This window comes from Phyllobates terribilis, unplaced genomic scaffold, assembly GCF_046119375.1.
Source record: "Phyllobates terribilis strain yellow unplaced genomic scaffold, ASM4611937v1 Scaffold_3__8_contigs__length_932513732, whole genome shotgun sequence".
NCBI classification, from domain to species: domain Eukaryota; kingdom Metazoa; phylum Chordata; class Amphibia; order Anura; family Dendrobatidae; genus Phyllobates; species Phyllobates terribilis.
Window position 1 is genome coordinate 921,473,259 of NW_027362763.1, and position 144,179 is coordinate 921,617,437.

The window sequence follows — 144,179 nt, forward strand, 5'->3', positions numbered from 1 at the left end:
TCACCACTTTTTTAGCCCATCCTTTGCAAGGCCACAGGAGACAAGAAGTCTGACACATAGTCAACGCCTAGAGACGATGGTACAGGAGTATCTCCAAGTAAACATTGAAGCCATGACTGGACCCTTGCTCTTTTTGGGCTTCCAATCTGGATAAATGGCCGGAGCTAGCCACTTACGCCTTGGAGATCTTGTCATGCCCCGCAGCCAGCGTTCTGTCTGAACGTGTGTTCAGCGCTGCTGGTGGTCTGCTGACAGATAAGCGAACGTGGCTCTCCACTGATAATGTAGACCGACTCACGTTCATAAAGATGAACAAATCATGGATCCGAAACGACTTTTCTACCCCTGTGTCATCCTGGGGAGAGTAAAAGCTTGATGATTGGTTAAAATCACCTCACCAACCATTTTAAGCTTTCAAATTACTAATCATGTTTATCTGTATCTTGGCTGGAAAATAATTTGGGCTTTGTAGCAGTGTGCAGCACTGATTCTATTAGGCCATCTATAATAAGCTCCACCAGATTTAAAATTACTAATCATGTTTATCTGTATCTTGGCTGGAAAATAATTTGGGCTTTGTAGCAGTGTGGAGTACTGATTCTATTAGGCCATCTATACTAAGCTCCACCAGATTTAAAATTAATAATAATTTTTAGCTGCATCTAGCCCGGAAAATAATTTTGGGGCTCCGAGATGCGCAAGACACATAAGTGCCTTCTTGCTGCACTACCTGCAACATGACCCTCATATTGTCAGAATTCGAAGTAATCCTGACTACTGGGTTGCCACACTCTTAGATTCCCCAAACTTTTCGATCAACCCTTTCATTTTAATAAAGACCAAAAAAATGGTCATTTTTGAAATTATAAGCATTAGCAGGTTATTAGAAACTGAAATCAAACAGTTTTCAACTCAAAACTTTATTCTAGGTGATGTTACATTTTCACATAGGACCCCTTGTTCGAAAGGAGCTTCTGAACTCTCTCGTCCATTGAATTTGTCAGGGTTTGGATGGTTTCTTCTTCAATTGTTTTGCATGAGGACAGAATACCCTCCCAGAGCTGTTGCTTAGATGTGAACTGCCTCCCGCCATCATAGACACTCCTTTTGATGATGCTCCAGAGGTTCTGAATGGGGTAGAGGTCAGGGGAGCATGGGGGTCACACCATAAATTTGTCCCCTTTTATGCCCATATCAGCCAGAGATGCAGATGTTTTATGCGCAGCATGAGATGGTGCATTATCATGCATAAAAATGATCTTGCTGTGGAATACAAGGTTCTTCTTCTTGAACCATGGCATGAAGTGCTGTTTGAGAAACTCCACATACATTATGGAGTTCATCTTTACCCCTTCAGGGATCCGAAATGGGCCGACAATCTCTCTCCCCATGATTCCAGCCCAAAACATTACTCCACCTCCTCCTTGTTGGCGCTGTAGCCGTGTTTGCGTGGGGTGTCCATCAACCAGCCATCCTCCACTCCATCCATCTGGACCATCGAGCGCTGCACGGCACTCATCCGTGAACAAAACAGTTTTGAAATCAGTCTTCATGTAATGTTTGGCCCACTGGAGCCGTTTCTGCTTGTGTGAAGTGGATAGAGGAGGTCGACAGGATGGCGTATGCACAGCTGCAAACCTCTGAAGGACCCTGCATCTTGTTGTTCGGGGGACGTTGGAGGCACCAGCAGCTTCAAAAACTTGTCTGCTGCTATGACAAGGCTTTTTTGCCGCTGCTCTTTAACCTGACGTAATTGCCTGTAGGAAAGAGTCCTCAATTTGCCCTTATCAGCACGCACACGTGTGTACTGTGAATCAGCTACATACTTCTTGATTGCCAAGACACTTCATCCTGATCATCGCACAATGTTGATTGTAGTCATGCCTTGACCTAAACACTCCACAATTTGTTGCTTCTCAGCAGCCGACACATCCTTTTTCTTTCCCATTTTGGCAGAAAATGTAGGCTGCTTAATAATGTGGGACAGCCTTCTTAAGTAGTCTTGCCTTTCATTGGACACACTTGCCAAACTAATTAGCACAGGTGTCTGCAATTGCTTACAGTGATATAAAGAGCCCTGACACACATCACCATCAATGAGTTTAACTGACAAACAAACAAATTCTTCCCTTATCACTCCTAAACACTTTTTGCATAATAATTTGGAACACAGTGTACATGTGCTTTTCCACAAAACACCAGTGGTTCACGTAGTGAATCTTACAGTTCTAACTTGCCAACCGTGGTCTGTATGGAGTTGTTCAATAAAGGGCCCAAAATTAAGATAACATAGATGGGAGAGGTCTCTATGAATAGGAATTCCTAAGTATTTGATACCCTGTGAGGGCCAGGCAAAGGGAAAGTTGGACTGGATGGAATCCTGTATGGATTTGGGGAGGGAGACATCGAGGGCCTCAGACTTCGCTGCATTGATTTTAAAATTTGACCATGTAACAAAGTGATCTATTTCAGCCATAACAGCATGGATGGATATATGTGATTGAGTGATATATACTAGGACATCATCAGCAAATAGAGAGCACTTGTACTCGGTGCCTCCCACCTCAATCCACCTAATATTGGGGTTATGGCGAATTGATGAGAGCAGGTGCTCCGTCACTGGGATGTATAAGAGACGGGACAGAGGACATCCCTGCCTTGTCCCATTGGCGATTGTGAAAGGTGATGAAAATGTTCTGATGCACCACCTGGGCCTTGGGACACCCGGAGCCGGACCCTTTTTGGTGGATGCTGGTGGTTGTAGTCTCCGTGGCGGCGACCCGGTTCCGTGGCTCAGGGCGGTCAAACCAGTGGCGGAACTATTTATGTGGTTTTGATGTTTAAATGTCCAACTACGCCACCCGTGGATTGCGGTCAGAGTGAACCGCCGCTGCAGGGCAGGCCGCTGAGGCTGGTGTTGTGGGTGCAGCAGAGCGTAGTATAGCCTCAGGGCAGTGTATGCGGAGGATGGGGGTGATGGTGCAGGGCAGCAGCAGTAACGACATGGAGTCAGTGATGCAGTCCAGGGCCTTTACTCACAGTTCTTATTATCCAGACCACGTCTGCAGGTAACGGCTGCCCACGTCGTACTGTGCTCACCAGGTGAGGGGCTCAGACAACTCCCAGATAACTTTGGAGCGCTTCACAGGACCCCCTTTGTGTGTCCTTTGTCTGGCCTTTCTTACCAACCCTTCTGTCCGGCTGCCTCGGGCCTCCTCTTGGTAAACTTGGCGCCCGTTTCCCTGATCCTATGTGGTGCCTTCCTAGCGGGTGTAGCGAGGGGCTGCGCCACATAAAATGTCACAGCCTCCGGTTTCTAGCTGAGGGTCGTTTCCTGCCTCCACTAGTTTCGGGGACCGGTCTCCCCCTTTGGCCTGACCCCTCCACGCAGGTGGATTCTGGCGTGCGGTGGCGACTCGCTCGTCCGCACCCCTGGGATCCCTTCGTTCCTCGTTCCTGGAGCCTTCTCCGCTCCTCTTCCTTCCTTCTCCCTCTTCCAGGCCTGGGCCTCTGTTACTAGGCCAGCCTCCGGAGCAGAGCTCATGCAGAGCCCCTGCTCCCTGCCACTTCTGCTCAGACTTCTCTGCACTGAACTAAGATGGTGCCCACCTTTTATACTCCCTTCTCAATGCACCCAGGAACTGCTTCCTCCCTGCTCCTGCACTACAGGGTTCCCCTTCCTCAGTGTTCCCTCCCCCCACTCCAGCCAGGGACAGGGACTGTCGTGCCCATCTCAGGGGCATATTGGTCACCCTGCCCCACGGCAATGTGGTGTAATGCATGCAGGTGTCAGGTCCTGATCCACACTCCATCCTTGCCTGAGAGTGAGATATCACACCTCTGGGTGAGGTGCAATACCTCTGTAGCAACCGAGCCCTCAGGGTGCTACAGTTCAATTTATCTTCAGCCTAGGTGATGTATTGCGATACAGGGCCGTGATTTTGGCTATAAAAGGGTCCCCTAGACCCCTACCCAAAGCTTTTTAAGAGAATCATATATGGCGTGCCAGGAGACTCTATGGAATGCTTTCTCAGCATCCAAAGAGAGTATCTTATTACAAATTTTTAACTGCATCTAGCCCAGGAAATACTTTGTGCCTAGTAGCAGTGTCTGCTAGTCAGCGGATTATCCCGGCTGTTAAGCAAGCTACACCACCTGTAGTTTGGACACTTAATTTTTTCAAAGGAAATGCTTCGGGACCACGGGATACTCAGTGAAGAGCATCAAGAGGCACCCCAAGGCATAGGGGCTGGGACTGGCAGTAGGATGCCTTGCGGTGGACAGCCGAGCTCGATCCTTATAAAAGCTTTTTAACTGCAGCAGCTTTAGTGGACGCTACTGGAGCTGGAATTACGCGGCTGTTGGCATGAGACTTGCCCTCCAATAGATCCTTGTAAATGGATTTAAAGTGTATTCATTCAAATTAGAGAGACAATTTAAATTAAAAAGCTTAGAGCTGCCTCCACCACAGGGGGGCTCACTCGACCCACCAGCGGACAGGCACCAGTATTGGGAGAGGGGGGTTAGCCGTTAGGGTTCACCGCGGCTCTGGCACAATCCCGGCGACACGGAGGTGGCACGGGCAGTAGCGGACTGGCCGTGTCGGCTTCTCACTTTTTGGATTTTAGAAGGGCATGACATGCCTATATCTGTGTCTCCCCCTCCTTTTACTCCTCCACCTCTTTTCTTTTCGCATGACTATATGTACTTGTCACTTTTCCATGTGTTAGTTGTGTCTTCTGAGCAGTTTGTCAGCTTTTGGACACCTTTGAAGGTGTTTTCTATGAGTTTCTATGTGTTTTTGTTTGCTTGCCATTGGTTTTAACGGTGTTCAAAGGTGTTCGATGAACAGTTCGACGAACAGTTCGGCGAACACACGGGTGTTCGACGAACCGAACCGAACTCGAACACTACGGGGGTGGCTCAACACTACTCATAAGCTTAGGTGAGAAACCTCACACTGCTTGTGAGTTGTGGACAGCTGTGAAAGAGCAGGCAGATCTGTGGCTGAGACCGCTGAACCTACATCCAGGCATGGTCGTGTGTGACAATGGCCGTAACCTGGTGGCGGCTCTGAGGCGAGACGAGATCACACACGTACCATGCCTGGCTCATGTGCTTAATCTCGTGGTTCGGCAGTTTCTTAAATCGTACCCCGAGTTGCCAGATCTGCTCATCAAAGTACGCCGCCTGTCAGCTCATTTTCGCAAGTCGACTACAGCTTCCTCCGCCCTTGCTGTGTTGCAGCAGCGTTTGCAGCTTCCATCACACCGACTGTTGTGTAATGTCCCCACACATTAGAACTCTACCCTCCACATGTTGCAAAGGATTTGTGAGCAGAAGAGAGCAGTTGTGGAGTACCAGCTGCAACAAGGCTGTCAATATTCAGGTCAGACTCCACACATAAGACCTCAGGAGTGGACCTGGATGTCTGACATATGTACCATTTTGACAAACTTTGAGGAGTCCACCAAGATGGTGAGTGGCGATGACGCCATCATTAGCATCAGCATTCCACTTGTCTGTCTTTTGCAACACTCTCTGCAGAGAATTAAAGAGGAGGCATTGTAGCCAGAGTATGATGAGATGGATCAAGAAGCCATAGCGGTCGATTACACACAGCCCAGCCTCATCTCATCCCTACCTGCATTGGGGGACAATGAGGGAGAGGAGGAGGAGGAGGAGGAAGAACAGGAGCTTGTATCATGCGCTGTAGACGGTAGTACCTGTACAACTGTCATACCGTCGGTTCAGCGTGGGTGGCCTGAGGACAGGGGGGAGGAGGAGGAGGAGGAGGAGGAGAGCATGGTCAGTCGTCATCTTGGTGAGGACACGGAAGTCTTGCCCATTACCAGTCTGGCACGCATGGCTGACTTTATGTTATGCTGCCTTAACCGTGACCCTCACGTTGTCAAAATGTTGGGTGACAGTCATTACTGGTTGGTAACACTTTTAGACCCCCGCTACAAGGAGAACTTTCACTCTCTTGTTCCTGAGGTGGAGAGGTCTACAAAAATGGGGCAGTACCAGAAGTTCCTTGCTGCAGAACTGTTAAAAAAATTCCCATCTGAACACGCTAGCAGCAGAGGTCACAGTTCGTTGCCCAACCAAGGCGTACATGCGATAGAGATGCAACTCCAATCCAGCAGAGGCAGGGGAACACTGTCAACGTTCTGGGACAGTTTACTCAGACCCTCCCTTTGGACAGACCCTGAGGCGCGGGGTACTCTCACAAGGAGTGGAAAGTTTCAAAAGATGGTGAGGGAGTACCGTGCCGACCGTACCAGCGTCCTCCGTGATTCCTCTGTGCCTTTTAATTATTGGGTATCCAAGCAGGACACTTGGAATGAACTCGCTCTGTACGCCTTGGAGGTCCTGGCCTGCCCTGCCGCTAGCGTGTTATCGGAGCGTGTTTTTAGTGCCGCTGGGGGAATTATAACTGATAAGCGCACTCGCCTGTCAATTGACAATGCTGACAAGCTGACCCTTTTCAAAATGAACAAGGGCTGGATTGGGCCTGACTACTCATCACCACCAAATGACAGCAGAGTAACATAAAGTCAAATCCACTGTGTTATTTCGGGAGGTGTATTCACATGCACCGCTTCACACCCACACATGGGTATACGCTTCCACATTTCGGCTGTTTTATGTTCTTCTCCTTATCCTCAGCCTCCACCACCACTATACCACCAGGGTGACCGTGGTCCGTGTTGCCATTATTGCAAGTTCCTCCGTCCTAATTTTTGGCAGCTTTTGCTTGGAAAGCATAGGCAAAGACTATGGGAGACCCACTCCCCAATAATGGGAATAATGTTTGTAATATGCTGTACTGCATGGCTCTTGTAAGGGGCATTGCAAGTTCCTCCGTCCTAATTTTTGGCAGCTTTTGCTTGGAAGGCATAGGCAAAGACTATGGGAGACCCACTCCCCAATAATGGGAATAATGTTTGTAATATGCTGTACTGCATGGCTCTGGTAAGGGGCATTGCAAGTTCCTCCAACCTAATTTTTGGCAGCTTTTGATTGGAAGGCATAGGCAAAGACTATGGGAGACCCACTCCCCAATAATGAGAATGATGTTTGTAATATGCTGTACTGTATGGCTCTTGTAAGGGGCATTAAAACCATCTTGTTAAGCTACTGGCACCTCCACGTCTCTTCCGAGAGGCATTAAAACCGTCTTGTTAAGCTTCTGTGACCTCCACCACTTTTCCAAGCGGCATTAAAACCGTCTTGTTAAGCTACTGTGACCTCCACCACTTTTCCAATGGGCATTAAAACCATCTTGTTAAGCTACTGGGACCTCCACGTCTCTTACGATGGGCATTAAAACCATCTTGTTAAGCTACTGTGACCTCCACCGCTTTTCCAAGGGGCATTAAAACCGTCTTGTTAAGCTACTTGGACCTCCACGTCTCTTCCGAGGGGCATTAAAACCGTCTTGTTAAGCTACTGTGACCTCCACGCCTCTTCCGAGGGGCATTAAAACCGTCTTGTTAAGCTACTGTGACCTCCACTACTTTTCCAAGGGGCATTAAAACCATCTTGTTAAGCTACTGAGACCTCCACTTCTCTTTCGAGGGGCATTAAAACCGTCTTGTTAAGCTACTGTGAGCTCCACCACTTCTCCAAGGGGCATTAAAACCGTCTTGTTAAGCTACTGGGAACTCCACGTCTCTTCCGAGGGGCATTAAAACCGTCTTGTTAAGCTACTGTGACCTCCACCACTTTTCCAAGGGGCATTAAAACCGTCCCTTCGAAGAGACGTGGAGGTCCCAGTAGCTTAACAAGACGGTTTTGATGCCACTTGAAAAAGTGGTGGAGGACACAGTAGCTTACTACTGTGACCTCCTCCACTTTTCCAAGTGGCATTAAAACTGTCTTGTTAAGCTACTGGGACCTCCAGTCTCTTCCAAGGGGCATTAAAACCGTCTTGTTAAACCATTCTGAACTCCACAAGTCTTCCAAGGGGCATTGAAATGTTGTTTTTAATTAACTCTAACCTCCATGACTCTTCCAACGGGCATTGCATTTCCTCCTAATTTTAGGCAGCTTTTGCTTTTCAATGCATAGGCGAAAACTAAGGGAGACCCACTCCCCAATAATGGGTAGAAGGTTTTTAGTATGCTGTAATCCACATATGTTTCAAGGGCCATTGCAGTTCCTCATAATTTTTGGAAAGCCTTCCATTCACTGCTTAGGCCAACAGTGCCCAGGAGACCCAGTTGCTATAAATGGAAAAAACGGTTTAGTTAAGGCCCTCTGACCTCCATGTCATTTCCAAGGGGCATTGGAGTGCCTTGAAACTTTTGGTAGGCATTGCACTCACTGTATGCCCTATAACTGTGTAGCCGAACCGCTCCTTTTGGTACAGAAACATATCCTACAAGACATGTGTCGTTGACTGGCCTGATATTGATGTGAATGGTCCCTGCTCTTTCTCCTTTGCCACCACTTCATCCATCATTCATAACCTGAAGCTTTGTTTTAACGGGAGTCATAGAACTGGGATAATAGCAGGAAAACATCCAGCAATCCTCGGAGGAGGTAGGATATGCGCCACCTCAGGCCTAGCCGCTACTACATACATGAGCTTGCATTCCAAGGAACAGAAAGCTAAGGAGATGGATGGCCTCATGATCATGAATAATTTACTCGTTGTGTAGGAGGCTGATTACTGCTGCTGTCTACCTTCTGAACTTTGTGTTGAAGCCTGATTGACCCAGGATCCGCAATCCTCTATGTCTGGAGGACGTGTTGCATTCCAGTGTCCAACTGTGTCCCAGCTTCCACAATATTAACCCAGTGTGAAGGCGTGAGATGGACCGAGCGTGGACACCCGACCGCCGGGCGTCTGGCGTCTGAGTATGGATACCAGGCCGCCAACGCAGCCATAACATGGTGGCCAGATTCCACCTCGACTTGCCTTAAAGGCCCAATTTGAAGTGCAAGCAAGCTAGCAGTATGGTATTGCAGCCTGGGGGTGGGTGGGAGGCAGGCTGCACACTTACGCTTGCATTATAAGAAAACAAAGCAGATGCTAACTTCTATCATCATCATGCTCCTCCCCTTGGCACTCTCAACTCCCCTGATGGAGAAGCCAGGGCCCACCGGAGGAGTCTGGTTCTCTAGTGGGCTCGTCCAATGCTGCCCTAAAGCAGGCCGGGCTAAGAAAAGTGTGTGGGGGGAAGTTGACAGGAGAAATACGGGCATCTGGGGACCGTTTATGGACACCCAGCTGCCCCCAGGCGGCTGGGGACCGTGTGTGGACACCCGGCCGTGGGGCGGCTGGGGACCGAGTGTGGACACCCGGCCGCTGGGTGGCTGGGGACCGAGCGTGGACAACCGGCCGCTGGGCGGCTGGGGACTGAGTATGGATACCAGGCCGCCAAAGCAGGTATGACATAGTGGCCAGATTCCACCTCCACATGCCTAAAAGGCCCAGTTTCAAGTGCAAGCAAGCTAGAAGTATGGTATTGCAGCCTGGGGGTGGGTGGCAGGCTGCACTTATGCTTGCATTCCAAGAAAACAAAGCAGATGCTAACTTCTATCATCATCATGCCCCTCCCCTTGGCACTCTCAACTCCCCTGATGGAGAAGCCAGGGCCCACCGGAGGAGTCTGTTTCTCTGGTGGGCTCATCCAATGCTGCCCTAAAGCAGGCCAGGCTAAGAAAAGTGTGGGGGAAGTTCAGCGGAGAAATAGGGGCGGCTGGGGACTGTGTGTGGACACCCGGCCGCCGCGCGGCTGGGGACTGAGTATGGATACCAGGCCGCCGACGCAGCCATGACATGGTGGCCGGCATCTGCCTCCACATGCCTAAGCAAGCTAGCAGTATGCTATTGCAGCCTGGGGGTGGGTGGGTGGCAGGTTGCATTCTTGCGCTTGCATTGCAAGGAATGGGGAAGGTACAATTGAACACTGCTCTGGTAGAAGGACTTGCACGGGGATAGTTGCAAGTCTGCATCTTCTGATGCGGCAAGGATCACTTCTGATGGGCACACTTTTAGGCAGTGACCTGGGTGTCAGAGATGCTTCCAGGGGTCTTCCCCATGCTGTTCCCATGTCTTTTCAGCACTGTATGCATGTGTCACACAGCACATGGCCAGATAAGGTTGTAAAATGTTAAAATGACAATTTCCCGGTGAATGCATTTGTCACGGTTGAAAGCAATACAGAAGTGCAAAAACGCATAAAAAATACTACTTGTGAACATAGCCCAAGGTGTGGAGGAGTATTGTTGTTTTTAGTCATTTATTTTACCTTACACACAAGTCTTTACCCTGGAAAGGAAGTTCCTTAACATATTCCACAGGAAAGCACTTTCAGTTTTGTTTTTGAACTTTTTCTTGTGACTCCGTAAAAGTGGCTTAATACCTCTGACCATGTTGTTGACAGCAGTGACCTGGCGGTCAGAAATGCTTCCTGGGGCGATGCCCATGCTGTCCCCATGTCTTTTGAGCACTGTAACTATCGTTTTGGGCACTTTTTAGGCTTTCTACAGACTGCCGGGGGTGCCTCCGCAAAAATGCTCGGGTCTCCCATAGACTAACATTGGGCTCGATGCTCGGGTCGAGCACCCGAGTATCACGGCAAGCTTGGCCCGAGCTTCGAGCACCCGAGCATTTTAGTGCTCGCTCAACACTACAGTCATGGCCAAAAGTATTGAGAATGAGACAAATAGTAATTTTTCCAAAGTTTACTGCTTCATTTTTTGTAATGGCAATTTGCATATACTCCTGAATGTCAAAGAGTGATCAGCTTAACAGCAATTACTGTACTTGCAAAGTCAATATTTGCCCAGAAAATGAACTTTAACCCCCAAAACACATTTCAATATCATTGCAGTCCTGCCTTAAAAGGAGCAGCTAACATCGTTTTAGTGATTGATCCATTAACACAGGTGTGGGTGTTGATGAGGACAGGGCTGGCGATCAATCAGTCATGATTAAGTAAGAATGACATCACTGGACACTTTAAAAGGAGGCTAGTTCTTGGTATCATGGTTTCTCTTCAGTTAACCATGGTTATTTCTAAAGAAACATGTGCAGCAATCATTGCACTGCACAAAAATTGCCTAACAGGGAAGAGTATCGCAATTCCAAAGATTGCACCTTAGTCAACAATCTATCGCATCATCAAGAACTTCAAGGAGAGAGCTTCCATTGTTGTCAAAAAGGCTCCAGGGCGCCCAAGAAAGACCAGCAAGCGCCAGGACCATATCTTAAAACTGTTTCAGCTGCGGGATCGGACTACCAGCAGTGCCGAGCTTGCTCAGGAATGGCAGCAGGCTGGTGTGAGTGCTTCTGCACGCACTGTGAGGCGGAGACTCTTTGCACTGTGAGGCGGAGACTCTTTGAGCAAGGGCTGGTTTCAAGGAGGGCAGCAAAGAAGCCACTTCTCTCCAGAAAAAACATCAGGGACCGACTGATATTCTGCAAAAGGTACAGGGAGTGGACTGCTGAGGACTGGGGCAAAGTCATTTTCTCTGATGAATCCCCTTTTCGATTGTTTGGGACATCTGGAAAACAGCTTATTCGGAGAAGAAGAGGTGAGCGCTACCACCAGTCTTGTCTCATGCCAACTGTAAAGCATCCTGAAACCATTCATGTGTGGGGTTGCTTCTCAGCCAAGGGAATCGGCTCACTCACAGTCTTGCCTAAAAACACAGCCATGAATAAAGAATGGTACCAGAATGTCCTCCAAGAGCAACGTCTCCCAACCGTCCAAGAGCAGTTTGGCGCCCAAAAATGCCTTTTCCAGCATGATGGAGCACCTTGCCATAAAGCAAAGGTGATAACAAAATGGCTCATGGAACAAAACATAGAGATTTTGGGTCCATGGCCTGGAAACTCCCCAGATCTTAATCCCATTGAGAACTTGTGGTCAATCATCAAGAGACGGGTGGACAAACAAAATCCAACAAATTCTGGCAAAATGCAAGCATTGATTATGCAAGAATGGACTGCTATCAGTCAGGATTTGGTACAAAAGTTGATTGAGAGCATGCCAGGGAGAATTACAGAGGTCTTGAAGAAGAAGGGGCAACACTGCAAATATTGACTTGCTGCATTAACTCATTCTAACTGTCAATATAACCTATTGGTACTCATAATATGATTGCAATTATATTTCTGTATGTGATATAAACATCAGACAAACACTAATAAAAACCAGAGGCCAGCAGATCATGTGAAAATATAATTTTGGTGTCATTCTCAAAACTTTTGGCCATGACTGTAGTCAGCAGAGCAATCCAGCCACTTTCTATTGAATATATACAACCCCTGGCAAAAATTATGGAATCACCGAGCTCAGAGGATGTTCATTCAGTTGTTTAATGTTGTTGAAAAAAAGCAGATCACAGACATGGCACAAAACTAAAGCCATTTCAAATGGCAACTTTAGGGCTTTAAGAAACCCTAAAAGAAATCAAGATTAAAAATGTGGTACTCAGTAAGGGTAATTTTTTTCAGACCAAGCAGAGGGAAAAAATTATGGAATCACTCAATTTTGAGGAAAAAAATATGGAATCATGAAAAACAAACACACAAAAGAACACTCCAATACATCACTATTTTTTTGCTGCACCACCTGTGGCTTTAATAACAGCTTGTAGTCTCTGAGGCATGGACTTAATGAGTGACAAACAGTACTCTTCATCAATCTGGCTCCTACTTTCTCTGATTGCTGTTGACAGATCAGCTTTGGAGATTGGAGCCTTGTCATGGACCATTTTCTTCAGAATATATATAGAGTATATAATACGTCAGCAGAGCAATCCAGCCACTTTCTACTGAATATATATATATATATATATATATATATATAATACGTCAGCGGAGCAATCCAGCAACTTTTTACTGAATATATATATAAAATACGTCAGCAGAGAAATCCAGCAACTTTCTGCTGAATATATATATATATATAATACATCAGCACAGCAGTCCAGCCACTTTCTGCTGAATATATATATACACAAAACATCAGCGGAGCAATCCAGACACTTTTTTTGACAATATCAAACGTCAGCAGAGCTAAATATTTTAATTAAAGTTTACAGCCTTATTCGTTCCATAATTTCATAATAATGGCCCCCAAATGCCAGCAAGTTCTTTCTGAGGAGGAAACTCAGGCAAAAAAAATCAAAAAGGGCTGAAGCTCAAAAGGTTCGTAGAAGTATGGGTAAAAAACAGCATCTTAAATTGCGGCATGAAGACAATACTGTCAGAAGAAGGGCTGACCGTCATAATCTCACCCAAAAAAAGCGTCAACAGATGCGCAAAGCTGATGCTGAAAGGCATAGGTCTGCCCAAGAGAGTATGACAGAAGGTGAGCTTCAGCAGGATCGCAAAGCCAATGCTGAGAGACACAGAGTAGCCTGTACTAAACAACTTGCTTCTATCTGTTATTGAATACATGGGCAAATTTACCATGCAACATCTGCGTTGCACCCTAACCAAGGTGAATCAACAACATACGCCCAGTTATATATTCGGGATTCGGCTCAAGCCTTGAATGAAAGAATGCACAATCCAGCCAACAGTGGATGCATTCGTAATGTTATGGAAAATCTACAAAAAATTCTCGAAGATATCAATCCTTTCTCCAGAGAATACAAAAATATGTTGCAATTTGAACAAGAAGAAATGCTAAAAGCAAATCTAGAAAACCGAACGCCAATTGAATATAGCATGACTTGCTCCAACTGCCAGAGGGGAAATTGCTGCCATTTTCCACAGCACAGATGGTGCACCCCCAGAAAACCGTGACATTACCATTCATCCAAAAAGTGGAATTTTACAAAATATATCTATTCAAAGTAGACTCTATGACCCAATGTGCTACCCTTTGCTTTTCCCTTATGGGGACTCTGGGTGGACTACAGAACTAAAAAAAACAGTTGGTTGAGGAAATGTGACTCAGCTTTAATGGTATTCATACCACTTTGCCATTCGTGATGGCACTTTTAACCAGTTTCTTAATGCTGGAAAGCTGACACACCAATTTATGGTTGATGCCTATTGCAAAACTGAGGCAAACCGTTTGAATTGGGTGCGCAAAAATCAAAGTACTGTAAGAGCTGAAGAATATGACGTTCTTCACCGATCTGTAGACAACCACCATTTCATGGACATAAATATCCTACCTGGAAAAAAAGTCATATTGCCATCAACTTTCCAAGGAAGTCCAAGAAATATGGCACAAAACTACCAAGATGCCATGGCAATGGTCAGGAAATATGGCAAACCAGACCTATTTGTAACGGTAACGTGCAATCCAAAATGGAGGGAAATCAGGGAAAACTTACTTCCCAGTCAGCAACCATGCGACAGGCCCGATTTAGTAGCACGAGTATTTAACATGAAACTAAAATTGCTACTTGGAGATGTAGCACCCCGAGGGCTCGGTTGCTACAGAGGTATTGCATCTCAACCAGATGTGCGATATCTCACTTCCAGGTAAGGATGGAGTGTGGATCAGGACCCCGACACCTGCATGCATTACACCACATTTCCGGGGGACAGGGCGACCGATATGCTCCAAGCAGAGCGTGACAGTCCCAGTCCCTGGCTGGAGTGGGGGGAGGGAACACCGAGGAAGGGGGAACCCTGTAGTGCAGGAGTAGGCAGAGAGCAGTTCCTGGGTGCACCTAGAGGGAGGTATAAAAGGTGGGCACCATCTTAGATCAGAAGGAGAGTTCAGTTCAGCTCAGAGTAAGAGGAGAAGACAGGGAGCAAAGCCTCTGTATGGGCTCTGCTCCGCAGGCAGGCCTAAGAGAGAGGCCGGAGCCTGGAGGAAGCAGAAGGAAGGAGAAGGAAGGAGAAGGAAGGAAGAGGAGCGGAGGAGGCTCCAGGAACAAGGAAAGAAGGGACCCCAGGGGTGTGGACCGGCGAGTCGCCACCGCACGCCCAAATCTACCTGCGTAGAAGGGTCAGGCCAAGGGGGAGACCGATCCCCGAAACTAGTGGAGGCGGGGAACTACCCTCACCAGAAACCGGAGGCTGTGACATTTCACGTGGCGCAGCCCCTCGCTATACCCGCTAGGAAGGCACCATATAGGGTAAGGGAAACTGGCGCCAAGTTTACCAAGAGAAGGCCCGAGGCAGCCGGACAGAAGCGAGGTCACTAGCGGGGTATGACAGGCCAGAGAAAGGACACACAAAGGGGGTCCTGTGAAACACTCCGGCGATACCTTGGAGTCGGCCGAGCCCCTCACCTGGTGAGCACAGTTCAACGTGGGCAGCCGTTACCTGCAGAAGTGGTCTGGATAATAAGAACTGTGAGTAAAGACCCAGGACTGCATCACTGACTCTGTGTCGTCACTGCTACTCCTGCACCATCACCCCCATCCTCCGCATACACTGCCCTGAAGCTACACTCCTCCCGTGGGGAGTTGTACTACACTCTGCTGCACCCACAACACCAGCCTCAGCGGTCTGCCCTGCAGCGGCGGTTCATCCTGACCACAATCCACGGGTGGCGTAGTCGGACATTTTAATATCACAAAACCACACAAATAGACTGCCATTTGAGTTGACCACCCTGAGCCACGGACCTGGGTCCCCGCCACATGAGGACTACAACCCCCAGCATCCGCAACGGGTCCGGTTCCGGGTATCCCCACACACGCGCGGCCCTGGGGGCGCATCAGAGACTTAACCACATACCATAGATTTGGACGTGTTAAGAGTATGGTGTATGTAATTGAGTTCCAAAAAAGAGGGCTTCCTCATGGACACATATTAGTATTAATGGCCCCGGAATACAAAGCCTGGGATAAAGAAAGAATTGACAAAATTCTATGTGCAGAGCTCCCGCACAAAGACACTCATCCGAAGCTTTATGAAACTGTAAAATCTTGCATGATACACGGTCCATGTGGGCCACTAAATCCAAATGCACCATGTATGGACAATGGGAACTGTACCGAAACTAATAGCAATGTAAATGGATACCCTAAATATCAACGCCGGGATGATAACAACTTTGTTGAACTTGGTGGAAACAGGGTTGATAATAGATGGGTTGTACCTTACAATCCTTATCTTTCCTTAAAATACAATGCCCACATAAACGTTGAGATTTGCAGTTCTAGACAAAGTGTAAAATGTTTGTTCAAATATGTTTACAAAGGGCATAATTGTGCAAATATCCAGTTTACTACTGCTGCCACAGAACAAGAAGCCACGGTTGAATGGGATGAAGTGAAAAATTACTTAGAAACTCAATATGCAAGTGCACCTGAAGCATGCTGGAGACTAAGGGAATATAAAATGTACCATCAAACTGATCATGTGGAAAGATTAAATGTCCACCTTGAGGACAAGCAGGATGGAAGCAGCACATGACAGGATGGGGGAGCAGGATGGGAGCAGCACATACCAGGATGGGGGAGCAGGATAGCAGCAGCACATAACAGGATGGGGCAGCAGGATGGGAGCAGCACATACCATGATGGGGGCGCAGGATGGGGGCAGCACATGACAGGATGGGGCAGCAGGATGGGAGCAGCACATACCAGGATGGGGGCGCAGGATGGGAGCAGCACATACCAGGGTGGGGGCGCAGGATGGGAGCAGCACATTCCAGGATGGGGGAGCAAGATGGGAGCAGCACATACCAGTGTGGGGGCGCAGGATGAGAGCAGCACATAACAGGATGGGGGCGCAGGATGGGAGCAGCACATTCCAGGATTGGGGAGCAAGATGGGAGCAGCACATACCAGGATGGGGGCGCAGGATGGGGGCAGCACACACCAGGATGGGGGCGCAGGATGGGGCAGCACATTCCAGGATGGGGGCGCAGGATGGGAGCAGCACATGACAGGATGGGGGCGCAGGATGGGAGCAGCACATGACAGGATGGGGGCGCAAGATGGCAGGAGCACATGACAGGATGGGGGCGCAAGATGGCTGGAGCACATGACAGGATGGGGGCGCAGGATGGGAGCAGCACATACCAGGATGAGGGCGCAGGATGGCAGCAGCACATGACAGGATGGGGTAACAGGATGGCAGCAGCACATGACAGGATGGGGGCGCAGGATCGGAGCAGCACATGACAGAATGGGGGTGGAGGATGGGAGCAGCATATACCAGAATGGGGGCGCAGGATGGGAGCAGCACATTACAGAAAGGGGGCACAGGATGGCAGCAGCACATACCAGTATGGGGGCGCAGGATGGGGGCAGCACATACCAGGATGGGGGCGCAGGATGGGAGCAGCACATGACAGGATGGTGGCACAGGATAGAGGCAGCACATGACAGGATGGGGCAGCAGAATGGGAGCAGCACATACCAGGATGGGAGCAGCACATACCAGGATGGGAGCGCAAGATGGGAGCAGCACATTACAGAATGGGGGTGCAGGATGGGAGCAGCACAAGACAGGATTGGAGCGCAGGATGGCAGCAGCACATGACAGGATGGGGTAACAGGATGGCAGCAGCACATGACAGGATGGGGGCGCAGGATGGCAGCAGCACATGACAGGATGGGGGCGCAGGATGGGAGCAGCACATGACAGGATGGGGGCGCAGGATGGGAGCAGCACATGACAGGATGGGGGCGCAGGATGGGAGCAGCACATGACAGGATTGGGGCGCAGGATGGGAGCAGCACACGACAGGATGGGGGCACAGGATGGGAGCAGCACATGACAGGATGGGGGCGCAGGATGGCAGCAGCACATGACAGGATGGGGGCGCAGGATGGGAGCAGCACATACCAGGATGGGGGCGCAAGATGGGAGCAGGACATGACAGGATGGGGGCGCAGGATGGGAGCAGCACATGACAGGATGGGAGAGCAGGATGGGAGAAGCACATGACAGGATGGGAGAGCAGGATGGGAGCAGCACATACAAGGATGGGGGAGCAGGATGGCAGCAGCACATACCAGGATGGGGGAGCAGGATGGCAGCAGCACATACCAGGATGGGGGAGCAGGATGGCAGCAGCACATACCATGATGGAGGCACAGGATGGGGGCAGCACATACCATGATGGGGGCGCAGGATGGGGGCAGCACATGACAGGATGGGGCAGTAGGATGGGAGCAGCACATAACAGGATGGGGGCGCAGGATGGGAGCAGCAAATTCCAGGATGGGGGAGCAGGATGGCAGCAGCACATACCATGATGGGGTCGCAGGATGGGGGCAGCACATACCATGATGGGGGCGCAGGATGGGGGCAGCACATGACAGGATGGGGCAGTAGGATGGGAGCAGCACATGACAGGATGTGGGCGCAGGATGGCAGCAGCACGTGACAGGATGGGGGCGCAGGATGGGAGCAGCACATGACAGAATGGGGGCGCAGGATGGGAGCAGCACATGATAGGATGTGGGCGCAGGATGGCAGCAGCACGTGACAGGATGGGGGCGCAGGATGGGAGCAGCACATGACAGAATGGGGGCGCAGGATGGGAGCAGCACATACCAGGATGGGAGCAGCACATGACAGGATGGGGGTGGAGGATGGGAGCAGCACATACCAGGATGGGGGCGCAGGATGGGAGCAGCACAAACCAGGATGGGGGCGCAGGATGGGGGCACAGGATGGCAGCAGCACATGATAGGATGGGGGCGCAAGATGGGAGCAGGATATGACAGGATGGGGGCGCAGGATGGGAGCAGCACATGACAGGATGGGAGAGCAGGATGGGAGCAGCACATGACAGGATGGGAGAGCAGGATGGGAGCAGCACATACAAGGATGGGGGAGCAGGATGGCAGCAGCACATACCAGGATGGGGGTGCAGGATGGGAGCAGCACATACCAGGATGGGGGAGCAGGATGGGAGCAGCAAATTCCAGGATGGGGGAGCAAGATGGGAGCAGCACATACCAAGATGGGGGCACAGGATGGGAGCAGCACATTACAGAATGGGGACGCAGGATGGGAGCAGCACATACCAGGATAGGGGCGCAGGATGGGGGCAGCAAATTCCAGGATGGGGACACAGGATGGGAGCAGCACATGACAGGATGGGGGCGCAGGATGGGAGCAGCACATGACAGGATGAGGGCACAAGATGGCAGGAGCACATGACAGGATGGGGTTGCAGGATGGGAGCAACACATGACAGGATGGGGGAGCAGGATGGGAGCAGCACGTGACAGGATGGGGGAGCAGGAAGGGAGCAGCAAATACCAGGATGGGGGTGCAGGATGGGAGCAGCACATACCAGGATGGGGGAGCAATATGGGAGCAGCACATGACAGGATGGGGGAGCAGGATGGGAGCAGCATATGACAGGATGAGGGAGCAGGATGGCACCAGCACATAACAGGATGGGGCAACAGGATGGGAGCAGCACATACCATGATGGGGGCGCAGGATGGGGGCAGCACATGCCAGGATGGGGGAGCAAGATGGGAGCAGCACATACCAGGATGGGGGTGCAGGATTGGAGCAGCACATACCAGGATGGAGGCAGCACATAACAGGATGGGGTAGCAGGATGGGAGCAGCACATAAAAGAATGGGGGCGCAAGATGGCAGCAGCACATACCAGAATGGGGGCGCAGGATGGCAGCAGCACATACCAGAATGGGGGAGCAGAAAGGGAGCAGCACATACCAGGATGGGGGTGCAGGATGGGAGCAGCACATACCAGGATGGGGGCGCAAGATGGGAGCAGCACATACCAGGATGGGGGCGCAAGATGGGAGCAGCACATACCAGGATGGGGGCGCAAGATGGGAGCAGCACATTACAGAATGGGGGTGCAGGATGGGAGCAGCACATGACAGGATGGAGGCGCAGGATGGGAGTGCACATACCAGAATGGGGGCGCAGGTTGGGAGCAGCACATGACAGGATGGGGTAACAGGATGGCAGCAGCACATGACAGGATGGGGTAACAGGATGGCAGCAGCACATGACAGGATGGGGTAACAGGATGGCAGCAGCACATACCATGATGGGGGCGCAGGAAGGGAGCAGCTCATGACAGGATGGGGGCGCAGGATGGGAGCAGCACATACCATGATGGGGGTGCAGGATGGCAGCAGCACATGACAGCATGGGGGCGCAGGATGTCAGCAGCACATGACAGGATGGGGGTGCAGGATGGGAGCAGCACATGACAGAATGGGGCGCAGGATGGGAGCAGCACATGACAGGATGGGGGTGCAGGATGGGAGCAGCACATGACAGGATGGGATTGGAGGATGGGAGCAGCACATACCAGGATGGGGGCAGCACATGACAGGATGGGGTAACAGGATGGCAGCATAACATGACAGGATGGGGGAGCAGGATCGGAGCAGCATATAACAGGATGGGGGCGCAGAATGGGAGCAGCTCATGACAGGATGGGGGCGCAGGATGGCAGTAGCACATACCAGGATGGGGGCGCAGGATGGGAGCAGCACATGACAGGATGGGGGCTCAGGATGAGAGCAGCACATACCAGGATGCGGGCGTAGGATGGGAGCAGCACATAACAGGATGGGAGTGGAGGATGGGAGCTGCACATGACAGGATGGGGGCGCAGGATGGGGGTAGCTCATGACAGGATGGGGTAGCAGGATGGGAGCAGTACATAAAAGAATGGGGGCGCAGGATGGCAGCAGCACATACCAGAATGGGGCAGCAGAAAGGGAGCAGCACATACCAGGATGGGGGTGCAGGATGGGAGCAGCACATACCAGGAAGGGGGCGCAAGATGGGAGCAGCACATACCAGGATGGGGGCGCAAGATGGGAGCAGCACATACCAGGATGGGGGCGCAAGATGGGAGCAGCACATTACAGAATGGGGGTGCAGGATGGGAGCAGCACATGACAGGATGGAGGCGCAAGATGGGAACAGCACATACCAGAATGGGGGCGCAGGATGCGAGCAGCACATGACAGGATGGGGTAACAGGATGGCAGCAGCACATGACAGGATGGGGTAACAGGATGGCAGCAGCACATGACAGGATGGGGTAACAGGATGGCAGCAGCACATACCATGATGGGGGCGCAGGAAGGGAGCAGCTCATGACAGGATGGGGGCGCAGGATGGGAGCAGCACATACCATGATGGGGGTGCAGGATGGCAGCAGCACATGACAGGATGGGGGAGACGCAGGATGTCAGCAGCACATGACAGGATGGGGGTGCAGGATGGGAGCAGCACATGACAGGATGGGGGCGCAGGATGGGAGCAGCAAATGACAGGATGGGGGTGCAGGATGGGAGCAGCACATGACAGGATGCGGGTGGAGGATGGGAGCAGCACATACCAGGATGGGGGCAGCACATGACAGGATGGGGCAGCAGGATGGGAGCAGCACATACCAGGATGGGGGCGCAGGATAGGAGCCGCACATTCCAGGATGGGGGGAGCAAAATGGGAGCAGCACATACAAGGATGGGGCGCAGGGTGGGAGCAGCACATACCAGGATGGGGGCGCAGGATGGGGGCAGCACATTCCAGGATGTGGGCGCAGGATGGGAGCAGCACATAACAGGATGGGGGTGCAGGATGGGAGCAGCACATGACAGGATGGGGGCGCGGGATGGGAGCAGCACATGACAGGATGGGGGTGCAGGATGGGAGCAGCACATGACAGGATGGGGGTGGAGGATGGCAGCAGCACATACCAGGATGGGGGCAGCACATGACAGGATGGGGCAGCAGGATGGGAGAAGCACATACCAGGATGGGGGCGCAGGATAGGAGCCGCACATTCCAGGATGGGGAGAGCAAAATGGGAGCAGCACATACAAGGATGGGGCGCAGCGTGGGAGCAGCACATACCAGGATGGGGGCGCAGGATGGGGGCAGCACATTCCAGGATGTGGGCGCAGGATGGGAGCAGCACATGACAGGATGGGGGAGCAGGATGGGAGCAGCACATGCCAGGATGGGGGCGCAAGATGGGAGGAGCACATTACAGAATGGGGGTGCAGGATGGGAGCAGCACATGACAGGATGGGGTAACAGGATGGCAGCAGCACATGACAGGATGGGGGAGCAGGATCGGAGCAGCATATAACAGGATGGGGGCGCAGAATGGGAGCAGCTCATGACAGGATGGGGGCGCAGGATGGCAGCAGCACATACCAGGATGGGGGCGCAGGATGGGAGCAGCACATGACAGGATGGGGGCGGAGGATGAGAGCAGCACATACCAGGATGGGAGTGGAGGATGGGAGCAGCACATGACAGGATGGGAGTGGAGGATGAGAGCAGCACATGACAGGATGGGGGCACAGGATGGAGGTAGCACATGACAGGATGGGGCAGCAGGATGGGAGCAGCACATACCATGTTGGGGGATCAGGGTGGCAGCAGCACATGACAGGATGGGGGCGCAGGATGGCAGCAGAACATGACAGGATGGGGGCACAGGATGGGAGCAGCACAAGACAGGATGGGGGTGCAGGATGGAGCAGCACATGACAGGATGGGGGCGCAGGATGGGAGCAGCACATACCAGGATGGCGGTGGAGGATGGGAGCAGCACATTACAGAATGGGGGTGGAGGATGGGAGCAGCAAATACCAGGATGGAGGAGCAGGATGGGAGCAGCACATTACAGAATGGGGGTGCAGGATGGGAGCAGCACATTCCAGGATAGGGGCGCAGGATGGGAGCAGCACATTACAGAATCGGGGTGCAGGATGGGAGCAGCACATTACCGAATGGAGGTGCAGGATGGGAGCAGCACATTACAGAATGGTGGTGCAGGATGTGAGCAGCACATTACAGAATGGGGGTGCAGGAGGAGAGTAGCACATGACAGGAGGGGGGTGCAGGATGGGCACAGCACATGCCATGATGGGGTCGCAGGATGGGAGCAGCACATGACAGTCTGGGGGCGCAGGATGGCAGCAACACATGACAGGATGGGGGTGGAGGATGGGAGCAGAAAACACCAGGATGGAGGTGCAGGATGGGAGCAGCACATGACAGGATGGGGACCCAGGATGGGAGCAGCACATACCAGGATGGGGGCGCAAGATGGGAGCTGCACATTATAGAATCGGGGTGCAGGATGGGAGCAGCACATTCCAGGATGGGGGCACAGGATGGAAGAAGCACATACCATGATGGGGTAACAGGATGGCAGCATAACATGACAGGAAGGGGGAGCAGGATCGGAGCAGCATATAACAGGATGGGGGCGCAGAATGGGAGCAGCTCATGACAGGATGGGGGCGCAGGATGGCAGTAGCACATACCAGGATGGGGGCGCAGGATGGGAGCAGCACATGACAGGATGGGGGCTCAGGATGAGAGCAGCACATACCAGGATGCGGGCGTAGGATGGGAGCAGCACATAACAGGATGGGAGTGGAGGATGGGAGCTGCACATGACAGGATGGGGGCGCAGGATGGGGGTAGCTCATGACAGGATGGGTAGCAGGATGGGAGCAGTACATAAAAGAATGGGGGCGCAGGATGGCAGCAGCACATACCAGAATGGGGGCGCAGGATGGCAGCAGCACATACCAGAATGGGGCAGCAGAAAGGGAGCAGCACATACCAGGATGGGGGTGCAGGATGGGAGCAGCACATACCAGGATGGGGGCGCAAGATGAGAGCAGCACATACCAGGATGGGGGCGCAAGATGGGAGCAGCACATACCAGGATGGGGGCGCAAGATGGGAGCAGCACATACCAGAATGGGGGCGCAGGATGCGAGCAGCACATGACAGGATGGGGTAACAGGATGGCAGCAGCACATGACAGGATGGGGTAATAGGATGGCAGCAGCACATGACAGGATGGGGTAACAGGATGGCAGCAGCACATACCATGATGGGGGCGCAGGAAGGGAGCAGCTCATGACAGGATGGGGGCGCAGGATGGGAGCAGCACATACCATGATGGGGGTGCAGGATGGCAGCAGCACATGACAGGATGGGGGCGCAGGATGTCAGCAGCACATGACAGGATGGGGGTGCAGGATGGGAGCAGCACATGACAGGATGGGGGCGCAGGATGGGAGCAGCAAATGACAGGATGGGGGTGCAGGATGGGAGCAGCACATGACAGGATGCGGGTGGAGGATGGGAGCAGCACATACCAGGATGGGGGCAGCACATGACAGGATGGGGCAGCAGGATGGGAGCAGCACATACCAGGATGGGGGCGCAGGATAGGAGCCGCACATTCCAGGATGGAGGGAGCAAAATGGGAGCAGCACATACAAGGATGGGGCGCAGGGTGGGAGCAGCACATACCAGGATGGGGGCGTAGGATGGGGGCAGCACATTCCAGGATGTGGGCGCAGGATGGGAGCAGCACATAACAGGATGGGGGTGCAGGATGGGAGCAGCACATGACAGGATGGGGGCGCAGGATGGGAGCAGCACATGACAGGATGGGAGTGCAGGATGGGAGCAGCACATGAAAGGATGGGGGTGGAGGATGGCAGCAGCACATACCAGGATGGGGGCAGCACATGACAGGATGGGGCAACAGGATGGGAGCAGCACATACCAGGATGTGGGCGCAGGATAGGAGCCGCACATTCCAGGATGGGGAGAGCAAAATGGGAGCAGCACATACAAGGATGGGGCGCAGGGTGGGAGCAGCACATACCAGGATGGGGGCGCAGGATGGGGGCAGCACATTCCAGGATGTGGGCGCAGGATGGGAGCAGCACATGACAGGATGGGGGAGCAGGATGGGAGCAGCACATGCCAGGATGGGGGCGCAAGATGGGAGGAGCACATTACAGAATGGGGGTGCAGGATGGGAGCAGCACATGACAGGATGGGGTAACAGGATGGCAGCAGCACATGACAGGATGGGGGAGCAGGATCGGAGCAGCATATAACAGGATGGGGGCGCAGAATGGGAGCAGCTCATGACAGGATGGGGGCGCAGGATGGCAGCAGCACATACCAGGATGGGGGCGCAGGATGGGAGCAGCACATGACAGGATGGGGGCGGAGGATGAGAGCAGCACATACCAGGATGGGAGTGGAGGATGGGAGCAGCACATGACAGGATGGGAGTGGAGGATGAGAGCAGCACATGACAGGATGGGGGCGCAGGATGGAGGTAGCACATGACAGGATGGGGCAGCAGGATGGGAGCAGCACATACCATGTTGGGGGATCAGGGTGGCAGCAGCACATGACAGGATGGGGGCGCAGGATGGCAGCAGAACATGACAGGATGGGGGCACAGGATGGGAGCAGCACAAGACAGGATGGGGGTGCAGGATGGAGCAGCACATGACAGGATGGGGGCGCAGGATGGGAGCAGCACATACCAGGATGGCGGTGGAGGATGGGAGCAGCACATTACAGAATGGGGGTGGAGGATGGGAGCAGCAAATACCAGGATGGAGGAGCAGGATGGGAGCAGCACATTACAGAATAGGGGTGCAGGATGGGAGCAGCACATTCCAGGATAGGGGCGCAGGATGGGAGCAGCACATTACAGAATCGGGGTGCAGGATGGGAGCAGCACATTACCGAATGGAGGTGCAGGATGGGAGCAGCACATTACAGAATGGTGGTGCAGGACGTGAGCAGCACATTACAGAATGGGGGTGCAGGAGGAGAGTAGCACATGACAGGAGGGGGGTGCAGGATGGGCGCAGCACATACCATGATGGGGTCGCAGGATGGGAGCAGCACATGACAGTCTGGGGGCGCAGGATGGCAGCAACACATGACAGGATGGGGGTGGAGGATGGGAGCAGAAAACACCAGGATGGAGGTGCAGGATGGGAGCAGCACATGACAGGATGGGGACCCAGGATGGGAGCAGCACATACCAGGATGGGGGCGCAAGATGGGAGCTACACATTATAGAATCGGGGTGCAGGATGGGAGCAGCACATTCCAGGATGGGGGCACAGGATGGAAGCAGCACATACCAGGATGGGGGGCGCAGGATGGGAGCAGCACATACCAGGATGGGGGAGCAGGATGGGAGCAGCACATGACAGGATGGGGGCGCAGGATGGGAGCAGCACATACCAGGATGGGGGTGCAGGATGGGAGCAGCACATGACAAGATGGAGGCCATATACCAATATAAATGCTCGCCACCCGGGCGTAGAAAGTGTTCAATATCTAGTCACCAATAACAGTGTTTCAACATCAGCTATTTCTGCCTTCCATTTCTTTTTAGTGTGTTGATCAAGCTATTCACACTAGGTCTCTGTGTAGAATAATGTTAGTAAATTACAGGTCTGCTATTTAAAACCATGGTTCTCGTTTAGACATGTCACCTATAACAGTGTTCCAAAATTAGCCATTTCTTCCATTTTCATTTTGTTGCAGAGAGTTGGTCAAGCTATTCACACTAGGTCTCAGTGTAGAATAATATTAGTAAATTACATGCCACCTATTTAAAACCGTGGTTCTCGTTCAGACATATCACCTATAACAGTGTTCCAAAATCAGACATTTCTTTCATTTTCATTTCGTTGCTGTGTGTCGGTCAAGCTATTCACACTATGTCTTTGTGTTCAATAATATTAGTAAATTATAGGCTTGCTATTTAAAACATGGTTCTCTGTCAGACGCATCACATTAACTGCATTCCACAATCAGCCATTTCTCGTGAACGTGGAAAATATTGTCCTCCATTTAAAATGGGCAAGGCACGTGGCAAGGGACGGGGAAGTGGACGTGATGGTGCATGCAGAGGCCGAGGACGTGGCTGTGGGCAAGCTGAAATTGTGCCACAACAAACACCCACATCTTGTCGCTCAACCTTCCTGTCCCAATTACTAAGGGATCGCAGTACACCACTATTGAACCCAGAGCAGTGTCAAAAGGTTGTTGGTTGGATAGCAGATAATGCTTCCAGTCACTTGCAAAAAAAAGAAGAAGCATGGACCGCACCTGCAAAAAATCATACATTTGATCTAATGCCTCTCGGCAAAAATATATATAAATGAACATGAGGTTCTTAGTTGAACATTTTGATCAGACTGTATGAAGCCCACTGCCACGTCACGGCAAACCTCGTAGTGGGTCCTAACATTTCCTACCTGAACGGGAGCGGAGCCGTGAGCCAACCACCACCACAGCGACAATGCACCAGCAGGGCGGGCGGCCTGGTGCCTCATAGCACCCATCCTGCAAGACCGAGTCCCCATGACTCCAGGCCACGCCGCCCCACAAGCACAAGCACAAAACCACAGCAACAATGGCCGACACACTGCACCAACACCACATGAAAGAAGCATTGTAGCTCACCTTCCTCAAGCTCTCAAGTGAGAGCAAAAACAGGCTAGACCCTCTTTGCAGTCTCCTGCTAATGAAGCCCACTGCAAACCTCGTAGTGGGTCCTAACATATCCTAGTCGTCGGCCATTGTTGCTGTGGTTTTGTGCTTGTGGGGCGGCGCAGCCTGGAGTCATGGGGACTCGGTCTTGCAGCATGGGTGCTGTGAGGCACCAGGCCGCCCGCCCTGCTGGTGCATTGTCGCTGTGGCGGTGGTTGGCGCACGGCTCCGCTCCTGTTCAGGTAGGAAATGTTAGGACCCACTACGAGGTTTGCCGTGACGTGGCAGTGGGCTTCATACAGTCTGATCAGAATGTTAAACTAAGAACCTCATGTTCAGTTATATATATTTTAGCCGAGAGGCATTAGATCAAATGTATGATTTTTGGAGGTGCGGTCCATGCTTCTTCTTTTTTTGCCTTCCAGTCACTTTGCCTCCACCACCAACCTGTCTTCCACACAGTCAAGTCTCAGTAGCCATGAGTCTGGACCACATATTCCTCACCCTGAGCCTCCTTCCTCCCACCATGCCGAGTGGCCAGAGACAACTGATCCCACACTTGGACACTCTGAAGAGCTGTTCACTTTTCTATGTGTAGATTCGGGCCTCTCGACCGGCCAGCTTCAAGTGAGTCAAGAGGAGAACGCGTGTAGCGATGCCCAAATATTTGAGCAGCCACGGTCACACAAAGGCGACGGTGGGAAAGTGTCACAAGAGGTGGACGATGATGAGACACAATTGCCAGAAAGCCAGGAGGAGGACCAGGGTGCAGAAGTGGAAGATGAGGTGGTGGATGATATAGTAACTGACCCAACCTGGAAGGGGTACATACAGAGCAAGGACAGCAGTACACAGGGGGAGGGAGGCGTAGTACCACAACAGGCAGGAAGAAGCAGTGTTGTGGCCGCAGACACAAGGCGGGAAAGCGGTCCTCATAACACCAAGATGACTGAAGTTGCCACTACAACTTCCCGAGTCTAGTTGCTATTAAAAGACTCTGCCGATAACCCCAAAAAGGCCATTTGCCCCACCTGCCAGGCCAGCATCAGCAGGGGTAGCAAAACTACCAGCCTGACCACCACCAGCATGATCAGACACATTGCAGCAAAGCACCCAACTAAGTGGACCAAACCCCAAGGTCCAGAAACAGTGTCTGTGGGTGATACCACTGCTTCTTCCGCTGTTGTGCATGCATGCCGCCTTTCCCCTGTCCATGGTGCATGCCAAGATACCTCCCGCCCTGCACCTGTCATTGCACACTCTCAACTAGCATCATCAGCAAGCACATCCACGTCCTTGTCTCAGCGCAGAATTCAGTTGTCCCTACCCCAGTCCTTGGAATGCAAATAGACAGCCAACGCCCCACAGGCCACACTACAAAATTCACACATTTCACGAATGCTTGGGCTTGAAATGTTGCCTTTTAGGCTTGTGGAGACCAAAGATTTTCACAACCTGATGACACTGGCCGTCCCTCGGTACTTGGTCCCCAGCCGCCACTATTTCTCCCAGTGTGCCGTTCCCGCATTACACTAGCATGTGTCCCTCAACATTAGTCGCGCCCTCAACAATGCTGTTACTGGGAAAGTCTACCTAACCACGGACACGTGGACAAGTGCTTGTGGGCAGGGACGGTACATCTCGCTGACAGCTCACTGGGTTAATATAGTGGAAGCCGGGACCCAGTCGGACCTTGGGAAGGAACACGTCCTCCCGACACTGAGGATTGCGGGCCCTGGGTCAATCAGTGTTGCCCCCACATTCTACAGCTCCTGCAATTCCTAATCCTCCTCCTCTTCAGCCTCCAACTCCAAAATGACCACATTAATTACAAGCTGGAAGCACTCCAGCACTGCCTCAGGCAAGCAGCAACAGGCTGTGGTGAAGCTAATATGCTTAGGTAACAAACCGCACAAGAGTTGTGGACAGCTCTGAAAGAGCAGGCAGATGTGTGGCTTACACTGCTGACCCTACAGCCAGGTATGGTCATGTGTGACAATGGCCGGAACCTGGTGGCGGCTCTGAGGCAAGGCGAGCTCACACACGTATTATGCCTGGTCCATGTGCTTAACCTCGTGGTTCAGTAGTTTCTCAATACCTACTCGGATCTGACGAATCTGCTTGTCAATGTACACCGCCTGTGTGCCCATTTTAGAAAGTCAGCTACAGCTTTCGCCGCCCTTGCCGTGCTTCAGCAGCGTTTGCAGCTTCCAGCTCGCCGACTGTTCTGCGCTGTCCCAACGCATTGGAACTCTACATTGCAGATGTTGAGAAGGATTTGTGAGCAGAAGAGGGCAGTTGTTGACTGCCAGCATCAACAAGGCCGTCGGTATTCAGTTCATACTCCACACATAAGACCTCAGGAGTGGATATGGATGTCAGACATATGTACCATCCTCCAAAACTTTGAGGACTCCACCAAGATGCCGTTAATAGCATCACCATCCCGCTTCTCTGTCTTCTGAAATGCTCTCTGCTCACAATTAAAGAGGATGCATTGCAGGCGGAGCATGATGAGGTGGAGCAAGGAACCATACAGGGTGATTCCACACAGCCCAGCCTCATCTCATCCCAACAAGGATTGGGTGACAATGAGGAAGAGGAGGAGGAGAAAGAACAGGAGCTACTTTCCTGTGCTATAGACCGCACTACCTGCACAACTGTCATACCGTCTGTTCAGCGTGGAGGGCCTGAGTACAGGGAAGAGGAGAAGGATGAGGAGGAGAGTATGGTCAGTCATCCTCTTGGTGAGGAAACGGAAGTCTTGCCTCTTTGCAGTCTGGCACACATGGCTGAGTTTGTTTTTCTGCCTTTCCCGTGACCCTCGCGTTGACAGTCATTACTGGTTGGTGACACTTGTTACGGAATTATTTAAAAAATTCCCTTCTGAAAACGTGGGCGGCAGAGGTCACAGTTTGCTGGACAACCAAGGAGTACAGGCGAGAGAGACACAAATGTAATCCAGCAGAGGCAGGGGAACACTGTCAAAGTTCTGGGACAGTTCTCTCAGACCCTCCCATTGCATAAACCCTGAGTCGCGGGGAACTCTCAAAAGGAGGGAAAAGTTTCGGAAGATGGTGAGGGAGTACCTTGCCCACCGTACCAATGTCATTCGTAATTCCTCTGTGCCTTATAATTATTGGGTATCCAAGCTGGACACGTGGCATGAACTGGCTCTCTACGCCTTGGAGGTCCTGGCCTGCCCTGCTGCTAGCGTTTTGTCAGAGCGTGTTTTTAGTGCCGCCGCTGGAATTATAAAAGGTAGGCGCATCTGCCTGTCAACTGAAAATGCTGACAGGCTGGCTCTTATGAAAATGAACAAACGCTGGAGTTGGCCAGACTTCTCAACACCACCAAATGATAGCAGCGTAACATAAATTCAAATACAGTGTTTTTTTTGGGAGGTCTAACTCTTTTTCCACACCCAGACATGGATATACGCTTCCTGACTTTGTCTATTTGCTCTTGTTCTCCTCCTTCTCCTCATCCTCCACATCCTCCTCCTTATCACCACCATATCTACCATATCACCATATCTACTTCTCTTGCAAGGGACATTGGAGTTGCTCCAATTTTTGGCAGCTGTTGCATTCACTACATAGGCAAACAGTATGGGAGACCCTTTTCCTAATTATGGGAACATTGTTTTAAGGAGGCCCTCTGACCTCTACGTCACTTGCTAGGGGCATTGGAGTGCCTCCAAATTTTTGGCAGCCGTTGCATTCATTGCATAGGAAAACAGTATGGGAGACCCATTTCCTAATAATGGGAACATTGCTTTAAGGAGGCCCTCCGACCTCTACGTCTTTTGCAAGGGGCATTGGAGTTCCTCCAATTTTTGGCAGCCGTTGCATTCACTGCATAGGCAAACAGTATGGGAGACACACTTCCACATAATGGGAACATTGTTTTCAGGCAGCCCTCCAACCTCTACGTCTCTTGTAACTAACTGTTACTTTATCAGTGGACGTAACCATGGATACCTATGGTCCTGCGATGCCTGCACATGAGGAAAGAGAGATAGCGAATCAAAAATACTATACTACATTTCTAACTGGAGGTATTTGCTAATATAACTATTATTACACCTACTACTTTTTGGGATAGGATCTTGGAGATGGGAATACCCCTTTGAGGGCTGAGGCCCAGTTCCTGTATCCCTTTCTTAAGCACTGCTATAAAATGAAATCGGGACAAGAATGCACCATCCGCATGGCATAAAATTGGGCCGACTCTCCCCGACCATACTCGCCAATATGCCTACAAACATTTCCTTGGGCACATGAGAGCCCAGACCACTTTCCCTAACATTATGCACCTGCCTCTGCCCAACTGATCCGTCTTTGCACGCCTGATCCAAAAATCAATGCCCCCAACACAACATCCCACATCTTCAGCCAGCAAACCCCCTGCCCTGTTCCTACTTGGAGATACCAATTCTCCAACTTACATTGCCCAAAAAAAGGCTAAGAACACTAATCTAAACAATGCCAACTCAAAACTGGAACAGCAGATCCTTTCCAAAACTTTGCCCAACATTTCCAACATGCTGAACGAAACCGGTCTATGTTTATCCATAATCTTCCATAATCTTTCCCCTTCCTAAAACCCCTTAGTGCCTGCCTAGCCAAAAAAGATTTTGTAACATCCCCTACTCCCTGTAATTTAAAACTGAACGCCAGCCCCGCAATGAATTTACTAACTCTTGACCCGGACCACCCTACCTCTGCCGCCTTACCAGCTAAAAACAAAACCGCCAGTCTTCTATCCTCATCACTTTCAATTGCACCCCATTGCGCCACCCAACTTTGCCATACTCGCCACGATGCCTCTCATGCGGACCACGTTTGACTAGCAATAGACTCCCAAATTAACCATCCTGCTCCTCCATAATCAACCGCCACAAATGTGAAGGGCATTCCTCTTCCACGTCCTCTGCCTCCTGTGCCAGTGCCTGAAACGGGTCCCACTGGAAACGAGACAATGCATCTGCTATAGAATTTTGCACACCAGGAAGATGCACTGCTGAAATCCAAGCATTCATCTCAAGACATTGGAGTAGTAGTTCCCCGAGCAGCTTAATAACCGGAGGGGACGAGGCGACAAACTATTAATCACCGCCACCACACCCATATTGTCACAATGAAACCGGACTCTCTTATTCACAAAAAATTCCCCCCAGATTGAAAACTGCAACCATGATTGGAAATAACTCCTAAGGGGCCATTTTTTTGTGAAACCCAACTCTTTGTAGTTTTTTAAAAAACGCTTCCACAGCACCAAGTCTTCCCTGTGCTCTCTGTTCAACTGAATGGAGCCCGCACACCTGCCGTCGCCCCAGACAACCTACGACAAAAAATTTTGCCCATCGGCATAATTCTACATGCAAATTCAATCTACCTAACAGGGACTGCAACTCCTTCAATGTCACCTTACGCAACCTCCCAACCTTGTCTACCTCTTGCCTGAGCAATAACAATTTATCTTCTGATAAGCGACACTCCATCCTTTCTGAATCAATCAAAAAACCTAAAAAACTTAGAACAGTACAAGGTCCTTCAGTTTTTGCCCTTGCCAATGGAACACCAAAACGCTCAGCCACCCACACCATAGATGCTGACAAGTTTGCACACACCAACGAATATGGAGGACTTATAAACAAAAAGTCATCCAAATAATGAATGACCGACTGCACGCCTACAACATCCTGTACCACCCACTCCAAAAAGTGCTAAAAGTTTCAAACAACGAACATGAAATTGCACAACCCATAGGCAAACATCTATCCAGGTAGTATCCCTCATTTCAAAAACAACCCAACAACGGAATGCTGTCCGGATGCGTCGCACCCATTGCACTGCCGTATCAAATGATTTATACTCCACGGAACATAATTCCTGAGCGATATCATGATTCACCGAAAGCCCCTTTGGGTACAACAAATGTTGGATTAACCCAAATTTATTCGGTTCCTTCCTTGGCACCACCCCTAATGGAGAAATTATCACACCCTCACCTGGCAAACTCTGAAAAGGACCCGCCATACGACCTAACTCCACCTCTTTTGACAATTTCTCACTAACCACGTCTGAATGCAAAGAAGCCGACCTCAAATTTTTAATTGAAAACGAAACACTATGAGTGGGTGTTGGAATCCTGAAACCTTCCGAAAAACCATTCCAAATAACAGTAGCCTTAGCCTGATCTGGATATCTACTTAGAAAGGGGGCCATCCCTAGAGGTTTCACCGGAGTCACCCCCTTGATCAGTACCCACTGAAGGCTTCCCTTTTCCTTTCTTGAAGCATTTTGAGGCCCCATGGGAGCTCCCGTTACAGTGGGAACACACATGTTTAAACTTACAGCTGTTCCCATATATACATTGGCTGTCATTAAATTGCCAACTCGTTCCAGATTTTTCTTTTCCACCTTGTGCCCCCTGTTTTCCTTCTCCATGTCCTGATGGTTTATTCCCGCTACCTCCATTCCCGTGAAAGGACTGCCCGTATCCAGCCGGTGCCATAACTTTTAGCCAAAGCCCTATGCCCTTCTGATCCCACTTAATCTCCGGCCACACCACCTTCCTCTGCCTGAATTGCTCATCGTACCTTAACCATGTGTGACACTCATATACACTGTGTTCCAAATTATTATGTAAATAATATTTTCTCATATTTTCCCAAATTACCTATATGAATTGCAGTCATTGTAATTTTCCAGTCAAATAACTATTAGAGTACAATTGAAAGGTTTTTGTACAAACTGCCTATGATAACAGTATATTTTAAAAAAAATAAAAAACTCAAACTGCACTCAAAATGCATGTTCCAAATTATTATGCACAGCAGAGTTTTCAACCTTTTCATTTTAATAAAGAACAAAAAAATGGTCATTTTTGAAATTATAAGCATTAGCAGGTTATTACAAACTGAAATCAAACAGTTTTCAACTCAAAACTTTATTCTAGGTGATGTTACATTTGCACATAGGACCGCTTGTTCGAAAGGAGCTTCTGAACTCTCTCGTCCATTGAATTTGTCAGGTTTTGGATGGTTTCTGCTTCAATTGTTTTGCATGAGGACAGAATACCCTCCCAGAGCTGTTGCTTAGATGTGAACTGCCTCCCGCCATCATAGACACTCCTTTTGATGATGCTCCAGAGGTTCTCAATGGGGTTGAGGTCAGGGGAGCATGGGTGCCGCACCATAAGTTTGTCCCCTTTTATGCCCATAGCAGCCAGAGATGCAGATGTGTTATGTGCAGCATGAGACGGGGCATTATCATGCATGAAATGATCTCGATGGTCCAGATGGATGGAGTGGAGGATGGCTGGTTGATGGACACCCCATGCAAACATGGCTACGGCGCTAACAAGGAGGAGGTGGAGTAATGTTTTGGGCTGGAATCATGGGGAGAGAGATTGTCGGCCCTTTTAGGATCCCTGAAGGGGTAAAGATGAACTCCATAATGTATGTTGAGTTTTTCAAACAGCACTTCCTTCCATGGTTCAAGAAGAAGAACCGTGCATTCCGCAGCAAGATCATTTTCATGCATGATAATGCCCCGTCTCATGCTGCACATAACACATCTGCATCTCTGGCTGCTATGGGCATAAAAGGGGACAAACTTATGTTGAAAACTGTTAATGCTTATAATTTCAAAAATGACCATTTTTTTGTTCTTTATTAAAATGAAAAGGTTGAAAACTCTGCTGTGCATAATAATTTGGAACATGCATTTTGAGTGCAGTTTGAGTTTTTTATTTTTTTTAAAATATACTGTTATCATAGGCAGTTTGTACAAAAACCTTTCAATTGTACTCTAATAGTTATTTGACTGGAAAATTACAATGACTGCAATTCATATAGGTCATTTGGGAAAATCTGAGAAAATATTATTTGCATAATAATTTGGAACACAGTGTATACGATGCACCTGCCCTATGGAATCTAAATAACAAAATAAACCTGAGCAATTCTCAGGAAACTTTTCCCCAATAACGCTAGCCAATATCGCAAATGCTTGTAACCAATTCACAAATGTCTGGGATCTTTTTTACTATCATCTGTCTTCCCTTTTTCCAAATTGAACTTCTCCAAGAGAAGGAGGGAGATAATTTCCACATATTCATAGCGCCAAATTTTTTCCTTTACTTCCTTCTTCAAATGTGTCCCCAATGGTCCTTCAAAGCACACATATACCTCACCCTTTGCCCTGTCATCAAGCTTCACAGCATCCCCTTTATCTTTTTCCATCTGTACTGATGCCGAAACCCCCGTAGACACCCCCTCCATACCCACCACTGACCTAACTGATTCGGTCCCGGCCTGCTGTGATGCAGCCTGCCCAGGCAACCAAGCTCCCACGGGTGACACCCTTGACTCACTTGCTGCCACCCCCCCCCGTCCAACCTGAGCAGAAATTGAGACATAATGTGTAAAATATTCCTGAGCCCCGGTACCTCTGCCCCACTAGGCCCATCTAAATTCCTCCCACCAAGCCCTAACAATTCACTACTTCCTACCCCTTGTGACACAGCCCCAGCGGGCAAAAAAACAGACATAGAGCCATTCTCACAGAGCTGCGCAGGTGCTGTGTCCCCGACAGTTGAAAATCCTGAGTCCTGCCAATCCCGTGCGCCGTCCCTTTCTCCTCCGAGCTCCGATCCCTCTGATTCGCCAAGCTGCTCAAGGCCAGCGCCCCAAGCCACAACATCACCAGGGGGGACCCGAGCACTTGCCCATTATATAGCTGCTCTCCCACCAGAGGATCGTCTCCCGCTTTTCCTCGCTTTGCTCCTCCCTGTGGTTCTTGACCCACCTCCGCATCAAGACCCGGACAGGCCCGCCAGGTCCGTGCTGCCTGGAAGAGGACTGCCAGGCAGCTCTCTTTCGCCGCCTGCCACCAAATTCACCCCCCGCTGGCCGGATGGGCCAAGCAGCTGGTCTTCACACCACTACTGCCTGCTGGAAGATCGCCACCGTGCTGTGTGCTTCCCACTCTGTCTGGCAGGCACCCCAACTGGAACATCGTCGGGAGTACCAGAAGCTCCATCTTCTTGCACTGTGGGCTCCCCCGTTGCCTGCCGCAGATCATGGTCCCCCTGCGGTCATACGCTGGCTGGGGCCTAGTTGATGTGGGGACGCACCACTCCGGCATGGCCTGAACTTCCGGTCCAGGCTGTGCAAGGCTGCACTTCCTGTGCGGTCCTAGATTTGCGCTGTCCTCAACCCGCAGGCCGGCTGGGCGAATTCCTCCCGGGGCGCACGCCATGGCGAGGGACCGAACCATCGTGCTCACCTACCGCAGGGTCCCCAGAGGGCCTGAGCCTGCTGCCTGTGTATACTTCCGGTGAAAGTTTCTCTGGTGGCCGTGATATCCTGGCTCTCCTACTCGGTCCTTGTGCTTCATCTTGTGTCCGGGCGGCCCCGAATAAGGCAGACAGCTGCGACTCCAGCCATCCTCCATCTCTCGCATGGGCCATGTCCTGCTGCTGGGCCATTAAGGAATCCACAGTCTCCATGGGGTATTTTGGGTGGGTCTCTTCACCTTGCTCTCTATCCGTAGAATGGGAGTTTTCCCGCACTTTTCCCGGTATTCACCCCTCACTTCCCCCTAATGGCTGACCCTTGAGCATCCTTACCTAATCCTACTCCCCGTATCCTTTTAAAATTGAAGCCTCCCGGCCAATCCCAGTCATGAAGGGTTTCCTACTAGCTACGCCCGTCTCCTGCCCCCTCCTTTAAAGTCTACAGAGTTATTCATATGTGTCAATATGTCCACAAAAAATCACAAAGACATGTCCATTTTGTTAACTAAGTCATGGTTTTAATTTAAAATCATGGACAGCACACATATGGAATCCATGGACAATCTGTTTACTTTATTAACATTGTAATCACATGCTTTGCAAATGATTATTTTTATTTTTTCATACGAGAAAATAATTCATGAAACATTAATGGTAAAAACTGTCACTAATCAAACACTGATGAAAATTTGTTCCAAAACAATGAAGAAACTCGTATAGTTTTTTTGCGTACATGAAGAATTACGGACATCTTAATGAGTGGAGACCAGCATACTCTTGACCCCTGCCAGATGAGTCTGTGACATCAGAAAGAGGATGCGGAGCATAAACTCCATTGAGCAGGATATGAGCATCTGTGTCCTTCTTAGGCACTTAGCATCCCTGCTCAAGACCACGAGTCATTTCATAGTGCAGAACATGGATGATTTCATACTCCATGACTGAATGGGAAGTAGAAGCAGGAAATGTTTTGACTGTAAACAAGGATTTTTTGAGGGCCAGAGTACAACCTGCAGATGGACAGTTGGGAAACAAAGAGGCAGAAACAAGGACGCACTTAGGCTAAGTCACATCTTCCCTGAAGTTCTATTTGACCCCATGCCCTGAGAAAACATCTGTGAAGTTCTGATACGAGGCAGAAATATTAGAGGCAGTGGATGCAGAGTTTCTGAGGTGTTTGAGGCTGAATTTTCACCACTGGGTGATCAGGTGAGAGGACTAGTCAATGACCAGAGTGAGTAGCCATAGCCTCTGAAGTCTCAAAGCCCGGGAGCATCAAAAAGGTGTAAAAATAAAAAAGAAATGTCCTCAACGTGTAGTGCACCAACGTAAAAAGAGTTACCTTCACTTTCCAGAATTGGATACGACAACCACTTGGAATTGTTGATCCATTGATAGAGGTTAGCTTCATGGGCGTTTGCAAAGAAACTAAATTTGAAAGCAGCACTAGCAAACAGTTATGGCAATCGGGTGCCAAACCTTCCTCAAAATAATTAAAAAGAAAGAGGGCCGCACACATTTTTGGCAAAAATAGAAATGAGTGATTTATTAACCCATTAGGACTCAGCGACGATTTGGTTCAACTGAGAACAATTTTCAAGCAGTGTACATGTGAACAGACAGGCTTCTTATAAGTACATCCATTACAAATCAATTATAACAATAAAGTGGATAGGTGCTGTAGATAATCCCTGTAGGCAGGGTAGACCTAGCAAAAGGGGGTGAGAGAGTCCAGAAAGCACATGGAAGGAGATCCTCTCTGAGTGCAGCATTCCCACCTGCAGGGTTACTGGCTCTGTGACGAGCAAGATGGTCACTGGAAGGAGTCTTCCATCCACGGAAGCGACTGCCAATGGTTCAGCCAGAGGTTTGGTAGGAATATGATACTTCTCTACAAGGGACTGGGAAATGAGATTCCCAGCGGTTCCGGAATCCAGATGTGCGGTTTCAAAGAAGTGGTTCTCTCCACAGGAGATAAAGATAGACAGAGTCAAGAATGGAGAGGATTTGCTCCTGCCTAGGACGACCTCTCCGAGTGGTCCTAGATAGTGTTGAGCCACCCCCGTAGTGTTCGGGTTCGGTTCGGTTCGTCGAACACCGGGATGTTCGAGGAACTGTTCGTCGAACTGTTCGTCGAACACCTTAGAACACCGTCGAACACCGTTAAAACCAATGGCAGGCAAACAAAAACACATAGAAACACATAGAAAACACCTTCAAAGGTGTCCAAAAGCTGACAAACTGCTCAGAAGACGCTTTCTTTAAAAAAGCCGGCCGGCAATTCAGCAGCGGTATACACCGGTACCCGACAATTTAGACAAGAAGGAATAGAACACCACACATAGATTAGATAGATAGAAACATGTCAGTCACATATATATGAAGTACAGTGACAGTGTTGCTTACTGTACTTGTCATTTAGTGTAAAGGATTTATTAAAAAATATAATAGTGTTTTCATGTACTGTCTCTTTAAAAAAGCCGGCCGGCAATTCAGCATCTGTACCCGACAATTTATAACAGACAGAATAGAGCTTCACACATAGATTAGATAGATAGAAACATGTCAGTCACATATATATGAAGTACAGTGATAGTGTTGGTTACTGTACTTGTCATTTAGTATTAAAATAAAGGATTTATTATTAAAAAAAATTGGCGTGGGGTTCCCCTTAATTTTAGTCTCTAGCGGAGATTAAGCAGACAGCTGGGGCAGATGTTTGAAGCCTGGGAAGGGGGTAATACCCACGGAGCTTCCCAGGCTACTAATATCAGCCCCCAGCTGAATACATAGCCTTTACTAGCTATTAAAATGGGGGACCCCCCCAAAAAAATGACGTGGGGTCCCCCCTAATTTAATAGCTAGCAAAGGCTAGGCAGACAGCTGGGGGCTGATATTAATAGCCCAGGAAGGGAGCCATGAATATTGGCCCCCTCCCAGGCTAGAAACACCAGCCGTCAGCCGCCCCAGAAATGGCGCATTCATAGGATGCGCCAATTCTGGCACTTAGCCTCGCTCTTCCACGCTGCCCTGTAGCGGTGGCAGGGGGTAATAGGGCTGGGGTTGATGTCAGCTTATAATGCCAGCTGACATCAAGCCCAGGTTACTAATGGAGAGGCGTCTATAAGACACCCCCATTACTAACCCCATAGTCAAAGTTAAAAGAAAACACAAACACCCAGAATAAAGTCCTTTAATTGAAATAAAGACACAATCCTTTATTGTTCTAAATTAAACCATACTTACCATCACGCCCATTCCAGCTGAAGCCAACGATCTCCTGCAATAAAAGAAAAATAATAAAGCAACATCATCCTTACCTTTCCATGGTTCCCACGACAGCTTCAGCTCTGCTACATCGAGATGACAGGCTGGACCGCAGCAGAACGCTGCCATCCAGCCTGTCATCCCGCAGACACTGAGAAGCGCAGGCATGCTTGCGCTCTGCAGTGTCTGGCTGTGACGGCATAAAGATGAGACGAGTTCATGTCCAATGAACTCGGCGCACCTCATGCACGTCACTGACAGCGTGGGAAAATTCTCACGCTGAAGCGCTGAGTGCAGGAGAATTCTCCCACGCTGTCAGTGACGTGCATAAGGTGAGCTCATGTCCAATGAACTCAGCTCACCTCCTGCACGTCACTGACAGCGTGGGAGAATTCTCCTGCACTCAGCGCTTCAGCGTGAGAATTCTCCCACGCTGAAGCGCTGAGTGCAGGAGAATTTTCCCACGCTGTCAGTGACATGCATAAGGTGAGCTCATGTCCAATGAACTCAGCTCACCTCCTGCACGTCACTGACAGCGTGGGAGAATTCTCCTGCACTCAGCGCTTCAGTGTGAGAATTCTCCCACGCTGAAGCGCTGAGTGCAGGAGAATTTTCCCACGCTGTCAGTGACGTGCATGAGGTGAGCCGAGTTCATTGGACATTAACTCGGCTCATCTGGATGCCCTCATAGAGAGACACTGTGGAGCGCAAGCAAGCCTGCGCTTCTCAGTGTCTGCGGGATGACAGGCTGGATGGCAGCGTTCTGCTGCGGTCCAGCCTGTCATCTCGATGTAGCAGAGCTGAAGCTGTCATGGGAACCATGGAAAGGTAAGGATGATGTTGCTTTATTATTTTTCTTTTATTTCAGGAGATCGTTGGCTTCAGCTGGAATGGGCGTGACGGTAAGTATGGTTTAATTTAGAACAATAAAGAATTGTGTGTTTATTTCAATTAAAGGACTTTTTTCTGGGTGTTGTGTTTTTTTTAAATACTTTACTAGAAATTCATGGTGGTCATGTCTAATATTGGCGTGACCCCATGAATTTTGGGCTTAGGGCCAGCTGATAATGCCAAGCTGGCCCTATCCCCTTTATTACCCAGTGAGCCACCGCATCAGGGCCCTGGATGAGTTGGGTACAGCGCCAGAAGATGGCGCTTCTATGAACGCGCCATTTACCGGGGTGGCTGCGGACTGCAATTTGCAGCGGGGGTGGCCCAGAAAGCTTGGGCCTCCCTGCGCTGCGGATTCCAGCCCCCAGCTGCATAGTTGTACCTGGCTGGACACAAAAACAGGGCGAAGCCCCACGTCAATTTTCTTTAAATTATTTCATGAAATAATTAAGAAAAAAAGGGCTTCCCTATATTGTTGTGTCCGGCCAGGTACAAATAGGCAGCTGGTGGTTGGGGGCAGCCCGTTCCTGCCTGCTGCACCTGACTGGACACAAATATAGTGCGAAGCCACACGTCAATTTTTTTTTAATTATTTCATGAATTTCCTGAAATAATTAAAAAAAATTGAAGTGGGGCTTCGCACTATATTTGTGTCCAGCCAGGTACAGCAGGCAGGAACGGGCTGCCCCCAACCACCAGCTGACTATTTGTACCTGGCCGGACACAACAATATAGGGAAGGCCTTTTTTTCTTAATTATTTCATGAATTTCATGAAATAATTTAAAAAAAAATACGTGGGGCTTCGCCCTATTTTTGTGTCCAGCCAGGTACAACTAGGCAGCTGGGGGCTGGAATCTGCAGCGCAGGGAGGCCCAAGCTTTCTGGGCCCCCCCCCGCTGCAAATTGCAGTCCGCAGCCACCCCGGAAAATGGCGCGTTCATAGAAGCGCCATCTTCTGGCGCTGTACCCAACTCATCCAGGGCCCTGGTGCGGTGGCTCACTGGGTAATAAAGGGATTAGGGCCAGCTTGGTATTATCAGCTGGCCCCAAGCCCAAAATTCATGGGGTCACGCCAGTATTAGACATGACCGCCATGAATTTCTAGTAAAGTATTTAAAAAAAACACAACACCCAGAATAAAGTCCTTTAATTGAAATAAACACACAATTCTTTATTGTTCTAAATTAAACTATACTTACCATCACGCCCATTCCAGCTGAAGCCAACGATCTCCTGCAATAAAAGAAAAATAATAATCCAACCTCATCCTTACCTTTCCATGGTTCCCACGACAGCTTCAGCTCTGCTACATCGAGATGACAGGCTGGACCGCAGCAGAACGCTGCCATCCAGCCTGTCATGCCGCAGACACTGAGAAGAGCAGGCATGCTTGCGCTCCTCAGTGTCTCGCTGTGACGGCATCCAGATGAGCCGAGGTCATGTCCAATGAACTCGGCTCACCTCATGCACGTCACTGACAGCGTGGGAAAATTCTCACGCTGAAGTGCTGAGTGCAGGAGAATTCTCCCACGCTGTCAGTGACGTGCATGAGGTGAGCTCATGTCCAATGAACTCAGCTCACCTCATGCACCTCACTGACAGCGTGGGAAAATTCTCCTGCACTCAGCGCTTCAGCGTGAAAATTCTCCCACGCTGTAAGTGACGTGCATGAGGTGAGCCGAGTTCATTGGACATGACCTCGGCTCATCTTTATGCCGTCACAGAGAGACAATGTGGAGCGCAAGCAAGCCTGCTCTTCTCAGTGTCTGCGGGATGACAGGCTGGATGGCGGCGTTCTGCTGCGGTCCAGCCTGTCATCTCGATGTAGCAGAGCTGAAGCTGTCGTGGGAACCATGGAAAGGTAAGGATGAGGTTGCTTTATTATTTTATTTTTATTACAGGAGATCGTTGGCTTCAGCTGGAATGGGCGTGACGGTAAGTATGGTTTAATTTAGAACAATAAAGAATTGTGTCTTTATTTCAATTAAAGGACTTTATTCTGGGTGTTTGTGTTTTTTTTAACTTTGACTATGGGGTTAGTAATGGGGGTGTCTTATAGACGCCTCTCCATTACTAACCTGGGCTTGATGTCAGCTGGCATTATAAGCTGACATCAACCCCAGCCCTATTACCCCCTGCCACCGCACCAGGGCAGCGTGGAAGAGCGAGGCTAAGTGCCAGAATTGGCGCATCCTATGAATGCGCCATTTCTGGGGCGGCTGACGGCTGGTGTTTCTAGCCTGGGAGGGGGCCAATATTCATGGCTCCCTTCCTGGGCTATTAATATCAGCCCCAAGCTGTCTGCCTAGCCTTTGCTAGCTATTAAATTAGGGGGGACCCCACGTCATTTTTTTGGGGGGGGTCCCCCATTTTAATAGCTAGTAAAGGCTATGTATTCAGCTGGGGGCTGATATTAGTAGCCTGGGAAGCTCCGTGGGTATTACCCCCTTCCCAGGCTTCAAACATCTGCCCCAGCCGTCTGCTTAACCTCCGCTAGAGCCTAAAATTAAGGGGAACCCCACGCCAATTTTTTTAATAATAAATCCTTTATTTTAATACTAAATGACAAGTACAGTAACCAACACTATCACTGTACTTCATATATATGTGACTGACATGTTTCTATCTATCTAATCTATGTGTGAAGCTCTATTCTGTCTGTTATAAATTGTCGGGTACAGATGCTGAATTGCCGGCCGGCTTTCTTAAAGAGACGGTGCATGAAAACACTATTATTTTTTTTAATAAATCCTTTACACTAAATGACAAGTACAGTAAGCAACTCTGTCACTGTACTTCATATATATGTGACTGACATGTTTCTATCTATCTAATCTATGTGTGTTTCTCTATTCCTTCTATTCTAAATTGTCGGGTACCGCTGCTGAATTGCCGGCCGGCTTTTTTAAAGAGACGGTGCATGAAAACACTATTATTTTTTTTGATAAATCCTTTACGCTAAATGACAAGTACAGTAAGCAGCACTTTCACTGTACTTCGTATATATGTGGCTGACATGTTTATATCTATCTAATCTATGTGTGAAGCTCTATTCTTTCGGTTCTAAATTGTCGGGTACCGGTGTATGCCGCTGCTGAATTGCCGGCTTTTCGTGTTTCACTGTGAGCACAGTTCCCATCGATTTGGGCAATCACTGTAATGCCACAACCACCATGGCTGTGGCATTACAGTGAGTGGCAGACAATCCCTGCATGATTGGTGCTCTAAATAGCGCCAGACATGCAGGACACGCTTTTGGTGCACGAACAGTTATCGAACATAACCTCGAACAGCCGAATTTTTTGCAAATCGTTCGGGTTCGTCGAACAACTCGAACACCGCCCAAAACAGCTCGAATTTGAGATTGGCGAACAGTTCTAGTCGAACACCGCTCATCTCTAGTCCTAGACACTGGAGTTTCCCGGCTTCACCGGACAGGAACGGATCAGGTGCTCCTTACTACCACAGTAGAAACAGCTCCCCTCGGCTCGGTGTGTTTCTTGGCGAGACTTGACCATCTTGGTCTGGTCGATCTGCATAGGTTCGGGCGAGCGTGCCCGGGGAGTTGCTGGCTGGGAAGCTGGTTTCTGGAAAACAGGAGCAAGACGGGGAAATCTTCTCTCCTGGGTAGTCTCCTTAGCACGTTCTAGGAAACGGATGTCAATCCAGGTAGCTAGTGACACCAGGTCATCCAGGGTGGTAGGAATGTCCCGGCCGGCTAACTCGTCCTTAATCCGACCGGAAAGACCCTCCCAGAAGGTGGACACCAGGGTCTCATTGTCCCAGGCAAGCTCAGAAGCGATGGTACGGAACCATATGGCATACTGGCCCATGGTGAGACTCCCTTGGCGGAGACGGAGCAATGAGGAGGCAGTAGAAATCCTTTGTCTGGGTTCATCGAAGACCCTCCGGAAGGCAGTGAGGAAAGCTGGAAGATCGGACACCAGGGAATGCCCTCTCTCCCATAGAGGGTTTAGCCATGCCAATGCTTCCCCGGTGAGGTGGGACATGATGAACGCCACCTTGGCCCGGTCGGAGGGAAACTGATGTGGCAGAAGTTCAAAGTGCAGCGTGCACTGGTTTAGAAAGCCCCGACATAAGACGGGGTCACCTCCAAAACGAGGAGGCGCAGAAAACCGGGGTCCTAAGCTGGATGCCGTGGTATTGGTAGGCAGCGGCGCTGCCGGAGCGGGTGTCGCTCGACTCGAGGCGGGCACATGTGGGACAGACAGCGTGTCCAGGCGAGAGTTGACAGGCCGCAGGTAGGTCAGGATTGTCTCCTGTTGGGATCTCTGACGAGAAACCTCCTGGTACAGGTCAGCAAGCGAAGGGGCCTGGGGGCCACCGGGTTCCATGGCCCGTGCAAACTGTTATGGATCTGGGTGGTGGAACCTCTGTGCTGCGGTGCAAGGAGGGACCAGAGGGGCGTAACTAGGTATGAACTCGGACCGACCAAGGTCGTACGGCGGCTCAATCGATTCCACGACCAGGGAAGGACCGAGCAGAGGGACCAGGTGCTACTCTGGGACCGACCTTGTATGAGAGCAGGTGACTTCCATGGGTCAGAAGGCAGGGACTGACCGGTACAGCAGATGAGCATTGGAGGCAGGCTGAGGGGTGATCCGGGTAGATGGACTGGCAGAAACGTCAGGTAACAAGCAGGAGCCTCCAGGTAGGCTGGCTGGTAGGCACGGAGGGTAACAGGCAGGTGCTTCCAGGTAAGTGGGCTGGCAGGCCCAGCAGGTAACAGGCAGGTGCTTCCAGGTAAGCAGGCGGGCAAGGCCCATAGACAGACTGGTGAACTGGACTGTAGACAGACTGTTGGGCTGGAGCGTAGACAAGCTGGTGGACAGGACTTGTAATCAGGCAGGCGGACCGGACTTGTAGTCAGGCTGGCGGGCTGGACTGGTAGTCAGGCTGGCAGCGGGACCTGAAGGCTGAAGCAGAGTTTAACACACAAAGCTACAACCTTGCAGGGGCACCTCCATTTTGGAGGAGGTGCCTTTTATATGGGAGGTCCTCCGGCCATTGGCCAGGGACTCCTTAGGACGGCGCGCGGCCCCTTTAAGAGGAGGGAGCACGTGCGCGCCCTAACCACTGTGCCCGGGAAGCTGCGCGCGCTGGCAGCAGCAGATGCAGGAGCGCCAGAGGACGCCAGGCGGGGAGCGTGGCTGTAAGAGGGACGGCGCCTCTGCCTGTCAGGGGGCAGAGACGCCGATACTACAGATACCTTGCACCTGTCCCTATTGTAAATGCAGCAAACAGCGGTATCAATAGGAAATAGAATAGATTTTTTATTTATTTTTCTGCAGCAGTAGTACACAGTATAAGGCAATAATACCTGGCTGGATTGATGTAATACGCTATGCATACTGCGATAGCTCACCCATAAATGAATTTCAGATAGGAGAGGTAATATTGTAGAATATAGAATCGATTTGAATTGGCCTTCACATTATTAAGGAGCAGGTCTCCTATACTGTTATTGCGCATATGTTATAATACCCCCAGTGGCACTAAAAACCATCTCTGACAAAACGCTAGCGGCCAGGACCTCCAAGGCTTAGAGAGACAGTTCATGCCACGTGTCCAGCTTGAATATCCAATAGCTGTAAGGAACCACGGAGGATGATGGTATGGTCACCAAGGTATTCCTTCAGCATCTTCCAAAACTTTTCCCTCCTTGACACAGTAACTCACGCATAAGGGCCTGGGGTCTGGGAGGGGCTGAGAAAACTGTCCTAGACCTTTGACAGCATTCCCCTGCCTCTTCTGCATCTGCTTTGTTTCTCCCTCGCCTGTACTCCTTGTTTGTCCAAGACACTGTGACCTTTACTGCCAGCATTGTCAGATCGGATTTTTTTTAATAATTCTTTAATAAGGGCCATCTGGTACTGCAACATACAACATAGGAGTGGGTCTCCTATACTGTTATTGCTTATGCAGCAAGTTCAAGGGCTGCTCAAAATTAGGATGCACTCCAATGCCACGTTCAATAGATAGAAAAAAACAAAGACAAAAGCTAAATACACTAATACCTAAAAGTAAATGGATAAATCGCGCAGTGCATAGAAATAATGATAAATAATAAAGGGTATTTAGTTAACATAAATTTTGATCAAAATAATTTAAAAGCCATCCCGCCACGTCACGGCAATCCTTATGGGACAGTCCTAACTCTAATATTAAAACCTTACCATTTGTCAAGTTACATACATATGGATAAGGGTATGGCCACCCTTTGTCTGAGCTGAAAGGTTCATTCTGCCTCTCAGGTCCATGCTTCTACTAAGGGTTCAGTCTCTCTGCCCTTATCCATATGTATGTCACTTGACAAATGGTAAGGTTTTAATATTTTAAAATTGTTAAGGAGTGGGTCTCATATACTGGTAATGCCCATGCACTAATTGCATGGGCTGAAAAACATTTACCCTTGGGGGTAAACATGAACATACTGTATACATGAACATACTGTACAACATACAGAATGTTAGAGGTAGGCCTCTAAAAATATTTCCAACGGGCATCATAAACAACCTTAAAAAAATTATGTGGGTGTTGCATGATGGTCACCCTGTTCACATGGTGGTGAAGGATGAGGAGAAGAAGAAGGAGGAAGATGACATAAAATAGACAAAATCATGAAGCATATACCCGTGTCTGGGTGTGAAGAGGTGCATGGGAATAGACCCCCCAAAAATAACCACTGAATTTGACTTTATGTTCACCCGCTATCATCCAGTAGAGTCGAGAAGTCTGGCCCCATCCAGCCCTTGTTCATTTTGATAAGAGTCAGCCTGTCAGCATTTTCAGTTGACAGGCGGATGTACCTATCAGTTATAATACACCTGGCATCACTAAAATCCTGCTCTGACAAAACGTTAGAGGCAGGGCAGGCCAGGACCTCCAAGGCGTAGAGAGACAGTTCATGCCACGTGTCCAGCTTGGATACCCAATAGTTATAAGGCACAGAGGAATCACGGAGGACCCTGGTACGATCGGCAAGGTAATCCTTCAGCGTCTTCCAAAACTTTTCTCTCCTTGTCAGAGTACACTGTGCATCATGGCCTGGGCGCGGGGAGGGACTTAGAAAACTGTCTCAGACCTTTGACAGTGTTCCCCTGCCTCTACTGAATCTGGTTTGGGTCTCCCTTGCCTGTACTCCTTGATTGTCCAATGAACGGTGACCTCTGCCACCAGCATTGTCAGGTGTGAATTTTTTAATAATTCTTCAACAAGAGCTTTCTGGTACTGCGACATTTTATTAGATCTCTCCGCCACGGGAAGGAGAGATAGAACGTTCTCCTTGTAGCGTGGTTCTAGAAGTGTGACCAACCAGTAATTACTGTCACCCAAAATTGCGCACAATGCGAGGGTCACGGGAAAGGCAGCAGAACATAAAGTCACCCATGTGTACCAGACTGCCAGCAGCCAAGACGTCCCTGTCCCCACCAAGAGGACAATTGTCCATGTTCTCCTCCTCATTCTCCCTGTCCTCAGGCCATCCACGCTGAACAGACGGTATAAATGTGTGGGTAGAACCATCTGTAGCGCAGGAAACCAGCTCCTGTTCCTCCTCCTCCTTCTCATTATCAACCATTCTCAGTTGAGATGAGATGAAGCTGGGCTGTGTAGCATCACCCTGTATGGTTCCTTGCTCTATCTCATTGTGCTCCGCCTGCAATGCCTCCTCTTTAATTGTGAGCAGCGAGCATTTCAGTAGATAGAGAAGCCGGTGTCACGGGTGTGTCGGAGGTGACGGACAGTCACCCTGCAGTGGGTTGCAGGAGATCTGTACTTCTGACATTGTAGACAGCTTCTAGATAAGAGGCTGTCTTTAGGACCGAGCGGCTACCTCTCTCTTGCTAATTAGCTCTCTGGCCTGGGTGTATATATACCTGGTGTGTCTGAGATGGAGTCACCGGTTTTACTGATTTCTACTTGTGAAGCTTAGCAGGAGCAGTACTTCATCCTCTCTGGAGCTTGAGGCCGTGTGCTGATTTGGAGTTCATCTAAAGCTAAGCCATTTTTTCCCTGTTTCGTCTACCCTTGTTGTATATAGAGTTTAGTGGAGGTTGACTAGTACTCATCTCCTCCCATCCCTAGCCGTACGCCAGGGAGAGTAGGGCGAGGCATGCGTGCAGCGATTGCTGAAGAGGCAATATAGGGATGATAGTTGAGACAGGGTGACGCTAGACAAGACTGGGAAGTCTCCACTTCCCCCTTTCCCTAGTGTTTGGGCTCCCTTTCCCTTTCCCTCTGTGTTGCACTAGTCTTTCCCACACCTGGCGAGACATTATAACCGGCCAAGCACGTTTTGAAAAGAAAAAAAAAAAAGGGAACTGACTTTTTTTTTTTTTCATTGTGTGTTTTGGGCTGTGCACCTTTTTTTTTCCTTTCTCCCTTGGTATGGGTTCAGTTGCAGAGCTCACAGAGCAGTTCCGCTTTCTGTCTCTGGAGGTGAATGACCTCCGCTGTGAGGTTCAACAGCAGCATCAATGGCTGCAGGTTGCCAATATGGGGGTCTCTGCTGGTAGGCCTGTCCAGCCTGAACCCAAGGTTTCCCTCCCGGACAGGTTTTCAGGAGGAAGGATTTAAGGGTGCATGCAAATTGTATTTTAAACTTCGTTCCTCCGGTAATGAGGAGCAACAGGTTGGTATTGTTATCTCTCTATTGCAGGGCGATCCTCAGTCATGGGCATTTTCGTTACCACAGGACTCGGTTTGTCTCCAATCCATGGAGGTTTTTTTTGAGCTCTGGCCCTCATCTATGATGACCCTGACCGAGTCACCTTGGCTGAGTCTAGGCTACGTCTCTTCAGCTGGGGATTCGGTCAGTGGAAACATACAGTTCGGAATTCCGTAGATGGGCAACGGATTCCAAATGGAATGACTCAGCCCTTAGAAGTCAATTTTGTGAGGGACTTACTGAAAGGTTGAAAGATGCCTTGGCTGTATATGAAACCTCTCAGTCCTTGGAGGCTGCCATGTCTTTGGCCATACGTCTTGATAGACGCCTTCGGGATAGATGGGTGCAACCACCTTCTCGGGGGCCTTCTTGTCGGGGTTGTATACCTCTGCCAGGGGAGCGGTCTGGGGGTGAACCAATACTGGGGGAGGTGGAGGAACCCATGCAGTTAAGGGGTATCTCTACATCATACATCTCCATGGAGATTCGCAAGAAAAAAGGCGTATGTTTTTACATACAGCAGAGGTGATGCTAGAGAGCAAAACTGAAAAAATTTCTGTGTTTGTCGACAGTGGAACCGGAGTCAACATGGTTGATGCTGAGTTTGTGAAAACTCATGGTCTTGCTTGCTGTGCTTTAGCTGATCCTATTTCCATCTTTGCCATTGACTTGGCACCACTTGCACAGAAAGCATTTACTCCGATTGTACATAAAGTATAACTGAGGATGGGGTCAGTTCATTGTGAAATAATTCCTTGCTATGTTCTGAACAATCTTCCCGCTCCGATTGTCTTGGGTATACCTTGGCTTTTTAAACATAATCCGTTGGTGGATTGGCAAACCGAGGAGATTATTGAATGGGTAGATTCCTGCCACGAGAACTGTCTAGATATTTCCATTGCTACTGTCTCTACCTGCTTTTCTGTCTGGTTTTGAGGACGTTTTTTCTGAGAAGGGGTGTCAGGATTTGCCTCCTCATCGTGCTTATGACTGTCCTTTTAACCTGACCCCCAGAGCTAAACTACCAAAGTCCAGAATGTATAATCTTTCTGGCCCTGAGAGACAAGCCATGAAGAGTTTCATTGCGTAAAGTCTGGAGAAGGGACATATCAGACCCTCATCTTCGCCCGTGGTGGCAGGGTTCTTCTTTGTGAAGAAAAAAGATGGCGGTCTTCATCCCTGTTTAGATTTCCGGGAAATAAATCAAATTACTATACGTGATCCATACCCTCTTCCTCTGATTCCTGATTTGTTCAGCCAGGTTGTGGGAGTTAAGATATTCTCCAAGTTGGATTTAAGGGGAGCCTACAACCTGGTTAGAATCAGATAAGGGAACGAGTGGAAGACAGTGTTCAATTCCCACGGAAGAACATTTCGTTTGATTATGCCTTTTGGTTTGACCAATGCTCCTGCGGTATTCCAGCATTTCATAAATAATATTTTCAATCATTTGGTGGGGAGGTTTGTGGTGGTCTATCTGGACGATATTTTGGTTTATTCACCTGATTTTGAGACTCATGGGGGGCATGTTAAGCAGGTGCTCCAGATATTAAGGGATAACAAACTTTATGCCAAACTAGAAAAATGTGTTTTCGCTGTTCAGGAGGTGCAGTTTTTGGGGTACTTGTTGTCATCTTCAGGTTTTCGGATGGATCCAGAGAAGATCGATGCAGTTCTTGACTGGGAACGTCCCGAGAACCTGAAGGCACTACAACGTTTTCTGGGCTTTACTAATTTTTACAGGAAATTCATCCAAATTACTCTGTTATAGTGAAACCCCTTACTGACATGACTAAGAAGGGGTCTGATTTTTCCAAATGGTCAAATGCTTCCCTCCAGGATATTTCTTCCTTAAAGAATCATTTTGCCATTGCACCTTTACTCAGTCAACCCGATGTTTCTCAACCCTTTATTGTGGAGGTCGACGCTTTGGATGTCGGGGTTGGGGCTGTGTTGTCTCAGGGTTCGTCCCCTAGTAAATGGCATCCATGCACCTTCTTTTCTAAAAAATTGTCTTCGGCTGAGAGAAATTATGACGTGGGTAATAAGGAACTTTTGGCGACCAAATTGGCATTTGATGAATGGCGACATTAGTTGGAGGAGACTGTCCATCCTATTACTGTTATTACTGACCATAAGAACCTGTCATAACTCCAGTCAGCTAAACGTCTCAACCCTTGGCAACCAGATGTTCCCTGTTTTTTACTAGGTTTAATTTTGTTGTCACTTTATGTCCAGAGGTCAAAAATGTCAAGGTTGATGCTTTGTCCCGAAGCTTCCCTCGTGGTGGTGACCATGAGAACCCGCCCCGATATTACAGAAAGGGGTAGTCATTTTGGCTCTTTATCCTGAACTGAAGGGTGAGGTGTTGGAGGCTCAGTGGGAAAGTTATTTGTTCAATCTGATCTGCGCTGCAAAGTAATCAAGGAACATCATAACTCTGTGCTTGCTGAGCATACAGGTGGTAAGGCAACCGTAGACCTCCTCTCTCGTCGTTTTTGGTGGCTGGGGTTGCATTGGGATGTGATTGAACATGTAGCTGCTTGTAGTATTTGCGCACGTTCTAAGGTTTCGCATACCTGTCCGTCTGGTACTCTTCTTCTGCTACCGATCCCTAGTAGGCCATGGACACACTTGTCCATGGATTTTATTACTGACCTACCGGTTTCTGCAGGCAAACCAGTGGTTTTGGTCGTAGTAGATAGGTTCAGTAAAATGGTTCACTTTGTTGCATTACCTGCACTTCCCAATGTGAAGACACTTGCTCAGGTGTTCATAAATGAGATTGTGAAGCTTCACAGGGTTCCCTCCGATGTGGTGTCTTATCGGGAGACCCAGTTTGTTTCCAAGTTCTGGAAGGCATTCTGTTCTCGACTGGGGGTGCAGCTGTCCTTTTTCTCTGCCTTCCACCCTCAGTCGAATAGTCAGACCGAGCGTGTCAATCAGAACTTGGAGACATACCTCAGGTGTTTCATGTCCGAAAATCAGGAGGATTGGGCATTCGACTTACCGCTGGCAGAATATGCCATCAATAATCATCATCAAGAATCCACTGGCAGGTCACAGTTCTACGGTGCATACGGTTATCATCCACAGTTTGGTACCTTCAGTGGGGGAGGAGCTTCAGAAGATCCTGAGGAGGAACGGTTTGCTTCTTTGCTCTCCTCGTTATAGCAGGGTGTTCTGTGTAATTTAAAGACCATGGGAGACAGGTATAAACGTATGGCTGACAGCAAACGCTTGCCAGGTCCCGACCTGAATGTGAATGACTTTATGTGGTTGTCTACCAAAAATATAAGATTGAAAGTTCCTTCTTGGAAGCTGGGACCTAGGTTTATTGGTCCCTATAAAATAACCACCATCATTAACGAAGCAGCGTTTTGTCTTGAACTTCCTCAGGCCCTTAAGGTCCACAATGTGTTCCACAGGTCCTTACTCAAAATTTCGAGGATTGTAGATTCTCATCTCCAACGTTGTTCTATACAATACTTGGTGCACTAGAAAGGCTATGGTTCAGAGGAAAAGATGTGGGTTTCAGCATCAGAGGTGAACGCTCCCAGATTGGTTCACTCATTCCACACCTCTTTTCCTGAGAAACCTGATCCTGAGTGTCCGGAGGCCACTTCTAGTGAGGGATGTACTGTCACGGGTGTGTCGGAGGTAATGGACAGTCGCCCTGCAGTGGGTTGCAGGAGATCTCTACTTTGGCATTCCAGACAACTTCTAGATAAGAGTCTGTCTTTAGGACCGAGCGGCTGCCTCTCTCTTGCTAATTAGATCTCTGGCCTGGGTGTATATATACCTGGTGTGTTTGAGAGGGAGTCGCCGGTTATACTCATTTCTACTTGTGAAGCTTAGAAGGAGCAGTACTTCATTCTCTCTGGAGCTTGAGGCCTTGTGCTTATTTGGAGTTCATCTAAAGCTAAGCTGTTTTCCCCCTGTGTCGTCTACCCTTGTTGTATATAGAGTTTAGCTGAGGTTGACTAGTCCTCATCTCCTCCCATCCCTAGCCATTGCAATACGCCAGGAAGAGTAGGGCGAGGCACGCGTGCAGCGATTGCTGAAAAGGCAATATAGGGACGATAATTGAGACAGGGTGACGCTAGACCAGATTAGGATGTCTCCACTTCCCCCTTTCCCTAATGTCTGGGCTCCCTTTCCCTTTTCCCTCTGTCCTGCACTAGTCTTTCCCACACCTGGCGTGACAGCGAGATGGTGATGCTAATTATGGCGCCATTCACCATCTTGGTGGAGTCCTCAAAGTTTTGGTGGACGGCACAGATGTCAGACATCCATGCCCACTCATAAAGCTCTTTAATGCGGAGGCTGACCTGAATACCGACGGGCGTGTTGAAACTGGTACTCAACAACTGCCCTCTGCTGTACACAAATCCTTCCCAACATATACAACGTTGTGTTCCAATGCATGGTGACATCGCACACCAGTCGATGAGCTGGAATGTGCAAATGCTGCTGAAGCATGGTGAAGGCAGCGATAGCTGTAGCTGACTTTTTGAAATGGGCACACACGCGGCATACTTTCACAAGCAGCTCAGGCAGATCCGGGTAGGTTTTGAGAAACTGCTGAACCACGAGGTTAAGCACATAGGCCAGGCATGGTACGTGTGCGAAGTTACAGCTGTCAACAACTCTGCAGCGGAGTGCGGCTTGTCACCTAAGCATATTGGCTTCAGCACAGCCTGTTGCCGCTTGGCCGAGACAATGCTGTAGTGCTTCCAGCTTGCTTGAGTATCGAGGGAAGGCCACCGCCATGAAGTTGCGGAAAGCTTATGTCTCTGCGAGCCTAAAAGGCATCATTTCAAGTGCAAGCAGTTGAGAAATTGGCAGTTTAGTGATGTGGCTTGTGGGTGGTTGGCTACGTATTTGCGTTTGCGTTCAAAGGACTGGGGTAGGGAAAACTGAACACTGCGCTGGGACAAGGATATGGATGTGGTTTAGATAGTGATGATTTCAAGTGTGCAAGGACAGGTGAAGGGTGGGAGGCATCTTTGCCTGCATCATGGACAGAGGCTTGGCATGCATGTACAGCAGGGGAAGAGTCAGTGTTGTTACCCACAGACACAGTTTCTGGACCCTGCATGATAATGCACAGTCTCATGCTGCACATAACACATCTGCATCTCTGGCTGCTGTGGGCATAAAAGGGGACAAACTTATGGTGTGGCCCCCATGCTCCCCTGACCTCAACCCCATTGAAAACCTCTGGAGCATCATCAAAAGGAGTGTCTATGATGGTGGGAGGCAGTTCACATCTAAGCAACAGCTCTGGGAGGGTATTCTGTCCTCATGCAAAACAATTGAAGCAGAGACCATCCAAAACCTGACAAATTCAATGAATGAGAGAGTTCAGAAGCTCCTTTCGAACAAGGGGTCCTATGTGCAAATGTTACATCACCTAGAATAAAGTTTTGAGTTGAAAACTGATTGATTTCAGTTTGTAATAACCTGCTAATGCTTATAATTTCAAAAATGACCATTTTTTTGTTCTTTATTAAAATTAAAAGGTTGAAAACTCTGCTGTGCATAATAATTTGGAACATGCATTTTGAGTGCAGTTTGAGTGTTTTATTTTTTTAAAAATATACTGTTATCATAGGCAGTTTGTACAAAAACCTTTCAATTGTACTCTAATAGTTATTTGACTGGAAAATTACAATGACTGCAATTCATATACAGTCATGACCAAAAGTTTTGAGAATGACACCAAAATTATATTTTCACATGATCTGCTGGCCTCTGGTTTTTATTAGTGTTTGTCTGATGTTTATATCACATACAGAAATATAACTGCAATCATATTATGAGTACCAATAGGTTATATTGACAGTTAGAATGAGTTAATGCAGCAAGTCAATATTTGCAGTGTTGCCCCTTCTTCTTCAAGACCTCTGTAATTCTCCCTGGCATGCTCTCAATCAACTTTTGGACCAAATCCTGACTGATAGCAGTCCATTCTTGCATAATCAATGCTTGCATTTTGCCAGAATTTGTTGGTTTTTGTTTGTCCACCCGTCTCTTGATGATTGACCACAAGTTCTCAATGGGATTAAGATCTGGGGAGTTTCCAGGCCATGGACCCAAAATCTCTATGTTTTGTTCCATGAGTCATTTAGTTATCACCTTTGCTTTATGGCAAGGTGCTCCATCATGCTGGAAAAGGCATTGTTGGGCGCCAAACTGCTCTTGGACGGTTAGGAGAAGTTGCTCTTGGAGGACATTCTGGTACCATTCTTTATTCATGGCTGTGTTTTTAGGCAAGACTGTGAGTGAGCCGATTCCCTTGGCTGAGAAGCAACCCCACACATGAATGGTTTCAGGATGCTTTACAGTTGGCATGAGACAAGACTGGTGGTAGCGCTCACCTCTCCTTCTCCGAATAAGCTGTTTTCCAGATGTCCCAAACAATCGAAAAGGGGATTCATCAGAGAAAATGACTTTGCCCCAGTCCTCAGCAGTCCACTCCCTGTACCTTTTGCAGAATATCAGTTGGTCCCTGATGTTTTTTCTGGAGAGAAGTGGCTTCTTTGTTGCCCTCCTTGAAACCAGCCCTTGCTCAAAGAGTCTCCGCCTCACAGTGCGTGCAGAAGCATTCACACCAGCCTGCTGCCATTCCTGAGCAAGCTTGGCACTGCTGGTAGTCCGATCCCGCAGCTGAAACAGTTTTAAGATACGGTCCTGGCGCTTGCTGGTCTTTCTTGGGCGCCCTGGAGCCTTTTTGACAACAATGGAAGCTCTCTCCTTGAAGTTCTTGATGATGCGATAGATTGTTGACTGAGGTGCAATCTTTGTAGCTGTGATACTCTTCCCTGTTAGGCCATTTTTGTGCAGTGCAATGATGGCTGCACGTGTTTCTTTAGAGATAACCATGGTCTACTGAAGAGAAACAATGATACCAAGAACCAGCCTCCTTTTAAAGAGTCCAGTGATGTCATTCTTATTTAATCATGACTGATTGATCGCCAGCCCTGTCCTCATCAACACCCACACCTGTGTTAATGGATCAATCACTAAAACGATGTTAGCTGCTCCTTTTAAGGCAGGACTGCAATGATGTTGAAATGTGTTTTGGGGGTTAAAGTTCATTTTCTGGGCAAATATTGACTTTGCAAGTACAGTAATTGCTGTTAAGCTGATCACTCTTTGACATTCAGGAGTATATGCAAATTGCCATTACAAAAAATGAAGCAGTAAACTTTGGAAAAATTACTATTTGTCTCATTCTCAATACTTTTGGCCATGACTGTAGGTAATTTGGGAAAATCTGAGAAAATATTATTTGCATAATAATTTGGAACACCATACTATCAAGCTCAATATTTTGTAATTTACATAAAAAATCTGTTGTATTCTGTGCATAGGAGGAAGCCTCTCTAGCAAGTGGGCCCAGGATTTTATCAAGGAAAACCCCTATATGACTAAATATAGAGTCACTTCTCGATATGATGGGACGTCCAGGTGGATTGGTTAAAGATTTATGAACACATTAGATTGTGGAATGATGAATTCTGATTTGGCGCACAACTCATCCAGATGCTACTATTATGGAAATCATTACATTTTTATCAATGTACATGTTATTTTTATTATTTTTTTCCAAAAATACATATAATTGTATTTGTTGGCTAAGATAAGAGGTTTTTTCGACTTAATCGATGGGCATTATTATCGAAGTAGGGATGTGGGTTGAGTATTGTATCCTTGACAGGTTACATAACTCCCCTTGTTATGCATATTTCCTTGATTGTAAGATTTCTATGCAGGCAACTATACTTCATTTAAAGTGAGGATTCGGCAGCATGTCGTTAGTATGTAACTACATTAGTAAGCCGGATAACTTTTGAGTTTGCTTATTTTGTTTACACATATGGACAATAAATCTATCAGACAGCTGTGAGAAAACCAACATAGACAAATAAAATCAGAGACAAGTACAAAACGTTTTCATTTTGCATGTTTTTATACCATGAAAGTTAGCAGACTATTAAACAGAGTTTTAAAAAGAGGTTAATATATTATTACAACATTAGCCAAATCTGTGAACTGTAAAAAGAATTTGGTTAATAAGTGTGGAGTCTGGAAGCCAAATGTGTGAAAACATTAGAGTGCATCTAAGTTTGATATCCATGGTGTTCTTCTGGGAAAATACCAGTATACATTTAATATGTCTTCCTTCCATCATTTGATACTATTTTGATGTCAAGATTAGAGATGAGCGTTGTTCTACTCGAACTGTTCGCCAATCTCAAATTCGAGCTGTTTTGGGCGGTGTTCGAGCCGGTCGGCGAACACGAACAATTTGAGAAAAATTCGGCTGTTCGAGGTTATGTTCGATAACTGTTCGTGCACCAAAATCATAACTGGATTTTTTCTCAGTAATGATGAAAATTAATGTTAATACGCAGTTTGAGTGTACAGCGGGGCGGGGGGAGGGGCAGGGGATGGATCTCTGCAGGAACAATGAAGATCTCCATTTTTTTTTCTCTTTCCCGCATTTGCAGTGGGGAGGTGCAATCTGTCAGCCTATCAGCAGCGCACACACGGAGCGAAGTGCTTTTTTTCACACAAGCAAGGGCATGTGTGATTGGCAGTGTATGTCACATGTCCTTGCCCTATAAGACCAAGCCATTTTCCCCGTCGCCACCATTTTCTCACTGCTGCAGCTGCGTGTTAGACGGCACCGCTGTTGCTGTGTGCGATATACCTTGTTAATTTCAAGCCAATTTTCGCACAAATATACAGATAGCTTGGGAGTAGGGAATAGTTGTGATTGCAGTCCTTTTAAGGACTAGGTTACAGCATTTCCTACGACTTTTATCAGGCAGGTCTGTGCTCTTAAATAGATAGATTGTGGGAGTAAAGACTAATTGTAATTGGAGTCCTTTTCAGGACTAGGTTACATCAGTTTCTATCAGTTTTTGCCAGGCAGGTCTGTGCCAGTGCTGTGCAAGTTTTTTTCACAGCATTTGGCTGAATCTAGCAAAGCTAATCCTTTTTGGCCTATTGCAGAGTGTGTTAGTCAGTGGAGTAGCCTATCTGTGTTGCAAGATATACCACCTGTGTATAGAATACCAATTTTTTTACTGCACCTAGTGAAGTAAAATCTTTTGGGCATTGCATCATTCTATTAGTCCATCTATACTGACCTCCATCAGGTTGCAAACTGAATATAATTTTTTTCTGCATCTAGCTCTGAAAAAATATTTGGGCTTCTAGCGGTGTGTGGGACTTGGTCTATTAGTCCATCTATACTGACCTCCATCAGGTTGCAAATTAAAAATAATTTTTTTCTGCATCTAGCTCTGAAAAAATATTTGGGCTTCTAGCAGTGTGTGGGACTTGGTCTATTAGTCCATCTATACTGACCTCCATCAGGTTGCAAATTAAAAATAATTTTTTTCTTCATTTATCTCTGAAAAAATATTTGGGCTTCTAGCAGCGTGTGGGACTTGTTCTATTAGTCCATCTATACTGACCTCCATCAGGTTGCAAATTAAAAATAATTTTTTTCTGCATCTAGCTCTGAAAAAATATTTGGGCTTCTAGCAGTGTGTGGGACTTGGTCTATTAGTCCATCTATACTGACCTCCATCAGGTTGCAAATTAAAAATAATTTTTTTCTGCATCTAGCTCTGAAAAAATATTTGGGCTTCTAGCAGTGTGTGGGACTTGGTCTATTAGTCCATCTATACTGACCTCCATCAGGTTGCAAATTAAAAATAATTTTTTTCTGCATCTAACCCAGCCAATAGTTTTGGCCTAATACCACAGTTTGGCCACTCAGCTCTGCTCGGTTACCATCCATTGTTTTTTTGTGCAAACAACTCCAGAGTTGTGAATTAGTTAACCACCAAAATGAGTGGAAAAAGGCCTGCTGCTGGTGGAAAGGGGAATAGGCGTGTTGGGAAGGGGAAAAAAGGTTGTGTCCGTGGGGTAGGTGCAGAAGAAAGACCATCTTCCAGCCAAACTAAAATGTCTACTTCTTTTAGCGGACAATGTGATAAGATCCCTTTCTTACGGCCACGCCAATCGCTACAAATTCCAGATGAGGCACAAAAACAGCAGGTGCTTCAACGGATATCAAGTGCTCCTTTAAGTGGGCTCTCCTCCACATCAACTTCAACATCACAAATACTCCAGTCCTCAAAGGTGTCACCCAAATCGCACTTGCTTCCTCACAGCTCCCAAATCTCCAGCTGCCCGTCTGAGTATGAGGTAGAACAGATGGTTGAGTCTGCAGAGCTGTTTACTCATACTATAGCCTGGGAATCAGAGGTCGACTCCAGCGCTTCTGTGAATCCAGACGAGGAAATGATCTGCACTGATGCCCAGAATCTTTATGAGTCGGATCCAGGACCAGACGCAGAAGGTTCTGACCATAATGTAGACCCTCATTCCCAAACTGTAACTCCTGTTGGTGGAGACAATGAGGAAGACGATGATAAGACTCAAATACCTGATTGGAGCGACAACTTTAGTTTTTTGTCAGGGCAGGAACAGGTTGGCTCTGAGGACGACGGGTGTGATAACGCACAGGGTGATGATGATGAGGTCGGAGATCCCACTTACTGTCAACCCACAGTCAGCCAAGAGATGAGGTCAGCAGAGGAGGTGGAGGAAGATGCTAGTGACGACGAGGTCAGGTTGCGCCTTCCTGGACAGAGACGTAGTACTGGAAGCACGTCAACAACTGCATCCTCAAACACAACTCTGCCTCTCACCACAAGTCGTGGTGGCTCTTCAGGTCGCATGGGTGCTAAGCCTTGCATAGCCTGGGCATTTTTTCAGATCGATAAAGATGACCCAACTCGTGTTATCTGTAACATTTGTCAGCAAAAGCTAAGTAGAGGCCAAAAAATACATAGTTTGAGTACTTCATGCATGAACCGGCACATGGACATGAAGCATAAGTTGCAGTGGGAAGCTCAGTGTGCTACAATGCGGTCTAGCCGGCCGGGCCAACCACCGTCTGCCATATCTTGTGCATCCGCGGCCTCTTCATCCTCTGTGACTGGGGGGACAGCAGTCACACCTGTTTTGGGGCGCAGACCTGCCACCTCTTTACCCGCAACAGCCAGCGTGATTGGCAGGTCATCATTTTCTTTGGAGGTGGTAACACCAGCTGGTCTTGAGCGCTGTCCGACATCGATAGCACCACCTTTGGATCAAGGCAACCTAACATGTCCGCCTGCATCTTCCTCACAGACCGGCAGTTTGCCGGGGACACCCTTATCAACCCCGTCTAAGCACAATAGCCAGCCCTCGGTCCCTCAGATGTGGACAAGTAAAAGACCATTTCCTCCTAGCCATGAGAAAGCTAAGAGGTTGAATTTCACCATCTGCAAGCTCTTGGCTACAGAAATGCTGCCTTTCCGCCTGGTGGACACAGAGGATTTTCGAGACCTTATGTCCGTCGCAGTGCCCCAGTACCAGATGCCCAGTCGGCACTACTTCTCAAAGAAAGGTGTGCCTGCGCTCCACCAGCATGTCGCACACAACATCACCGCTTCTTTGAAAAACTCTGTGTGTGACAGGGTGCATTTCACCACAGACACTTGGACGAGTAGGCATGGACAGGGGCGTTACATGTCGCTGACTGGGCACTGGGTAACTATGGTGACAGCAGGACAAGGGGCTGCTGTCCAAGTCTTGCCGTCCCCACGAGTTGTGCGTCAATCCTCTTTATGTCATTTTTCCTCCACTGCTTCTGCCTCCTCAACCTCCTCTCGGTCTTCCACCTGCACCCAAAGCCTGTCTGGTCATGCCACAAGCTTTCTAACTGCGCAGAAGGGATCCTGCACACCTCCTTACTATGCTGGCAGTAGGGCTCAACGTCATCAGGCGGTTTTTACATTGAAATGTCTGGGAAATGTGAGTCACACAGCTGAGGAGTTGTGGTCAGCTCTGGAGAACCAATTTCATGAATGGTTGTCTCCACTGGACCTGAAACCAGGGAAGGCCGTGTGCGACAATGCTGCAAACCTGGGTGCGGCCCTTCGCCGGGGCAATGTCACACACGTGCCTTGTATGGCTCACGTGTTGAACCTGGTTGTCCAGCAATTTTTAGCCCACTATCCCAGACTAGATGGCCTTCTGCAGAGGGCACGGTCGCTGTGTGCTCTCTTCCGCCGTTCGCATCCCGCAGCTCAGCGACTTACATCTCTACAGAAGTCGTTGGGCCTGCCACTTCACCGGCTAAAATGCGATGTGCCTACCCGGTGGAATTCAACTCTGCACATGTTGCAGCGACTGTGGCAGCACCGACAAGCCCTGGTGCAATACGTTCTGACGTATAGCCTGGGAAACGAGATTCAGAGGTGGGGCAAATCACGCTGGAGGAGTGGTCTCAGATCAGGGACCTATGCACCCTTCTGCACAGTTCTGAAATGGCGACGAAGATGTTTAGTGCTGACGATGCCATTATCAGCATGACTATTCCGGTGATTTACATGCTGGAGCACATGATAAACAGAATTCGGAGTCAGGTGGTGGCACAAGAGGAGGTGGAGGAAGTAGAGGAGGAGGAGTTGTATGCGGAAGGGCTAACATCTGCAAGGTCCAGACGGTCGGCAGCACCAAGGCGGCAGGCATGTGAGGGTGGGGGAGATGATTTTACCAGGGCGCATGGTAGCAGCCAAACTAGTGAGGAAGGTGCAGGAGCCCAGGAAGAAGTGGAGGACGAACTGATGGAAGACTCATCAGATGAGGGAGACCTTGATCACATTTCTGTTGTGCGAGGTTGGGGGGAGAGGACAGAGGAAGGAAGCATGATTGTTACCTCGCCACCAACACAACAGGGACTTGGTGCTCCTGGATGCGCAACACACATGAGTGCCTTCTTGCTGCACTACCTGCAACATGACCCTGGAATTGTGAGAATTAGAAATAATCCTGACTACTGGGTTGCCACACTGTTAGATCCCCGGTACAAAAGTAAATTTGCAGAAATTATTCCTGCCATAGAAAGGGATGCACGCATGCAGGAGTATCAGCAGAGACTGTTGCAGAATCTTACATGTGCTTTTCCACAAAATACCAGTGGTGCACGTAGTGAATCTCACAGTTCCAACTTGCCAACCGTGGGACCGTCAAGTGTTCAGCACTCAAACCGTAACAGAACCACAGTATCTGCTGGTAACATCAATTTTGCGGAATCATTTCACCACTTTTTTAGCCCATCCTTTGCAAGGCCACAGGAGACAAGAAGTCTGACACATAGTCAACGCCTAGAGACGATGGTACAGGAGTATCTCCAAGTAAACATTGAAGCCACGACTGTGTCACTGGACCCTTGCTCTTTTTGGGCTTCCAATCTGGATAAATGGCCGGAGCTAGCCACTTACGCCTTGGAGATCTTGTCATGCCCCGCAGCCAGCGTTCTGTCTGAACGCGTGTTCAGCGCTGCTGGTGGTGTGCTGACAGATAAGCGCACGCGGCTCTCCACTGATAATGTAGACAGACTCACGTTCATAAAGATGAACAAATCATGGATCCGAAACGACTTTTCTACCCCTGTGTCATCCTGGGGAGAGTAAAAGCTTGATGATTGGTTAAAATCACCCTACCAACCGTTTTAAGCTTTCAAATTACTAATCATGTTTATCTGTATCTTGACTGGAAAATAATTTGGGCTTTGTAGCAGTGTGCAGCACTGATCCTATTAGGCCATCTATAATAAGCTTCACCAGATTTAAAATTAAAAATAATTTTTAGCTGCATCTAGCCCGGAAAATAATTTTGGGGCTCCGAGATGCGCAAGACACATAAGTGCCTTCTTGCTGCACTACCTGCAGCATGACCCTCATATTGTCAGAATTCGAAGTAATCATGACTACTGGGTTGCCACACTCTTAGATCCCCCAAACTTTTCGATCAACCTTTTCATTTTAATAAAGACCAAAAAAATGGTCATTTTTGAAATTATAAGCATTAGCAGGTTGTTAGAAACTGAAATCAAACAGTTTTCAACTCAAAACTTTATTCTAGGTGATGTTACATTTTCACATAGGACCCCTTGTTCGAAAGGAGCTTCTGAACTCTCTCGTCCATTGAATTTGTCAGGTTTTGGATGGTTTCTGCTTCAATTGTTTTGCATGAGGACAGAATACCCTCCCAGAGCTGTTGCTTAGATGTGAACTGCCTCCCGCCATCATAGACACTCCTTTTAATGATGCTCCAAAGGTTCTGAATGGGGTAGAGGTCAGGGGAGCATGGGGGTCACACCATAAGTTTGTCCCCTTTTATGCCCATATCAGCCAGAGATGCAGATGTTTTATGTGCAGCATGAGATGGTGCATTATCATGCAGAAAAATGATCTTGCTGTGAAATACACGGTTCTTCTTCTTGAACCATGGCAGGAAGTGCTGTTTGAGAAAATCCACATACATTATGGAGTTCATCTTTAGCGCCTTCAGGGATCCTAAAGGGGCCGACAATCTCTCTCCCCATGATTCCAGCCCAAAACATTACTCCACCTCCTCCTTGTTGGCGCTGTAGCCGTGTTTGCGTGGGGTGTCCATCAACCAGCCATCCTCCACTCCATTCATCTGGACCATCGAGCGCTGCACGGCACTCATCCGTGAACAAAACAGTTTTGAAATCAGTCTTCATGTAATGTTTGGCCCACTGGAGCCGTTTCTGCTTGTGTGAAGTGGATAGAGGAGGTCGACAGGATGGCGTATGCACAGCTGCAAACCTCTGAAGGACCCTGCATCTTGTTGTTCGGGGGACGTTGGAGGCACAAGCAGCTTCAAAAACTTGTCTGCTGCTATGACAAGGATTTTTTGCCGCTGCTCTTTCAACCTGACGTAATTGCCTGTAGGAAAGAGTCCTCAATTTGCCCTTATCAGCACGCACACGTGTGTACTGTGAATCAGCTACATACTTCTTGATTGCCAAGACACTTCATCCTGATCATCGCACAATGTTGATTGTAGTCATGCCTTGACCTAAACACTCCACAATTTGTTGCTTCTCAGCAGCCGACACATCCTTTTTCTTTCCCATTTTGGCAGAAAATATAGGCTGCTTAATAATGTGAGAGAGCCTTCTTAAGTAGTCTTGCCTTTCATTGGACACACCTGCCAAACTAATTAGCACAGGTGTCTGCAATTGCTTACAGTGATATAAAGAGCCCTGACACACATCACCATCAATGAGTTTAACTGACAAACAAACAAATTCTTCCCTTATCACTCCTAAACACTTTTTGCATAATAATTTGGAACGCGGTGTACATGTGCTTTTCCACAAAACACCAGTGGTTCACGTAGTGAATCTTACAGTTCTAACTTGCCAACCGTGGTCTGTATGGAATTGTTCAATAAAGGGCCCAAAATTAAGATAACATAGATGGGAGAGGTCTCTATGAATAGGAATTCCTAAGTATTTGATACCCTGTGAGGGCCAGGCAAAGGGAAAGTTGGACTGGATGGAATCCTATATGGATTTAGGGAGGGAGACATCGAGGGCCTCAGACTTCGCTGCATTGATTTTAAAATTTTACCATGTAACAAAGTGATCTATTTCAGCCATAACAGCAGGGATGGATATATGTGATTGAGTGATATATACTAGGACATCATCAGCAAATAGAGAGCACTTGTACTCGATGCCTCCCACCTCAATCCACCTAATATTGGGGTTATGGCGAATTGATGAGAGCAGGTGCTCCGTCACTAGGATGTATAAGAGAGGGAACAGAGGACATCCCTGCCTTGTCCCATTGGTGATTGTGAAAGGTGATGAAAATGTTCTGACGCACCCCCTGGGCCTTGGGACACCCGGAGCCGGACCCTTTTTGGTGGATGCTGGTGGTTGTAGTCTTCGTGGCGGCGATCCGGTTCCGTGGCTCAGGGCAGTCAAACCAGTGGCGGAACTATTTATGTGGTTTTGATGTTTAAATGTCCGACTACGCCACCCGTGGATTGCGGTCAGAGTGAACCGCCGCTACAGGGCAGACCGCTAAGGCTGGTGTTGTGGGTGCAGCAGAGCGTAGCATAACTCCCCACGGGAGGAGTATAGCCTCAGGGCAGTGTATGCGGAGGATGGGGGTGATGGTGCAGGGCAGCAGCAGTAACGACACGGAGTCAGTGATGCAGTTCAGGGCCTTTACTCACAGTTCTTATTATCCAGACCACGTCTGCAGGTAACGGCTGCCCACGTCGTACTGTGCTCACCAGGTGAGGGGCTCAGACAACTCCCAGATAACTTTGGAGCGCTTCACAGGACCCCCTTTGTGTGTCCTTTGTCTGGCCTTTCTTACCAACACTTCTGTCCGGCTGCCTCGGGCCTCCTCTTGGTAAACTTGGCGCCAGTTTCCCTGACCCTATGTGGTGCCTTCCTAGCGGGTGGAGCAAGGGGCTGCGCCACATAAAATGTCAGAGCCTCCGGTTTCTAGCTGAGGGTCGTTTCCTGCCTCCACTAGTTCGGGGACCGGTCTCCCCCTTTGGCCTGACCCCTCCACGCAGGTGGATTCGGGCGTGCGGTGGCGACTCGCCCGTCCGCACCCCTGGGATCCCTTCATTCCTCGTTCCTGGAGCCTTCTCCGCTCCTCTTCCTTCCTTCTCCCTCTTGCAGGCCTGGGCCTCTGTTACTAGGCCCGCCTCCGGAGCAGAGCTCATGCAGAGCCCCTGCTCCCTGCCACTTCTGCTCAGACTTCTCTGCACTGAACTAAGATGGTGCCCACCTTTTATACTCCCTTCTCAATGCACCCAGGAACTGCTTCCTCCCTGCTCCTGCACTGCAGGGTTCCACTTCCTCAGTGTTCCCTCCCCCCACTCCAGCCAGGGACAGGGACTGTCGTGCCCATCTCAGGGGCATATTGGTCGCCCTGCCCCACGGCAATGTGGTGTAATGCATGCAGGTGTCGGGTCCTGATCCACACTCCATCCTTATCTGAGAGTGAGATATCACACCTCTGGGTGAGGTGCAATACGTCTGTAGCAACCGAGCCCTCGGTGCTACAGTTCCATTTATCTTCAGCCTAGGTGACGTATTGTGATACAGGGCCGTGATTTTGGCTATAAAAGGGTCCCCTAGACCCCTACCCCAAGCTTTTTAAGAGAATCATATATGGCGTGCCAGGAGACTCTATGGAATGCTTTCTCAGCATCCAACGAGAGTATCTACTTACAAATTTTTAACTGCATCTAGCCCAGGAAATACTTTGTGCCTAGTAGCAGTGTCTGCTAGTCAGCGGATTATCCCGGCTGTTAAGCAAGCTACACCACCTGTAGTTTGGACACTTAATTTTTTCAAAGGAAATGCTTCGGGACCACGGGATACTCAGTGAAGAGCATCAGGAGGCACCCCAAGGCATAGGGGCTGGGACTGGCACTAGGATGCCTTGCGGTGGACAGCCGAGCTCGATCCTTATAAAAGCTTTTTAACTGCAGCAGCTTTAGTGGACGCTACTGGAGCTGGAATTACGCGGCTGCTGGCATGAGACTTACCCTCCAATAGATCCTTGTAAATGGATTTAAAGTGTATTCATTCAAATTAGAGGGACAATTTAAATTAAAAAGCTTAGAGCTGCCTCCACCACAGGGGGGCTCTCTCGACCCACCAGCGGACAGGCACCAGTATTGGGAGAGGGGGGCTGGCCGTCAGGGTTCACCGCGGCTCTGGCACAAACCCGGCGACACGGAGGTGGCACGGGCAGGAGCGGACTGGCCGTCTCGGCTTCTCACTTTTTGGATTTTAGAAGGGCATGACATGCCTATATCTGTGTCTCCCCCTCCTTTTACTCCTCCACCTCTTTTCTTTTCGCATGACTATATGTACTTGTCACTTTTCCATGTGTTAGTTGTGTCTTCTGAGCAGTTTGTCAGCTTTTGGACACCTTTGAAGGTGTTTTCTATGTGTTTCTATGTGTTTTTGTTTGCCTGCCATTGGTTTTAACGGTGTTCGAAGGTGTTCGACGAACAGTTCGACGAACAGTTCGGCGAACACACGGGTGTTCGACGAACCGAACCGAACTCGAACACTACGGGGGTGGCTCAACACTAGTCAGAAGCTCCAGGGAGAGAGACAGGAAGATACAGAAAGGAGGCCTTATACCCACTCACTGGGGAGCAAGACCAGAAGTGCACACCACCTACAAGTACCCCGGACCGTACCTGACTACCATCTGCAGTAAAGGTACTGAAACTAGCCCCGGTGTGTGTGTCTGTTCTTCCTCTGACCCGGCTGGGTCCCATCTCCCCTGCACCACCATCCATTACCCCCCCTACACTGCCCTGGAGCTAGCTCTACCTGTGGAGAGCCACACCATCCCAGCTGCCGTAACACCAGCTCCAGAGGACTGCTCCGCAGCGGCGGCACCCTTTAGCCACAATCCACAGGTGGCGTCATGAACACTTTAAATCCCTTATAAATATTCCCCTTTTTACTGACTGCCCTGGGTCACGGACCGGGCTGGCTACCGTGATATCTCCCAGCAACCAGAGGCCCGGCTGCCGAGTACCCCACGGCCCATGGGGCGCTTCATTCCCTGCCCCACCATTGCTCTCCCCAGACAGATCAGCGCTCTCCCCAGCCCCATCAGCCCCACCATTGCTCTCCCCAGCCCCATCAGCTCCACCATTGCTCTCCCCAGCCCCATCAGCCCCACCATTGCTCTCCCCAGCCCCATCAGCCCTACCATTGCTCTCTTCAGCCCCATCAGCCCCACTATTGCTCTCTCCAGCCCAATCAGCCCCATTATTGCTCTCCCCAGCGTTTCAGTAAAAATAAAAAAAAAAACACTTACCTCTCTGCCCGTTCCCCCGCAAGCTGCAGCATCACTGCTCTTCCCAGCCCCACCATTGCTCTCCCCAGACCCATCAGCACTCTCCCCAGACCCATCAGCCCCACCATTGCTCTCCCCAGCCCCATCAGCCCCACGATTGCTCTCCCCAGCCCCACCAACCCCACCATTGCTCTCCCCAGCCCCATTATTGCTCTCTCCAGCCCCATCAGCGCCATTATTGCTCTCCCCAGCGTTTCAGTAAAAATAAAAAAAATAAAAACACTTACCTCTCTGCCCGTTCCCACGCAGGCCGCAGCATCCTTGTTGTCTGCAATTTCCTCCCTCACACAGGCCCGCGCTGCATGATGACGTCATCAAGCAGTGCGTGCCTGTGTGAGGGAGGAAGCGGCGGGCAGGAAGCAGAGGATGGATCTCTGCAGCTCTGTTGCCATTCTGTCCTGTCAGCAGCTGAGCAGGGAGACGCTGCACCGGGGGCCCCCCCGGCGCTGCTGCACCAGCTGTGGTATGTCCGCCCCTGGACTGCTATGGGCTCCCCCAGCTCACGGGCTCCATAGCAGTCGCGTGGTCTTCCGTCATTGGTGGTACGCCACTGGCAGTGACAGATATTAATACTAAATCATATTTGAAACATTCTTGTGTGCCATTTGGTGTGCAGTTAATTTCTTCATCTACTACACTGTAAAAACCTTGTTGTCACAAGTTTAGCAATCAGAGCAACAATTAAAGAAGACAGTTTGCTAATAACTGTAGATTTTAAAAAAAAATGTCTAGGCAGGATTGTATCTTTTCAGTAATGCTTCAGCATTCTACCAAGTTTGCAAGGTAGTTGATCCTCACTACACATTGCACAATAGGTTAATGTACCACAAGTAAATCCAAAAGGAATCTTTGAAATGGATTCTTCAAATGAGTGACCAAAGAATCTCCAGCCAGTATACAGGTGCATCTCACTAAATTATAATATCATCAAAAAGTTAATTTATTTCAGTTCTTCAATACAAAAAGTGAAACTCATATATTATATAGAGTCATTACAAACAGGGTGATCTATTTCAAGTGATTATTTCTGTTAATGTTGATGATTATTGCTTACAGCCAATGAAAACACAAGTCATTATCTCAGTAAATTACAATAATTAACTAAAAACACCTGCAAAGGCTTCCTACGTGTTTAAAAAGGTCCCTTAGTCTGTTTCAGTAGGCTCCACAATCATGGGGAAAACTGCTGACTTGACAGATGTCCAGAAGGCAGTCATTGACACACTCCACAAGGTCTCAGAGTTCCAATTTTCACTTGGAAATCAAGGTCCCAGAGTCTGGAGGAAGAGTGGAGAGGCACACAATCCAAGCTGCTTGAGGTCTAGTGTGAAGTTCCCACAATCTGTGATGGTTTGGGGAGCCATGTCCACTGTGTTTTATCAAGACCAAAGTCAGTGCAGCCGTCTACCAGGAAATTTTAGAGCACTTCATGCTTGCCTTTGCCGACAAGGCTTTTGGAGATGGAAATTTCATTCTCCTGCAGGACTTGGCACCAGTCCACACTGCCAAAAGTACCAATAACTGGTTTCAAAAGAGAATCTATGGTATTGTCAAGAGGAAGATGAGACACCAGACCCAACAATGCAGACGAGCTGAAGGCTGCTATCAAAGCAACCTGGGCTTCCATAACACCTCAGCAGTGCCACAGGCTGATCGCCTCCATGCCACGCTGCATTGATGCAGTAATTGATGCAAAAGGAGCCCCGACCAATTATTGAGTGCATTTACTGAACATACATTTCAGTAGACCAACATCTCGGATATTAAAATCATTTTTCAAGCTGTTATAAAGTATTCTAATTTACTGAGATAATGACTTTTGTGTTTTCATTGGCTGTAAGCCAAAAGCATCAACATTAACAGAAATAAACACTTGAAATAGATCACTCTGTTTGTAATGACTCCATATAATATATGAGTTTGAATTTTTGTATTGAAGAATTGAAATAAATTAACTTTTTGACGATATTCTAATTTAGTGAGATGCACCTGTATGTGAGTATTACATAGCTGCCATGGGTACAATGAGATGTCTAATTTATGCTAGAAAGGAATGTGTATATTTGATATTAAATATTAGTTTCTGGAAGCATAGACAGATGATTTCTTTCCAACTGCACTAGTGTATTTGTACATTTGATCACAGTCTGAATCTTCCTCCTTTTTTCATGGACGGCTCACCTTTGCACATTTATCACATTATCTTACCACATTTGTACAAGCAAATGTGTTTTTTTCAACACCATCAAATAAACTGCATGCAGCCCGAATACTGAATTAGTGCACTAATGCCATGGTGAAGAGAAGACACTGGTTTTCTAAGAATAACTGGTTGAACATTCCACACATTTTGTATTTCCTTTTTGTGGAAAATATAAATTCTGATGTTATGTTTTAAGGATGTTAAATGTAGGAAACAGGATGACACCATATTCACCCTTGAGAGTGTCAGTACCCTAGCTGTCGAGCTCCATTCAGATTAATAGCTATGGTCATGACCAGCTATAAAGGAGAATGAGGTGAGAAAAGGGTATACTATTTGCAATTCTCCAGAGTAAAATGAAATAAGACATGACAGTGACAAGTTGGTACACATGGATTTTATGGTATCCATAGATTTCCTTGAGGTTAATGTCTTGTTAGGTTTCACCTCCATTATACTTATTTTGTTTTGAACTTTAAAGGGTCAACTGTAAATGTTCTCATCAGTTACTGTTAGCATGTTCTTCTGCAGCTGTCATGTCTCCTACATTTCCACAAATAATGCATGTGAAACTGTTGTGTTTTAACTTTTTGCATTAATTAAACAGGAAGAAATATATCAGAGATGCACTTTGATGTCATTCTATATTTACGGACAATGTTACATTGCTTGTTGGAAGATTAATAAAGTTCAATGGAAATGTTCCCTGTTGGAAAACAAGATACTTGAAAATCAGTAAAGACTCTTGTAAAGTCTCTTCCACAGTATTCTAAGGTTTTGTATTATAAAATAAATAACACATGAAATAAAGAGTTAGTAAAGATACTGTTTGGTTAAGATGTTAATAAAGATGTTAGATACTTTTTAAATGAGCAGCAGATGGTTACATTTTAACTTTCCACCAAACATTTGTAATTTTTTTTCTCAAGAAAATAGACATTCTTGCATATACTTCCAAAAATACAAATGTCTTCGTCTTCAATGGAAATCAAAATTAATTATTAGATTCTCATCCATCTCAGCAATTGATCAAATCTATTTGATGCAAACTGAATTAAGTTAAATCTTATTAAATTCACAGGTCACTGTAAATTCAAACAATTTGCAATTCGTTTTGCGTGAATCACCCAAAAAAGTTGGGTAGAAGATTGAATCAGTCAAAGCAGACTGATATGACCTCAGGCCTGGGCTTCAAATGTTATAATGCCAATCTGGAGGGGCTATCATAGTCTACATAAAAGCCTAAGGAGAGAATGCAGTTGCAATTTTAGGGTGATTTTACAATAGTGACAGTTTGTCAGTGCTCACAAGTCAGAAAGGACAGCAAGAGAAAGCCCTAAAACTTTGGACAAATATCACGGACAGTAATATATTGAAGTAGAAAAGAGTAGTAGTCTGTGAATGACAGAGATTGAATTGATAGGTGGAGAGAGAGATAGGAGAAATGCCAGCAGCAGTGCCAGTGCCAGAAGCAATTGATCAGCAATATGGAGTAGCTGGCATCTGTTCTGCTTCATTTGAATTACTATTACAATTTTTCTTTCTTAATTTTAATGCACTAGTGTCAGACATCTCCACCAGAACCTGGTCCTGTGATGTCTGCTTCTGTTATCAGGTGCTTCCGTACAAACTCTGTGGGTGGCACTGCTGATAGAAGAGATGTCAGAACTAATGTTGAGCGAATTTGTTTGGCATTTCAAATTCGTGTTCGGGGTTCCGACTTGTTCGCGCCAAAAAATCGGCTCCGCCCATGAACTTCCCTGATTTGCCATGCTGTCACTCAGATCCGTGTGACAGCGTGGCAAATCAGGGATGTTCATGGGCGGAGTCGATTTTTTGTCACGAACAAGTCGGAACCCCGAACACGAATTTGAAATGCCAAACAAATTCGCTCAACACTAGTCAGAACCAGAAGCTATGGATGACACAGGCTCTGTCCAGCCACTAAGGTTAGCGTGGCTGGGACCTGCAGTGCTTTCCAGTCTGACAAAATGGGTGTGTGTGCTGTCCAGCTGAAGTTATCAGCTCCTTATTTCAGCCTATTGGAGAGCACCACACCCTAATAAAGCTCCCAACATATTGCTTGTAGCTGCCAGATATAGTTTTGTGCTTCCCAGGTTCAGTCCTGTCTGTCAGATCCTTGCTGTTTCATTGCTCCTTGTTTTAACCTTGGCTTGTGTTTTCTGACTATTCTTACTGATCCTGATTTTGTCCTTTAGGCCATGGCCCCATTTTCAGTATTTGGTCAGTATTCGGTCAGTATTTTTTCTCAGGACTGGAAGCCAAAACCAGGAGTGGGTGATAAATGCAGAATTGGTGACTTGTTTCTATTATACCTTTTCTATGATTGTTCCTCACCTGGTTTTGGCTTCCACTCCTGAGAAAAAATACTGACCAAATACTGACCAAATACTGATAGTGGGGTTGTGGCCTTACGCAAATTTTCTGGCTTTGACGCTGCTTGGAGATCCATCCTGCCTCTGATTCACACCTCTGGACAGCAACCCTTCCATAGCAATCCACTGGACCCCGTTATAAGTTTACATCTCTGGATAGGGGCTAAAGGGTGTCAGGGTTTCTATGGAGTGGCTTGTGCCTAGTTTGTCCGAGGTAGCTTTTTTTTGAGCCTATGGACTCAGACAGATTTTACAACTAGAAAGGATAAGCAAGACTGCACAATTGATTTTTTTTTAAATCAGTGTGTGATTGCTTGTCACAGGCATCTGTAGTAAGTTTTTGCATTTCCTATTCAATCATTTTTGTGAAAGGGAAATAATTGTTTTTTAAAAATAAAAAAATAAATTCCCCAAAATCCAGACATTTAATTGCTACTGTCCACCTCACAAACTGTACAGTATGCAAACAGTTTTATGTTTACACATCTGCCTTACTAGTCAAATTTTACATCAGTACTTGACACACTAAGACATTAACTTTTTGGGCATGTATCTACTTAACCATTGTTAGTACTTCATTTTTGGGAGAAAAGTTGAATTTTGCTATAAAAATGGAAAAAAGAAATTTAGACATTTAACTGTGCATGTCTTTTTTGCACACCTGTTTTCCTAATACAATTTGACAACCATACATTCCACACCTATACTGCAGCCTGCTGCCGTATTTTGCTACCTACCTAGCATTTATTATTATGTCCTTTTTGACACTGGTTGAATAATTGGAGTTGAAAAAATTGTCAAAATGTAATTATAGCATTGTACAATATGTATGGTAAAAGTAAAACTGGCAATGGTAATAGACAGGGCAGTGTCAATGAAAAAAAACACGAACTGTGGGAGCCCCTAGCATCAGCAGAAACATCACTACCATAACTGGTACCAGCTGTCCAGGTAGTAGTGTTACCAAACACAGGCCATAATTGGCCAACTTTGCTTCCGACAAGCGCTCTACTGAAAAAAAGACATGAATATTGTGTGAGCTCACTTTGCTATTAATTGGTGTAGTGCCGGCGTCCCTGCCCTCTGCTAGGCAGGGACGCTGCTCCTCTCACCGCTCTGCTCCGTGCCCGGCTTCCTCCCCCCGCTCTGCTGTCAGCGCGCGCTCCGTCCCGGCGTCCTCCTCCTGCTCTGCTCTCAGCGCGCGCTCCTTCCCGGCCCCTGTGCTTAGGGCGCGCGCGCGCGCGCTCCCCTCCTCTTAAAGGGGCCGCGCGCGCCGCCCTAAAGAGTCCCCGGCCAATGGCCGGAGGACTTCATCATATATAAGGCACCTCCTCCAAAATGGAGGTGCCCGAGCAATGTTGTTTGCACCTGTGTCTCACCTGTGCTTCAGCCCTCAGGTCCCGTTGCCAGTTACCTGCCAGTTTCCTGCCAGTTTCCTGCTAGTTACCTGCCAGTACCTGCCAGTTACCTGCCTGATTCCTGCCTGAATACTTGTTACCTGTCTGCCAGTCTGAGGTCCGACGGTCTGCCTTACTACTCCTGTCAGTCTGTCTAAAGGACCAGCCTGCCCGCTCACCTGGGAGCGCATATCAGCTACCTGCCTGCTTGCCTGAGGTCCGACGGTCTGCCTTACTACTCCGGTCAGTCTGTCTATGGACCAGCTTGCCCGCTCACCTGGGAGCGCTTCTCCGTTATCTGCCTGCTTGCCAGCCCGGAGGCTCCGTTGTCACGTGCTGTGACCACCAGCTACTCCAGACTCTTGCCCGCTCGCCTGGGAGCGCATCTCCGTTACCTGCCTGCTTGCCAGCCCGGAGGTCCCGTTGTCACGTGCGGTGACCATCAGCTATTCCAGAGACTCTTGCCCGCTCACCTGGGAGCGCTTCTCCGTTACCTACCTGCCTGCCAGCCCGGAGGTTCCGCCGTCACGTGCCGTGACCACCTGCTATTCCAGAGACTCTCGCTTGCTCACCTGGGAGCACACATCTACCACCTGCCTGCTAGCCTACCCGGAGGCTCTGCCATCACAGGTCGTACCTACCCCTTACCCAGAGACTGCCCTGATCACTTGCCGTAACTCCCTGTCCGTTCACCCAGAGACTGCCACCCGCTCCCTTACAAGGGCCGCCCCCTTGTATAGTAGCTCAGAGGTTCCGCCTCCCGGACCCGTTACAGTCCGCCTCCCGGACCCGTTACAGTTTGCTCGGGCCATGGAACCCGGTGGCACCCAAGCTCCCTCGCTCTCGGACCTCGGTCTTGAACTGTCCCGTCAGAGGTCCCAACAGGAGGCCATCCTGGGTCACCTGCGGAATGTTAATACTCGCCTGAACACTCTGTCTGATCCACCAACAACCTCCGCCAGTGCCATATCTTGCAATCCGGCGGCTCCGCTGCTCACTAATACTATGGTATCCTACCCCGGACCCCGGCTTTCTGCACCTCCTCGCTTCGGAGGCGACCCCGTCCAGGCTCGGGGCTTCTTGAATCAGTGCACCCTGCATTTTGAACTTTTGTCCTACCAGTTTAACTCCGACCGGGCCAAAATTGCCTTCATCATGTCCCATCTCACCGGGGAGGCCCTGGCCTGGCTGAATCCTCTATGGGAGAGAGGAGACCCCCTGGTGTCCAACTTGCCTGCTTTTCTCACGGCTTTCCGGAAAGTCTTCGACGAACCCGGACGGAAGACCTCATCTGCATCATCGTTGCTACGCCTCCGTCAGGGGAGTCTCACCGTGGGCCAATATGCCATACGGTTCCGTACCCTTGCCTCGGAGCTGGCCTGGGATAACGACGCTCTGGTTTCCGTCTTCTGGGAGGGTCTGTCCGGCCGTATTAAAGATGAACTTGCCGGTCGGGACATTCCTACCACTCTCGATGACTTAATAACTCTTGCCACCCGAATTGACCTACGGTTTCAGGAGCGTGCCAAAGAGGTCACCCGTGAGAGAAGGATTCCACGTTTAGCTCCTACTTTCCAGAAACCCGTCATTCCCTCCATCTCTCCCCAGGTACACTCTCCTGAGCCTATGCAGGTCGACCAGACCAAGATGGTCAAAACCCGTCAGGACTCACGCCGTGCCGAGGGGAGCTGCTTCTACTGTGGCAGTAAGGAGCACCGGATCCGTGCCTGCCCGGAGAGGTCGGGAAACGCCTGTGTCTAGGTTCGCTCAGAGAGGTCCACCTAGACAAGAATAAATCCTCTCCATCCCTGCTGTTGTCAGTTTCGATCATCTACGGGGAGAACCGTTATTTCGAACTAGCCCAACTTGACTCTGGAGCAGCCGGGAACCTTATTTCACAGTCCCTGGTTGAGAAATACCGCATCCCCACCAAACCTCTGGCTGTACCCTTGTCTGTCGCTGCCGTGGATGGGGGCCTCTTACCTCGCCCCATTCAACTCATCACCGAATCCATTACCCTGCAGGTGGGAATGCTGCATTCTGAAAGTATCTCCTTTCATGTTCTGCCTGGACTCTCTCACGCCCTCTTGCTAGGTCTGCCCTGGCTCCAGAGACATGCACCCGTGCTAGACTGGCAAACCGGAGAGGTCCTTCGCTGGGGACAAGACTGTCATAAAACCTGCCTGGTTCCCGTCCATCCCGTCCGTCCCTCTCCTACCCCAGCTAATCTACCTGGACTTCCGATTCCTTATTGGTCTTATGCAGATGTCTTTAATAAAAAGGAGGCAGAGACATTACCACCACATAGACCATACGACTGTCCCATCGATCTGCTACCCGGTACTACTCCTCCCCGTGGGCGTATCTATCCTTTATCCGCTGCTGAGACCCGGTCAATGTCCGAATATATTGAGGAGAATCTGGCCAGAGGATTCATCCGGAAATCTACCTCCCCGGCGGGAGCAGGCTTCTTTTTCGTCAAAAAGAAGGACGGCTCTCTCCGTCCCTGTATAGACTATAGAGGCCTAAACCTGATCACGGTGAAGAATAAGTACCCCCTTCCGCTCATTCCAGAATTATTTGATCGTCTGAGGGGGGCTAGGATCTTCACCAAACTGGACCTTCGTGGGGCGTACAACCTGGTTCGTATTCGTCATGGGGATGAATGGAAGACGGCATTCAACACCCGGGACGGCCACTATGAATACCTGGTAATGCCCTTTGGTCTCTGTAACGCTCCTGCCGTCTTTCAAGAGTTGGTCAATGACATCTTCCGGGACCTTCTCTACTCCTGCGTAGTGGTGTACCTGGACGACATCTTGGTCTTCTCTCCGGATCTCCAGACTCACCGGAGGGACGTTCGTCAGGTCCTGCTCAGGCTAAGGCAGAACCATCTCTACGCTAAATTTGAGAAGTGCCTCTTTGAGCAGACCTCGCTTCCGTTTCTGGGCTACATTATCTCTCAGACCGGCCTTCAAATGGATCCTGAGAAACTGTCTGCCATCGAGAAATGGCCCCGACCGGAGGGGTTGAAGGCCATTCAGCGTTTCCTGGGCTTCGCCAACTACTACCGCCTCTTCATACCACACTTCTCTTCCCGGACGGCCCCAATTTCTTCGCTCACCCGTAAAGGTACTAATCCCAAAGAGTGGCCACCCGAAGCAGAGGAGGCCTTTCTTTCCCTTAAACAGGCCTTCTCTTCCGCCCCGGTGCTGCATCGCCCAGATGGCAACAAGCAGTTCTTCCTGGAAGTTGACGCCTCCTCCTCTGGAGCCGGAGCGGTACTTACTCAAAAATCATCTTCCGGGAGGATGGTAACTTGTGGCTTCTTCTCTAAACTCTTCTCCTCCTCTGAGCGCAACTATTCCATAGGAGACCGAGAGTTATTGGCCATCAAACTGGCATTGGAGGAGTGGCGTTACCTGCTCGAGGGGGCTCTTCACCCGGTAATAATTTACACTGACCACAAGAACTTGGCTTACCTCCAGCATGCCCAGAGACTTAACCCGCGCCAAGCCCGGTGGTCCTTGTTTTTTGCTCGTTTTGATTTTGTCCTTCATTTTCGCCCGGCTGACAAAAACGTCAAGGCGGATGCCTTGTCTCGATCCTTTCTGGTGTCTGATCTCGAGGAGGATCCGAAACATATCATCGATCCCGCCAGAGTAATGCAGGTGGCTCCCGTGAGTCTAAATCGTCTTCCTCCTGGTAAGACGTTCGTACCAGTACCTGATCGGGAGAAGATTCTACACTGGGGTCATTCGTCTAAACTAGCTGGCCACGCCGGTCAGAAAAAGACCCTCCAGCTTATTACCCGGCACTACTGGTGGCCTAACCTGCACAAGGATGTAATAGACTTTGTTTCTGCCTGTGTGTCCTGCGCCCGCAACAAAGTTCCGAGACACCTGCCGGCCGGCCGCCTCCTACCTCTGCCAGTACCTGCTGCCCCCTGGCAGCATATAGCGATGGACTTCATTACTGATCTGCCCGTCTCTGCCGGTTGTACGGTCATTTGGGTGGTCGCTGACCGCTTCTCCAAGATGGCTCACTTCATTCCACTGCCAGGTCTTCCGTCTGCACCCGAGCTGGCTAAAGACTTTATCCGCCACATCTTCCGTCTTCATGGCCTGCCCCGTCACATCGTGTCGGATCGTGGGGTACAGTTCACTTCCCGTTTCTGGAGAGCCACTTGTAAATTGCTGGACGTCACCCTGGACTTCTCCTCCGCTTACCACCCACAGTCTAATGGTCAAGTGGAGCGGATCAATCAGAACCTGACCAGTTACCTTCGGCACTTCGTTAATGCCCACCATTCTGACTGGGTGGATCTCCTACCATGGGCCGAATTCTCGTACAACAATCACGAGAGCGAGTCTTCCTCCAAATCCCCGTTTTTTGTAGTCTACGGTCAGCATCCTCGGATCCCGTTTCCCGTCTCCACCTCGGCGGACAATCCGGCTGCGGAATCTCTTGTTAACAAATTTTCCTCCATATGGGAGAGTACCCGGTCCGCACTCCTTCTGTCATCCGAGCGTATGAAAAGACACGCTGACAAAAAACGTCTGGACCCTCCTCAATTCCGCCCTGGGGATAAAGTCTGGCTCTCGTCCAAATATGTCCGGCTCAAGATCCCTTCCTATAAGTTAGGGCCTCGGTTCATCGGCCCACTGGAGGTCATCAGTCAGATCAACCCGGTGGCCTATAAATTGAAACTCCCGGCCAACTTACGGATCCCTAACTCCTTCCATGTGTCTCTCCTCAAACCTGTGGTACTTAACTCTTTTTCCAAGTCTACAGGTACGCCTCCTGCTCCGGTTTCTGCTGAGGACGAGTTTGAGGTAGAGAACATTCTTGCCACCAAAAGGGTAAGAGGAAAGACCTTTTTCCTGGTAGATTGGAAGGGGTTTGGTCCTGAGGAGAGAACGTGGGAGCCCCGGGAGAACATCCATGCCCCTCTCATCCTAGCTAAATTTCTGTCTGGCCTAAAAAAAAAGGGGGGCCTAAAGGGTGGGGTACTGTAGTGCCGGCGTCCCTGCCCTCTGCTAGGCAGGGACGCTGCTCCTCTCACCGCTCTGCTCCGTGCCCGGCTTCCTCCCCCCGCTCTGCTGTCAGCGCGCGCTCCGTCCCGGCGTCCTCCTCCTGCTCTGCTCTCAGCGCGCGCTCCTTCCCGGCCCCTGTGCTTAGGGCGCGCGCGCGCTCCCCTCCTCTTAAAGGGGCCGCGCGCGCCGGCCTAAAGAGTCCCCGGCCAATGGCCGGAGGACTTCATCATATATAAGGCACCTCCTCCAAAATGGAGGTGCCCGAGCAATGTTGTTTGCACCTGTGTCTCACCTGTGCTTCAGCCCTCAGGTCCCGTTGCCAGTTACCTGCCAGTTTCATGCCAGTTTCCTGCTAGTTACCTGCCAGTACCTGCCAGTTACCTGCCTGATTCCTGCCTGAATACTTGTTACCTGTCTGCCAGTCTGAGGTCCGACGGTCTGCCTTACTACTCCTGTCAGTCTGTCTAAAGGACCAGCCTGCCCGCTCACCTGGGAGCGCATATCAGCTACCTGCCTGCTTGCCTGAGGTCCGACGGTCTGCCTTACTACTCCGGTCAGTCTGTCTATGGACCAGCTTGCCCGCTCACCTGGGAGCGCTTCTCCGTTATCTGCCTGCTTGCCAGCCCGGAGGCTCCGTTGTCACGTGCTGTGACCACCAGCTACTCCAGACTCTTGCCCGCTCACCTGGGAGCGCATCTCCGTTACCTGCCTGCTTGCCAGCCCGGAGGTCCCGTTGTCACGTGCGGTGACCATCAGCTATTCCAGAGACTCTTGCCCGCTCACCTGGGAGCGCTTCTCCGTTACCTACCTGCCTGCCAGCCCGGAGGTTCCGCCGTCACGTGCCGTGACCACCTGCTATTCCAGAGACTCTCGCTTGCTCACCTGGGAGCACACATCTACCACCTGCCTGCTAGCCTACCCGGAGGCTCTGCCATCACAGGTCGTACCTACCCCTTACCCAGAGACTGCCCTGATCACTTGCCGTAACTCCCTGTCCGTTCACCCAGAGACTGCCACCCGCTCCCTTACAAGGGCCGCCCCCTTGTATAGTAGCTCAGAGGTTCCGCCTCCCGGACCCGTTACAGTCCGCCTCCCGGACCCGTTACAATTGGGCTGTTGGTGTCTACTGGATTACCATCCACAGAGTGTTGTACACATGTTTTCAAGGCAATTAGAGTACTTGTGATTTGTGGCAAATGTAAACACTGCTAATCAAATTTTTGGAAAAGATATACTTTCAATTATTTCCGAAAAATAAGGAATATTTATCTATTTCCATTTAGAAGATATAAGCCCCTTCCCGATCTATGATGTACAGGTACATCATGGCAATCATGCATGGCACAGGAGTTGTACACGTGCGAACGCCACCAAGAGTTCGGCTTAAGTGATAGCATGGCCCTGCCTGTCACAACCAGGAGTAGTGTAGGGCCATTTAACCCCCTAAATGCCACGATCAATTGCAGCATTTACAAGTTTACGAGAGTGAGAGGGCTCCCTCTCTCATGCAATTGGCACTCCAGCGACATCATCGTGGGCTGCCAATCATTGCCATGGTAACCTGAGGTCATCATGATCTCCGAGTCTGCCAGCTATGGTAGCCTGTTTAGACCATGCCAGGAGCATGATCTAAAAGATTTCTGTTAGGTGTTATGCAATACAATGCATTATACAAGCGATCAGAGTAACAAAAGTTAAAGCCCCAAAGAGGGACTAAATAAAAAAAAGTTAAAAAAAAGTTTTACATTTTTTTAAAAATATTTAAAAAAAAATCATATAATACATTTTAAAAAATAAAACAAAATATTATACATATAATTAGGTATATTAATGTAAAAACAAAAATAAACACAACAAAACTTAATTAGTACAACTACATTTGGAACACCCTGAACTATAAAACTGTCCCACTAGTTAACCCCTAAAGTGAAAAAAAACTATGCTTTTTCATCATACTGCTGAACAAACAGTGGAGTAAATCGCGATCGAAAAGTCAAATGTAAATAAAAGTGATATCAATAAAAACATAATTTTGTCCCACAAAATACAAGCCATGACACAGCTCCATCAGAGAAGAAATAAAAAAGCTATAGCTTTCAGATGCAAAAATCATTTGTTATGACACAGCATTTAATATTAATTATTCCAGATGTATATTCGCAGTAGGTCAAGAAACATAGACTATTGTTCATATTGTTTGAACGTTGACTCTTGAATTGATTTCTGTGAATTGTTGAATGGCTGCTGTTTACCTATTATATCAGCTTCTACAGGTGATTGTGTTGCTAACTTTGTTGGACAGGGATGCAGGGTCATTGAACAGTCAATGTTTACTATGTTGATTACCTATTATATAAGTTCATGTAGCTTGTTGACATGCAAAACTGCGAAGGTCAAACTATACAGTTTGATTAAATATTCAAACAATGAGTGTTAATCTCATCCCACCTTCCCCCAATCCTGTGGCAAAAATGCCTGAATGAGAGCTGCAAACTATAAAAGGAGGGTCTGCCTCTGTTTTGAAAAGACTCTATAGAACAGCAGCCAGGACACCATGGCTCCATTAAGAGGGACACAGATTAGACATTCTTCAGGATGCCAGCCTGAGGGACCACGGACCTAGCTGGGAGAATACAGATCTGCTCCATTGACCATCACTAAACCCATGGAGATTTTTGTGGAAGCCAGGTTGGGACCCTTCGGTCACTTGCCCCATGGAAACATTCGGAGAAGCTAGGTTGGGACTCTTCGATCATCTGGGCCCATGGAGATGTTCTGAGAAGCCAGGTTGGGACCCTTCGGTCACCTGGTCACATAACTCAATGGACTGTCAGCTTCCTAAGCTTGCCGTTGTCACCTCTCTGTGGATGCCTGCCAAAAGTGGGGTGCCACTGGTGGGGGTAGATGGCCCTGGAAGTTTCAAAGTCGCAGCAGCTCTTATAATGGTGAGTCAGTGGAAGGGTGAGACTCTGTAATTTTCACCATCTCGTGTATTTGCTGGACTGTTCTATAAGTTATTTTCTGTTGGTGGTTTAATAAAGCATTGCCACACTGTTATACCCTCACCCTGTGATGTCTGAGTAATATTATGCCCACAGAGAAGGAGTGTGGGCATTCAGTGAGATGAGGTCTCGGGCCAGCAGGCGAGAGCACCCACTGACCCCCGTGTCTCCATACCATTCTTTTTTCTATAAAATAGTTTTTATTGTGTAAAAGTAGCAGGATATAAATAAAAATTATATAAATGTCATATCATTGTAATTGTACTATCCTGAAGAATAAACTATCACTTTTACCACACGGTAAAAAAAAAATTCCTGAATTGCTGGTTTTCGTTCATTCTAGATCCCAAAAATTAGAATAGAAAGCAATCAAAAAATGTTTTGTGCTGGAAAATGCTACCAATAAAAATGGCTAAAAATTTAGCTCTTTTTGAACAATAAAAAGTGTTTTTAGTGTGATAGTAGCCATACATAAAAAAACTATATAGATACAAAAGCTATATATCGCTGTAATCACACCAACCCAAAGCATAAAGTCATCTAATCACTTATACTGCACAGTGAATGACCTAAACAATAAATATAACAAATGACATGTTTCTGATTTGTTAATTCTGCCTCCCAAAGATCGCAGTAAGGCTTAGCTCACATTTATCCTGCACTTGCACTGGAGTTTTCGTGTACGTCTCTGAAATACATGATTCAGATAGAACCCTCAGAGGAAGATTCCCTATAATGTGGCAGATGTAGACACAGTGGATGCCGAATGGCCTACAATGCGTATTTGCAGAAAAGTGCAGTCAGCTACAGTTTTGGGCACCTCTGAAAAGAAGGACACCGCTGACCACAGGACAGATGTAGTCCAGAGTAACTCTGATGCCTCATTATAGTGAATAGTTCCCTCAGAGAATTAATCTAAATCACGTTTTTTTTTTGAGATTTAAATGGAAACCCTGATGTAAATGCTCAGCGTACAGCACAGAATAAATGTGATCCAAATGTTATGTAAAATGTTCCAGAAAAAAGCTTCAACTTAAAACACAAAAAAAGCAAATCCCCACTAAGGTCGGTCATCTGTCAATGGAAATATGGGGCTTCCACATTACTGGTAGCACAAAGGCTGTGGAAAAGCATTATGGCTCCTCGGCCGCCAAAAGAAATCTTCGCTCCCAAATTCAAAGGCCCCCTCTATGTTGAATCCCACTGTGTGCCTAAACCAAATTTAGCATACAAATGTTTGGCATTTCTATAGTGATGAGAGCCAGCTTAATTTAAAGGATCCATGTCTTAAGAAGCATGAGCTGAGCACAATGTATGGGCAGAACAATGTACAGGTGCTACATTGTATGGGTACTTCAATAAACTGGCCCTACAATGTACTGGGTACTACAATGGCAAATTTGCAATTTTTGCTCAGCAACATCCACTGCTGCTTGTTTCTAAACCACATTTGGCATCCACATGTTTAGAATTTCTGTAGCAATGAGAGACTGCTTAATTTATGGGTGCATGTTTTCATCTTTTACATTTTAGAAATTACAAAAAGGAAAATGAATGGATGCAAAAGTTAGAGCACCCTGCATAATTAGTACCTAGTAACACTCCCTGAAAGTATCACAGCTTGTGAACATTTTTTGTAGCCAGCCAAGAGTCTTTCAATTCTGGTTTGGGGGATTTTCATTCATTCTTCCTTAGAAAATTCTTTCAGTTCTGTGAGATTACTGGGTTGTCTTACATGCACTGCTAATTTGAGGTCAAGCTACAGATTTTCAATGATTTTCAGATCAGATGACTGTGAGGGCCATTGTAAAACCTTCATCTTGTGCCTTTTGAGGTAATCTATTGTGGATTTTGATGTGTGTTTAGGATCATTATCCAATTGTAGAAGCCACCCTCTTTTCAGCTTCAGCTTTTTTACAGATGGGGCAATAATTTTTTGAAATTTAATTGAATCCATTCATCCCACTACCTGTGAAATGTTCCCCACACTATTGGCTGCATCACAACTCCAAAGCATGATTGATCCACCACATGCTTAATGGTTGGTGAGGAGTTCTTTTCTTGAAATTCTGTGTCCATTTTTCTCCACACATATATTTGATCATTGTGGCCAATAGACCTATTTGAGCCTCATCAGTGCACATGACTTGTTTCCAAAATGCATCAGGCTTATTTAGATGTTCTTTTGCATACTTTTGGCACTCAATTTTATTGTGAGGACTCAGGAAAGGTTTTCTTCTGATGGCTGTTCCATGAAGGCCATATTTGTGTAAGTGTCTCTGAATAGTAGAACAAATTACCACAACTCCAGAGTTTGTTAATTTTTTTTTAAAGTCTTTTGCAGTCAAACAGGAGTTCTGATTTGCCTCTCTAGCAATCCTATGAGCACCTCTCTCTGAAATTTTGCTTTGTCTTCCAGACCTTATCTTGACCTCCACTGTTCCTGTTAACTGTCATTTATGAATTATATTTTGACCTAAGGAAAGGGAAACTTGAAAACGCTTTGATATCTTCTTATAGCCTTCCCCTGCTTTGTGGGCCTCCATTATTTTCATTTTTAGAGTACTAGGCAGCTGTTTAGAAAAACCCATGGTGCTGTTGTTTGGAAAAAGGTTACAGGAGGCTGGGATTTTATAAAGCTGAGAAATTTACATCACCTGACCTTTCCTGATGATGATAGTGAATAAGCCATAACCCTAACAGGTTAATTCATGTCTGGCCATGTTGTATGTGAGACATGATCAGACACATCCTGTTTCATTTATAAAGGAGGGCCTCTGAAAGTCACAGAGCCTATTTTTTTAGGCCATCAGGTGGCCCTTACTATTTTTAAAGGGCCATTAGTTGGCCATCACTATTGTTAGAGGGCCATCAGCTCTCTATGCTTTGTTGTTTCCAATATTAAGGAGCGGGTTCCTATTCTGTTATTGCATATGCAGTGACTTCAAGGTCTGCCAAAAATTTGGAAAAACCACAATACCCCTTTAAAGAGACATAGAGGGGGTCCTCATTTAAAAAAAATGTTCCCATTATTAAGGAGCAGGTCTCCTATACTGTTAGAGCGTATGCAGTAACTGCAAGACCTGGCCAAAAGTTTGAAAAAAAAAACACTACCCCTTTGAAGAGACAGAGGGGGCCTGATTTTTTCAACAAATTCCCATTATTAAGGAGCATGTCTCCTATACTGTTATAGCATATGCAGTGACTTCAAGGCCTGGCCAAAATTTTGAAAAACCCCAATACCCCTTTGAAGAGACATAGAGGGCCTCATTTAAAAAAAATCCCATTATTAAGGAATGGGTCTCCTATACTGTTATAGCGTATGCAGTAACTGCAAGGCCTGGCCAAAATTTGGAAAACCCCCAATACACCTTTGAAGAGACATAAAGGGCCTGATTTAAAAAAAATCCCATTATTATGGAGCAGGTCTCCTTTACTGTTATAGTGCATGCAGTAACTGCAAGGCCTGCTGAAAATTTTGAAAAACCCCAATACACCTTTGGAGAGACATAGAGGGCCTGATTTAAAAATAAAAATTCCCATTATTAAGGAGGTGGTCTGCTATCGTGTTATAGTGTATGCAGTAACTGCAAGGCCTAGCCAAAATGTTGAAAACCCCCAATACACCTTTGAAAAGACAAAGAGGGCCTGATTTAAAAAAAGAATTTCCCATTATTAAGGAGCGGGTCTCCTATACTGTTATTGCATATGCAGTGACTTCAAGGCCTGGCCAAAATTTTGAAAAACCCCAATACCCCTTTGAAGAGACATAGAGGAGGGCCTCATTTAAAAAAAATTCCCATTATTAAGGAGCGGGTCTCCAATACTGTTATTGTGTATGCAGTGACTTCAATGCCTGCCCAAAATTTTGAAAAACCCCAATACCCCTTTGAAGAGACAAAGAGGGACTCAATCTGGTTTCAGACCCCATCATTCCACTGAAACTGCTCTGACCAAAATTACTAATGATATACTTACAGACAAAGCTAAAAGACAATTTTCTATACTCCTCCTACTAGACCTGTCCTCTGCCCCCTACTACAGATCCTCTCTCCTTTGGTGTCAAAGACCTTGCCCTATTCTAGATCTCCTCATTAGACAAGAGCGTTGTTCTACTCGAACTGTTCGCCAATCTCAAATTCGAGCTGTTTTGGGCGGTGTTCGAGCCGGTCGGCGAACACGAACAATTTGAGAAAAATTCGGCTGTTCGAGGTTATGTTCGATAACTGTTCGTGCACCAAAATCATAACTGGATTTTTTCTCAGTAATGATGAAAATTAATGTTAATACGCAGTTTGAGTGTACAGCGGGGCGGGGGGAGGGGCAGGGGATGGATCTCTGCAGGAACAATGAAGATCTCCATTTTTTTTTCTCTTTCCCGCATTTGCAGTGGGGAGGTGCAATCTGTCAGCCTATCAGCAGCGCACACACGGAGCGAAGTGCTTTTTTTCACACAAGCAAGGGCATGTGTGATTGGCAGTGTATGTCACATGTCCTTGCCCTATAAGACCAAGCCATTTTCCCCGTCGCCACCATTTTCTCACTGCTGCAGCTGCGTGTTAGACGGCACCGCTGTTGCTGTGTGCGCTATACCTTGTTAATTTCAAGCCAATTTTCGCACAAATATACAGATAGCTTGGGAGTAGGGAATAGTTGTGATTGCAGTCCTTTTAAGGACTAGGTTACAGCATTTCCTATGACTTTTATCAGGCAGGTCTGTGCTCTTAAATAGATAGATTGTGGGAGTAAAGACTAATTGTAATTGGAGTCCTTTTCAGGACTAGGTTACATCAGTTCCTATCAGTTTTTGCCAGGCAGGTCTGTGCCAGTGCTGTGCAAGTTTTTTTTCACAGCATTTGGCTGAATCTAGCAAAGCTAATCCTTTTTGGCCTATTGCAGAGTGTGTTCGTCAGTGGAGTAGCCTATCTGTGTTGCAAGATATACCACCTGTGTATAGAATACCAATTTTTTTACTGCACCTAGTGAAGTAAAATCTTTTGGGCATAGCATCATTCTATTAGTCCATCTATACTGACCTCCATCAGGTTGCAAATTGAATATAATTTTTTTCTGCATCTAGCTCTGAAAAAATATTTGGGCTTCTAGCAGTGTGTGGGACTTGGTCTATTAGTCCATCTATACTGACCTCCATCAGGTTGCAAATTAAAAATAATTTTTTTCTTCATTTAGCTCTGAAAAAATATTTGGGCTTCTAGCAGTGTGTGGGACTTGTTCTATTAGTCCTTCTATACTGACCTCCAGCAGGTTGCAAATTGAATATAATTTTTTTCTGCATCTAGCTCTGAAAAAATATTTGGGCTTCTAGCGGTGTGTGGGACTTGGTCTATTAGTCCATCTATACTGACCTCCATCAGGTTGCAAATTAAAAATAATTTTTTTCTGCATCTAGCTCTGAAAAAATATTTGGGCTTCTAGCAGTGTGTGGGACTTGGTCTATTAGTCCATCTATACTGACCTCCATCAGGTTGCAAATTAAAAATAATTTTTTTCTTCATTTAGCTCTGAAAAAATATTTGGGCTTCTAGCGGTGTGTGGGACTTGTTCTATTAGTCCTTCTATACTGACGTCCAGCAGGTTGCAAATTGAATATAATTTTTTTCTGCATCTAGCTCTGAAAAAATATTTGGGCTTCTAGCGGTGTGTGGGACTTGGTCTATTAGTCCATCTATACTGACCTCCATCAGGTTGCAAATTAAAAATATTTTTTTTCTGCATCTAGCTCTGAAAAAATATTTGGGCTTCTAGCAGTGTGTGGGACTTGGTCTATTAGTCCATCTATACTGACCTCCATCAGGTTGCAAATTAAAAATAATTTTTTTCTGCATCTAGCTCTGAAAAAATATTTGGGCTTCTAGCAGTGTGTGGGACTTGGTCTATTAGTCCATCTATACTGACCTCCATCAGGTTGCAAATTAAAAATAATTTTTTTCTGCATCTAACCCAGCCAATAGTTTTGGCCTAATACCACAGTTTGGCCACTCAGCTCTGCTCGGTTACCATCCATTGTTTTTTTGTGCAAACAACTCCAGAGTTGTGAATTAGTTAACCACCAAAATGAGTGGAAAAAGGCCTGCTGCTGGTGGAAAGGGGAATAGGCGTGTTGGGAAGGGGAAAAAAGGTTGTGTCCGTGGGGTAGGTGCAGAAGAAAGACCATCTTCCAGCCAAACTAAAATGTCTACTTCTTTTAGCGGACAATGTGATAAGATCCCTTTCTTACGGCCACGCCAATCGCTACAAATTCCAGATGAGGCACAAAAACAGCAGGTGCTTCAACGGATATCAAGTGCTCTTTTAAGTGGGCTCTCCTCCACATCAACTTCAACATCACAAATACTCCAGTCCTCAAAGGTGTCACCCAAATCGCACTTGCTTCCTCACAGCTCCCAAATCTCCAGCTGCCCGTCTGAGTATGAGGTAGAACAGATGGTTGAGTCTGCAGAGCTGTTTACTCATACTATAGCCTGGGAATCAGAGGTCGACTCCAGCGCTTCTGTGAATCCAGACGAGGAAATGATCTGCACTGATGCCCAGAATCTTTATGAGTCGGATCCAGGACCAGACGCAGAAGGTTCTGACCATAATGTAGACCCTCATTCCCAAACTGTAACTCCTGTTGGTGGAGACAATGAGGAAGACGATGATAAGACTCAAATACCTGATTGGAGCGACAACTTTAGTTTTTTGTCAGGGCAGGAACAGGTTGGCTCTGAGGACGACGGGTGTGATAACGCACAGGGTGATGATGATGAGGTCGGAGATCCCACTTACTGTCAACCCACAGTCAGCCAAGAGATGAGGTCAGCAGAGGAGGTGGAGGAAGATGCTAGTGACGACGAGGTCAGGTTGCGCCTTCCTGGACAGAGACGTAGTACTGGAAGCACGTCAACAACTGCATCCTCAAACACAACTCTGCCTCTCACCACAAGTCGTGGTGGCTCTTCAGGTCGCATGGGTGCTAAGCCTTGCATAGCCTGGGCATTTTTTCAGATCGATAAAGATGACCCAACTCGTGTTATCTGTAACATTTGTCAGCAAAAGCTAAGTAGAGGCCAAAAAATACATAGTTTGAGTACTTCATGCATGAACCGGCACATGGACATGAAGCATAAGTTGCAGTGGGAAGCTCAGTGTGCTACAATGCGGTCTAGCCGGCCGGGCCAACCACCGTCTGCCATATCTTGTGCATCCGCGGCCTCTTCATCCTCTGTGACTGGGGGGACAGCAGTCACACCTGTTGTTGGGGCGCAGACCTGCCACCTCTTTACCCGCAACAGCCAGCGTGATTGGCAGGTCATCATTTTCTTTGGAGGTGGTAACACCAGCTGGTCTTGAGCGCTGTCCGACATCGATAGCACCACCTTTGGATCAAGGCAACCTAACATGTCCGCCTGCATCTTCCTCACAGACCGGCAGTTTGCCGGGGACACCCTTATCAACCCCGTCTAAGCACAATAGCCAGCCCTCGGTCCCTCAGATGTGGACAAGTAAAAGACCATTTCCTCCTAGCCATGAGAAAGCTAAGAGGTTGAATTTCACCATCTGCAAGCTCTTGGCTACAGAAATGCTGCCTTTCCGCCTGGTGGACACAGAGGATTTTCGAGACCTTATGTCCGTCGCAGTGCCCCAGTACCAGATGCCCAGTCGGCACTACTTCTCAAAGAAAGGTGTGCCTGCGCTCCACCAGCATGTCGCACACAACATCACCGCTTCTTTGAGAAACTCTGTTTGTGACAGGGTGCATTTCACCACAGACACTTGGACGAGTAGGCATGGACAGGGGCGTTACATGTCGCTGACTGGGCACTGGGTAACTATGGTGACAGCAGGACAAGGGGCTGCTGTCCAAGTCTTGCCGTCCCCACGAGTTGTGCGTCAATCCTCTTTATGTCATTTTTCCTCCACTGCTTCTGCCTCCTCAACCTCCTCTCGGTCTTCCACCTGCACCCAAAGCCTGTCTGGTCATGCCACAAGCTTTCTAACTGCACAGAAGGGATCCTGCACACCTCCTTACTATGCTGGCAGTAGGGCTCAACGTCATCAGGCGGTTTTTACATTGAAATGTCTGGGAAATGTGAGTCACACAGCTGAGGAGTTGTGGTCAGCTCTGGAGAACCAATTTCATGAATGGTTGTCTCCACTGGACCTGAAACCAGGGAAGGCCGTGTGCGACAATGCTGCAAACCTGGGTGCGGCCCTTCGCCGGGGCAATGTCACACATGTGCCTTGTATGGCTCACGTGTTGAACCTGGTTGTCCAGCAATTTTTAGCCCACTATCCCAGACTAGATGGCCTTCTGCAGAGGGCACGGTCGCTGTGTGCTCACTTCCGCCGTTCGCATCCCGCAGCTCAGCGACTTACATCTCTACAGAAGTCGTTGGGCCTGCCACTTCACCGGCTAAAATGCGATGTGCCTACCCGGTGGAATTCAACTCTGCACATGTTGCAGCGACTGTGGCAGCACCGACAAGCCCTGGTGCAATACGTTCTGACGTATAGCCTGGGCCAACGAGATTCAGAGGTGGGGCAAATCACGCTGGAGGAGTGGTCTCAGATCAGGGACCTATGCACCCTTCTGCACAGTTTTGAAATGGCGACGAAGATGTTTAGTGCTGACGATGCCATTATCAGCATGACTATTCCGGTGATTTACATGCTGGAGCACATGTTAAACAGAATTCGGAGTCAGGTGGTGGCACAAGAGGAGGTGGAGGAAGTAGAGGAGGAGGAGTTGTATGCGGAAGGGCTAACATCTGCAAGGTCCAGACGGTCGGCAGCACCAGGGCGGCAGGCATGTGAGGGTGGGGGAGATGATTTTACCAGGGCGCATGGTAGCAGCCAAACTAGTGAGGAAGGTGCAGGAGCCCAGGAAGAAGTGGAGGACGAACTGATGGAAGACTCATCAGATGAGGGAGACCTTGATCACATTTCTGTTGTGCGAGGTTGGGGGGAGAGGACAGAGGAAGGAAGCATGATTGTTACCTCGCCACCAACACAACAGGGACTTGGTGCTCCTGGATGCGCAACACACATGAGTGCCTTCTTGCTGCACTACCTGCAACATGACCCTCGAATTGTGAGAATTAGAAATAATCCTGACTACTGGGTTGCCACACTGTTAGATCCCCGGTACAAAAGTAAATTTTCAGAAATTATTCCTGCCATAGAAAGGGATGCACGCATGCAGGAGTATCAGCAGAGACTGTTGCAGAATCTTACATGTGCTTTTCCACAAAATACCAGTGGTGCACGTAGTGAATCTCACAGTTCCAACTTGCCAACCGTGGGACCGTCAAATGTTCAGCACTCAAACCGTAACAGAACCACAGTATTTGCTGGTAACATCAATTTTGCGGAATCATTTCACCACTTTTTTAGCCCATCCTTTGCAAGGCCACAGGAGACAAGAAGTCTGACACATAGTCAATGCCTAGAGACGATGGTACAGGAGTATCTCCAAGTAAACATTGAAGCCACGACTGTGTCACTGGACCCTTGCTCTTTTTGGGCTTCCAATCTGGATAAATGGCCGGAGCTAGCCACTTACGCCTTGGAGATCTTGTCATGCCCCGCAGCCAGCGTTCTGTCTGAACGTGTGTTCAGCGCTGCTGGTGGTGTGCTGACAGATAAGCGCACGCGGCTCTCCACTGATAATGTAGACAGACTCACGTTCATAAAGATGAACAAATCATGGATCCGAAACGACTTTTCTACCCCTGTGTCATCCTGGGGAGAGTAAAAGCTTGATGATTGGTTAAAATCACCCTACCAACCATTTTAAGCTTTCAAATTACTAATCATGTTTATCTGTATCTTGACTGGAAAATAATTTGGGCTTTGTAGCAGTGTGCAGCACTGATCCTATTAGGCCATCTATAATAAGGTTCACCAGATTTAAAATTAAAAATAATTTTTAGCTGCATCTAGCCCGGAAAATAATTTTGGGGCTCCGAGATGCGCAAGACACATAAGTGCCTTCTTGCTGCACTACCTGCAGCATGACCCTCATATTGTCAGAATTCGAAGTAATCATGACTACTGGGTTGCCACACTCTTAGATCCCCCAAACTTTTCGATCAACCTTTTCATTTTAATAAAGACCAAAAAAATGGTCATTTTTGAAATTATAAGCATTATCAGGTTGTTAGAAACTGAAATCAAACAGTTTTCAACTCAAAACTTTATTCTAGGTGATGTTACATTTTCACATAGGACCCCTTGTTCGAAAGGAGCTTCTGAACTCTCTCGTCCATTGAATTTGTCAGGTTTTGGATGGTTTCTGCTTCAATTGTTTTGCATGAGGACAGAATACCCTCCCAGAGCTGTTGCTTAGATGTGAACTGCCTCCCGCCATCATAGACACTCCTTTTAATGATGCTCCAAAGGTTCTGAATGGGGTAGAGGTCAGGGGAGCATGGGGGTCACACCATAAGTTTGTCCCCTTTTATGCCCATATCAGCCAGAGATGCAGATGTTTTATGTGCAGCATGAGATGGTGCATTATCATGCAGAAAAATGATCTTGCTGTGAAATACACGGTTCTTCTTCTTGAACCATGGCAGGAAGTGCTGTTTGAGAAAATCCACATACATTATGGAGTTCATCTTTAGCGCCTTCAGGGATCCTAAAGGGGCCGACAATCTCTCTCCCCATGATTCCAGCCCAAAACATTACTCCACCTCCTCCTTGTTGGCGCTGTAGCCGTGTTTGCGTGTTGGTGTCCATCAACCAGCCATCCTCCACTCCATTCATCTGGACCATCGAGCGCTGCACGGCACTCATCCGTGAACAAAACAGTTTTGAAATCAGTCTTCATGTAATGTTTGGCCCACTGGAGCCGTTTCTGCTTGTGTGAAGTGGATAGAGGAGGTCGACAGGATGGCGTATGCACAGCTGCAAACCTCTGAAGGACCCTGCATCTTGTTGTTCGGGGGACGTTGGAGGCACAAGCAGCTTCAAAAACTTGTCTGCTGCTATGACAAGGCTTTTTTGCCGCTGCTCTTTCAACCTGACGTAATTGCCTGTAGGAAAGAGTCCTCAATTTGCCCTTATCAGCACGCACACGTGTGTACTGTGAATCAGCTACATACTTCTTGATTGCCAAGACACTTCATCCTGATCATCGCACAATGTTGATTGTAGTCATGCCTTGACCTAAACACTCCACAATTTGTTGCTTCTCAGCAGCCGACACATCCTTTTTCTTTCCCATTTTGGCAGAAAATGTAGGCTGCTTAATAATGTGAGAGAGCCTTCTTAAGTAGTCTTGCCTTTCATTGGACACACCTGCCAAACTAATTAGCACAGGTGTCTGCAATTGCTTACAGTGATATAAAGAGCCCTGACACACATCACCATCAATGAGTTTAACTGACAAACAAACAAATTCTTCCCTTATCACTCCTAAACACTTTTTGCATAATAATTTGGAACGCGGTGTACATGTGCTTTTCCACAAAACACCAGTGGTTCACGTAGTGAATCTTACAGTTCTAACTTGCCAACCGTGGTCTGTATGGAATTGTTCAATAAAGGGCCCAAAATTAAGATAACATAGATGGGAAAGGTCTCTATGAATAGGAATTCCTAAGTATTTGATACCCTGTGAGGGCCAGGCAAAGGGAAAGTTGGACTGGATGGAATCCTATATGGATTTAGGGAGGGAGACATCGAGGGCCTCAGACTTCGCTGCATTGATTTTAAAATTTTACCATGTAACAAAGTGATCTATTTCAGCCATAACAGCAGGGATGGATATATGTGATTGAGTGATATATACTAGGACATCATCAGCAAATAGAGAGCACTTGTACTCGGTGCCTCCCACCTCAATCCACCTAATATTGGGGTTATGGCGAATTGATGAGAGCAGGTGCTCCGTCACTAGGATGTATAAGAGAGGGGACAGAGGACATCCCTGCCTTGTCCCATTGGTGATTGTGAAAGGTGATGAAAATGTTCTGACGCACCCCCTGGGCCTTGGGACACCCGGAGCCGGACCCTTTTTGGTGGATGCTGGTGGTTGTAGTCTTCGTGGCGGCGATCCGGTTCCGTGGCTCAGGGCGGTCAAACCAGTGGCGGAACTATTTATGTGGTTTTGATGTTTAAATGTCCGACTACGCCACCCGTGGATTGCGGTCAGAGTGAACCGCCGCTACAGGGCAGACCGCTAAGGCTGGTGTTGTGGGTGCAGCAGAGCGTAGCATAACTCCCCACGGGAGGAGTATAGCCTCAGGGCAGTGTATGCGGAGGATGGGGGTGATGGTGCAGGGCAGCAGCAGTAACGACACGGAGTCAGTGATGCAGTTCAGGGCCTTTACTCACAGTTCTTATTATCCAGACCACGTCTGCAGGTAACGGCTGCCCACGTCGTACTGTGCTCACCAGGTGAGGGGCTCAGACAACTCCCAGATAACTTTGGAGCGCTTCACAGGACCCCCTTTGTGTGTCCTTTGTCTGGCCTTTCTTACCAACACTTCTGTCCGGCTGCCTCGGGCCTCCTCTTGGTAAACTTGGCTCCAGTTTCCCTGACCCTATGTGGTGCCTTCCTAGCGGGTGGAGCAAGGGGCTGCGCCACATAAAATGTCAGAGCCTCCGGTTTCTAGCTGAGGGTCGTTTCCTGCCTCCACTAGTTCGGGGACCGGTCTCCCCCTTTGGCCTGACCCCTCCACGCAGGTGGATTCGGGCGTGCGGTGGCGACTCGCCCGTCCGCACCCCTAGGATCCCTTCATTCCTCGTTCCTGGAGCCTTCTCCACTCCTCTTCCTTCCTTCTCCCTCTTGCAGGCCTGGGCCTCTGTTACTAGGCCCGCCTCCGGAGCAGAGCTCATGCAGAGCCCCTGCTCCCTGCCACTTCTGCTCAGACTTCTCTGCACTGAACTAAGATGGTGCCCACCTTTTATACTCCCTTCTCAATGCACCCAGGAACTGCTTCCTCCCTGCTCCTGCACTGCAGGGTTCCCCTTCCTCAGTGTTCCCTCCCCCCACTCCAGCCAGGGACAGGGACTGTTGTGCCCATCTCAGGGGCATATTGGTCGCCCTGCCCCACGGCAATGTGGTGTAATGCATGCAGGTGTCGGGTCCTGATCCACACTCCATCCTTATCTGAGAGTGAGATATCACACCTCTGGGTGAGGTGCAATACGTCTGTAGCAACCGAGCCCTCGGTGCTACAGTTCCATTTATCTTCAGCCTAGGTGACGTATTGTGATACAGGGCCGTGATTTTGGCTATAAAAGGGTCCCCTAGACCCCTACCCCAAGCTTTTTAAGAGAATCATATATGGCGTGCCAGGAGACTCTATGGAATGCTTTCTCAGCATCCAACGAGAGTATCTACTTACAAATTTTTAACTGCATCTAGCCCAGGAAATACTTTGTGCCTAGTAGCAGTGTCTGCTAGTCAGCGGATTATCCCGGCTGTTAAGCAAGCTACACCACCTGTAGTTTGGACACTTAATTTTTTCAAAGGAAATGCTTCGGGACCACGGGATACTTAGTGAAGAGCATCAGGAGGCACCCCAAGGCATAGGGGCTGGGACTGGCACTAGGATGCCTTGCGGTGGACAGCCGAGCTCGATCCTTATAAAAGCTTTTTAACTGCAGCAGCTTTAGTGGACGCTACTGGAGCTGGAATTACGCGGCTGCTGGCATGAGACTTGCCCTCCAATAGATCCTTGTAAATGGATTTAAAGTGTATTCATTCAAATTAGAGGGACAATTTAAATTAAAAAGCTTAGAGCTGCCTCCACCACAGGGGGGCTCTCTCGACCCACCAGCGGACAGGCACCAGTATTGGGAGAGGGGGGCTGGCCGTCAGGGTTCACCGCGGCTCTGGCACAAACCCGGCGACACGGAGGTGGCACGGGCAGGAGCGGACTGGCCGTCTCGGCTTCTCACTTTTTGGATTTTAGAAGGGCATGACATGCCTATATCTGTGTCTCCCCCTCCTTTTACTCCTCCACCTCTTTTCTTTTCGCATGACTATATGTACTTGTCACTTTTCCATGTGTTAGTTGTGTCTTCTGAGCAGTTTGTCAGCTTTTGGACACCTTTGAAGGTGTTTTCTATGTGTTTCTATGTGTTTTTGTTTGCCTGCCATTGGTTTTAACGGTGTTCGAAGGTGTTCGACGAACAGTTCGACGAACAGTTCGGCGAACACACGGGTGTTCGACGAACCGAACCGAACTCGAACACTACGGGGGTGGCTCAACACTACTCCTCATACCTTTCCAACCGCACATTTAGCGTCTCCCACTCCCACACTACTTCCTCATCCCGCCCTCTCTCTGTTAGAGTCCCTCAAGGCTCTGTCCTAGGACCCGTAATCTTCTCCATCTATACCCTTAGCCTGGGACAACTCATAAATTCCCATGGCATTCGGTATCACCTATACGCTGAGGACACTCAGATCTACCTCTCTGGCCCAGACGTCACCTCTCTGTCTCTGTCCAGAGTCCAATAGTGTCTATCAACCATATCCTCCTTCTTCTCCTCTCACTTCCTCAAGCTCAATGTGGACAAAACTAAACTCATCATCTTTCCTCCATCTCACGTATCTTCCCGACCTGATCTATCTATCACAAAAAATGACATCACGCTTTCACCTGTACCGGCTGCCTCAACGTAACCCTTGACTCTGCCCTGTCCTTCAAACCACACATCCAAGCTCTTTCCACCTCTTATCACCTCCAGCTCAAAAATATTCCCAGAATCCATCCTTTCCTCAACCCTCAATCTTCTAAAATGCTCGTGCATACCCTCAACATCTACCGTCTGGACTAGTGCAACATCCTCCTCGGTGGCCTTCCTGCTAACACTCTCGCACCTCTCTAATCCGTTCTTAACTCTGCTGCCTGACTAATTCATCTCTATCCTCATTGCTCCTCCGCTTCTCACCTCTGGAAATCTCTTCACTGGCTCCCAATTGCCCAGCCTATCCAGTTCAAACTTCTAACACTGACGTACAAAGCCATCCATAACCTTTCTTGTCCGTAAATCTCTGTACTAACCTCCCGATATTTTCCCTCACACAATCTCCTGTCATCCCAAGACCTCCTTCTCTCCTCCACACTTAATCGTTCCTCACCCAATCACTTCCAAGACTTCTCCCGAATATCCCCCATCCTCTGGAATTCTGTGCCCGACTATCCACCACACTTGGATCCTTCAGACGGAATATGAAAACCCATCTCTTCAAGAAAGCCTACAGCCTGCAATGACCTCGCTACCTCCTCAACACCACTGGAGCTGCTGCCTCACCAACACCGGACCTGCGCCTCACCAACACCGGAGCTGTTATGATCTGCAACAAAACTAAGGAAAGATAAGGAAAGCTGTCCCTACAGTAAGACTAAGCTGAATCCCTACGATGTAGCAGGCTGCCTGTTCCTTGTGAACAGACCAGCCTTCGTCCTCGGCTAGTCTGAACGGAGACCTATAGAATAAAGGGAGGGGTCCCTAAAAGAACTAAGGACTGGGACAAAAATGGGACACCTCCTAAACAGAAGTTTTTGCAGAGCAAAAAAGACAAACTGACAAAAAGTATCAACGGTCCAGAGGACCAAGAACTGACAGAGACAGGCACCGAAGCACCTGGCTAAAGAGACAGTCAACACAACACTGAAGTCCAGCAAGGCCAGAAGGGTGCAGCTGGAATATATAGGCAGATTGTCACGTGACCGCAAAACACAAGATAGAAAAAACTAACAGGAGGGTTCTAACAGTACCCCCTCTTTTATGAGGATCCTCTGGATCCTCCAGGCCCAGGCCTATCTGGAAACCTCCTGTGGAAAGCTTTAACAAGCCTAGGAGCAGAGACATCATCCGTCCTTACCCAGGAGTTGTCTTCGGGACCGAAACCCTTCCAGGAGACAAGATACTGTAATTTCCCTCTATGCCATCTAGATTTCAAAATACTAGAAATTTCATATTCGCCGTCTTCCACCACAGTGGGAACTGTGACAGTGGCATCCCTATCAGATACGTCAGCCTTTTTCAACAAGGAAACATGAAACACAGGATTAATCTTCTAGGAAGTAGGGACATCCAACCTAACAGCAGACGGGTTAACAACCTGAAGCACCTTAAATGGCCCCACAAACTTAGGACCCAGTTTTTTAGAGGGAGTCATCAACCGCAGGTTCTTCGAGGACAACCAAACCATGTCACCCACAGTAAACAAAACCTCTTTACGTTTCCTGTCAAAATACTTCTTGGACTTCTTGTTAGCCTCTTGCAGGTTGCAATGTACATTAGTCCAAACTCTCTCCAAATCACCGTAAAAATTCTCCTCCTACGGCACCGCCGACCCTAATTTGGAGAACGAACCAAAAGACGGATGTCTCCCAGTACAACGAAAAAAGGAGAACACCCAGTAGAGGAGGATGTATGATTGGTAAGAGCAAATTCTGCGAGAGGCAGAAACTCAGACCACACCTCTTGATTGTCTGCCACAAAACAACGCAAAAACAGTTCAACATCCTGGTGCTTTCTTTCAGTCTGTCCATTAGACTCAGGATGATAACCAGACGAAAATGACAAATGGACACCCAACCTGTCACAAAAAGCACGCCAAAAGCGAGCCACTAACTGAGGTCCTCTATCAGAAACAATATCCGTGGGAACGCCATGGAGCTTGACAATCTCCTTAACAAACGCCTTAGCGAGGGTCTTGGTGCAGGGCAACTGAATGAATGGAACCAAATGACACATCTTACTAAAACGGTCCACGACCACCCAGATGACAGTAAAACCCTCGGACACAGGAAGATCAGTAATAAAATCCATAGTGAGATGCGTCCAAGGCGCACTAGGAACCTCCAGAGGGCAAAGCAGCCCTGCAGCAGGAGTATGTGAAACCTTTGACCTAGCGCACACAGTACACTGACCCATTTGATGACTTCCTTCTGCCATCCAGGCCACCAAAAACTGCGACTGATCAATCTCTTAGTCTCCGAAATTCCTGGATGACCGGCCAATAGAGACTCATGTCACTCAACAAACAAATCTCTCCTAAAGGCTCTAGGCATGAGCAACCTCCCATGGGGAGTGTTAGATGGAGCATCATCTTGAGCTTTCAGAATCCCATTCTCCAAAACGGAGTCCAAAGCCGCCACCACAACTCCTTTCTGTAAAATGCTCTCCTCCTCCTCGGCACCGACCGTAGGAGAGAAGCTGCGAGATAAAGCATCGGCTTTAACATTCTTAGTACCAGGGATATAGGTAACAGAAAAATGAAACCGAGAAAAAAAAAAGTGCCCACCTAGCTTGACGGGCATTCAAGCGCTTGGCAGCATCCAGATAGATCAAATTCTTATGATCTGTGAAAACCTGAATAGCAAATCTAGCGCCTTCCAAAAAATGACGCCAATGTTCAAACGCGAGTTTAATAGCCAGCAACTCCCGATTTCCAACATCATAATTCAGTTCGGTTTCCGAAATTTTTTTCAAAAAGAAGGCACAAGGATGTACTCCACCCTTGTTCTCCTGAGACAAAACTGCTCCGACCCCCACCGATGAAGCATCGACCTGGACCAAAAAAGGCTTGGTCTCATCAGGCTGCATAAGGATAGGGGCAAAACTGAACCTCTCTTTGAGATACTCAAATGCTTCAATGGCCTCAGTAGTCCACTGGGCAGTATTCGCACCTTTCCTGGTGAGATCGGTTAGAGGTTTAACAATTACAGAAAAATTCTTAATGAATTTCCTGTAATAGTTAGAAAAACCCAAAAATCTCTGTATAGATTTCAAACCAATAGGCCTAGGCCATTCCTGCCCAGCCTGAACCTTCACAGGGTCCGTTTCAAAGCCCTCGCTGGAGACAATGTAGCCCAAAAAACTAATTTTCTGCACAGCGAACTCACATTTCTCCAGCTTAGCAAACAGTGAATTATCACTCAATAACTGCAAAACTTCACGTACACTCTGCCAATGGGACTCCAGAAGGGCGCAGCTGGAATATATAGGCAGATTTTCACGTGACCGCAAAACACAAGATAGAAAAAACTAACAGGAGGGTTCTAACAGGAGCTTCTGCAACCCCCCACCTACTGTCTCCTTCCCCATGTAAGCCCGCAAGGGCAGGGTCCTCTTCCCTTTGTACCAGTCTATCATTGTTTATTTGTTACTGTAAGTGATGTCTTTATTTTGTATGCAACCCCTTCTTATGTACAGCACCATGGACCATCGAATCAATGGTGCTATATAAATAAATAATAATAATAATTAATAAAAAAAAGTGTCACATTATTAAGGAGCGGGTCTCCTCTAGTGGTAATGCCCATGCAGTGACAGCAAGGGCTGCCAATAATTAGGACGCACTCCAGTACCCCTTTGAAGAGACATAGTGGAGGGCCTCAGTAAAAAAAGGTTCCCATTATAAAGGAGTGGGTCTCCTATACTGGTAATTCCCATGCAGTGACTGCAAGGGCTGCCAAAAAACTGGACATACTCCAATACCCCTTTGAAGATACGTAGAGGAAGTCCTCATTAAAACAAATTGTTATCATTGTTAAGGAATGGGTCTCCTATACTGGTAATGTCCATGCAGTGACCGCAAGGGCTGCCAAAAAATTGGACACACTCCAATACCCCTTTGAAGAGATGTAGAGGAGATCCTCATTAAAAGAATTGTTACTATTGTTAAGGAATGGGTCTCCTATACTGGTAATGCCCATGCACTAAGTGCACGGGCTGAAAAACATTTTCCCCTGGGGGGTATACATGAACATACTGTATAACATACAGAATGTTAGAGGTAGGCCTCTAAAAAACTTTCCTACGGGCATCATAAACACCCTTACAAAAAAATTATGTGGGTGTTGCATCACGGTCACCCTGGTGATATGATGGTGGAGGATGAGGAGAAGAAGGAGGACAACAGAAAATAGAAAAAAATAGTAAGCGTATACCCATGTTTGGGCATGAAGAGGTGCATGGGAATAGACCCCATGCGAATTGGCCCCCTCCACAAAATATCTGTATTATTACCGCAGTAATATAGGATCATGTGTGATGACCACGCAAACAAGTGTGAATAGGTTCAACAAAACACAAATGGCTGCCTTTAAATGGAGTGGAATATTTGGCGCACTCAACAAAATGGCTGTATTATTACCGCAGTAATATTGGATCATGTGTGATGACCACGGTTTTTGGAAGTGGCCTTATAGATATGGTATTGGTCAGTGACCAAGTGTGAATAGGTTCAACAAAAGACAGATGGCTGACTTTAAATGGAGTGGAATATTTGGCACGATCCACAAAATGTCTGTATTATTACCACGGTAATAAGGGATCACGTGTGATGACCACGGTTTTAGGAAGTGGTTATAGATATGGTATTGGTCAGTGACCAAGTGTGAATAGGTTCAACAAAACACAGTTGTCTGACTTTAAATGGAGTGTAATATTTGGCACACTCCACAAAATGGCACGATTATTACCGCAGTAATATGGGATCACGTGCGATGATGAAAAAGTTTCTCTGCTTACACAATAAAGCAATGTGAATAAAATAAAAAAAATCTGGCTGTATTCTGCTAACAAGCAAATGGAACAGTAATATGGTGTACTGAATTGCTTTTTAAGCAAATAATCAGAATTAAGAGCAAAAAAAAATAGCCCTGATATGTAGGGCTATGGATATCTGTAACAGTGGCAGGTAGAACATGCAATGGACCCTATTGTGCTGTATACACTGTCCACGAACCCTGCCTGCCTCACTCCTGCTATCACCCTCACTAGTAATATATGCATCTGGTTTAGTCCTCAGAAAGATTGTTAGTTTAGATGTATATATTGCCATGGAATACCTTATTAAAACAAACAAAAATTCTCTCCCTCACTCAGCAGAAGCTCTTCCTTATCTGCCTGTTTCTGGGGTACACTGTGATGAGCATAGGGTCACCAGGTCTTATATATACCTGATGATGCTATGCGGCCAGTCAATCACTGTAATGCCACAACCAACATGGCTACGGCATTACAGTGCATGGCAGGCAATCCCTGCATGTTAATTGGCTGTCTAAAGAGCAGCAAACATGCAGGGAGGGGACCCGAGTTCCCGCCCGAGCAACCCGGAAATACTCAAGCAGTGAGATGCTCTCCTTGTTTAATGCGCTTTTTAAAAAATATTAAACATCACAAATCAGCAAACAACACAGACATATTTGGTGTCCCTGTAATTGTAATGACCTGCACAACACAGCGATCAGATTATTTACGGGGATCGGTAAATGGCGTAAAAAATGGGGTGATTGATATTTTTCTCTATTAAACTTATATAAATGTATTAAAAATGCAATAAAAATGTAACGCTGTGGCCGTGTTCACATGTAGATTAAGTGTTGTGCTTTCTCGACTGCTTTTTTTCTGCACGTTTTCTGCAGATGTTCGCAGCAAACGATGCAATAACAATCTTCTCTGATTATTGAGTGTTTATTGTGCTTCTTTTATGGGTTTCCCGCTTATTTGATGCGATTTTGGTGCAGATGTGAAGACTAGTGTTGAGCGAGCACTAAAATGCTCGGGTGCTCGAAGCTCTGGCCGAGCTCACCGTGATACTCAGGTGCTCGACCCGAGCAACAAGCCCAATGTTAGTCTATGGGAGACCCGAGCATTTTTGCGGCGGTACCCCCGGCAGTCTGCAGAAAGCCTAAAAAAGTGCCCAAAATGATAGCGACAGTGCTCAAATGACATGGGGACAGCATGGGGATCGCCCCAGGAAGCATTTCTGACCCCCAGGTCACTGCTGTCAACAACGTGGTCAGAGGTATTAAGCCACTTTTACGGGTTCACAATAAAACGTTCAAAAACGAAACTAAAACTGGTTTCCTGTGAAATATGTTAAGGAACATCCTTTCCAGGGTAAAGACTTGAGTATAAGGTAAAATAAATAACCAAAAACAAAAATACTCCTCCACACCTTGGGCTATTTTCACAAGTAGCATTTTTTATGCGTTTTTGCACTTTTATATTGCTTTCATCCGTGACAAATGTATTCTCCGGGAAATGTCATTTTTGCTTTGATCTGCAACAAGTACAAGTACAAGGAAAGATAGGGGAAAACTGTCCCTACAGTAAGACTAAACTGAATCCCTATGATGTAGCAGGCTTCCTGTTCCTAGTGAACAGACCCGCCTTAGTCCTCGGCTAGTCTGAACGAAGATCTATAGAATTAAGGGAGGGGTCCCTAAAAGAACTAAGGACTGGGACAAAAATGGGACACCTCCTAAACAGAAGCTGTTGGAGAACACAAAAAGACAAACTTACAAAAAGTACTAGAGGTCGAGAGGACCAAGCGAACATGACAGAGAAAGGCACAGAAGCACCAGGCTAGAGAAACAGTAAAAAACTGGAGTCCAGCACAGCCAGAAGGGCGGAGCTGGAATATAAAGGCAGATGGTCACGTGACCGCAAACCACAAGGTAGCAAAAACTAACAGGAGGGTTCTAACAGTACACCCTCTTTTATGAGGATCCTCCGGATCCTCCAGGTCCAGGCCTATCCGAAAACCTCCTATGGAAAGCTTTAACAAGCCTAGGAGCAGAGACATCATCCATCCTTACCCAGGAGTTGTCTTCGGGACCGAAACCCTTCCAGGAGACAAGATACTGTAATTTCCCTCTATGCCATATAGAATTCAAGATACGAGAAATTTCATATTCGCCATCTTCCACCACAGGAGGAACTGTGACAATGGCGTCCCTATCAGATACGTCAGCCTTTTTCAACAAGGAAACATGAAACACATGATTAATCTTCCAGGAAGTAGGGACATCCAACCTAACAGCAGATGGGTTAACAACCTAAAGCACTTTAAATGGACCCACAAACTTAGGACCCAGTTTTTTAGAGGAAATCCTCAACCGCAGGTTCTTCGAGGACAACCAAACCATGTCACCCACAGTAAACAAAACGTCTTTACGTTTCCTGTCAAAATACTTCTTGGATTTCTTGTTAGCCTCTTGCAGGTTACAATGTATATTAGTCTAAACTCTCTCCAAATCACCGGAAAAATTCTCCTCCTCCGGCACCTACGAGCCCAATTTGGAGAACGAACCAAAAGACGGGTGTCTCCCAGTACAACAAAAAAAAGGAGAACACCCAGCAGAGGAGGATGCATGATTGTTAAGAGCAAATTCTGCGAGAGGAATAAACTCAGACCACACCTCTTGATTGTCCGCCACAAAACAACGCAAAAACTGTTCAACATCCTGGTTCTTTCTTTCAGTCTGTCCATTAGACTCAGGATGATAACCAGACGAAAATGACAAATGGACTCCCAACCTGTCACAAAAAGCACGCCAAAAGCGAGACACAAACTGAGGTCCTCTATCAGAAACAATATCCGTGGGAACGCCATGGAGCTTGACAATCTCCTTAACAAACGCCTTAGTGAGTGTCTTGGAGCAGGGCAACTTAATGAATGGAACCAAATGACACATCTTACTAAAACGGTCCACGACCACCCAGATGACAGTAAAACCCTCGGACACAGGAAGATCAGTAATAAAATCCATAGTGAGATGTGTCCAAGGCGCACTAGGAACCTCCAGAGGGCAAAGCAACCCCGCAGCAGGAGTATGTGAAGCCTTTGACCTAGCACACACAGTACACAGACGCACCCACTTGATGACTTCCTTCTACCATCCAGGCCACCAAAAACTGCAACTGATAAGTCTCTTAGTCTCCGAAATTCCTGGATGACCTGCCAACCGAGACTCATGACACTCCACAAACAAATCTCTTCTAAAGGCTCTATGCACGAACAACCTCCCATGGGGAGTGTTAGATAGAGCATCATCTTGAGCTTTCAGAATCCCATTCTCCAAAACGGAGTCCAAAGCCGCCACCACAACTCCTTTCTGTAAAATGCTCTCCTCCTCCTCGGCACCGACCATAGGAGAGAAGCTGCGAGATAAAGCATCGGCTTTAACATTCTTAGTACCAGGGATATAGGTAACAGAAAAATGAAACCGAGAAAAAAAAAAGTGCCCACCTAGCTTGACGGGCATTCAAGCGCTTGGCAGCATCCAGATAGATCAAATTCTTATGATCTGTGAAAACCTGAATAAGAAATCTAGCGCCTTCCATAAAATGACGCCAATGTTCAAACGCAAGTTTAATAGCCAGCAACTGCCGATTTCCAAAATCATAATTCAGTTCGGTTTCTGAAATTTTTTTCGAAAAGAAGGCACAAGGATATACTCCACCCTTGTTCTCCTGAGACAAAACTGCTCCGACACTCACCGATGAAGCATCGACCTGGACCAAAAAAGGCTTGGTATCATCAGGCTGCATAAGGATAAGGGCAGAACTGAACCTCTTTTTGAGATACTCAAACGCTTCAATGGCCTCAGTAATCCACTGGGCAGTATTCGCACCTTTCATGGTGAGATCGGTTAGAGGTTTAACAATTGCAGAAATATTCTTAATGAATTTCCTGTAATAATTGGCAAAACCCCAAAATCTCTGTATAGCTTTCAAACCAATAGGCCTAGGCCATTCCTGCACGGCCTGAACTTTCACAGGGTCCATCTCAAAGCCCTCTCTGGAGACAATGTAGCCCAAAAAACAAATTTTCTGCACAGCGAACTCACATTTCTCCAGCTTAGCAAAGAGTGAATTATCACTCAATAACTGCAAAACTTCACGTACACTATGCCAATGGGACTCTAGATCTGGTGAATAAATCAAAATGTTATCCAAATACACAACCACATTCTTACAAATCAAAGGTCTCAAGATTAGAGATGAGCGGTGTTCGACTAGAACTGTTCGCCAATCTCAAATTCGAGCTGTTTTGGGTGGTGTTCGAGTTGTTCGACGAACCCGAACGATTTGCAAAAAATTCGGCTGTTCGAGGTTATGTTCGATAACTGTTCGTGCACCAAAAGCGTGTCCTGCATGTCTGGCGCTATTTAGAGCACCAATCATGCAGGGATTGTCTGCCACTCACTGTAATGCCACAGCCATTGTGGTTAAGGCATTACAGTGATTGCCCAAATCGATGGGAACAGTGCTCACAGTGAAACATGAAAAGCCGGCAATTCAGCAGCGGCATACACTGGTACCCGACAATTTAGAACCGAAAGAATAGAGCTTCACACATAGATTAGATAGATAGAAACATGTCAGTCACACATATAAGAAGTACAGTGACAGTGTTGCTTACTGTACTTGTCATTTAGTGTAAAGGATTTATCAAAAAAAATAATAGTGTTTTCATGCACCGTCTCTTTAAAAAAGCCGGCCGGCAATTCATAAGCGGTACCCGACAATTTATAACAGACAGAATAGAGCTTCACACATAGATTAGATAGATAGAAACATGTCAGTCACATATATATGAAGTACTGTGACAGTGTTGCTTACTGTACTTGTCATTTACTGCAAAGGATTTATTAAAAAAAATAATAGTGTTTTCATGCACCGTCTCTTTAAAAAAGCCGGCCGGCAATTCAGCATCTGTACCCGACAATTTATAACAGAAAGAATAGAGAATCACACATAGATTAGGTAGATAGAAACATGTCAGTCACATATATATGAAGCACTGTGACAGTGTTGCTTACTGTACTTGTCATTTACTGCAAAGGATTTATTAAAAAAAATAATAGTGTTTTCATGCACCGTCTCTTTAAAAAAGCCGGCCGGCAATTCAGCATCTGTACCCGACAATTTATAACAGACAGAATAGAGCTTCACACATAGATTAGATAGATAGAAACATGTCAGTCACATATATAATAAGTACAGTGACAGTGTTGGTTACTGTACTTGTCATTTAGTATTAAAATAAAGGATTTATTATTAAAAAAAATTGGCGTGGGGTTCCCCGTAATTTTAGTCTCTAGCGGAGGTTAAGCAGACAGCTGGGGCAGATGTTTGAAGCCTGGGAAGGGGGTAATACCCACGGAGCTTCCCAGGCTACTAATATCAGCCCCCAGCTGAATACCTAGCCTTTACTAGCTATTAAAATGGAGGACCCCCCCAAAAAAATGACGTGGGGTCCCCCCTAATTTAATAGCTAGCAAAGGCTAGGCAGACAGCTGGGGGCTGATATTAATAGCCCAGGAAGGGAGCCATGAATATTGGCCCCCTCCCAGGCTAGAAACACCAGCCGTCAGCCGCCCCAGAAATGGCGCATCCATAGGATGCGCCAATTCTGGCACTTAGCCTCGCTCTTCCACGCTGCCCTGGTGCGGTGGCAGGGGGTAATAGGGTTGGGGTTGATGTCAGCTTATAATGCCAGCTGACATCAAGCCCAGGTTAGTAATGGAGAGGCGTCTATAAGACACCCCCATTACTAACCCCATAGTCAAAGTTAAAAGAAAACACAAACACCCAGAATAAAGTCCTTTAATTGAAATAAAGACACATTCCTTTATTGTTCTAAATTAAACCATACTTACCGTCACGCCCATTCCAGCTGAAGCCAACGATCTCCTGCAATAAAAGAAAAATAATAAAGCAACCTCATCCTTACCTTTCCATGGTTCCCACGACAGCTTCAGCTCTGCTACATCGAGATAACAGGCTGGACCGCAGCAGAACGCTGCCATCCAGCCTGTCATCCCGCAGACACTGAGAAGCGCAGGCATGCTTGCGCTCTGCAGTGTCTGGCTGTGACGGCATAAAGATGAGACGAGTTCATGTCCAATGAACTCGGCGCACCTCATGCACGTCACTGACAGCGTGGGAGAATTCTCCTGCACTCAGCACTTCAGCGTGAGAATTCTCCCACGCTGTCAGTGACGTGCATGAGGTCAGCTGAGTTCATTGGACATGAATGAGCTCACCTCATGCACGTCACTGACAGCGTGGGAGAATTCTCACGCTGTAGCGCTGAGTGCAGGAGAATTTTCCCACGCTGTCAGTGACGTGCATGAGGTGAGCTGAGATCATTGGACGTGAATGAGCTCACCTCATTCACGTCACTGACAGCGTGGGAAAATTCTCCTGCACTCAGCGCTTCAGCGTGAGAATTTTCCCACGCTGTCAGTGACGTGCATGAGGTGAGCTCATTCATGTCCAATGAACTCAGCTGACCTCATGTACGTCACTGACAGCGTGGGAGAATTTTCACGCTGAAGTGCTGAGTGCAGGAGAATTCTCCCACGCTGTCAGTGACGTGCATGAGGTGCGCCGAGTTCATTGGACATGAGCTTGTCTCATCTTTATGCCGTCACAGCGAGACACTGAGGAGCGCAAGCATGCCTGCGCTTCTGAGTGTCCGCGGGATGACAGGCTGGATGGCAGCTTTCTGCTGCGGTCCAGCCTGTCATCTCGATGTAGCAGAGCTGAAGCTGTCGTGGGAACCATGGAAAGGTAAGGATGAGGTTGCTTAATTATTTTACTTTTATTGCAGAAGACATTGGCTTCAGCTGGAATGGGCGTGGCGGTAAGTATGGTTTAATTTAGAGCAATAAAGAATTGTGTGTTTATTTCAATTAAAGGACTTTTTTCTGGGTGTTTGTGTTTTTTTTAAATACTTTACTAGAAATTCATGGTGGTCATGTCTAATATTGGCGTGACCCCATGAATTTCGGGCTTAGGGCCAGCTGATAATGCCAAGCTGACCTTAACCCCTTTATTACCCAGTGAGCCACCGCATCAGGGCCCTGGATGAGTTGGGTACAGCGCCAGAAGATGGCGCTTCTATGAACGCGCCATTTTCTGGGGCGGCTGCGGACTGCAATTTGCAGCGGGTGGGGCCCAGAAAGCTTGGGCCTCCCTGCGCTGCGGATTCCAGCTCCCAGCTGCCTAGTTGTACCTGGCTGGGCACAAAAATAGGGCGAAGCCCCACGCATTTTTTTTTTAAATTATTTCATGAAATTCATGGAATAATTAAGAAAAAAAGGGCTTCCCTATATTGTTGTGTCCAACCAGGTACAAATAGGCAGCTGGTGGTTGGGGGCAGCCCGTCCCTGCCTGCTGTACCTGGCTGGACACAAATATAGTGCGAAGCCCCACGTCAATTTTTTTTTAATTATTTCATTAAATAATTTTTTTAAAAAAGGGCTTCCCTATATTGTTGTGTCTGGCCAGGTACAAATAGGCAGCTGGTGGTTGGGGGCAGCCCGTTCCTGCCTGCTGTACCTGACTGGACACAAATATAGGGCAAAGCCCCACGTCAATTTTTTTTAAATTATTTCAGGAAATTCATGAAATAATGAAAAAAAAATTGATGTGGGGCTTCGCCCTATATTTGTGTCCAGTCAGGTACAGCAGGCAGGAACGGGCTGCTCCCAACCACCAGCTGCCTATTTGTACCTAGCCGGACACAACAATATAGGGAAGCCCTTTTTTTCTTAATTATTCCATGAATTTCATGAATTTAAAAAAAAAATACGTGGAGCTTCGCCCTATTTTTGTGTCCAGCCAGGTACAACTAGGCAGCTGGGGGCTGGAATCTGCAGCGCAGGGAGGCCCAAGCTTTCTGGGCCCCACCCGCTGCAAATTGCAGTCCGCAGCTGCCCCGGAAAATGGCGCGTTCATAGAAGCGCCATCTTCTGGCGCTGTACCCAACTCATCCAGGGCCCTGGTGCGGTGGCTCACTGGGTAATAAAGGAGTTAAGGCCAGCTTGGCATTATCAGCTGGCCCTAAGCCCGAAATTCATGGGGTCACGCCAATATTAGACATGACCACCATGAATTTCTAGTAAAGTATTTAAAAAAAACACAAACACCCAGAAAAAAGTCCTTTAATTGAAATAAACACACAATTCTTTATTGTTCTAAATTAAACCATACTTACCGCCACGCCCATTCCAGCTGAAGCCAATGATCTCCTGCAATAAAAGTAAAATAATAAAGCAACATCATCCTTACCTTTCCATGGCTCCCACGACAGCTTCAGCTCTGCTACATCGAGATGACAGGCTGGACCGCAGCAGAACGCTGCCATCCAGCCTGTCATCCCACAGACACTGAGAAGCGCAGGCTTGCTTGCGCTACTCAGTGTCTGGCTGTGACGGCATCCAGATGAGCCGAGGTCATGTCCAATGAACTCGGCTCACCTCATGCACGTCACTGACAGCGTGGGAAAATTCTCACGCTGAAGCGCTGAGTGCAGGAGAATTTTCCCACGCTGTCAGTGACGTACATGAGGTGAGCCGAGTTCATTGTCGGCTCATCTGGATGCCGTCACAGTCAGACACTGAGGAGCGCAAGCATGCCTGCGCTTCTCAGTGTCTGCGGGATGACAGGCTGGATGGCAGCGTTCTGCTGCGGTCCAGCCTGTCATCTTGATGTAGCAGAGCTGAAGCTGTCGTGGGAACCATGGAAAGGTAAGGATGAGGTTGCTTTATTATTTTTCTTTTATTGCAGGAGATCGTTGGCTTCAGCTGGAATGGGCGTGATGGTAAGTATGGTTTAATTTAGAACAATAAAGAATTGTGTCTTTATTTCAATTAAAGGACTTTATTCTGGGTGTTTGTGTTTTTTTTTTAACTTTGACTATGGGGTTAGTAATGGGGGTGTCTTATAGACGCCTCTCCATTACTAACCTGGGCTTGATGTCAGCTGGCATTATAAGCTGACATCAACCCCAACCCTATTACCCCCTGCCACCGCACCAGGGCAGCGTGGAAGAGCGAGGCTAAGTGCCAGAATTGGCGCATCCTATGGATGCGCCATTTCTGGGGCGGCTGACGGCTGGTGTTTCTAGCCTGGGAGGGGGCCAATATTCATGGCTCCCTTCCTGGGCTATTAATATCAGCCCCCAGCTGTCTGCCTAGCCTTTGCTAGCTTTTAAATTAGGGGGGACCCCACGTCATTTTTTTGAGGGGGGTACTCCATTTTAATAGCTAGTAAAGGCTAGGTATTCAGCTGGGGGCTGATATTAGTAGCCTGGGAAGCTCCGTGGGTATTACCCCCTTCCCAGGCTTCAAACATCTGCCCCAGCTGTCTGCTTAACCTCCGCTAGAGACTAAAATTACGGGGAACCCCACGCCAATTTTTTTTAATAATAAATCCTTTATTTTAATACTAAATGACAAGTACAGTAACCAACACTGTCACTGTACTTATTATATATGTGACTGACATGTTTCTATCTATCTAATCTATGTGTGAAGCTCTATTCTGTCTGTTATAAATTGTCGGGTACAGAAGCTGAATTGCCGGCCGGCTTTTTTAAAGAGACGGTGCACGAAAACACTATTATATTTTTTAATAAATCCTTTACACTAAATGACAAGTACAGTAAGCAACACTGTCACTGTACTTCGTATATATGTGGCTGACATGTTTCTATCTATCTAATCTATGTGTGATTCTCTATTCCTTCTATTCTAAATTGTCGGGTACAGATGCTGAATTGCCAGCCGGCTTTTTTAAAGAGACGGTGCATGAAAACACTATTATTTTTTTTAATAAATCGTTTGCAGTAAATGACAAGTACAGTAAGCAACATTGTCACTGTACTTCATATATATGTGACTGACATGTTTCTATCTATCTAATCTATGTGTGATGCTCTATTCTGTCTGTTATAAATTGTCAGGTACCGCTGCTGAATTGCCGGCCGGCTTTTTTAAAGAGACGGTGCACGAAAACAATATTATATTTTTTAATAAATCCTTTACACTAAATGACAAGTACAGTAAGCAACACTGTCACTGTACTTCATAGATATGTGACTGACATGTTTCTATCTATCTAATCTATGTGTGATGCTCTATTCCTTCATGTCTAAATTGTCGGGTACCGGTGTATGCCGCTGCTGAATTGCCGGCCGGCTTTTTTAAAGAAAGCGTCTTCTGAGCAGTTTGTCAGCTTTTGGACACCTTTGAAGGTGTTTTCTATGTGTTCCTATGTGTTTTTGTTTGCCTGCCATTGGTTTTAACGGTGTTCGACGGTGTTCTAAGGTGTTCGACGAACAGTTCGACGAACAGTTCCTCGAACATCCCGGTGTTCGACGAACCGAACCGAACCCGAACACTACGGGGGTGGCTCAACACTACTCAAGATGTCATTAATAAGGTTCTGAAAAAATGCAGGTGCATTGGTAAGACCAAAAGGTATCACCAGATTCTCAAAATGACCTACCGGAGTGTTAAAAGCAGTTTTCCATTCATCACCCTCCTTCTCACGTAACAAATTGTATGCCCCCCGGAGATTAATTTTGGAGAACCACTTGACTCCCACTAACTGGTTAAACAAGTCAGGAATTAACGGCAATGGGTAGGAATTGCGTACAGTAAATTAATTTCACGAAAATCCAGACATGGACGTAAACCGCCGTCATTTTTTTTAACAAAGAAGAATCCAACTGTCACAGGCAACTTAGAAGGTCTAATGTGACCAGCAGCTAGGTCAGTCTGTATGTACTCCCCCAAGGCATTTCTTTCAGGGATAGTCAGATTAAACAAGCGACTTTTGGGAAGAGTAGCAGCCGGAACAAACTCAATGGCGCAATCATAATCCCTATGAGGAGGTAAAACTTGTGACTCCTCCGAAAAAAACCTCCAAAAATATTGAATAGGTACCGGTAATTCCCCTTTTTCTACAGCTGCATTGCGTCCATTACAATATTTATCATAGAACTTCGGACTCCAAGACTTAATCACATTAGTAGACCAGTCAAATAAAGGATTGTGCAGTCTTAACCAAGGCAATCCTAGAACAACTGGAGAGGGTAAATTATCCAAAACAACTAAGTCCAAAATTTCTTGGTGAACTCCATTGATAGTGAGGGGAAATGCAGCAGTCTTGTGAGTAATACATTTCAAAGGAGTGTTATCAATTGCAACCACAGAAATAGGTGATGACAAAGGTTTGGATTTCAATTTAAGGTTTCCAAAAACCCTTAATCAATCACATTAAGTGTTGAACCACATTCCACAAATACCTGAAATTCAATCAAATCTCCCTCCAGAGTAGTACTTCCAGAAAGAAATACTTCTGCAGAGCGCTCACAATACTTAATCAAGTGGTCAGCTTTATCACAATAAAGACACAATCCCTCGGCGAATCCCCGGTCTCTTTCCTGAGAGCGGAGTGACATCCCCCCAACCCCCATCGGTTCCCAGCCATCAGAGCAGATTTTCTGGGGACTAGGACCTGACATTACAGGAGTCTTTACCTCATTGAGCCTGCACCTCAGTCTCCTGTCAATACGAACAGCTAACTGCATAGCATCCTGCAGAGTCTCAGGTGCAGGGAATGCAATTAGCAAATCCTTAACCCTTTCACTCATACCAGCAAGAAATAAACATCTCAGCGCCGGATCATTCCACTTAACTTCTGAAGCCCATCTCCTGAAGTGTGTGCAATAATTTTCAACATCATCTGACCCCTGATTCAAACGTCTAAGTTCTGATTCAGCAGATGAGATTCGATCAGGATCGTCATATAATAGCCAGATAGCAGAAAAAAATTCTTTAACAGACCTTAAACACGGATCATTAGGCTGGAGAGAAAAGGCCCACCCCTGTGGTTCATTGCGCAAAAGTGACATAATAAAACCAATGCGCTGTGATTCATTCCCAGAGGATCTTGGTCTCAAATGAAAATATAACAAACAAGCATTTTTAAAGGAAAAAAAATCTTGCTATTTACCATAAAAAACATCAGGCAGTCCTACCTTCTGTTCCACAAAATGCGCTCCAGGACAGCTACTCACGTGTTTCTAAAGCTCGGCCACTTCCAGAGACAGTCCCTGCAGGCGTTGAGCCAAATCCTGGATGGTAACCATACTGATCCCCGAATTTGTTTCCTTTTAGTTTTTTGGGCTGGACTTACTGTTATGATCTGCAACAAGTACTAAGGAAAGATAGGGGAAAGCTGACCCGAGGATAACTCTTGGGTGAGGTCAGATGATGTTTCCGCGTCCAGACTTATCAGAGCGTTTCACAGGAGATTTCCTGATAAGCCTGGTCCTAGGGGATCCGGAGGATCCTCTTAGAAGGGGGGGTACTGTTAGAACCTTGCTGTTAGGTTTTTTTTCCTTTGCTGGTCACATGACCTTGTTGGCCTATTTAATCCTGCTCCGCCCTTCTGGCTTTGCTGGACTTCATTGTATATCTACTTTCTAGCTAGCCTGTGCTCTGTATCTAACTCTGTTAGTTTGCTTGGTCTACGGACCTCTAGGTTCTATCTATTTTGTTTGTTCGTCTGTCTGCTGCTATTTCTGTTAGGAGGTGTCCCATATTCCTCCCAGTCCTTAGTACTTGTAGGGATTCCCTCCCCAAATCTATAGGTCTCCGTACAGACTAGATTAGGACTTTAGCAGGTCTGATCGCAGGATCAGGTTCCCTGTTACATCGTAGGGATTCAGCTGAGTCTTATAGTAGGGACAGATCTCCTCTCTTTCCTTAGCTTTGGTAGCAGAACATAACAGTAAGTCCAGCCTGTAAATTCTCTAAGGAAAGATTTTTTGTTCCATCATGGTGTCGGTTCAGGATTTGGCTAAACACCTGCAGGGACTCTCTCTGGAAGTGGCCGAGCTCCGTCAGCACGTGAGTAACTGTCCTGGAGCATATTTCTTGGAGCCTAAGGTATGTTTGCCGGATTTATTTTTTGGTGAACATCGAGAATTTTTTTCATTTAAAAATGCTTGCTTATTGTATTTTCGTTTGAGACCCAAGTCCTCTGGGGATGAATCCCAGCGCGTAGGGTTCATAATGTCACTTTTGCGCAAAGAGCCTCAGGAGTGGGCCTTTTCTTTGCAACCTAGTGATACATGCTTCAGATCAGTGGATAGTTTTTTTTCTGCTTTAGGACTATTATATGATGATCCTGACCGTGTCGCATCAGCTGAGACTGAGTTGAGACGTTTAAAACAAGGATCAGGTAATATGGAAAAATATTGTACACATTTTCGTCGTTGGTCCACTCAAACAGGGTGGAACGATTCTGCTCTGAAAAGTCTATTTCTTGCTGGGCTCAGTGAAAAGGTTAAAGACCTGCTAATTGCTTATCCTACACCTGAGGATTTGCAACAGGCTATGCAATTAGCTATACGGGTGGACAGAAGACTGCGTGCTAGGGTTAATGAGAGCAAATCCTCTGCTATGTCAGTTTCTGGTTATGATAATGTGTGTACTAACAGTGGTGAACCGATGGAGATTGGATCGGTGGCACCTCGCTCTCAAGAAAAACACCGTCGTTTTTCAGAAGGCTTGTGTTTCTATTGTGGAAAATCTGGTCATTTGATTAAAGGCTGTGAGCTTCGTATGAAGAAAGAAAAAAAAATGGTCAGTCACGCCCGTATTGCCTGTTTAAATTCCAAGGGTATATTTTTAGCTGCTTCCACGATTGCTCAGGAAAAATTTATGGAATTTCGGGTGTTTGTTGATTGCGGGTCTACACTGAATGTTATTGATGGGGGATTCGTGGAAAAACTCAATTTAAAACCTGAACCTTTATCATCCCCCATTGCTGTGGTTTCTGTGGATGGCTCCCCTTTGAAGAATATTACTCTCAAGGTCAGTGAATTTCCTCTCACTATTAATGGTGTTCACCATGAGAAATTGGATTTGGTAGTGTTGAATAACTTGCCTTCTCCAGTAATATTGGGTTTGCCCTGGTTAAAATTTCACAATCCTGTACTGGATTGGTCTACCAGTGAAATTAAATCCTGGAGCCATAAATGTTATGACAAGTGTTGTAACGGGCGTATTGCAGCTTTGGATAGGGGAGAATTGCCTGTTCCTATTCAGGATTTTTGGAGAGTTTTTTCTGAGAAAGAATCGCAGGTTTTGCCTCCCCATAGAGACTATGATTGTTCTATTGAATTTGTCCCTGGAGCGACTCTTCCTAAAAGTCGTTTATTTAACCTTACTATTCCTGAGAGGAAGGCTTTGGAGGAATACATACAGACAAGTTTGGCCGCCGGTCACATTAGGCCCTCTAAGTCTCCTGTGGCGGTTGGATTTTTTTTTGTAAAAAAAAAGGACGGCGGTTTACGTCCTTGTCTGGATTTTCGTGAGATTAACAAAATTACGGTACGCAATCCTTACCCACTGCCATTGATTCCTGATCTGTTTAACCAGTTATTGGGGGCCAAGTGGTTCTCTAAAATTGACCTTAAGGGGGCATACAATCTGTTGCGCATGAAGGAGGGTGATGAATGGAAGACTGCTTTTAACACTCCTGTGGGTCATTTTGAGAATCTGGTTATGCCTTTTGGTCTTACTAATGCTCCTGCATTTTTTCAGAATCTGATTAATGACATCCTTAGACCTTTGATCGGTAAAAATGTGGTTGTGTATTTGGATGACATTTTGATTTATTCGCCAGATCTGGAGTCTCATTGGCGGAGCGTGCGTGAGGTATTACAGTTATTAATGGACAATTCGCTTTTTGCTAAGCTGGAGAAATGTGAGTTCGCTGTACAGAGAATTAGTTTTTTGGGCTACATTATCTCCAGCAAAGGTTTTGAGATGGATCCGGTTAAGGTTCAGGCTGTGCAGGAATGGCCTAGGCCTATTGGTTTGAAATCAATACAGAGGTTTTTGGGTTTCGCCAATTACTATAGAAAATTCATAAAAAATTTTTCTAGTATTGTCAAACCTCTGACTGATCTCACCAGGAAAGGTGCTGATGCGGTTCAGTGGTCTTCTGAGGCCATTGAAGCTTTTGTGTATCTCAAGGAGAGGTTCACCTCTGCTCCCATCCTTATGCAGCCTGATGTTACTAGGCCGTTTTTGGTTGAGGTTGATGCTTCCTCTGTGGGGGTTGGCGCAGTATTGTCTCAGGATAACGGGGATGGATTACATCCCTGTGCATTTTTTTCAAAAAAATTTTCGGAGACTGAATTGAATTACGATATTGGTAATCGGGAATTATTGGCTATTAAACTCGCATTTGAACACTGGCGCCACTTCTTGGAAGGTGCGGAATTTCCCGTTCAGGTTCTTACGGATCATAAAAATCTGATATATCTTGACGCTGCCAAGCGCCTGAATGCCCGTCAGGCTAGGTGGGCACTGTTTTTCTCGCGGTTTAATTTCTCCGTTACTTACATCCCTGGTACTAAGAATGTTAAGGCGGATGCCTTGTCTCGCAGTTTTTCTCCCATAGTCGGTGCTGAGAAAGAGGAAAACATTTTACAAGAAGGTGTTGTGATAGCTGCTTTAGACTCCGTTTTGGAAGATGAGATTCTTAAAGCTCAGGAGAATGCCCCATCTAACACTCCTCATGGGAGGTTGTTTGTGCCTGGGACCTTTAGGAGAGATTTGTTTGTTGAGTGTCACGAATCTCGGTTGGCAGGTCATCCCGGAATCTCTGAGACCAAGAGACTGGTGGGTCGCAGTTTTTGGTGGCCTGGATGGCAGAAGGAAGTCATTAAGTGGGTGCGCCAATGTACTATATGTGCTAGATCTAAGTCCTCACATACTCCTGCTGCGGGGTTGCTTTGTCCTTTGGAGGTCCCCAGTGCTCCTTGGACACATTTGGCTATGGACTTTATAACTGACCTTCCCCCCTCTGAGGGTTTTACTGTCATCTGGGTGGTCGTGGACCGTTTTAGCAAGATGTGTCACTTGGTTCCCTTCGTCAAACTGCCCTGCGCTAAAACTCTCGCTAAGGCCTTTGTCAAGGAAATTGTCAGACTTCATGGCGTTCCTACTGACATTGTTTCTGATAGGGGTCCTCAGTTCGTGGCTCGTTTTTGGCGTGCCTTTTGTGACAGGTTGGGAATTCATTTGTCGTTTTCGTCCGGATATCATCCTGAATCTAATGGCCAGACAGAAAGGAAAAACCAGGATGTTGAGCAGTTCTTGCGTTGTTTTGTGGCAGACAATCAAGAGGGGTGGTCTGAGTTTCTGCCACTTGCCGAATTTGCTCTGAACAATCATACATCTTCTTCTGCTGGTTGTTCGCCTTTTTTTTGTTGTTCTGGGAGACATCCGTCGTTTGGGTCGTTCTCCAAGTTGGGATCTGCCGTGCCTGAGGAGGAGAATTTTTCCGGTGATTTGGAAAGAGTTTGGACGGATGTGCGTGGTAATCTTCAGGAGGCCAACAGAAAATCTAAAGACTACTTTGATAGGAAACGACAGGAGGTTTTGTTCGCTGTTGGTGACATGGTTTGGTTGTCCTCTAGGAATCTGCGGTTGAGGATTCCTTCTAAGAAATTGGGTCCCAAGTTTGTAGGGCCCTTTAAGGTGCTTCAGGTTGTCAACCAATCTGCTGTTAGGTTGGAGGTTCCTACCTCCTGGAGAATTAATCCGGTCTTTCATGTCTCTCTGTTAAAAAAAGCTGTTGTGTCGGATGGTGACGCCTCTGCCTCTGTTCCTCCGGTGGTGGAGGACGGGGAATATGAAATTTCTCGCATCCTTGACTCTAGACGGTATAGAGGTAGTTTGCAGTATCTTGTGGCCTGGAAAGGTTTCGGACCCGAGGATAACTCTTGGGTGAGGTCAGATGATGTTTCCGCGTCCAGACTTATCAGAGCGTTTCACAGGAGATTTCCTGATAAGCCTGGTCCTAGGGGATCCGGAGGATCCTCTTAGAAGGGGGGGTACTGTTAGAACCTTGCTGTTAGGTTTTTTTTCCTTTGCTGGTCACATGACCTTGTTGGCCTATTTAATCCTGCTCCGCCCTTCTGGCTTTGCTGGACTTCATTGTATATCTACTTTCTAGCTAGCCTGTGCTCTGTATCTAACTCTGTTAGTTTGCTTGGTCTACGGACCTCTAGGTTCTATCTATTTTGTTTGTTCGTCTGTCTGCTGCTATTTCTGTTAGGAGGTGTCCCATATTCCTCCCAGTCCTTAGTACTTGTAGGGATTCCCTCCCCAAATCTATAGGTCTCCGTACAGACTAGATTAGGACTTTAGCAGGTCTGATCGCAGGATCAGGTTCCCTGTTACATCGTAGGGATTCAGCTGAGTCTTATAGTAGGGACAGATCTCCTCTCTTTCCTTAGCTTTGGTAGCAGAACATAACAGTCCCTACAGTAAGACTAAGCTGAATCCCTACGATGTAGCGGGCTGCCTGTTCCTAGTGAACAGACCCGCCTTATTCCTCGGCTAGTCTGAACGAAGACCTATAGAATTAAGGGAGGCGTCCCTAAAAGAATTAAGGACTGGGACAAAAATGGGACAGCTCCTAAACAGAAACTGTTGCAGAACACAAAAAGACAAACTGACAAAAAGTACTAGAGGTCCAGAGGACCAAGCGAACTTGACAGAGAAAGGCACAGAAGCACCAGGCTAGAGAAACAGTAAAACACTGAAGTCCAGAACAGCCAGAAGGACGGAGCTGGAATATAAAGGCAGATGGTCATGTGACCCCAAAACACAAGATAGAAAAAACAAACAGGAGGGTTCTAACAATGTTAACATTTTACAACCTTATCTGGCCATGTGCTGCGTGACACATGCATACAGTGCTGAAAAGACATGGGAACAGCATGGGGAAGACCCCTGGAAGCATCTGTGACACCCAGATCACTGCCTAAAAGTGTGCCCATCAGAAGTGATCCTTGCCGCATCAGAAGATGCAGACTTGCAATTATCCCCATGCAAGTGCTTGTCCCAGGGCAGTGTTCAATTGTACCTCCCCCATTCCTTGCAATGCAAGCGCAAGTATGCAGCCTGCCACCCACGCACCCCCAGGCTGCAATACCATAATGCTTGCTTGCTTGCACTTGAAAATGGGCATTTTAGGCATGTGGAGGCAGAATCTGGCCACCACATCATGGCTGCGTTGGTGGCCTGGTATCCATACTCAGTCCCCAGCTGCCCGGCAGCCGGGTGTCCACGCTTGGTCCCCAGCCGCCAGGGGGTGGCCGGGTGTCCATACTCGGTCCCCAGCCGGCCCACGGCTGGGTGCCCACACACGGTCCCCAGCCACCTGGGGGTGGCCGGGTGTCCATAAACGGTCCCCAGCCGCCCCTATTTGTCCCTGTGCGCATTATACACAAGCGCGCACACCAAAACATTACCTGTGCCCTCCCCAGTGCATTTAGTGGGAAGGACAGCCTAACCACAAACATGTGGACCTGTGAATATGGCCAGGGATGGTCCATCTCACTGACGCCTTCACACTGGGTTAATATTGTGGAAGCCGGGACACAGTTGTACACTCGGATGCAACACGTCCTCCAGACATAGAGGATTGTGGATCCTGGGTCAATCAGGCTTCAACACAAAATTGAGAAGATAGACAGCAGCAGTGGTCGGCCTCCTACACAACACTCCTTAGCTTTCTGTTCCTTGGAATGCAAGCGCATGTATGTAGTAGCGGCTAGGCCTGAGGTGGTCAGCGTTTTGGCGCATATCCTACCTTCTCCGAGGATTGTTGGATGTTTTCCTGCTACTATCCCAGTTCTATGACTACCGTTAAAACAGAGCTTCAGGTGGTGAGATGGATGAGGTGGTGGCAAAGGAGAAAGAGCAGGAGGAACAGGGACCATTAACATCAATATCAGGCCAGTCAACCACACATGTCTTGTAGGATATGTTTCTGTACCAAAAGGAGCGGTTAGGCAACCTGCTACTATCTCAGTTCTATGACTCCCCCGTTAAAACAAAGCTTCAGGCGATGAATGATGGATGAGGTGGTGGCAAAGGAGAAAGAGTAGGAGGAACAAGGACCATTCACATCAATATTAGGCCAGTCAACCACACATGTCTTGTAGGATATGTTTCTGTACCAAAAGGAGCGGTTTGGCTACACAGTTATAGGGCATACAGTGAGTGCAATGCCTACCAAAAATTTCGAGGCACTCCAATGCCCCTTGGAAGTGACATGGAGGTCAGAGGGCCTTAACTAAACCGTTTTTTCCATTTATAGCAACTGGGTCTCCTGTACACTGTTGGCCTAAGCATTGAATGGAAGGCTTTCCAAAAATTATGAGGAACTGCAATGCCCCTTGGAACAGACGTGGATTACAGCGTACTAAAAACCTTCTATCCATTATTGGGGAGTGGGTCTCCCTTAGTGTTCGCCTATGCATTGAAAAGCAAAAGCTGACTAAAATTAGGAGGAAATGCAATACCCGATGGAAGAGTCTTGGAGGTTAGAGGTAATTAAAAACAACATTTCAATGCCCCTTGGAAGAGCTGTGGAGTTCAGAGTGGTTTAACAAGATGGTTTTAATTCCCCTTGGAAGAGACGTGGAGGTCACAGTAGCTTAACAAGACGGTTTTAATGCCCCTTGGAAGAGACGTGGAGTTCAGAGTTGTTTAACAAGATGGTTTAAATGCCCCTTGGAAGAGACGTGGAGGTCACAGTAGCTTAACAAGACAGTTTTAGTGCCCCTTGGAAGAGACGTGGAGGTCAGAGTGGTTTAACAAGACGGTTTTAATGCCCCTTGGAAGAGACGTGGAGGTCACAGTTTCTTAACAAGATGGTTTTAATGCCCCTTGGAAGAGACGTGGAGGTCACAGTAGCTTAACAAGACGGTTTTAATGACCCTTGGAAGAGACGTGGAGGTCACAGTAGCTTAACAAGATGGTTTTAATGCCCCTTGGAAGAGACTTGGAGTTCAGAGTGATTTAACAAGACGGTTTTAATTCCCCTTGGAAGAGACGTGGAGGTCACAGTAGCTTAACAAGACGGTTTTAATGCCCCTTGGAAGAGACGTGGAGGTCAGAGTGGTTTAACAAGACGGTATTAATGCCCCTTGGAAGAGACGTGGAGGTAACAGTAGCTTAACAAGATGGTTTTAATGCCCCTTGGAAGAGACATGGAGGTCACAGTAGCTTAACAAGACGGTTTTAATGCCCCTTGGAAGAGACGTGGAGGTCACAGTAGCTTAACAAGACGGTTTTAATGCCCCTTGGAAGAGACGTGGAGTTCAGAGTGGTTTAACAAGATGGTTTTAATGCCCCTTGGAAGAGACGTGGAGGTCACAGTAGCTTAACAAGACTGTGTTAATGCCCCTTCGAAGAGACGTGGAGTTCAGCTTGGTTTAACTAGATGGTTTTAATGCCCCTTGGAAGAGACGTGGAGGTCACAGTAGCTTAACAAGACGGTTTTAATGCCCCTTACAAGAGCCATGCAGTACAGTATATTAAAAAAAATATTCCCATTATTGGGGAGTGGGTCTCAAATAGTCTGTGCCTATGCCTTCCAAGCAAAAGCTTCCAAAAATTAGGATGGAGGAACTTGCAGTGCCCCTTACAAGAGCCATGCAGTACAGCATATTAAAAACATTTTTCCCATTATTGGGGAGTGGGTCTCCCATAGTCTTTGCCTATGCCTTCCAAGCAAAAGCTGCCAAAAATTAGGACGGAGGAACTTGCAATGCTGGCAACACGGACCACGTTTACCATGGTGGTACAGTGGTTGTGGAGGCTGAGGATAAGGAGAAGAGCAAACAACAGCCGAAATGAGGAAGCGTATACCCATGTGTGGGTGTGAAGCGGTGCATGGGAATACACCTCCCAAAATAACACAGTGGATTTGACTTTATGTTACTCTGCTGTCATTTGGTGGTGATGAGAAGTCTGGCCCAATGCAGCCCTTGTTCATTTTGATAAGGGTCAGCTTGTCAGCATTGTCATTTGACAGGCGAGTGCGCTTATCAGTTATAATTCCCCCAGCGGCACTAAAAACACGCTCCGATAACACACTAGCTGCAGGGCAGGCCAGGACCTCCAAGGCATACAGAGTGAGTTCATTCCAAGTGTCCAGCTTGGATAGCCATTAATTAAAAGGCACAGAGGAATCACGGAGGACGCTGGTATGGTTGGCAATGTACTCCCTCACCATCTTTTGAAACTTTCCACTCCTTGTGAGAGTACCCCGCACCTCAGGGCCTGTAAGCTGGGCGAGTCTCAGAAAACTGTCCCAGAACATTGACAGTGTTCCCTTGCCTCTGCTGGATTGGAGTTGCATCTCTCTCGCCTGTACGCCTTGGTTGGGCAACGAACTGTGACCTCTTCTGCTAGCGTGTTCAGATGGGAATTTTTTTAACAGTTCTGCAGCAAGGGCCTTCTGGCACTGCCTTCTGGTACTTTTGTAGACCTCTCCACCTCAGGAATAAGAGAGTGAAAGTTCTTGTAGCGGGGGTCTAAAAGTGTCACCAACCAGTAATAACTGTCACCCAACATTTTGACAACGCGAGTTTCACGGTTAAGGCCTATATAGTGAATGCAAGGGCTGCCAAAAATTTGGAGGCACTCCAATGCCCATTGCAAGAGCCATAGAGGAGGGCCTTATGAAATAAATGTTTCCATTATTAGGAAGTGGGTCTCCCATACTGTTATTGCCTATGCAGTGAATGCAAGGGCTGCCAAAAATTTGGAGGCACTCCAATGCCCCTTGCAAGAAACATAGATATGGTGATATAGTAGATATGGTGGTGATATGGTGGTGGAGGTTGAAGAGAAGGAGGAGGACAAAAGCAAATAGACAAAATCAGGAAGTGTATACCCATATCTGGGTGTTAAGACAGAGGTGCATGGAAATAAAGTTAGAACTCCCAAGAAAAAGACACTGTATTTGAGTTTATGTTACGCTGCTATCATTCGGTGGTGCTGAGAAGTCTGGCCCAATCCAGCCTTTGTTCATTTTTCTAAGAGTCAGCCTGTCAACATTTTCAGTTGACAGGCGGATGCGCCTATCAGTTATAATTCCCCCGGCGGCACTTAAAACCGGCTCTGACAAAACGCTAGCGGCAGGCCAGGCCAGGACCTCCAAGGCGTATAATAATAATAATAATAATAGTTTATTTTTTTTATAGCGCCAACATATTCCGCAGCACTTTACAAATTTTAGGGGGGACTTATACAGACAATACAGAATAAGCATATCTCATATCGAAAGGAGTGAGGGCCCTGCTCGTGAGCTTACAGTCTATGAGGAAGTGGGGGAGACACAAAAGGTAAAAAGTACATATATTGTATAATGCAGCCTTGATATACTGAATAGGATAAATAATAATACATGGACTGGTCGCCAGCCAGTATGTGTGCAGTCCTGACAGAGGCTTTTATGTGCATGGTTGGTTTGAACCCGAAGTTGAAGAAGATTTTAATATGGGGGAAAGCTGGGATGGACAGAGTGTGTTTAGGTGATACGCCAGTCTAAAGAAATGTGTTTTTAGGGTTCGCTTGAAACTGTGGGTATTGGGAATTAATCGAACTGTCCTGGGTAGTGCATTCCAGAGAATTGGCGCAGCACGCGAGAAATCTTGGAGACGGGAGTGGGAAGTTCGGATTATGGAGGATTTTAGTTTCAAGTCATTTGCAGAACAGAGGGCACGTGTAGGGTGGTAGACTGAGACAAGGGAGGAGATGTAGGGGGGTACTGAAGCATGGAGCGCTTTGTGGGTAAGCGTGATAAGTTTAAAACAAACTCTATATTGGATGGGCAACCAATGCAATGACTGGCACAGGGAAGAGGCATCTGAGTAGCGATTGGTGAGGAATATGATCCTGGCTGCTGCGTTCAGGACGGATTGGAGAGGGGAGAGTTTAGTAAGAGGGAGACCGATTAGTAGAGCGTTGCAATAGTCAAGACGAGAATGAATAAGAGCGACAGTAAGAGTTTTTGCCGAGTCAAAGGTGAGAAAAGTCCTGATTCTTGAGATGTTTTTGAGGTGTAGATGACATGAACGAGCGAGTGATTTGATGTGAGGAGTGAAAGAAAGATCTGAATCAAAAATGACCCCAAGACAGCGGGCTTGTTGCTGGGGAGTAATGGTTGAGCCACAAACGGAGATGGCAATATCGGGCACAGGTAGATTAATGGAGGGAGGAAAGACAAGTAGTTCAGTTTTTGACAGATTCAGTTTTAGGTAGAGGGAGGACATAATGTTAGACACAGCAGAAAGACAATCACTGGTCTTTTGTAGTAATGCAGGGGTGATGTCCGGAGCAGAGGTGTATAATTGGGTGTCATCAGCATAGAGATGGTACTGAAAACCGAATCTACTGATTGTTTGTCCAATAGGAGCGGTGTATAAGGAGAAAAGAAGGGGGCCTAGGACTGATCCTTGAGGAACCCCGACAGTAAGAGGAAGTAGGGAGGAGGAGGAGCCGGCAAAAGACACAGAGAAGGAGCGGTCAGAGAGATAAGAGGAGAACCAGGAGAGAACCGTGTCCTTGAGGCCAATAGTGCGGAGCATAGTGAGGAGGAGCTGATGATCCACAGTGTCGAATGCTGCAGAGAGATCCAGGAGAATCAGCAGGGAGTAGTGACCATTAGATTTAGCTGTTAGTAGATCATTAGAGACTTTAGTGAGGGCAGTTTCAGTAGAATGTAAAGAGCGGAAACCAGATTGTAAAGGGTCAAGAAGAGAGTTGTCTGAGAGATAGCGGATTAGACGGGAGTGGACTAGGCGTTCCAGGAGTTTAGAGATAAAGGGAAGATTGGAAACAGGTCTGTAGTTGGCCGTGCAGTTCTGGTCGAGGGATGGTTTTTTAAGTAATGGTTGTATGCTGGCGTGTTTAAAAGAAGAGGGAAAGATACCAGATGAGAGAGAAAGGTTGAAAATTTTAGTTAGGTGAGAGGTGACAGCTGGAGCAAGGGACTGAAGGAGATGTGAGGGAATAGGGTCGCTGGTGCAGGTGGTAGGGCAAGAAGATGCAAGGAGCCTGATCACTTCATCTTCCGTGACTGGTTCGAAGTCAGAAAATGAGCAAGATACAATATGGCGGGGGGGAGCATGCATAACATTTGGGGATTGGGAGAAAATTTCCTGTCGGATATGGTCAATTTTTTCTTTGAAATAGTTAGCCAGATCGTCAGCGCTGAGGTCGGTGGTCGGGGCCTGTGCTGCTTGATTGAGGAGAGAATGAAACGTGTCAAAGAGTCGTTTAGGATTATTGGAAAGTGAGATGATGAGGTTGTTAAAGTAGGTTTGTTTGGAGAGGTGAAGGGCAGAGTTATATGTTTTCAGCATAAATTTATAGTGGAGGAAATCTTCGGGCAGATTTGATTTTCTCCACAGCCGTTCAGCGCACCTGGAGTACCTCTGGAGAAGACGTGTTTGAGGCGTGTGCCAGGGTTGTCGCCGTCTATGCTGAATTGTTCTTTGTGTAGGAGGTGCGGCTTCATCCAGGGCGCATAGCATTATTTTGTTATAATGCTTCAATGCAGAGTCGGGACATGAGAGGGAGGAGATTGGGGCCAATGATGATTGCAACCTTTTTATAAATTTCTGGGTGTTAATGGCGCGTAAATTTCTATAAGTGTGGACGGTGGGAGTGTCTTGAGTAGAGTCACAGTTCTTGACAGAGAATGAAAGAAGATTATGGTCAGAGAGTGGAAGGGGAGAGTTAGTAAAGTCATGTACTGAGCAAAGCCGGGAGAAGATCAGGTCCAATGTGTTCCCGTCCTCATGTGTAGGAGAATTAGCAAGCTGTGAAAGGCCGAAGGAGGAGGTTAATGATAAAAGATGCGTGGCAGATGGGGAAAGAGGATCGCCAATTGGGATGTTAAAGTCTCCCATGATTATCGTGGGGCGTAGAGAGCCAGTTCATGCCACGTGTCCAACTTGGATACCCAATAATTATAAGGCACAGAGGAATCACTGAGGATGTTGGTACGTCAGAAAGGTACTCCTTCAGCATCTTCCCAAACTTTTCCCTCCTTGTGAGACTACCCCGCGCATCAGGGCTTGTGCGATGGTAAAGTTTGAGTAAACTGTCCCAGAATTTTGACAGTGTTCCCTGCCTCTGCTGGATTGCATTTGTGTCTCTCTAGCCTGTACTACTTGATTGTCCAACAAACTGTGATCTCTGCCACCAGCGTTTTAAGATGGGAATTTTTTCAATAATTCCGCAACAAGGGCCTTCTGGTACTGCCCCATTTTAGCAGACCTGTCCGTCGAGGGAATAAGAGATAGAAAGTTCTCCTTGTAGCGTGGGTCTTGAAGTGTCACCAACCAGTAATGACTGTCAAACAAAATTTGGAGACTGCGAGGGTGCAACTGTGAGATACAGAATCTGTATTACGTGTTCATAATGAACAAAATGTCATCATACGCTGTATAGATTGGTATTAAGAATGACATACTAAAAGCAATGGATTTTTTTGTTTAAATGACCAATTAGCAATTCAATGTTCACTGCCCTTCTTAACAGCACCTTCCACCTGAGTAATTCCAGTGGCTTTCTCGATTAATGTCCCTGTCTCGTAAACAGGAGATCATGAGTTTGAATCCACAAAGTGTCTTTTTCCATTTACTAACTCTAAAATTTTCTATCCAGCCAATGGAAATTTGCATTACCTTCGGGCTTCAGATTAGCATTAAGAATGACATACTAAGAGCAATGGATTTCTTTTTGAAATTACCAATGAGCAATTCAATGTTCACTGCCCTTGCACACCTTGCACACCTTGCACACCTTGCACACCTTGCACACCTTGCACACCTTGCACACCTTGCACACCTTGCACACCTTGCACACCTTGCACCTTAGATATTCCAGTGGCTTTCTCAGTTAATGTGCCTGTCTTGTAAACAGGAGGTCATGAGTTTGAATCCACAAAATGCCTTTTTCCATTTACTCTCAGTACCGAGGGACAGCCGCCACTATCAGGTTGCGGAATGCTTCCGTCTCCACAAGCCTAAAAGGCAACATTTTGAGTGCAAGCATTCGCGAAATGTGTGAATTTAGAAGTGTTGGCTGCGTATTTGCGCTTGCGTTCCAAGGACTGGGGTAGGGACAACTGAACGCTGAGCTGGGACGTGGACGTGGTTGCTGATTGTGCTAGTTGAGAGTGTGCAACAACAGATGCAGGGCGGAAGGCATCTTCGCATGTGCCATGGACAGGGGAAGGGGAATTGGATGCATGCACAACAGCAGAAGAAGCAGTGGTGTCACCCATAGACACTGTTTCTGGATCCTTGCGTTCGGCCCACCTAGTCAGGTGCTTTGCTGTCATGTGCCTGATCATGCTGGTGGTGGTTAGGCTGCTAGGTTTTCTGCTTCTGCTGATGCAGGCCTGGCAGATGGTGCAAATGGCCTTTTTGGGGATATCTGCAAAGTCTTTAAAAAACAACCAAACTCGGGAAAACCTATCAGTTGTTCTGGCAACTTTCGTCGTGTTGGTGTTACACGGAACGCTTACCCGCCTTGTGGCTGCAGCCAGCACACTGCATCTTATTGCCTGTTGTGGTGCTATGCCTCCCTCCCCCGGTGTGCTGCTGTCCTCGCTCTGCATGTCCCCATGCCAGGTTGGGTCAGTGACCCACCGTGGTCCTTATTCTGACTTTCTGGTAATTGTATCTCATCTCATTCACCTCTTGCAACAGTAATTGCACTTTCCCACCATCGCCTTCGTGTGACCGTGGCTGCTCAAATATTTAGGCATTGCTACACGCGTTCTCCTCTTGCCCCGCTTGAAGGTGGCCAGGTGAGAAGACCGAATCTATAAATGGAAAAGTGAAGAGCTCTTCGGAGTGTTCAAGTGTGGGATCAGTTGTCTCCGGGCACTCGGCATGGTGGGAGGAAGGAAGATCAGGGTGAGGAATATGTGGTCCAGACTCATGGCTACTGACACTTGACCATGTGGAAAACAGGGTGGTGGCAAAGTGTCTGGAAGCATTATCTGCTATCCAACAAACAACCTTATGAAACTGCTCTGGGTTCAATAGTGGTGTGCTGCTGTCCCCTAGCAATTGGGACAGGAAGGTCGAGAGACAAGATGTGGGTGGGTGCACAATTTCAGCTTGCCCACGGCCTCGGCATGCACCATCACCATCGCGTCCACTTCCCCATCCCTTGCCATGTGCCTTGCCCATTTTAAATGGAGGATAATATTCTCCACATTCACTACAAATGCCTGGATTTGAACAGCAGTTATATGTGATACTTCTGACAGACAGCCACAGTTTTAAATAGTGGCCCTGTAGTTTACTATTCTTCACAGCAATCACACGTGAATAGCTTCACTGACACACTGATACAAAACTCTAAATGGAGGACAATATTTTTCACGTTCACTGTAGATGCCTGGATTTGAACCGCAGTTATATGTGACACATCTGTCGGACACCCACGGCCTTAAATAGTGGGCTTATAGTTTACTATTCCTCACAGTGAGCACGTGTGAATAGCTTTACTGACACACTGATGCAAAACTCTAAATGGAAGACAATATTTTCCACGTTCACTACAAATTTGTGGATTTTTATCTCTGTAAAATGGGATCATGTCTGATGATGAAAAATCTGGCTGTATTCTGCAGTGCTAACAAGCAAATGGAGCACTAAAATGGTGTACTCTGGATTGCTTTTTAAGCAAATAATCAGGATTAAGATTAAAAAAAATTAGCTCTGGCACCTGATATCTGGGGCTATGTCTAGAGATACTTGGAACAGCAGCAGCAGCAGATAGAGTGTGCAATGGACCCTCGTGCAGTATACACTGCCACAAACCCTGCCTGCCTACCTGCCTAACTCCTGCTATCACCACTGAATATATGCAGCTGGATTAGACCTCAGAAGGACTGTTAGTTCAGATGGATATATAGATATGCTTTGGAATACTTATACTAACTAATAAACAAGCAAATCTCTCCCTCACTCAGTGGCAGCTCTCCCTTCTCTGCCTGTTTCCGGGTTAGACTGTGATGAGCTTAGGGCTACTAGGTCTTAAATAGACCCGATGACGCTATGCGGCCAGCAAATCACTGCAATACCACAACCAACATTGCTACGGCATTACAGTGGGTGCCAAGCAATCCCTGCATGCTCATTGGCACTCTAAAGAACGCCAAACAAGCAGGGCGGGGACCGATCTCCCACCCGAGCAACCCAGAAATACTCGCCGAGTGTCGAGCATGTCGAGCACAGTGATGCTCGGGCAAGCACTGAGTAGCGGCGAGCAGGCTCGCTCATCACTAGAAAGTATATGGATTTTTTTATTTTATTATTATTTTTACAGTTGGAGACACCAGGAGCAGAATACTACTCTCACCATTATCCCCTGCTGTTGCTGATCGGGATGCCAGTAGTGAACAATGATGAGGGCAGCGTTCAGCACCTGGCGCTTGGGAACAGCGCTAACTGTACACTGATTCCCAAGCGCCGGGATGTGTGCTCCTGATGCGGACACACAGTTGCCACACACGGACACAGATATCCTCGGTACTGTTTTTTCTGGTAACTGAAATATCCAAACGTGTGAAACCGCCCTAACTGTCCAAGCAAAGTGGATGTCATTTCATGAGAATTGCTCCCCCTGTGATCTAAAGACGCCGCTTAACTGTGCAGATTTGGTGGTTTTTTTTTTTCCTCGTCTTCTATTTGGAGCCTAAAAAAATGTAAAAATCTACAGTTACTTTATTAAGAATCAAAGCTTTTCTGTACTATAAAAAGCAATTAAATAACGCAGCTCCTCCTCTGCACCAAAAATGCATCAAATAAGGGTGAAAAGGCCTAAAAAATTGTGGCAGTAATTAGAGAATATTGTTATTCTGTAGTTTGGTGCAGATCCTGCAAAAAAAAAAGCAACACCGTTACAGACACAAAATAGCCGGATGTCGTATTGTGAAGGTGCAAAAACATGAGAAAGTTCTGGTGGCTCAGACTATGAATGAGGGAAATAAAAATAATCCACAGGTCCAAATAGAGATGAGCAGGATGCACAGATGACGTTGTGGTGCCCTGGGTGATCAAAAGCCGCACCGGGGACGCCAGATGGTTATAGACTCGCGGTCTCTCGGCCAGCCGACTGGTACCACGGACCTGGACGCTGGACCAGAGACCCATGAATCCATCTGCTTATCTCTAGTCCCAACCATCCTGGATACAGCGGACAGTTATGGATTTGGGTCTACACCCTGCAGTCTATGGAGTCTGCTGAATAGCACTTATTAGCAGCACCCCTCTGACAACTCCTCCTGCCAGGGGAGAAAGAAATGGTAAATGGGCGTGGATTGGGGTGTGGCAAGGGGGGAATGACCAAAATTTTCTGCGTGCGCCACAACATTTGTCCTTCTTTCTGTTCCCCAAAAGTTGGGAGGTATATAGTGCTCTATTTACAGCAGTCCTATAGACCAACGGTGGTGAACCTCTTGCCCGTGGAAAATTTTCAGCCTCGGATGACCTTTCCTCCGGCCCCCATCGGATTCCCGAGGACGGTAGTGCCCAGGCCAGCAGCTGCGTCTTGCTGGCATCCGGCCCTCTAAACTCTGTGAGCACGCACATTCAGGGTTCACTACTTAATGCTGCAAAGCATGCACTAAAGCATCATGTCTCGATGCTGGTCAGTCCAAGCATCAGGACGTACTATGTGGGCAGAGCCAGAATGTAATACGCTTTTATCCCACAGATGAAGACTGAAGAAGCAGCCCCTTGTCCCAATGGTCAGACTCGCAGTGATCAGCAAGTTATCTGCTATGCTTTAAATAGTGGATGGCTTCATTTTTTCTGAATAACCCTTTAATCACCCCCTCCACAGAGAAACATACCCAACACAGTTCACCACTGTTGTGTAAATTAAAATTAATCACATATCATATGCCACTTTGCTGTTATTTAACACCTTTCCGACCTTGTCAGTAATAGCACGCAGCTGCGCATTGGGCCTACTACGCGTGATCTTTAATGCGGTCCCGCAATTCTGAACAGCCAATCACAGCATTTCTCACTGTTTTCGGCAATCAGATTGCCAGAAACAGTAATGTGCAGCCTAGGATCGGTGCTACTAAGAGCACCGATCCTAGGCTGTTGCTAGGAGACCCCAGCACTGGCCCCAAATCGCTATGATCGGTGCGATCGCCGATCACATTGATCGCACCGCTCATAGCGTGACCGCGCGGTAACGGCGGTTACGGGTTGGTGACCGACTTGTGACCTGCCTGTCACCGCCCCTTGACCCCCTGCAGTGTAAGTCCAGCCCCAGCCACCTCTGATTGGAGCGATTTACAATGACATTGATCGCTCCAATCAGAGTACCTGAACACTGGTGACAGGGTGGTCACAGGGAGGTGACCGGCTTTTGATCTGCTTGTCACCTCCCTGTGACTCCCTGTGGTGCGTGCCCAGGCCCCAGCCATCTCTGATTGGTGCGATCAATGTCATCATCGAGTACCTGACTGGGAAGTGACCGGGTTGTGACCGGCTTGTGACCTGCCTGTCACCACCCTGTGACCGCCCTGCATATCCTCACACTTGGTGAGGATTGCTACAGAGCGGTCACATCAGATCTGCGCTGTGCTGGGCCTTGTAGTGCCACATAATTTTCTGTGACACTACAAGACCTTTCTCCTACCTGCACCGGTGTTTGGTCTACTGGATCTGCTCCTCCGGTGTCCTACTGCTGCTCCAGTGTTCTGCTCCAGTCCTGCTGCGGTGTCCTGCATCTCCTGCTCTGGTCTGCTCGGGTCTTCGGTCTCCTGCTGCTGCTGGGCTCCTGCTGCTGATACTGTTACTGACCCTGCTCCTGATCCTGCTGAAAAAATAGCAGAGAAGACTTTAAGTCCATCTCTGTTCTCCCCTCATCCACCCCAATCCCCCTCCCCCCTAATTTTACCCCTCCTCACCCCTCTCATTTTACCGCCCTCGCCATCCTTTTTTCCTGCCACCGAGCGCGTTTTTTTTTTCCGTGCGTCCAGCAGCAGCCGAGCACTGACCAGTGACTACGTCACTGATCAACGTCCATGCTCGCTGTTTTCCAGGACTTTTTTTGTCACTGTCCATTTTTCTCCCCCCCCCCACTTTGCACCACCTCCGTGTGTGCATCCAGCAGCCGCTGAACGTTGATCGGTGAAGCAAATCACTGATCAGCACTTGCGCTTTCTACTTTACACTTTTTTTTTTCCACTAACCTTTTTTTTTAGAGGGCGGTCAGGCTGTCTGCTGTGCTGTGCGCCGTGCTGAGCCTTGCTGTGCCACAGAAGCCTGTGACACCACAATCACCGCTCCTGCTACAGAAGACATCTCACAGAAGACATCTGAAAGAAGACATCTGAAAGACAACTGTAATTATGATTTTTTGATCCATCCTCATCCACCCCAATCCCCCTTTCCTCTTCCCCCCTTCCCATCTGCCTTTCTGCCACCAAGTGCTGATCATTACTTGATCAGTACTAGTGATGAGCGAGCATGCTCGCTACGGCTCGGTGCTCTCCTGAGCATTTCACTGCTTGAGATGCTCGGCGCTCACCGAGTATTTCCGGGTTGCTCGGGCGGGAACTTGGATCCCCTCCCTGCATGTTTGGTGCTCTTTAGAGAGCCAATGAACATGCAGGGATTGCCTGCCATGCACTGTAATGCCGTAGCCATGTTGGTTGTGGGCATTACAGTGATTGGCTGGCTGCACAGCGTCACCTCGAGTATTTAAAACCGGGCGCCGCCATCTTGGACACAGTCGCTCCGGATCAGACAGTGTAGGGAGAGTGCTGCTGAGCTAGGGAGAGATTTATACAGCAAAATAGGTAGTGTAGGGTCTCTAAAGCCTGAAAAATCAAACAAACAGTCCTTCTGAGGACTAATATCCATCCCAGATATCAGGCAGGCAGGCACGCTGTATAGGAGACGCAGTGGTTATACCAGCAAACGCTGCATTACAGTCCTGTGTGCTCCTCCTGGTCAAATTACTAGACTTATCCCCAGGTCTCAGGGGCCAGGAAAAATCCTTTTTTTTCATCTAAATGCTGTTTTTTGTTTTTTTTTCCTCAGTCAGACTGTACAAATACGCGTCTTATTTATCTTTTGGTATTTCTCCGCCCCCCAAAAAAATTGAGTGTGTCTGTGAGTGTTCAGACACAAATATATCTGTTTAAAAGAGTCTGGTGTAGGCCAGATAACTAGAACTGTGTTTTTCCTCTTCCATGGTTCAAATCTGGGTGTTATCAACCTGCTTGCCTTTTTTTCATAAAAAAAAACAGTTTGAGTGTGTCACTGACTGTTCAGACACAAATATATCTATTTGAACAAGTCTGGTATTCACCAGGAAATTATAACTGTAGTTTTGCAGTTCCACTGTTCAAATCTTTGTATTATCCACTTTTTTGTCTTTTTTCCATAAAAAAAAAACATTTTCAATGTCTCGCTGACTGTTCAGACACCAATATATCTGTTTAAAAGATTCTGGTGTAGGCCAGATAACTAGAACGGTGTTTTTCCTCTTCAACGGTTCAAATCTGGGTGTTATCAACCTGCTTGCCTTTTTTCCTTAAAAAAAAACAGTTTGAGTGTGTCGCTGACTGTTCAGACACAAATATATCTATTTTAACAAGTCTGGTATACACCAGGAAATTATAACTATGGTTTTGCAGTTCCATGGTTCAAATCTCTGTATTATCCACTTTTTTGTCTTTTTTCCATAAAAAAAAACATTTTCAGTGTCTCGCTGACTGTTCAGACTCCAATATATCTGTTTAAAAGATTCTGGTGTAGGCTAGAGAAATAGAATTGTGCTTTTTTCCTCTTCCACGGTTCTAATCTCCTTTTTATTACCCTTTTGCCATTGATAGTGCGAGTGTAAGCTATTTTACTTCATTTACAATAGGCAAGGTGCGTGGCAAGGGACGTGGAACTGGACATTCTGGTGATGGTGTGTGCAGAGGACGGGGCCGTGGCCAAGGTGAAAATGTGCCACAACCAACAGCCACATCTTCTTGCTCCCAGTTCTTGACCGAATTACTAGGGAAGCACACAACAACAAGACCACTATTGCAAACTGATCAGTGTGAACAGGTTATTAATTGGATAGCAGATAATACTTCCAGTCACCTGGGCACAACCACCTCCGGTCTGTCTTCCACATGGTCAAGTGTTAGTAGCCGTGAGTCTCGACTGCATACTCCTCCTCACCCTGATGCTCCTTCCTCCCACCATGCCGAGTGTCGTCAGACAGAAACTGATCCCACAGTTGGACACTCTGAAGAGCTGTTCACTAGAGATGAGCGGTGTTCGACTCGAACTGTTCGCCAATCTCAAATTCGAGCTGTTTTGGGCGGTGTTCGAGCCGTTCGGCGAACACGAACAATTTGAAAAAAATTCGGCTGTTCGAGATTATGTTCGATAACTGTTCGTGCATCAAAATCATAACTGGATTTTTTCTCAGTAATGCTGAAAATTAATGTTAATACGCAGTTTGAGTGTACAGTGGGGTGGGGGGAGGGGCACGGGATGGATCTCTGCAGAAATAATGAAGATCTCCATTTTTTTTCTCCTTCCCTCATTTACAGTGGGGATTTGCAATCTGTCAGCCTATCAGCAGCGCACACATGGAGCGAAGTGCTTTTTTTCACACAAGCAAGGGCATGTGTCATTGGCAGTGTATGTCACATGCCCTTGCCCTATAAGACCCAGCCATTTTCCCAGTCGCCAACATGTTCTCACTGCTGCAGCTGCGTGTTAGACGGCACCGCTGTTGCTGTGTGCGCTATACTTTGTTAATTTCAAGCCAATTTTCGCACAAATCTACAGATAGCTTGGGAGTAGGGAATAGTTGTGATTGCAGTCCTTTTGAGGACTAGGTTACATCATTTCCTACGACTTTTATCAGGCAGGTCTGTTCTCTTAAATAGATAGGTTGGGAGTAAAGACTAATTGTAATTGCAGTCCTTTTGAGGGCTAGGTTACATCAGTTCCTATCACTTTTTGCCAGGCAGGTCTGTGCCAGTGCTGCGCAAGTTTTTTTCACAGCATTTGGCTAAATCTAGCAAAGCAAATCCTTTTTGGCCTCTTGCAGTGTGTGTTAGTCAGTGGAATAGCCTATCTCTGTTGCAAGCTACACCACCTGTGTATAGAATGCAAATTATTTTACTGCACCTAGTGAAGTAAAACCTTTTGGGCATAGCATCATTCTATTAGTCCATCTATACTAACCTCCACCAGGTTGCAAATTCAATATAATTTTTTTCTGCATCTAGCTCTGAAAAAATATTTCGGCTTGTAGCAGTGTGTGGGACTAGTTCTATTAGTCTATCTATACTAACCTCCAACAGGTTGCAAATTCAATATAATTTTTTTCTGCACCTAGCTCTGAAAAAATATTTTGGCTTGTAGCAGTGTGTGGGACTTGTTCTATTAGTCCATCTATACTAACCTCCACCAGGTTGTAAATTCAATATAATTTTTTTCTGCATCTAGCTCTGAAAAAATATTTCGACTTGTAGCAGTGTGTGGGACTTGTTCTATTAGTCCATCTATACTAACCTCCACCAGGTTGCAAATTCAATATAATTTTTTTCTGCATCTAGCTCTGAAAAAATATTTCGGCTTGTAGCAGTGTGTGGGACTTGTTCTATTAGTCCATCTATACTAACCTCCACCAGGTTGCAAATTCAATATAATTTTTTTCTGCATCTAGCTCTGAAAAAATATTTCGGCTTGTAGCAGTGTGTGGGACTTGTTCTATTTGTCCATCTATACTAACCTCCACCAGGTTGCAAATTCAATATAATTTTTATCTGCATCGAGCTCTGAAAAAATATTTCGGCTTGTAGCAGTGTGTGGGACTTGTTCTATTAGTCCATCTATACTAACCTCCACCAGGTTGAAAATTCAATATAATTTTTATCTGCATCTAGCTCTGAAAAAATATTTCGGCTTGTAGCAGTGTGTGGGACTTGTTCTATTAGTACATCTATACTAACCTCCACCAGGTTGCAAATTCAATATAATTTTTTTCTGCATCCAGCTCTGAAAAAATATTTCGGCCTGTAGCAGTGTGTGGGACTTGTTCTATTAGTCCATCTATACTAACCTCCACCAGGTTGCAAATTCAATATCATTTTTATCTTCATCTAGCTCTGAAAAAATATTTCGGCTTGTAGCCGTGTGTGGGACTTTTTCTATTAGTCCATGTATACTAACCTCCACCAGGTTGCAAATTCAATATAATTTTTTTCTGCATCTAGCTCTGAAAAAACATTTCGTCTTGTAGCAGTGTGTGGGACTTGTTCTCTTAGTCCATCTATACTAACCTCCACCAGTTTGCAAATTCAATATAATTTTTTTCTGCATCTAAGCCAGCCAATACTTTTGGGCTAATACCACAGTTTGGCCACTCAGCTCTGCCCGATTCCCATACATTGTTTTTTTGTGCAAACAACTCCAGAGTTGTCAATTAGTTAACCACCAAAATGAGTGGAAAAAGGCCTGCTGCTGGTGGAAAGGGGAATAGGCGTGTTGGGAAGGGTAAAAAAGGTTGTGTTCGTGGGGTAGGTGTTAAAGCAACAGTAACATCTGCAGAAGAAAGACCATCTTCCAGCCAAACTAAGATGTCTACTTCTTTTAGCGGACAATGTGATAAGATCCCTTTCTTACGGCCACGCCAATCGCTACAAATTCCAGATGAGGCACAAAAACAGCCGGTGCTTCAACGGATATCAAGTGCTCCTTTAATTGGGCTCTCCTCCACCTCAACTTCAACATCACAAATACTCCAGTCCTCAGAGGTGTCACCGCAATCGCACTTGCTTCCTCACAGCTCCCAAGTCTCCAGCTGCCCATCTGAGTATGGGGTAGAACAGATGGTTGAGCCTGCAGAGCTGTTTACTCATACTATAGCCTGGGAATCATAGGTCGGCTCCAGAGCTTCTGTGAATCCAGACGAGGAAATGATCTGCACTGATGCCCAGAATCTTTATAAGTCGGATCCAGGACCAGACGCAGAAGGTTCTGACCATAATGTAGACCCTCGTTCCCAAGCTGTAACTCCTGTTGGTGGAGACAATGAGGAAGACGATGATGAGACTCAAATACCTGATTGGAGCGACAACTTGAGTTTTTTGTCAGGGCAGGAAGAGGTTGGCCCTGAGGACAACGGGTGTGATAACACACAGGGTGATGATGACGAGGTTGGAGATCCCACTTACTGTCAACCCACAGTCAGCCAGTCGATGAGGTCAGCAGAGGAGGTTGAGGAGGATGCTAGTGACGACGAGGTCAGGTTGCGCCTTCCTGGACAGAGACGTAGTACTGGACGCACGTCAACAACTGCATCCTCAAACACAACTCTGCCTCTGACCACAAGTCGTGGTGGCTCTTTAGGTCGCATGGGTGCTAAGCCTTGCATAGCCTGGGCATTTTTTCAGATCGATAAGGATGACCCAACTCGTGTTATCGGTAACATTTGTCAACAAAAGCTAAGTAGTGGCCAAAAAATACATAGTTTGAGTACTTCATGCATGAACCGGCACATGGATATGAAGCATAAGTTGCATTGGGAAGCTTGGCCGCTACAATGCGGCCAAGCCAGCCGGGCCAACCACCGTCTGCCACATCTTGTGCATCTGCGGCCTCTTCATCCTCTGTGACTGGGGGGACTGCAGTCACACCTGTTTTGGGACGCAGACCTGCCACCTCTTTACCCACAACAGCCAGCGTGATTGGCAGGTCACTATTTTCTTTGGAGGTGGAAACACCAGCTGGTGTTCAGCGCTGTCCGACAACGATAGCACCACCTTTGGATCAAGGCAACCTAACATGTCTGCCTGCATCTTCCTCACAGACCGCCAGTTTGCCGGGGACACCCTTCTCAGCCCCGTCTAAGCACAACAGCCAGCCCTCGGTCCCTCAGATGTGGACAAGTAAAAGACCATTTCCTCCTAGCCATGAGAAAGCTAAGAGGTTGAATTTCACCATCTGCAAGCTCTTGGCTACAGAAATGCTGCCTTTCCGCCTGGTGGACACAGAGGATTTTCGAGACCTTATGTCCGTCGCAGTGCCCCAGTACCAGATGCCCAGTCGGCACTACTTCTCAAAGAAAGGTGTGCCTGCGCTCCACCAGCATGTCGCACACAACATCACCACTTCTTTGAGAAACTCTGTGTGTGACAGGGTGCATTTCACAACAGACACTTGGACGAGTAAGCATGGACAGGGGCGTTACATGTCGCTGACTGGGCACTTGGTAACTATGGTGACAGCAGGACAAGGGGCTGCTGTCCAAGTCTTGCCGTCCCCACGAGTTGTGCGTCAATCCTCTTTATCTTGAAGTTCCTCCACTGCTTCTGCCTGCTCAACCTCCTCTCGGTCCTCCACCTGCACCCAAAGCCTGTCTGGTCATGCCACAAGCTTTCTAACTGTGCAGAAGGGATCCTGCACACCTCCTTACTATGCTGGCAGCAGGGCTCAAAGTCATCAGGCGGTTTTTACTTTGAAATGTCTGGGAAATGTGAGTCACACAGCTGAGGAGTTGTGGTCAGCTCTGGAGAACCAGTTTCATGAATGGTTGTCTCCACTGGTCCTGAAACCAGGGAAGGCCATGTGCGACAATGCTGCAAACCTGGGTGCGGCCCTTCGCCGGGGCAATGTCACACACGTGCCTTGTATGGCTCACGTGTTGAACCTGGTTGTCCAGCAATTTTTAGCCCACTATCTCGGACTAGATGGCCTTCTGCAGAGGGCACGGTCGCTGTGTGCTCACTTCCGCCGTTCGCATCCCGCAGCTCAGCGACTTACATCTCTACAGAAGTCGTTGGGCCTGCCACTTCACCGGCTAAAATGTGATGTGCCTACCCGGTGGAATTCAACTCTGCACATGTTGCAGCGACTGTGGCAGCACCAACAAGCCCTGGTGCAAAACGTTGTGACGTATAGCTTGGGCCAACGAGATCCAGAGGTGGGGCAAATCACGCTGGAGGAGTGGTCTCAGATCAGGGACCTATGCACCCTTCTGCACAGTTTTGAAATGGCGACGAAGATGTTTAGTGCTGACGATGCAATTATCAGCATGACTATTCCGGTGATTTACATGCTGTAGCACATGTTAAACAGAATTCAGAGTCAGGTGGTGGCACAAGAGGAGGTGGAGGAAGTAGAGGAGGAGGAGTTGTATGCGGAAGGGCTAACATATGCAAGGTCCAGATGGTCGGCAGCACCAAGGCGGCAGGCATGTGAGGGTGGGGGAGATGGTTTTACCAGGGCGCATGGTAGCAGCCAAACTAGTGAGGAAGGTGCAGGAGCCCAGGAAGAAGTGGAGGACGAACTGATGGAAGACTCATCAGATGAGGGAGACCTTGATCACATTTCTGTTGTGCGAGGTTGGGGGGAGAGGGCAGAGGAAGGAAGCATGATTGTTACCTTGCCACCAACACAACAGGGACTTGGTGCTCCTGGATGCGCACGACACATGAGTGCCTTCTTGCTGCACTACCTGCAACATGACCCTCGAATTGTGAGAATTAGAAATAATCCTGACTACTGGGTTGCCACACTGTTAGATCCCTGGTACAAAAGTAAATTTTCAGCATTATTCCTGCCATAGAAAGAGATGCACGCATGCAGGAGGGAGTATCAGCAGAGACTGTTGCAGAATCTTTCGCGTGCTTTTCCCCAAAACACCAGTGGTGCACGTAGTGAATCTCACAGTTCCAACTTGCCAACCGTGGGACCGTCGAGTGTTCAGCACTCAAACCGTAACAGAAACACAGTATCTGCTGGTAACATCAATTTTGCGGAATCATTTCACCACTTTTTTAGCCCATCCTTTGCAAGGCCTAGGAGACAAGAAGTCTGACACATAGTCAACGCCTAGAGACGATGGTACAGGAGTATCTCCAAGTAAACATTGAAGCCATGACTGTGTCACTGGACCCTTGATCTTTTTGGGCTTCCAATCTGGATAAATGGCCGGAGCTAGCCACTTATGCCTTGGAGATCTTGTCATGCCCCGCAGCCAGCGTTCTGTCTGAACGTGTGTTCAGCGCTGCTGGTGGTGTGCTGACAGATAAGCGCACGCGGCTCTCCACTAATAATGTAGACAGGCTCACGATCATAAAGATGAACAAATCATGGATCCGAAACGACTTTTCTACCCCTGTGTCATCCTGGGGAGAGTAAAAGCTTGATGATTTGTTAAAATTACCTCACCAACCGTTTTAAGCTTTCAAATTACTAATCATGTTTATCTGTATCTTGGCTGGAAAATAATTTGGGCCTTGTAGCAGTGTGCAGTACTGATTCTATTAGGCCATCTATGCTAAACTCCACCAGATTTAAAATTACTAATCATGTTTATCTGTATCTTGGCTGGAAAATAATTTGGGCCTTGTAGCAGTGTGCAGTACTGATTCTATTAGGCCATCTATACTAAACTTCACCAGATTTAAAATTACTAATCATGTTTATCTGTATCTTGGCTGGAAAATAATTTGGGCCTTGTAGCAGTTTGCAGTACTGATTCTATTAGGACATCTATACTAAGCTCCACCAGCTTTCAAATTAATAATAATTTTTAGCTGCATCTAGCCCGGAAAATAATTTTGGGACTCCTAGGTGCGCAAGACACATGAGTGCCTTCTTGCTGCGCTACCTGCAACATGACCCTCAGATTGTCAGAATTCTAAATAATCCTGACTACTGGGTTGCCACACTCTTAGATCCCCCACACTCTTCGATCAACCTTTTCATTTTAATAAAGAACAAAAAAATAAAATTATAAGCATTAGCAGGTTATTACAAACTGAAATCAAACAGTTTTCAACTCAAAACTTTATTTTAGGTGATGTTACATTTGCACATAGGACCCCTTGTTCGAAAGGAGCTTCTGAACTCTCTCGTCCATTGAATTTGTCAGGTTTTGGATGGTTTCTGCTTCAATTGTTTTGCATGAGGACAGAATACCCTCCCAGAGCTGTTGCTTAGATGTGAACTGCCTCCCGCCATCATAGACACTCCTTTTGATGATGCTCCAGAGGTTCTCAATGGGGTTGAGGTCAGGGGAGCATGGGGGTCACACCATAAGTTTGTCCCCTTTTATGCCCATATCAGCCAGAGATGCAGATGTGTTATGTGCAGCATGAGACGGTGCATTATCATGCATGAAAATGATCTTGCTGCGGAATACATGGTTCTTCTTCTTGAACCATGGCAGGAAGTCCTGTTTGTGAAACTCCACATACATTATGGAGTTCATCTTTACCCCTTCAGGGATCCTAAAGGGGCCGACAATCTCTCTCTCCATGATTCCAGCCTAAACATTACTCCACCTCCTCCTTGTTGGCGCCGTAGCCATGTTTGAATGGGGTGTCCATCAACCAGCCATCCTCCACTCCATCCATCTGGACCATTGAGCATTGCACGGCACTCATCGGTGAACAAAACAGTTTTGAAGTCAGTCTTCATGTGTTGTTTGGCCCACTGGAGCCGTTTCTGCTTGTGTACAGTGGATAGAGGAGGTCGACATGATGGCTTACGCACAGCTGCAAACCTCTGAAGGACCCTGCATCTTGTTGTTCAGGGGACGTTGGAGGCACCAGCAGCTTCAAAAACTTGTCTGCTGCTATGACAAGGCTTTTTGGCCGCTGCTCTTTTAACCTGACGTAATTGCCTATAGGAAAGAGTCCTCAATTTTCACTTATCAGCATGCACACGCGTGTACTGTGAATCAGCTACATACTTCTTGATTGTGCGATGATCAGGATGAAGTGTCTTGGCAATGTTGATTGTAGTCATGCCTTGACCTAAACACTCCACAATTTGTTGCTTCTCAGCAGCCGACACATCCTTTTTCTTTCCCATTTTGGCAGAAAATGTAGGCTGCTTAATAATGTGGGACAGACTTCTTAAGTAGTCTTGGCTTTCATTGGACACACCTGCCAAACTAATTAGCACAGGTGTCTGCAATTGTTTACAGTGATATAAAGAGCCCTGACACACATCACCATCAATGAGTTTAACTGACAAACAAAAAAATTCTTACCTTATCACTCCTAAACACATTTTGCATAATAATTTGCAACACAGTGTACATGTGCTTTTCCACAAAACACCAGTGGTTCACGTAGTGAATCTTACAGTTCTAACTTGCAAACCGTGGTCTGTATGGAGTTGTTCAATAAAGGGCCCAAAATTAAGATAACATAGATGGGAGAGGTCTCTATGAATATGAATTCCTAAGTATTTGATACCCTGTGAGGGCCAGGCAAAGGGAAAGTTGGACTGGATGGAATCCTGTATGGATTTTGGGAGGGAGACATCGAGGGCCTCAGACTTCGCTGCATTGATTTTAAAATTTGACCATGTAACAAAGTGATCTATTTCAGCCATAACAGCAGGGATGGATATATGTGATTGAGTGATATATACTAGGACATCATCAGCAAATGCAGAGCACTTGTACTTGGTGCCTCCCACCTCAATCCACCTAATATTGGGGTTATGGCGAATTGAAGAGAGCAGGTGCTCTGTCACTAGGATGTATAAGAGAGGGGACAGAGGACATCCCTGCCTTGTCCCATTGGTGATTATGAAAGGTGATGAAAATGTTCCATTTATCTTCAGCCTAGGTGACGTATTGCGATACAGGGCCGTGATTTTGCCTATAAAAGGGTCCCTTAGACCCCTATCCCAAGCTTTTTAAGAGAATAATATATGGCGTGCCAGGAGACTCTATGGAATGCTTTCTTAGCATCCAATGAGAGTATCTAATTACAAATTTTTAACTGCATCTAGCCCAGGAAATACTTTGTGCCTAGTAGCAGTGTCTGCTAGTCAGCGGATTATCCCAGCTGTTAAGCAAGCTACACCACCTGTAGTTTGGACACTTAATTTTTTCAAAGGAAATGGTTCGGGCCCCCGGGACACTCAGTGAAGAGAATCGGGGAGGCACCCCAAGGCACAGGGGCTGGGACTGGCAGTAGGACGCCTTGCGGTGGACCGCCAAGCTCGATCCTTTTAAGCTTTTTAAGCTTTTTAACTGCAGCAGCTTCAGTGGTCACTACTGGAGCTGGAATTACGCTGCTGCTGGCATGAGACTTGCCCTCCAATAGATCGTTGTAAAAGGATTTAAAGTGTACTCATTCAAATTAGAGAGACAATTTAAATTAAAAAGATTAGACCTGCCTCCACTGCTGGGAGGCTCGCTTGAACCACCAGCGGACAGGCACCACTATTGGGAGAGGGGGGCTGGCCGTCAGGGTCCACCGCGGCTCTGGCACAAACCCGGCGACACGGAGGTCGCACGGGCAGGAATGGACTGGCGGTGTCGACTTCGCACTTTTTTGGTTTTAGAAGGGCATGACATGCCTATATCTGTGTCTCCCCCTCCTTTTACTCCTCCACCTTTTTTCTTTTCGCATGACTATATGTACTTGTCACTTTTCCATGTGTTAGTTGTGTCTTCTGAGCAGTTTGTC